The sequence below is a fragment of the Myotis nattereri genome, assembly GCF_964212035.1.
Source record: "Myotis nattereri genome assembly, chromosome: 18".
NCBI lineage: Eukaryota > Metazoa > Chordata > Mammalia > Chiroptera > Vespertilionidae > Myotis > Myotis nattereri.
Genome location: NC_138093.1, coordinates 5,181,244 through 5,288,207, shown reverse-complemented (window position 1 = coordinate 5,288,207; position 106,964 = coordinate 5,181,244). Strand labels below are relative to the sequence as shown.

Sequence of the window (106,964 nt, the reverse complement as noted above, 5' to 3'; positions counted from 1 at the left end):
GGAGAGAGAGAGAAACATCAATGATGAGAAAGAATCATCGATTGGCTGCCTCCTACACGCCCCCCCACTGGGGATCGAGCCCAGCAATGTGCCCTGACCAGGAATCGAACTGTGAACTCCTGGTTCATAGGTCAACGCTCAACCACTGAGCCACACCAGCCGGGCCGCCTCATTTTCTTTATGGAGTTTGCCCATTCACATATAATGTAAGCGTTTGTTTAGGAGTCTGTCTAGACAGGCGCTCTGATAGCGCTGAATTCTGCCTCTGGGGTCCTTGAAGCTGCTTGAAGGAGAAGCCCCAGTGGAGGTACTTTGTTCTCCCAGAGCCGGGCACTGCTGGCTGGGACGCATACAGCTCTTTGCTGTGTGTGTTTATGAGTGTGCGTTCCAACCATGAGAGTAGAGCTTTTAAAGCAAGTTCCCTTACCCCCGCCGAACTTGCCCTGGACAGCTTGAGGCAAGATTTCCTAGCTTAGGCTTGTCCTCAGACTCCTTTCTACTATTCGGGGAGAACCAAAAACGTCTGTTCCTCTTTTTAGAAGCGAGGTTTGAGAATCATATTAAAGGGGGTCCACCTTAGCCTGTAGGCATTTCTGTCACAAGGCACCATGAGTCATTCTGCCACGTCAGGACCTGCATTTTCAAATGATACCTAACCTAGTTCCTGAGCCAGAGAAGGCCCTCGAATATTTGGTGAGTGATTGAGGCAGTACCCCGGGATCTAAGGACAGTCATTCATCTGAGAAAGCCTTGTCCTTTCTGAACAATTCGCTGCTTTGCAGCAACTAGAGTGAAAGACAAGCAGATCTAATCTCAACCAGTGTGGCCGAGTATAGAAGGAAAGCTGATACCTTAGGCTAACAGCTATTAAGGTTGTCGGGTAACACTTGATGTTACACTAGGAAGCAAATATACAATCAATGCATTTGTCAGAGTACAAGTGATAAGATGTACTAGACGTCTTGTATTTCAGTGCCTCATTTCTTTCCTCCTCCCATCGCCCTTTTCTGGAAATATAATGGTTATGTATTTGCTTCTAACAACTCTGATGGCTATTTATTGAAAGTTGAGATGCAGATGATACTATGCTATAGAATACGAGGGATATAAGACCTTTTTTAGTCCCTCTATTTGTCAGAATAAAGTCCGTTTTCTTGAAGCTAATATTTCCAGTGTTTGCAGAGTGAAGGAGAGTGGAAAGATTTTAAGAGTCAGAATGGTTAGAGCCTTGGCTCTGCTACATGTCAGCTGATAGACTTTGGGTAAGTTTTTCCCCTTAATTTCTAAATGGGAATAATTAACAGGCATTTAAAGGGAGATGGTGAGGTTTACATGAGAACATAGGCAAACACTTCATTTTGTGCTTAATGAATGCCAAAGCCAATGTAGTGCTATACGTCAGATTCTTTCTTATTTATAGCACTCCAACCCTAATAGGTGGTCGAATGTTTGTCAGATTGTCCCTGATTTGTAACTCTAAATTCAATTGAATGTGTAAATATTTAGACTGATAAGAACAGATACTACACTTGATCTTAGCCAAAAGGCCGAGAAGCGATGAATGTGTAAATATTTAAAAGGGTATGCATCTTGCAACTATTACTATTTGAGACTCAAGATTGAGAAGTGGATTTTCAGGTGAAATATACTGGCTGAGTGATTGACAAACTATTTCCAGGATATATCATATCTGCCCACTTTTTCAATACAAACATTATGCAGTTTTTGTTTTGTTTTGTAGATATCAGCCCCTGAGGCAACATGAAGTTGTGTTTATTTGTTGGTGACTTATCATTGAGAGGGTTCTTTTTTTTAATATATTTTATTGATTTTTTACAGAGAGGAAGGGAGAGAGATAGATAGTTAGAAACATCGATGAGAGAGAAACATCGATCAGCTGCCTCCTGCACATCTACTGGGGATGTGCCCGCAACCCAGGTACATGCCCTTGACCGGAATCGAACTTGGGACCTTTCATTCCGCAAGCCAACGCTCTGTCCACTGAGCCAAACCGGTTTCGGCGAGAGGGTTCTTAATGAAGATTTTCTTCCAGGAGTTCATCAGGACTAGACAATGGAAGTTTTACAATTCAGCTTTTGTGCTTGTAATTGTTTTCCTTGAATTTGGAAAGTCTTTTTTGTTAATCCTCACCTGAGGATATTTTTTGCCATTGATTTTTAGAGAGTGTGGAAGGGAAATAGGGAGGGGGAGGGGAGGGGAGGGGAGGGGAGAGGAGGGGAGGGGAAAGGAGAGGAGAGGAGAGGAGAGGAGAGGAGAGGAGAGGAGAGGAGAGGAGAGGAGAGGAGAGGAGAAAGACAGAGAGAGAGAGAGAGAGAGAGAGAGAGAGAGAGAGAGAGAGAGACCAATGTGGGAGAGACACATCAATTGGTTGCCTCCCACACACACTCCCCTGACCAGGCTGGGGATCCAACCGAAACACAGACCAGGGTTGTAAATATTTTTCCTAAAACCTTTTCGTCAAGCTAGCGCTTCTTTTTGAATTGGATCGAATTCTGCCTTTCCTGAAATGTTTTTGATGTTTATTTTTACTTAAAAAAAAATCGTTTTGAAAGAGCCAGGGAAAGAAACATCAACTTGTTGTTCCACTTATTTATGCATTCATTGGTTGATTCTGGCATGCCCTGGCTGGGAATTGAACTTGCAATCTTTGCATATCTGGGTGATGCTCTAATTAACTGAGCTGCCCAGCCAGGGCCAATTTGATGCTTATTCTTACTAGTCTCTTTTACCACATTGCCCCCACTTTGGGAGGCCCCAGGTCACTCTTGGCTATCGCAGGCTTGTGTCACTGCATTCTTCCTTAGTTCTACCTGGTTTTACCCCCCTGAATGCTTAACTCTGTTCATTTGAGCATCATGCCTGTTTGTGGAATACCAGTTATACACCGACTGTAAATGAATCGGAAGGCTCTAGCTAGAAATAAACGATAGACATTCAAGGGCCTTAGAGTTTGCAAACCGGGAACACAACTAGGCAATACCCAGAGTGTTTTGAAGAAGAGAAACTAAGAGTTCTTATCGATAAAAGTTCATTCTTGAGACGTATCAATCCTGCATGCTCCGCTTCTGGATTGGTCCTGATGATGATCTCCCAGATGCAGCGAGGTTTGGGTAATGGGTGCCCTCATACTGCACCGAAGGGGTGGGAAGTAGTAAGGTTTTGCTGCCCTGGACCTTACACCCAAAGGGGTGATAAAAACTACCCCTTCAAAGCAGGTTACCACAAAATCAAAAAGGGGCGAATAAGCTGCTGGCACTTTCAGGACGGATGGGGCTTGGAAAAACAGGAGGAGGCCAGGTTTACTTCATTCACCTGCATTCATAATTTATCCAGGAGGCATGTTAAGAGTCCATTCTAATGCGCAGGGACTCCACTGGGGAACGACAACCCTGGCGCGCTATTTCGGGACGCACGGTCGCGGGCGGCCAGGGGTCTGCGTCGGGGCTGCGGGTCTTCCGCCATCGCCACTCCCGCCCTTCCTCGGGGTCCAGCCAGTCCTCGGAGCGCCGGCCCGGAGCCCGTCGTTCGAGGCGGGTCCTCCCCTCGCCAGGCTCAGAGGGTCCTGCCCCGAGTCTCCTTTCCGCGCAGGCACCTGCCTGGCCGCCCCGCGCGGCGGGGTCCTGCGGCGCCTCGGGGAAGCGCGGCGATTGGCTGGCGGCGTCGGGACGGGCTCGGCACCGTTTGACAACCGCAGTCTGCGGGAGGCTGGGCTGAGGGCCGCCGCGCTGGGAGGGGCCGCGGGAGGAAGGACGGACTGACGGACCGATGCGCTGACGCGCGGCGGAGGGAGGACCGACGCCAAGCCGAGACCGCCGCCCTTGCGTTCCCGCCCCACCCGGAGCCGGCCGCTTCGGGCCCCGGCCGCCGGCCACCCCGCCGCTCTCGCCGCCGCCGCCACCCCGGGCTCGCCCCCAGGTGAGTGACTCCAGGAGGCGGAGGCAGGCTCGGTCCGCGCCGCACACCTCGCGTTGCCATGGTCACCCGTCGCCACCTGTCACCACCTGCCGGGGCTGCGAGCCTGGCGACCCCCAGGGCGGCGCTCGCGGGCGGGGCGGGGGGCGTCTAGAGTGGGCTGGGTGCTGACCCGGTGGGATGGGTCGCGGAAGAGGCCCCCCGCGCTGCGGGATGAGGACCTGGGAACGGCAGGGCCGATGCCAGGCCGCCACTCCCGAACACACCTTTCCCTCGCTGCCAGCCCGGCTCCGGGGGCACAGACGCCCGCGCCCTGGCTCTGCCGGCCCCTGAGCACCGAGCGGCCGCCGGGGTCGTGCCCACCTCGCTGCTGCCGAGAGGCGGGAGCGCGGCAGATGGCGCGGACTCTTCCTTCCTCGCCCCTTCGCCGTCCCTTCGCCGAGCCCGGGAGAAGTGGGCACGCCTTGGCCGGGAGGAGGGGGAGCTGCGGGGCTGGGGAGCTGGGGATCTGGGGGCGAGGGCTGCCCCGCGAGGCCGGGTTTGGCCGTCCTCACATCGGTAGTCAACGGGAGCGGCCTTTGGGGATCTGGACGCGGGTCCGAGGAAAGGCGGCGACTGAATTGGGGACGGGGTGGAGCCTGGGCGGGGGGCGCCTGCCCGGGAGACGCGGGAGGCTGTCACGCTGGCTCTCGAGGCTCATCTGGTTCCCTGTATTGGAGAGAGGGGCTGGGGCTGCGGCTCTGGGGCCAGGCCTTGGCCGAGGGGCCGGCGGCGGGGGCCGGCAGCGGCGGCGTTTGACCAGCATCTGATTTTTTTATTCTCTGAACCCAGACTCGCCTACCAACCCCGCGTGCAGTCTGAGCCGAGCTTTTTTTTTTTTGGCAACTTGCTTCCCTGCATAATGAAGGAGAAGCCTTTGTTCCACCCAGATTCATAGGTTGTGATCCTAACACTTCCCTCCCTTTGTTGTAGACTTCATAGAATACTTCAAGAAGTTCATGGCACAGACATGAACATGTAGTTCTTAATGCGCTAGAAATTTTTTTTCACGGTAAATCCAAGTAGATTTTTTTTTTTTTTTTGTCTCCAGTGTTGGCATGTGTTGGCATTGAAATTTTACTAGAGAGAAGCAATGCCTAAGGGCCCATTTTCCTTTATATGGCATATTCTCGAGGCCTCATTTAGAAGGAAGCTGTAAGGAACCGTAGGCTTTAGGGGGTAGGTTGCTTCCACACAGAAAAGAAAAAATATACAGGGATGGAAAAGACAAGAAATTACGCAGAACAGTATACTGTTAGCTTTAAAAGAACACCTTGAATTTAGATACCATTATATGTGATTTTTAAATTTTTTTCAATTACAGTTGACATACCATGTCATACCAGTTTTAGGTATACTAATTATGTAATTTTTGTGTGAAGGGGTTTTAAACTGTTTATCTCCCATCCTCCACCTTCCCTGTTCTGTCTCTCCCCCCCCCTTTTTTTTAAAGCCAGTAATAGGAATGTATCATAGAGAACAGGGGTATTACCCTGTGTTCCACTCACATCATTGTGTTCAGCCTCTTGTTTTTGAAATGGAATTTATCAACTGCTTACTGAATGGACAGCTTGATATACGCTGCAGTTTGAGAAACACTCCAAAATAAGTATGAAAAGATGCAGGTTTCCTTAGTAGATCAGTAAGCTGGAAGTCAGACAGCCAGGATTTAAGTTTCCCTCTGCTGCTGATTACAATCTTGGAAGAGCTACTTACCCTCCTGTTGACTCTGATTTCTAGATCTGTAAAATGGGGATAATACCTGCTAGTGTTTTAGTCTGGAAATAGGCTCTGAAGTTGAACAAAATAATGTATTTGAACGCACTCTGGAAAAATGGAAGGCACCTACGATGACCTTCTCATAGGGTGGCGCATTGACAAGGATCGTAACAATTCTCCGCTTGATCTATTTAGCATTTCCAGGTCCAGGGCCTTCTTTCTTACAGTGGTCTTAACAGGCTCCTGGGAACTATGGAGGTGCAGTTGTACTCCCCGCAGAGGTCCTGGATTACTGTGCTGACATGGAGGAAAGGGTGTTTCCTCCCTATATGTGGGTCAGGGATGCGTTCCTGCTTTCAGTAGGAGGTTCTCATATTTAGCAAATAAGGCTGTGGCAAATATCTGTGACTTGAGTTTCATTTGGTATTAAACAATCCTCTGTGTTGGTCATTGGTTCTTGATTTATAGAGAAATGGTTTACTTTGTCCTGCTTGACCTATGCTTTTCAAACAGGAGTATTTGCAGTGTTAGAGACAAGCTGTTATGTGTATGAGTATGATAAATCCGTGGCCAGGTAACATGGCACATACTTGACGGAGTTGTCATCAATTTCACTTGAAGACTTGGATACAATATATTGTTGTTGTTGTTGTTGTTGTTGTTTTTAAGTAACAGCATTATTGCCATAATATATTTTTAAAATCCTTACCCAAGGACGTGTAGAGAGAGGAAGAGGAGGGGGACGTTGATGTGAGAGAGAAACAGATCTGGGATCAACCTGGCAACCCTTTGGCGCACAGGATAATGCTCAACCAAAGCCACTCTGGCTGGGCAAAATATATTGTTTTTATGTTAAAACAAAAAGATAATATGGATAATTTCTCACTAATTTCTAAGGTAAAGTTCAAAAAATTTTCATACTTAAGGGGTCTCTGAAGATGTGTTCAGTTTCTTCCGCCCTTATGGAGAACAATTTAAGAAGCATTGCTTTAGACTTACTCAGCCAATGAATGGTTAATCACTACATAGCACAGGAAGGAAGTTGAATTCCAGTTTCTAAAACTTTGACATTAGGCTCAAGATTTCTTGAATCCTAATTATGTCTTCTTCTTCTTCTTTTTGTTTTGTTTTAATTCTTTGTTGTTTAAAGTATCACATATGAATCCTTTTTCCCCCATTGACCTCTCCCCGCTCGTTCCCACCCTTCTGTCTTCTTGTTTTTACCCCTGCAAATGTCACAATGTTGTAGTGGAAAGGTCACAAGATTATGATCAGATAGACCCTGTTGGTCCATTCTTCCTGCTGTACTTTCCGCTGTGTGTCCTTAGACAAGTACCTAATGTTTCTGAGCATTAGTGTGATCATCTGTAAAATGAAATGATAGAATTGCAAGAATTACATAGATAATATAGGGGAGTACTTAGCACAGGGCCTGACATAGCAGATGCACAATAAATGTTAGTACCCTTTCCCTTCCCATCTCTGCATCTCAGGATACTAACAATCCTTCAAACCCATTCTTAGCAGGAGACCATTACATTTCATTTGTAATTCTTTAATGGTACTCTTTGTATTTTGGTGTTTAGTTGTGTTCATTGTGTAGTGCCTACATTATGGGAAGTGTTAGTTTCACTGTATACAGTGGCTGACCAGACTGCACCTGGTATATTGTGTTCAATTTGAGGTGTTTTTTAAAAAATATATTTTTATTGATTTTTTACAGAGAGTAAGGAAGAGGGATAGACAGTTAGAAACATCGATGAGAGAGAAACATCGATCAGCTGCCTCCTGCACACCCACTGCTGAGGATGTGCCAGCAACCAAGGTACATGCCTTTGACTGGAATCGAACCCGGGAGCCTTCAGTCCATAGGCTGACGCTCTATCCACTGAGCCAAACCAGTCAGGGCAAGGTGTTTTAAGAGGGAGATTAACAAATGTTAAGAGGAGAATGACCGGAATGGTGGCAGACATGAAAGCTATTGAAAAATGGTTGAAGGAAGTAGGGGAATAAACAGGATTATTGTCAGATTTAAATATGTGTACGTTTTTAACATAACAAACTTGTATTATGCTGACCCTGTAGGCATAACTAGATGAAAGTCACAAGTAGATTTCAGTTCGATATTAGAAAAAAAAATACATTCTTACTTGTGGAAAAAAATGGAGTTCCGTATTCTCTATTGTTGTGTAACAAATTTTCCCTAAAATTAGTGGCTTAAAACAACAAATACCACTGTTTCTGAGGGTCTGGAATCTGGGCACAGACCAGCGGGGTGCCTCTGATTTAAGGTCTCATGGGTTGTAGTCAAGCTGCCACAGGGGCTGTGGTCTCACCAGAAGACTGTCCGGGGATGGTCTCCTTCCCAGCTGATGGGGCCTGTTCCTTTTAGGCTGTTGGACATTTACAATTAAATGACCTGGCAGCAATGTAAGTTTTTGAAGTGCTATTTTGTTAAGGGGATAGCTAGCAGATTTCTTTCTTTTTTCATTTTTTAAAGGAAAAGGTGAAGTAGTCCTATGTTGTAGTTTGATATTTTTTTCCCTTCAGTGGCTTCATGGGACTTCATTTACTTATCCACATTTTTACCTGCAAACTGGAATTGTAAAGCACCATAGTTCAGTATTATGTATCCTGTAATAGTTGGAAATTAAAGGGGAGTGCTTTTTATTGTGTAGGATGGAGTTGTGGATTAATGGAGCCTTTCTTAAGCACTTTTTTCTTGACTACAAAGTTTATAGTGGCTGTACCCCAATTTCTTTAATCTTATACTGCAGAATGATTCTTAGTTTTGTATGTTTTTCTTCCTTTTTAATGTGTATTATAAGTAAGTAATCTCATCGCAAAGGAACATTTAAATCATATCTATTTATAATTGGTTAGAAAGCTACCACTGATATCCAATCTAATAATAGACAAACATGGGAATTGACCGTACCTCCCATTGGCTAATCAGCGAGATATGCAAATTAACCACCAACAAAGATGGTGGTTAATTTGCATACATAGGCCCAAAGCCGTGGAGCGAAGACTGAAGGCGGCTCTGGCCCGAGCCAAGGCCTGGGTCCTGGGTGCCGGAGGAAAACCGGTGCCGGCAGCCAGGGGAAGGGAAGGCCTGTTGCACGAATCTTTTCGTGCAACAGGCCTCTAGTTTTTTTATAAAACTTTTTCCATATTTATGTTTAGAAATGTACATAGAAGTTGGTATATTTCTATTGTCAGTATATCTTTTTTTCTTATTGTTAACGTTTTATCTTTAATCTCAGATTTCTAAAAATAATTTTATTTCTGCCTCCTTAATACATTCTTCTAATCTTATTTCACTAAGGTAAGAATCAATATGAATATACATAGAGAGTCCATATGAAATTTAGTGTCTGTGGATATTAATTGTTATTTAAGTACTGAAATATTAACTACCTTCCAGCTGGTTTTCAGATGTGCTTATTATTATTATTATTATTATTCAGATCAACCATCCGCCCCCGCCCCCCGCCATACCCTGATCGGGGATCAAACCCAGAACCTGGGTATGTGCCCTGACCAAGAATCGAACTGGCGACTTTTCAGTGCACGAGACAACCAACTGAGCCACACTGGTCAGGGCCAGATGTGCTTATTAATAAAGAAAACTCTTGGGTGGGAGCAGCTGGAGAGAGGTCAATGGGAGAAAAAGACATATGTAATACTTTAAACAATAAGGAATTTAAATTAACAAATAAACAAATTCTTGTTTCCTTACCTTACCCAGTCCAGGTATTGGATATAAGTAAAAATGTATTCCTTAAAGGAAAATGTTTTTGTGGTATATTTTTACAGACAAATCTGTCATTTAATATGGAAATACCGAAACATTCTAAGTTTCCCCCATTTTACTTTGGATTTTTAGTGGAATACACTATAGTTTTGGCCCTACATAAGGTCTGAGTGGTGAGTCATTGTTCATGTGTACCATAGCTGGCAGGTCTACCTAAGATGCTGTCAGAGCTGACTTTGGCTAAATCATAGTTAGATTGAAGGGCCAGAGCTCTATTTTTTAAAATGGCTTTTAGAAATCTACTCTGTGCTTTTCTTTAGACACTTCTTCATTGATTTTTTTATATTTTAAGTTAACATAACTAACATTTTGTACTATATACATCTCATTTTTATTTATTTTTAATATATTTTTACTGATTTCAGAGAGGAAGGGAGAGGGAGAGATTGAAACATCAATAACGAGAGAGAATCTTTGATCGAATGCCTACTGCACGCCTCCACACTGGGGATCGAGCCCACAACCCCAGCATATGCCCTGACCAGGAATCACCCATGACCTCCTGGTTCATAGGTAGCTGCTCAACCACTGAGTCATGCCAGCTGGCTATCCATCTCACTTTAAAAGATAATTTTAGTTGTTCCTAAGCTACTTAATTCTGACTGATTTATAGCTTCCCTGAGGAGGCGGGAAGAAGCATTTATTATTGAGTTCTTTTTTTTAAAATATTTTTTTATTTATTTCAGAGAGGTAGGGAGAGGGAGAGAGAGAGAAACATCAATGACGAGAGAGAATCATTGATCAGCTGCCTCCTGCACGCCCTTTACTGGAAACTGAGCCCGCAACCCAGGCATATGCCCTTGACCGGAATTGAACCCGGGACCCTTCAGTCCACAGGCTGACGCTTTATCCAAACTGGCTAGGGCTATTCTTGAGTTCTTTTCCTCTGAATTAGAGAAAAATTTTGGTTTTGTAATGATTAATAGTTTAAGGAGATTAAAAGTGTTTATGAATTAAATGTTATTTTTAAAATATGTACAGTAGTCCCCCTTATCCATGGTTTCAGTTACCTGCAGTCAACCACAGTCTGAAAATATTAAATGGAAAATTTTGAACTAAGTCATTCATAAGTGTTAAATTGTGCACTATTCTGAGTAGCATGATGAAATCTCACAGAGTCCCGCTACATCCTGCCTCGACACGAGTCATCCTTTATCCACACTCACTGTCTGCGCTGGCTACTTATTAGCTGTTTTGGTTATCAGATTGACTGCTGCAGTGTCACAGTGCTTGTGTTCAGGTAATCCTTATTTTACTTAATAATGGCCCCACAGCACAAGAGTGGTGCTGCTGGCAATTTAGATATGCCAAAGAGGAGCCGTAATGTGCTTCCTTTAAGTGAAAAGGTATGTATGTATAGGAAAAAACATAGTACATATAGAGTTCAGTATTATCCATGATTTCAGGCACCCCCTCAGGGTCTTGGAACATATCCCCTGCAGATAAGGAGGGACTACTGTGTGTGTGTGTGTCTGTGTGAGTGTGTGTGTGTGTGTGTGTGTGTGTGTGTGTGTGTGTGTAGTATCTAATTTCTAAATCATATAGCTAGGATTTTGGAGCCACTCAAATGTTTCAGTAACAGGGTGGTTAGAAAAGAAAAATTCTGAGATATAGTCATCAAGCACATGCCTATGTTTTATATTGTATACAGCAACAGTGAAGTTTATAAGAATTAAAATTATGGATTGAGTGTTTAAAATATAATACATCTCTATTGGGAATTTCAGAGTATTAAATTAAAACTTGTCTTTTAAAATTAATTTTTAAAAACCCTGACCAATTCTAGGTTAACTAGGATATGTTTTCTGCATCTATTCAAAATTTAAATGTAGACTCAATGTAAAATATGTATTTGTAAGAATGAATTTCTTTTAGGTTTTATTGACTAAAATGATGGCAGCATTAAACTTGTAGTTATGATTTAAAATATGAGTATTGCTATAAATTCGTAGTAGCTCCAGAGTTACCTCATATTTAGACGGAATATTGAATAATATGTAGCCTATAAAATGTTAAATATCATTGTGTGTATTGAACAATATCAGAAAATTGTAGTCTCAATTCTGCACGAAGTTGTATTGTTGGTACATAGTGCCCTTTAAGAACTTAGAGATGCAGTGGGGAGGTATGATTTTTTTATGAGAGTTTAATTAGTGAAAGTCATTCCTTTGCTAGGAAAAATTATCTGAAGGTTTGGGGAATGCTCAAATTGCTAATCGTTGTGCTCTAGGAGTAATCCCAGGGAGACAGTTCTGAAATATGATTAGAATTCAGCGAGTGGAAATATCATTAAATTTACTGTCTTTTGGATAAAGTCTATGAGCAGGAGGGTAAGCCCAGAAGACAGCAAAGGGAAACCCAAAGCATGAGGAATCAGGTGGCTGGCTGCTGGGAGAGTTAGTTGGGATTGGTCTGTTTCCCGAAGCAGGCATGTCTTTATTGTGGAGGTGGCTGTGTGAGATTAGCTTAGTCTGACATCATTAAATATTTGAGTCATATAACTATCTTCCCAGGCACTGTCCCTTGTTTACCCTACCACCTTCTCTGTGTAGGAGAGCATCATCTGATGTGAGCATTCTGGTCTACTAGGAATTAGCACTTCACATTATGAAGAAATAAATTGAAAAAATAGTAAACAAATTGAAAAAAATAACCTTGTTCATACATATATGTGTTTGTATTTCTGTGAGCTTGCTGAAAGTTAGTTGGTCCTGTGAGAAAGATGTGCTTACAGTCTGTTTCACCGGATGTTTCTTTGTAGCTATCTTCTTCAAGTGGTTGTTTGTATTGCTCTGAGCCTTAACATTTGAAAACTGTAACAACTCGGACCATTTAACTTGTGTGAACTCATATGTAAAATGAGAATTTTGACCTAATGATCTTCAGAATTTGTCCTAGTTCTAAATCTTTATGAATTCATGACCAATGTGCTCAGTTGTATCACTATAAACTTATATCCTATATAATAAAAGCCTAATATGCTAAGTGTCTGGTTGTCCGTTCAACCAATCAAAGAGTAATATGCTAATGATATGCTAAGGCTGCTCAACTGCTCGCTATGATGTGCACTGACCACCAGGAGGCAGACACTCCAACCTTTAGGTTAGCTTGCTGCTGAGATCCGGCCGATTGGAGTGAGATGAGCCGGACATGCCCTGGAGCCCTCCCATGGTCCCTCCCCAGCTGGCCAACCTCCCGTGTCCCTCCCCAGCACCAGTGGGGTCCCTCAGCCTGGCCTGCGCCATCTCACAATCTGGGACCCCCTTGGGGGATGTCGGAGAGCCGGTTTAGGCCCAATCCTGCAGGCCAGGCCGAGGGACCCCACTGGTGCACGAATTCGTGCACTGGGCCTCTAGTAGGTAATAAGAGTTAGAAGGGATTTTAATTAATTAATTTAAAAAATATTTTTATTGATTTCAGAGAGGAAGGAAGAGGGAGAGATAGAAACATCAATGATGAGAGAGAATCATTGATTGGCTACCTCCTGCATGCCCCCCCACTGGGGATTGAGCCTGCAACCTGGGCACGTGCCTTTCACCGGAATCAAACCTGGGACCCTTTAGTCTGCAGGCCGATGCTCTATCCACCGAGCCAAACCAGCTAGGGCTAGAAGGGATTTTAGAGAGTTAAAATATCATTGTTTAGGTTGATAGTACCAATATAACTTAAAGTTGTATATTTTAACAAGCCTTGTTTTGTTTGGTTCTAAAATACAGGGTGCAATATTTTACATGTTGCTGCTGGACTATAAGTTTCTTAAGGATAGGGCCAGTGTCTTCTGAGTACAGGATAGGGCCTATCACAGAAAAGCCAATAAATGCTTATGGAATGAGTATGAATACCTAGGACAAGGTATTTATGACATAGCTAAACATGGTTTGTTTATTAGTAACTTTTTTAAAAAAATATATTTTATTGATTTTTTACAGAGAGAAAGGGAGAAGGATAGAGAGTTAGAAACATTGATCAGCTGCCTCCTGCACACCTCCTACTGGGGATGTGCCTGCAACCAAGGTATATGCCCTTGACCAGAATCGAACCTGGGACCCTTGAGTCCGCAGGCTGATGCTCTATCCACTGAGCCAAACCGGTTAGGGCTATTAGTAACTTTTTAAAGTATTTTTTATTATGGCAAATTTTCAACATGTGTAAGAATAGAAAGAATAATATTGTCCTAGTCCATCTGGGTTGCTATAACAGAAAACCATTGATTGGTGGCTTATAAATAGTGAAAATTTATTTCTCACAGTTTTGGAGACTAAAAGTTCAAGGTAAGTATGGTCAGGTTCTGATGAGGGCCCTCTTCCTGCTTGCTGACTGTTGACTTCTCATTGCATCCTCATAAGATGGAAGGGTTGAGCCAGATTTCTGGAGTCTCTTATAGGGCCCTAATCCCAGTCATGAGATCCCTGACCTCATGACCTAATAATCTCCCTTAGGCCCCACCTCCTAAAACCATCACTTTGGGGGTTAGGATTTCAACATATGAATTTTGGGAGATACAAACATTCAGACCATAGCAAATGAACCTCCATTACCCATTACCCTGCTTCAGTAGTCATGATTATTCTTGCTTCATCTTTATCTCCTCCCACTCCCTTCTTCTTGTATTATTTTGAAGCAAATCACAGACTTTATATCAGTTAATCTGTAACGATTCCAAAGTGTGTATCTCAAAGATAAGGACTTAAAAAATCATTGTCATACCTTTGTTACACCTGAAAGAATGACTTGGTTTTGATAAGTATTACAATTTCCACTTTAAAATATCTGAACTAAATATTTCCAAGAAACCTGTTGTGTGTACTTTCCAGACAGTTAGTAACACTTGGACATAAAGCAATAGGATTAATTTTTGTTTTATTCTGTTTAATATTTAGGCTACCAACATGACGGCTGAAGAAACAGTGAATGTAAAAGAGGTCGAAATCATTAAGCTAATGTTAGACTTTTTGAATTCAAAGAAGCTTCACATTAGTATGTTGGCTCTTGAGAAGGAAAGTGGAGTCATAAATGGCCTGTTTTCAGATGATATGCTTTTCCTGAGGTATGAATTCATTAGCTGTGAGGTGTGTGGCTCCTTTAAAGCAATGTTAAGTATCAATAAGGTAATATGTATAAAACAGATAGTTCTTTATAGTCATGAAACGGCTATGTAAGTATAATTTTTAAAAAAATGTTTGTGTTTATATTGGAACATTTACCAAACAATGTTTTCTGTAGAATGGTTTCAGTAGCAAGATCTAGAGGTCCATTAAAAAAACGGGAGTTACAGCTACGTTGTGGTTGTGGCATTGTTAAAAAAATATTTGAGTAAGGAAGCAGGGACTCCAGAAAGAGAAAATATTTCTGAAATATCATTTTTTAGACATAGAAATAAAACATTCTCATTATATAAACATATTCATTATAGAAAATATAGAAAAAGAAGGAAGAAAAATCACCCTACCATCTAGATCAGGGGTCCTCAAACTTTTTAAACAGGGGGCCAGTTCACTGTCCCTCAGACCGTTGGAGGGTCGAACTATAGTTTAAAAAAAAACTATGAACAAATTCCTATGTATACTGCACATATCTTATTTTGAAGTAAGAAACCAAAACGGGAACAAATACAGTATTTGCATGTGGCCCGCGGGCCGTAGTTTGAGGACCCCTGATCTAGATGCTCTACTAACAATTTTCTTGCATATTAAAAAATAACAGCAATTAAGAAAAAAACCCCAGCAATTATATTGCATTTATAGTTTAGTATCCTGCTTTATCCATTAACATCATAAGGATTCTGTATGTAATTGTAAATTTACACCTTAAAACTTTTCAAATTTTATTAATTTCCTAATGGTGCCTCTATTTTTAGACAATAAATTGTTTTCAAGTTTTCTTAAATAAATGCTCTACTGAGCACCTTTTTTTCTGTATCTTGGATTAGAACAAGATTCTTGGAAATGGAATTGCAGAGCAAAAGGGAATTAACGTTTGCCAAAATGGAAAGCTAAATATATCCTAACTTGAATTGGACAGAAAAAGAAAAGCCCAAATTTCTGGACAGAAATGTATTTTATGCTTACGTGATAAAAATACCAAATATCCTTGACAAGTTGTACAGATTCTTGGACATGTGGCATTTTATGACTTAGGAAGCCTTAAGAAATCAAGTGGTCCTAGTTCATAGAAAAGGAACTTTAAAAAAAGTTTTTTTTTAAATTGAGTGCAGAGAGGAGGAGGAGGGTAGAGGGAGGGGGGGACGGAGGGAGGAAGAAAGAGAGAGAAACATCAATGATGAGAGAGAATCACTGATTGGCTGCCTCCTGCACGCCCCACCCTGGGGCACAATATGTTAGGAACCAATCCTCAGGCAGTCTGGCCTTGTCTTTCCATTTAGCAGTGGCTCTCAAATACCCCCTTGAAATCTGTTGGTTTGTGAAGAAGTTTTGCTGGTCTGAGGAAAAATGCATGGAATTACAGAATAGTAAGTTTTTCATTAAACAAAATATATTCGTCTTAAAGGGCTAACCTTTGAAATGGCCTCCTTCCTACATTTATTTACTTATTTATAAATAATTTTTTTCTTAAAAGTTTTATATTTTTATTGACTTCAGAGAGGAAAGGAGAGGGAGAGAGAGATAAAAACATTAATATTATAGGGAATCATTGATCAGTTGCCTGCTGCATGTTCCTTACTGGGATGAAGCCCACAACCCGGGCATGTGCCCTGAACTGGAATCGAACCTGTGACCTTCTGTTTCATAGGTTGATGCTCAGCCACTGAGCCACACCAGCTGGGCTTGCCTACATTTTTAAATATTAAAATGCCCCTTTATAAAATGATTATATATTTATATTGCGATTGCTTTTTATTAATATTCCTTCTTTGCAGAATCGAAAGTTGGCAATCCTGTGTAGCTCCTCCTGCCATCCCTTCTTTTTTAAATCTTGCTGTTCAAAATATCCAAAAGGAAGGAAATTGCTGTTATAAAGGAAGAGTGGCAATAGGAATGCCTTGTAACTTAAAAGTTCCCATAGGACCTAAAGTAGGATAAAACCTGATCTTACTCCTTCCTGTTTCATTCTCAGACTGTAGACTTTAGTACTAAATGCCTCAAAGATGATTCACAATTTAGAGCAGGATTTTTCAACCTCTGCACTATCAACATTTTGTGCAAGATAATCCTTTGTTGTGTATGTGCTTGGGGTGAGGGCGTCCTATGCATTGTAGGATATTTAGCAGCATCTCTGACTATACCCAGTAGATGTCAGTAGCACCCCAGTTGTGACAACCAAAAATATCTCCAGACATTGCCAAATTGTCCCCAGTTGAGAAACACTGAGACTTAACCACACACTAGCCTGTAAGTAATAGAGAGTAATGAAAAAAACACATGTTAGAATGAGGAGTGGTTGTAGATTCACAAATGCTTCTCGTATAGCATATGTTGTTACAAATCAGTTGTGAAAAAAAATTTTTATTATGGTGGTTGAGGAACCAAGTAAAAAGTTCATCTCATTACAGACTTCAGACTGAAGCTTTAATGCTATCTTGTCATCTATTCTGCTTTTAATCAGTGTAACCCAGATTTGATAAATACATGGATTTCCCCTTTATATAGGCAGCTAATCCTTGATGGTCAATGGGATGAAGTTCTTCAGTTCATTCAGCCTCTAGAATGTATGGAAAAATTTGACAAAAAAAGGTAAGATTTCATCTGAAGGTTTTTTTTTTTAATTGATGTTTCATAACTTGCTATTTTTTAATGTGCTTATTGATATTTTTTAGAGAGGAAGGGAGCGCGAGGGAGAAAAACATCGATGAGAGAGAAACATTGATGAGCTGCCTCCTGCACACCCCCTATTGAATTTGATTTTATATTAGGTTACATTTGACATCTTCCATAGAAATTTGATTTTTGTTTAGAATTAATTTTGGAAATAGAAATCCTTCCTTCTAGTATTAAATTGTGACTACTTGCTACTGAAATTATTTTTATTATGGCTTCAGTGTGATAAGCTTCATAACATATTTTAAGAATTTCCTGAAAGCAAAGGTACTTATAGTAACTTACAATTACATTTGATTTATGAGACATTGGGAAGTTAAATTTTTTTTAAAGTTCTTTTTTAAAATAAATAATTATTTCTTTAAGACACACTTACCTTGTTTTATCAGCTTCAGGAACTTGAGTTCCATTTCCAGTCTTTGACATTGCTATAATTCAGCTTTTTAATCATTTTAATGCTTCATACTTTATTTTCCGTAGGTTCCGTTACATTATCCTGAAGCAGAAGTTTTTAGAAGCTTTATGTGTTAACAATGCAATGTCATCAGAAGATGAGCCCCAGCATGTAAGATTTTTATTCCTGAAGGTTTGCGCCCTAGTCTTGTTTCAGTCATAGTACTTTTTATTCACTAAAACAAAAGATTAGTGGCATGAGTTTTTGAGGTGTTTTTGAGCCACGATCGGATAAGCTCTGCTCCTGGGCAGTGGTAGTACTTTCTGCCTGTGGTGAGTCTACATTCGTCCCGTGACGCTGGCAGAGATGGTAACTGAATGGCTGGCTGGGGGGCGAGAACGTGCTCCCGTCCTGCTGAGGTGGTTTAGGCAGCAAGAGAGGTGTGACTTGATGACTTGATAGCAGTACTTCTCTCGTCACAGAGTGGATGTGTTTGCCTCTTCTTTCTCTCTGCTCATATTTCCTTTGATGCAGAAATGGTTTTTTGATAAAATGGTTATCTTTATGACAATATAAATTCAATGATACTAAATTCTTTTTGATTAGAGAATTACTATTCAAGTTTTAATATTAGTTATGGTTACATCTAAAACTAGTGAAACTTTTCTTAAGTGCCAGTAAGTTTTCATTGAAATAAACCATAAAGAAATTACAGTGAGGACTTTCATATATAATAGAGACTTGTTTGCCAGATAATGATGTTTACTAGTAAAAGTGAAAGAACACTGGATTGTAAGTCACAGCCCTAATTTTTATTGTCTTTGCCACTAATTGAATTACTTTGATTAAATATGCATCCTAACTTTTCCTACATGTAAGATGTAAAAGCTGGAGTACGTAAGCTGTAAGGTTCCTTACATCATTAAGAGCTTATGGATAAAAATAAACAACAGTGTATGAGTAATATCATATTTACTATACAAATTATTGTAATTTGTCTCTCAGCTAAATCTCCTTTTGTTCTGTCTCTGCATGGTTCTTGTAGCAAATGGACTGTCCGGTGTTCCTTCTCTTGATTCTCTTTCTTTCCCCATACACATTTTCCTAAGCAAGTTTGAGAATGACTCTTTTTTTTTTTTTTAATATATTTTATTGATTTTTCACAGAGAGGAAGGGAGAGAGATAGAGAGAGTTAGAAACATCGATGAGAGAGAAACATCGATCAGCTGCCTCTTGCACATCCCCCACCGGGGATGTGCCCGCAACCCAGGTACATGCCCTTGACCGGAATCGAACCCGGGACCTCTCAGTCCGCAGGCTGACGCTCTATCCACTGAGCCAAACCGGTTTCGGCGAGAATGACTCTTTTGCTTTTTGGATAAGCTGGAGTGACAGCAAGTTATATAGACAATTGAATATTGGTATGCTTCAGTTTTCATTTTTAGAAAACTCAATTATTACCCTCAAAATTATACATTTGAAAATAATAGTCAAGCCTGAATTACAACACTGTCTTTATAGATAAAAGCTTAATGTGCTAATTAATCAAAATAATTTAATCTTTGTATTTTAGTAGTGAAAAATATTTTGGTTTTTGCTTTGAAAGTTGTTAAATATCCTAAAAATCATAAGTGTATTCTGTGACACTAGAGGTTATCCTTTTGCAGTTGAATAGTTTACGACAGTATGTGAAGTATCTTTGTATTTGAATGAAACACTCTCATTGCTTTCATACCTGACATCTCTTTATAGTGATACCTTATATTTTCTTACAGCTGGAATTTACCATGCAAGAAGCCGTGCAGTGTTTACATGCCCTGGAAGAGTACTGCCCTTCTAAAGACGACTATAGCAAGCTCTGTTTGCTTTTGACTTTGCCCCGTCTGACCAATCACGCTGAATTTAAGGACTGGAATCCCAGCACGGCACGAGTTCACTGTTTCGAAGAAGCCTGTGTCATGGTTGCAGAATTCATTCCTGCTGATAGGAAGCTAAGTGAGGCAGGTTTTAAAGCAAGTAATAATCGTTTATTTCAGCTTGTAATGAAAGGCCTACTTTATGAGTGCTGTGTAGAATTTTGTCAAAGTAAAGCAACCGGAGAAGAAATCACAGAAAGTGAAGTACTTCTTGGCATCGACCTCTTATGTGGCAATGGTTGTGACGATTTGGATCTGAGTTTATTGTCATGGCTTCAGAATCTCCCCTCGTCTGTCTTCTCTTGTGCTTTTGAACAGAAAATGCTTAATATTCATGTTGATAAACTCCTGAAACCCACAAAAGCTGCATACGCTGATCTTTTGACTCCTCTTATCAGCAAACTTTCTCCCTATCCATCATCTCCAATGAGAAGGCCTCAATCAGCTGATGCCTATATGACCCGCTCTCTGAATCCTGCTTTAGATGGCCTCACTTGTGGACTGACCAGTCACGATAAGAGAATCTCAGACCTTGGGAACAAAACTTCTCCAATGTCACACTCCTTTGCTAACTTCCATTATCCAGGGGTACAAAACCTCAGTAGAAGTCTCATGCTTGAGAATACAGAATGTCACAGTATTTATGAGGAATCCCCTGAACGGTAAGATTTTGCTCATAAAAAATTAGGAAATCTCCACAAGTCTGAGATAATCTAATGGGTGGGTGTGGGTGTGGTTGGATGTGTTTTCCTTAAATTTTTTTTTTTTTATTGATTTGGGGGGAGAGAGAGAGATTTGTTGTTCCCCTTTTTTATGCATTCGTTGGTTGATTCTTGTATGTGCCTTGACCAGTAATCATAACATGCTATAGGAGAGCTACTGTGCTGTGGATAAAGTATAAACATTTACTTTGGAAAAAGTTTACCTTGTTTTAAAAAATATTTGAGGTGTAAGTAAAACAATATTGGGAAGCTCAATTATGTTAAAGATGCCACATGAAGAGACTCCTACATGTTTGATGTCAGTATTCATTTAAAAATATTCGAGTGTCTACTACATGCTAACACCATGCTACATCCGGGATACAATGATTGAGTTACTATAGTGAACAAGAAGATAAACAGGAAAGAAAGGTCTATAAAGGAGTGTGTAGTATTTTGAAGGATATTTTTTCACTTGAACACAAAACTCAAAACAAAAAGGAAGAAAAATAAGTTGAAATATGTAAGCTTTTGCTATTCAAAATAATAGTCTCAAAATTAAATGTCGTCCCCCCCGCCCCCACAAAAAAAACAACAACAACCATCTTTAGGCATGGGCCAGCGTTGGATTGGGAGTGAGAAGACCTGGACTCAAGTCCGAGCTTTATTTACTAGCTGTGCAATTTTAGGAAAAGCACTTCGTTTTTAAATCTGTGAAATGGAGTTCTAACCTATTTCACAGGTTATTATGAAAGTTAAATGACATAATACCTATGGAAGTATTGTATAAATTTCAAAATTAAGTCAGATGTTACTTTATGAAGGTCATTTGATTCTCTCTCTGGACAGTTAACAACTCTTACAAGTTCTGTTCGTCTTATGGTCATTTCCAGTTAAAAGCCTAGTAGCTAAAAACTCTTCCCAGGTCTCTCTACTTCCTCCTCTTGGTGCATGTGTGTATGTATGTTTAGGTACTTCTGAGTACAAGGCTCCTAACTAGTGATGCCTTTGTGAAGATGACTAGCTAGCTCTGCTTTCCTGAACCCTGTGTTTTGGTATGTCTGACATATCAAATGCTAAATGTTAATTGTTTTATTTTAAATATATTTTTATTGATTTCAGAGAGGAAGGGAGAGAGAGAGAGAAACATCAATGATGAGAGAGAATCATTGATTGACTGCCCCCTGCATGCCCCACACTGAGGATCGAGCCTGCAACCCAGACATGTGCCCTGACCAGAAGTTGAACCATGATCTCCTGGTTCAGAGCTCTGATGCTCAACCACTGAGCCATGCCAGCTGGGCTGTTAATTATTTTAAATTAAAATCTCTCTAACTGAAATATATCTTCCTTCATCCCCACCTCTTCCCTTTTGTTTTCTTGCACCTTTCTGGAAGAAGTGATACACCTGTGGAGGCACAGCGACCTATCAACAGTGAAATCCTGGGCCAGAGTTCAGTTTCAGAAAAAGAGCCTGCAAATGGAGCACAGAATCCAGGACCAGATAGGCAAGAAAAGAATGAGGTAATACTTACTACCCCAGTGTCCTTTAGCGCGGCCGTCACCAACCCGTGGTCCGTGAGGTCCGAATGGTTGGTGACCGCTGCTTTAGAGTGACTCTTTTTGTAAGAAGTAATAGTATTTCGAGTGAAGTAGAAAAAGTACTATTGAAAATACAAATGCATATTTGTACCAAACAATAGAACCCCAAAATATATGAAGGGAGAAATAGATAGTTATGCAGTAATATTTGGAGACTTAATACCCCATTTACAGTAATGGATAAAACACCTAAACAAATGATCAATAAGGATATAGAAGACTTTAACAACAGTATAAACCGTCTAGACGTAACAGACAACTATAAAACACCCCAACAATAGCAGAATACACATTCTTCTCAAGGGCACATGTAGTGTTCTTCAGGATAAACTGTATGATAGGACCCAAAACAAAGCTCAGTAAATTTTAAAAGATTGGAATCATGCAAAATATCTTCTCTGACCACAATGGAATGAAGCTAGAAATTAATAACAGAAGGAAAATTGGAAAATTCACAAATTTGTCAAAATGCAATAATACTCTTAACCAGTGGGTCAAAGAAGAAATCACAAGGGAAATTAGAATACCAAAACATACAATAGTGCCAATATTGGAATTCAGTAAATATTTAAGTCCTGTGAGTTTGAGTGCTATGCAGTTCTTTTAGAGGAGTGAAGTAGAAATGCTGAGACTGCTAAGTTGAACACCCATTTATCCCATATGAAACCTGAACTAAAGTATTGTTTTTGAGGGAAATTTTATAAGTTTCTCTCTAGAGTAACTTATTAAACAATTTACTTGCTTAAATTAAGTGTGTTGGACAAGGTTAATATTGTGTTTATTAAATATTAATGTAATCCCTCAGTAACTGTTTTTTTTTCAAGTAATGTACATAGATTCTTATTAGTCTTTATCTACATTCATATTCTCTAACCACGTTCCCTTTGTGACTACTACAATTTGTATTTTTATCTTGGGTTAGTTAAGGATCCAGGATGACCATTCATTTTGGCCAGTCTCTTGCTGTGGAAAAAAAGCAATTGACCAATCTACTTGATTATTAAGACTCATGGATGCTATTTTTCAAAGTGCAATATATTTAGTATTTTCTAATTGTTAAATATAGCTAATTATATATTTTATTTAGCATTTGTAGAAGTTTCTCTTGAGTAGGAACATATTCAATCACAGTCTTCTCAAATATATTTTTCTAAAATTTTAAGCTTCGAGACTCAACAGAACAATTTCAAGAATATTACAGGCAAAGATTACGCTATCAACAGCATTTAGAACAGAAGGAGCAACAGCGACAGATATACCAGCAGATGCTGCTTGAAGGAGGTGTCAATCAGGAGGATGGGCCTGACCAGCAGCAGAACCTCACCGAGCAGTTCCTTAATAGGTTGGTCTTTCAGTCATTTTTTTAAACATGAGGAATTATTTAAAAGCTACTAGAAACATGCAATAAGTGTTATTTTCCATGTAGGGTTTGAAATTTTAAGGTTTTTTTTTTTACATGTTTCGAGTAATGTGGAGTTACATATCCTCAGCACATCATTCTGAGGACTCATCTAGTTGAGCCCTTCCCTTTAAAGTCCTTTCGCATCTAAGCAGCCAGAGCCGCAGCGTGTGTGGTTCAGCAGACAGGCTGGAAGCAGACTGCCAGGCGGATCCCGGGGAGCTGAGGACTGAGGGAAGTTACGTAGCTTCTTCTTGCTTGTGTTCTCATCTCCTTCACAGGTTGCCATGAAGATTAAATGCGTTCAGATATGTAAAGTGGTTAGAACAGTACCGTCATATACAGTAAGCACTATATGAAGTGTGAACTGTTATTTTGAGTGCTTATACATACAGGTTCTTTTTAATTCAGTGTTTTTAAATGATTCTTATAATTTCTGCCAAGATTATGAACTTTTATTATTTTTAATTATAGGAGATACATGTAAAACATGTTTTAAAATGAATAAACCAGAATATGTATACTTAAATGATCGAGGGTTGTTGGCAGGTTAAATGAGTTAATGTATATCCACTTACTTCGACTAATTCCCGGCAAATAGTAAGTGTGCCATAATTGTTGGCTATCATCAGGATTGTGATTAGGCAGTACAGTGGTGACTGCCAGTTCTTTCCTTGGCTCAATAATGTTGGAAGTTATCTGCTTGACACTCTGAGGTTTGTGCAAGTCAGCAAGCCTGAAATTGATCCTGTTTTCAAACCTTCACACAAGGAATGTTTATAATGGTAACCTAGAGTCTAAGTAGGCCTCCAAAATTCAATTTGAGGATTGTTTTCTTATCACCTCTGATCAAGTCAGTGGCTCTCAGAATTGTTCTAATTTGATGAATTGCCACTTCTGATTCTTGGATGTCTTTTTCATATTCATAAAAATTATGCTTGCAATTTGACTTCCAGACCATTTCGTTTTCAGTGAAAGCAGATATTTCGATTGTCTGAAGATGAAGCGGCAAGGTGATCCCAGTAGTGGTGGGGATGTACTTCCTTAGAAAAACAAACTATTCAAAATGGCCTTTCCTTCCTTTAAAGACAATTATAAATATAATGAAAATTATTTCTTGTAATTTAGATGTAGTATAGAATATATTTATTGTTTAAAAGCTATTCTCAATTTCTTTAGAGGTAAAAATTTAAAATTATATTAAATGGTATGTTAAAAACAATCCATAGGATAACCAGTTCTATTATAAGTATGAATGATGTTTATCCTAAGCTTTTGTAAATTAGCTTTACATAAATTCTCTTAACCTTTTCTTACCTACTCTGTTTTCTAACCCTTTAATGTAATACTTTCATTCAATTTTTTTCTGGGTCCTTACTTTTATATATCTGAGCCTGTACTGGGATTTTAAAGTACCTGTCTAATACCAAGGACAAACCGAATATAGATAGAATCTACAAATTAAAATATGCATTTTCCTCTTAATGTTTTATTCTTCCAAATCATTCTGGCAACAGAATTTAGTTTTCATATTTAAATTTTGCTTCTTCCTTCCAAGGGGTTTAGAAAAAGAAAGAGAAAGAGAGTTATGTTATATAATAGATCTTAATGAAAAAAATCAGCCAAAGCATGATAGGATTTTTATTGACGGTACTCTATCATCGCTTTATACCTTTTGATATTTTATTTCTATTAATACTAATAATTGGCACCACTGATTTGGCACTTACTATAGGCATATTCTGCTCCTCCCAATCCTCTCCACTTAAATTTTTATTTTTTAAATCCTCATCCAAGGATATGTTTTTATTGAGTTTTAGAAAGAGAGGAAGGGAGAGAGAGAGAAACCTCAATGTGAGAGAGATTCATTGGTCGGCTCCTGTATGTGCCCCTACCAGGAATCAAGCCAGCAACCTTTTGTTGTACAGGACTGCTCCAGCACACTGAGCCACATGGCGAAGCCATTCTCTCCACTTTTAGAGACTCAAAATGATGTTAGCATTGTCAGCTCTTTATACTTAGCACTTCCTACATTTATTTGACCCCAGACTCTTTTTTTTTAATGGGGAGCATTTCATAGGACTAGTTTCACAGAATATTTGGGAAATGCTGCCTACTTAAATTTTTTAACTGATAAATATTTAGTAATGGCTACCAGTTCCTATAATATTAAACTGCTCTTTTAAAGTCTTGTTAAAGCCTTACACATACACACGCACACACACACACACACACACACACACACACACAATGTTAGAAAATACAATGAATCACCCCTTGTGCAGGCCTCTCTCATAGTGAAACTAGGCTGGAGAAAAGGATGCTGGGCCAGTTGTGGGTCTAAATCTTAAGAAAGCCTGGCAGCTCCCTTTTTGTGCCCTCACGGTCTCTGAGTCCAACATAAGGAGTCAGGTTTTCCTAATGTAGAGACTTGTGATGCAGTAAAAACCCTGAGGCTGACTTGTTTTGCCCCCTGGTACCTGGATCAAAGTCTAGCAAATAGACTTTGTAGAATGAATGAGTGTGTGACAAATAGCGTTGGCACTTGACTTTGTCCCATCATGGCCTGCTCTAGTCATTTATTTCCTAGTTGACCTGAGATTACTAGACAGATGAAATGAAATGGTTTGTTGTGTTTTATTGGTGATAAATTTTAGAAGTGGTGATATTTTTATTGACTTCTTTGTGAAATTTAGTTTAAAATTGAGAATTAAACCAAAGTTATACCAGAGAAGAAACAGATTTTTTTTTCTGTTTTTATGGTAAAAGGTGCTTTTAAGAAGTCAATGATACCCATCATGCCTATCTCCTTTAAAGTGACATACTGTAGAAAAGTGTGGGTCTTCTTTCAGTATATTGGTTATGTCTTCAGCTGAAAATGATAACTTTTTAGTACTAAACTTGCCAGAGGTTATTTATTATATGTGCATGTTTTATTTACCTTCTCAAACTTTTCATCTTCTATGTTAGGAATGTTATTTAGTTTATATTTTAATATACTTATGTTTTTTTATCTTATAGGTCCATTCAAAAGCTTGGTGAATTAAATATTGGAATGGATAGCCTTGGTAATGAGGTGTCCACACTCAACCAGCAATGTAATGGGAGCAAAGGCAGTGGATCTAATAATTCTTCTATCATTAGTTTTTCTACACCACCCCAAGATTCTAGCCAGAGATTGACACAAGATGCTTCAAATATTTACACGAGCACTCCTCGTAATCCGGGATCCACAAATCACATACCTTTTCCTGAGGAATCCTCTTCTTGTGGAAACCAAGTGTAAGTGCTTTACTTTGTAAAATCTGGAAATGTTAACTTCTATTAATAGAAGTATAGAAACTCAAACTTCTTTTTGAAGCCTTACAATAACAGTTTTTGGAGCTCATTTACTTAGTGCCAAATTTTTTTCTAATCTGCCTTCATTTATATATTCTCTTCTACTAAATGTCTCTTAAAAGACTATATTCCCCTGTTTTTCTTTTTTTTCTTTCTTATCACACCAGGACAGTTCTATATTTTTGTAAGCCATCTTACTCAGAGATGATAGTTTTAGCCTTTATCTTCTCCCCGATATTTCTTTTCTTTCTTTCTTTTATTTATTTATTTTTGCCCTTGGTATCTTTCAACAAATAATCTGATTCACAGACCCCAAAGGCACAAAAGTGTTTTATAACTTGGTGGAATGATTGTCCGAGATGGTCTTGTAGCTCTGGCCCCTTCACAGCTGAAGACTTCTTGCATATCTGTGTTTTCACTAGTCAGGGAGAGTCTTTTGTCTTGCTGTCATAAGTAAACAAGTTTTAATTTATGCATTGGGAAAAGTTAAGGAAACTTTTCTTCATTTATTCTTAACATTAAATACTTTAGAATGGTTCATTTGAAAATGCATAACTTGCTTTTGCATTTGGATGTTTATATATTTAGTATAAAAAACTGGTTTTATACTAGAGCATAAGTTTATCGAATGTATGCTTCTTTATTATAGTTCCTGTTATACTTGTGTATCCCCAAAAGTAGAACTCAAATTTTAAAATTTAATTTTTATCAAAGTAATATACATACATGGTTTAAAAAGACAAATAGCACATTTCATATACTATAAAAGAAAATCCCATTTACTCATCTTTGTCCGCGATTTCTATTTCCGGTAGGCTGCCCATTTTCAACCCAGGCAGCGGTTTCTTTTGCCTTATATCAAAATTTCTGAATAACATGCTTCTGTGATATTTTTATTATCCACCGATTTCCTGCCAATTAGATTTAGCTACTATACTCCTCACTCACAACACATTCATTTTGTCTGCTTCTTTCCAATATATATCCATTTTTGTTTAAATTGGTAGTCAGCGTTAATGTGGTAAATGTTGCTTACAATTGGGTCATGTAGTGTAATGGATTACATTTCCTTTTCATACTGCTCTTTGTTTTCCATGGGACAGTAAGTGCCTCGTTTTTGGTGTGCATGTGTGTGTGTGCACGTGCTGGTTTTCTTAGTACCTGTCATTAACCCATCTGCAGATGCTTTGACAGGACTGTAAAATTATAAAACCTCTCTTACTACAGTAAAAACGATCAGGTACTTCCTCTTTCTCATTCCCCCCCTTTGAGACATCCCTCTAGGATCACTCCTGCTTGATTTTATGTTCCTTGTTTCTAGGCCATTGTATTCAGTCCTAGAGAATCCTGGGACTTCCCTTCATTATCCTCCTGGGAATTTCCTTTGCCTCTTCTTTCTATTGGATCCCCATTTTCAGGATCTCATGTAGTTTCATGAAAAGAGTTTCATCAGAAGTGAAGTTTCTGAGACCTGGAATGTCAACATAGTTCACATTTGATTTGTTAGCATGGCTGAGTATAGAATTCTAGGATGGAAATCATTCCTCAGAGTTTCAAAGGCATTGCTACATTTCCGTGTTCTTGTCAAGAAGTCTGATGCCATTTTGACCTGATCCTTGGTATGAGGCCTGCTGATTTTTCCACCCTGGATTTTTTTTTTTTTCCTGCTACCATATTTTTATTTTCTAAGCTCTTTCTTATTCTCTAATTTTTCTTAAATTGTTTTTTAGATCTTTTCCTTGTTTCCTGGATTCTTATATACTCTTTTTTAAAAATATATATATTTTATTGATTTTTTTACAGAGAGGAAGGGAGAGGGATAGAGAGCTAGAAACATCGATGAGAGAAAAACATCGATCAGCTGCCTCCTGCACACTCACCACTGGGGATGTGCCCGCAACCAAGGTACATGCCCTTGACTGGAATCGAACCTGGGGCCCTGCAGTTTGCAGGCCACCACTCTATCCACTGAGCCAAACCAGTTAGGGCCTTATTTACTCTTATATCTCCAAGGATTTTAATTACAGCTTTGAAGCATTTGTTTCCTGAATTGCCTCTTTTCTTATACATTTCTTTTTCTGTTTGTTTTAGTCTCTGGATTTTATGTAGGAGGCTTTTTTTTCCCAAGTGTTTGGGAAACCTTGACTATCTGTAAAAAGTGAGGCATTAAAAAATGCTGATTGGGAGGAAGATGTACATATATGAATGGATCTGTCTACCTGTTGACCTCACAAGGAAATGATTGAGTGGAAACATTGTTTTATCGTGGGAACCTCAATTGTCAGTTTCTGTTAGTCATTCCTCTTGGGCCAGATAATTTTCATAAAGAGCAATTTAAGTTCCTGCCTGGGGTAGGACTTAATCATAGCAACCAGGATTCTGGAACTAATCAGGGGGAAGGTACTTGACATTTCACAATAAAATTTGTGAACTTTGACTTAATCCCCTTTCCAAAATGGCTCTCACTCCCTCCTTACGACTATGCTTGCTGTTAGTGAGTCCAGAGCCACTTAATAAATAGCTCCTGAGAGTAACTTTGGGGACAGTGAGGTTCATTTGCCAAAAAAATAAATATTAGAGATCGAATGGACAAATATTTAGTTAAGTTTCTGTTTTGATGTTCAGAGTAAACTTTATTTGAATTTCTACTCACACAGCTCATCAGAACATTTGGTCATCAAGCCTCCTCCTGGAGATTCTTCAGGGAATCTGTCAAGATCAAAAGGGGAAGAGGTAAGACTTAGGGGAAGGAGGTTTCATTGTTTTTATATATACTTGCAGAGTTTGGTAAGGAATTCTCAATTCAAAGAATGGACCATTATTAGAAATAATTATTATTGCTAATGCTAGGATTTATCTCAAGGTAGTTGAGCTTCCACTGGGCTAAGTGAAAAGGTTGCCTCAGAAAGCACATTTGAGAGTATTTATATTAGTGGCCAATAGTGAGCTGTGCACTACTCTCTGAAGCCTATGGTTAATTTATTTAGATACTATTTATGTTGCCCTGGGGCTTCTCATCAATGCATGTTTTTTGCTTTGGAACCAGACATTCTTCCCTAACCAGTATACAGCTTCACTCTATCTTGTTTTCTATAGTTCACATTTTAACCCCATAGACAAAATCATGATTTCAGGTGCTAATGGTACCAAACAGCTAACAAAAATGAATAAAATTGGTTGTTTTTGTGACAAGCACATAGGAATATTTGTCCCTTGCACAAAGATTTATGCTTGCCTAGTGTTTTCTGTCCTTTTGGTTTTCAAGAAAAGCTAGAAATGTAGATCTTTAGTTGAACTCTATTTTCAAAATGGCAATAAATCTAAAAAGTTTAAAACACACTAGAAAAGAACAAATAAAATTTATGGCTCTGCCATTTCTGCTATAAGCAAATATTAGTAATTATATTAATGTACATAGGCCATTTAATCAGTCATTCCCTTCCCTTTTTGTCTTATATGCCCATGCTATTCGTTTGGCAAACAGTCATATTTCTTGTATATGGATTAATAGAAATTGTAGCATTTTTAGTCAAATAAATTCATGACTAATATAAGGATTCATTCAATTACATAAGACAAACATGTGACATATCAGGCTTAGCCTCTATTATTGTATGAATGCATAAAAGTTTGGGTAGAGAGTGGCATAGTCTCTCATTGATACAGTCACTGTGGGCCCAGAGCTTGATGCAACAGAGCTGAAGTGATTTGCCTTTGTGTGTGTACTTGGTATTCATACTTCACAAAGACAGGATTAGGCTGGGTTTGTTGACCAAACTCAGCCTCTAAGTCCCTGTTCCAGGTCCGGTCATCCCTGGTCAGGGTAGCAGGGTGCTTCAAATGCCACCAATAGCTGGAGTTCACAAAGCCTGTATGCAGAACTGCTTCAACTTGCTTCCTTAGAACAGGCTGTGGGCAGATAGGCTGACAGTTTGAAATAAAAACGAGGCTCAAATAAAATGTTCTGATTAAAATCATTTTTGCAATTTTAAGAAGGTTTTTTTTACAATTTCAGTTTGAAATATTAATGTATTCATTGCTGGAGATAATGGCAAACTTATTTTGTTTTTTACCCTAGGTGCATTTAAGAATAGTTCTTTATATCCTGCTTTTAAAAACACAAATAGTGTTCTGGTATTTTGTATGTGTGCTATATTTTTTCCTTGACAGTTAAAGGCAACTTAATATGGGAATATTTATTGTTATATTTTGTCATAATAAGTGAAGAAAAACTTGAATTTCTATAAACTATCTGAGCTTAGTTTAGCAATGAGTAGTAAAAAATGGAAAAATTGGGGTTAATTGGATTTGCCATTTAAAAGAATGCATGATTGTAGATATTGAACATAAAGTGAACAATATAGTTGAAATGAATTGAAACTGGGATAAAGACAAATTCTTTCAAACTCATTTTTTTCATAGGATGACTTTCTTTTTCATTCTTTCCATAGGACGACAAATCAAAAAAGCAGTTTGTTTGCATTAATACCCTGGAGGACACACAGGCTGTTAGAGCAGTGGCTTTCCACCCAGGTGGTGGTCTGTATGCTGTTGGTTCAAATTCAAAAACTCTGCGAGTATGTGCCTATCCAGAGGTCATTGACCCGAGGTACGGACAGACGGCTGGCTGTACTGCCAGTCTTGGTTCAATTTTTATTTTAGCTACATTGGTCCCTTTTGCAGAATTGTCATTCCGTAGTGTTTAATTTTTATTTCCTTTCCTTTTATTAAGTTTTAATTTTTATTTTCTTTTTTAAAAAATATACTTTTATTGATTTCAAAGAGGAAGGGAGAGGTAGCGAGAGATAGAAATATCAATGATGAGAGAGAATCATTGGTCAGCTGCCTCCTGCACGCCCCCTACTGGAGATCGAGCTGCAACCCGGGCATGTGCCCTTGACTGGAATCCAGCCCAGAATCCTTCAGTCTGCAGGTTGACGCTCTATCCACTGTTTTCTATGAGATCTGAAATAAGAGTTTACATTAGTATAATAATGGTTTATAATTTTACTTTTGGATTTTAAATATGCTTTAACTTTATTTCTTCTAAGACTTTGAAAATTGTTATTAACATGTTGTCAGATACTCTTTGTGCTCCCTCCCTCAAGAACAACAGTAATATAGAACTTCATACTCATGAATTTTAGTAAGCAAGAAATTGAAATATCTTTCTTAAATTTTTTTTTAGCGCACATGACATCCCTAAGCAGCCAGTGGTACGTTTTAAAAGGAATAAACATCATAAAGGATCCATTTACTGTGTGGCCTGGAGTCCTTGTGGACAGTTATTAGCAACAGGATCAAACGACAAATACGTCAAAGTGTTGCCCTTCAATGCAGAGACTTGTAATGCAACAGGTAGGGCCCAAGTATGGGAGCAGTAGCTCTCCAGTGTATTTTTATCTTTTGCCCATGTTGTAGCTCTCCTGTATCTCTCTACTGTCTCTAATAAAATCTAAGAATATAGCCTTAAGATTTTTTTTACATTCTAATTGCTTGGCTGCATTCATCTGGAATTATTTTTTTTTAGTAAGTTCTTACAGGTGGCCAGGTGATGTCTAATCCCTAGAAAATTATTGTTATCAGAAAAGTAACTTTTAAATCACTACCAGAATTGTATTAATGTACATTTTCCAGAGAGCATCTGTCATCTCTTTCATTTTCTTTGGAATAAAAATTAAGAAGGTAACTCTCCATATAGCTGTTTTATTTTATTAAAATTTTTTAAAAATATATTTTTATTGATTTCAGAGATGAAGGGGGAGGGAGAGTGAGATAGAAACATCAGTGATGAGAGAGAATCATTGATCAGCTGCCTTCAGCACCACGGATTGAGCTGGCAACCTGGCCATGTGCCTTGAACCGGAAATTTAACCAGTAACTTTTCGGTGCACAGGACATGCGCAAACCACTAGGCAACTCCAGCCAGGGCTGAACCAGTATTTGGATTCTTGAAGTTCTTTGCTCAGTAAAGTGAAATTGATTATAATATCAATCCCTAAGTGCAAATATAAACCATACCACTCTGCCATTATTCTTGGTCAGTCTGAAGGCAGTTTAGTAATCTCAAATTGTCACAGTAAGTTGAGCAGCATCTTTTTGTTTTAATTCTTATTGCTGTTTCAGGACCAGATCTGGAATTTAGTATGCATGATGGGACAATTAGAGACTTGGCATTTATGGAAGGCCCAGAAAGTGGCGGAGCTATTTTGATAAGTGCTGGAGCAGGGGATTGTAACATTTACACAACCGATTGTCAAAGAGGACAGGGCCTGCATGCTCTGAGCGGACATACCGGTATGTGATATCCATCTCAGACGCTCCTTTTCTTTTGTTCAACCCATGTTTTCCCACTGCCCCCTGCATTTCATTAATGGGGATATTTCATCAGAACAGATTTCTCCAAGACAGGACATTTTTCTTTCAAAAAGTTCAATTGTGCACATAGTAATGATAGCTGATAGTTCCCTGGGTGTTAAATTCTTTACTTGTACACATAATTCCTTCATTTAACCCTCACAACAATCTTATGAGGCAGGAAGTTTTATCTCTGTCTTAGACATGAAAAGGCAAATGACTGGCCCAATCTTACAGCTAAATGTGTGGAACTGAAATAGGACCCCAGGTCTGTCTCTTCCAGAGCTGGTTAGATCTAACCCCACAATCCTATACTTCCTTTGGAAAACTTGCCGTAATTTCAAATACAAATACATATATTTTTTAAAAAGAGAGAGAGGAAGGGGGAGAGAGAGAGAAATATTGACTTGTCCCACTTATGTATTCATTGGTTGATCCTGCACGTGTCCTGCCAAGGACTGAACCCACAGCCTTGGTGCAGCAGGACGATGCTCTCACCAACTGCGCGAGCTGCCTGGCCAGGCCCAGATGAAAATATTTTTGTAGTACTGATTATGATATCCTAAGATAGTGAATAACCAAGAAGGATTAAGCTTATTCAATATGGTTTTGATGTGCATTTTACTGAGTTTTAATATATATGGAAACTCTCTACCACATTGTATATTTGATTAAGCAGACCATCACGTGCCCAGTAATAAGGAGTACTTAGCTCTGAATGTGTTATAGAAAAGTGCTGTTCCACAGTATAACTGAGTATATGATCTTTCATAGGACATATTTTAGCACTTTACACCTGGAGTGGCTGGATGATTGCATCTGGTTCCCAAGATAAGACTGTTAGATTCTGGGATCTTCGAGTACCAAGCTGTGTTCGTGTTGTTGGCACAACATTACACGGAACTGGTAGGTTTTTCTGGAATTTATATGAATTTCTATGAGACAGAAACTATACATTGCACTTGTGTACTTTCTCTCCTCTGCAATATGTATGTTAAAAAAGGAATAGGAACAAATGAAAAAAAATATATCCTGTTTTCTATGTGGTCTGAAATAAGAGTTTAGATTAGTGTAATAATGGTTTATAATTTTACTTTTGGATTTTAAGTATGCTTTAACTTTATTTCTTCTAAGACTTTGAAAACCATTACTCACATGTTGTCAGATACTTTTTTTGCTCCCTCCCTCAAGAGCAACGGATAAACCACCATCCTCAACTTCTCTGCTGCAAGAGCTGCCTTACTCTGCTCTGCATTTGCACGTGTGCCCCTCCAGCCTGGTCCACAAGGCAGCCAGAGCACATCACACCTTCCTCACAACACTTCACGGCCCCTCATCGCTCTCAGGTTACTGGCGGCACCGTGGGCCCTTCTAGTTTTAGCTCCATCATGCGCACCTTTCCTTTCGGTGCCTGACTGTGCCACTCCTCCTTCCTGCAGGGAATTCACCTGCTGTTTCCTGGGCCTGACATGTTCTTCCACGTGTCTTCTCACCGTCAGAGCCTTCTCCTCTCTAGGTCTTAGCTTCAGTGACACCTTGCCAGAGAGGCCTTCTTGGGACTTCATCGTTATTTTCTATCACTGATCTCCATTGATTCCCTTCACAACTCTTAACACTATTTAAAATTACATATTTGTTTATTGCTAGTCTCCTCCAATAGATTTTAAGTTTCACAACGGCAACAATTATATCTGTTGTAGTTCCCTGAGGAGATTTAGCACCTACCCGAATACATGGTCCAAAGGAGTAGTGATGTAATTACTCTGTTGAATAAATGAGCCTGGATTTGTTTGGCAGCATAAAAACTAAACTCATTGTGTTTCCCTTGCAAATCAGCTCTTGTTCCCATTTTCCCTGTTTTTGGATATTACTTCCCTTATTTCCTCATGCAACTAGATTGGATCCAGGACTCATTTTCACTCCTTTTTTTTGCCCCCATCCAATCAGTTAATTGCCAAGTCTGTGGATTCTTTATTCATATATTTTCTGAAGTCTGTCTTGCCTCATGCAGGCCCTTATTCATCTGTTACTCTATTATATCTTGGCTTCCAGTGCCCTCCCTTCTCCAGCCTGTCTGTTTTAACTTGATGCACATTCACATAGGTTACTCTTCCCAGAGTCCTGCTTTCTTTCCTTAGAGGCCTGCATGACGACTCACTGCACAGGAACAGTTCACACCCTGAGCTTTGACGTTTGCGACGCTCGATGGTCTGTACTAACCTGCCTGTCATGTCTCAGCTCCAAGCTCCGTTTATGTTAACTTGTTCAGCCAAGTCACTTGGGCCCAAATGAGCTTCCGACCCTTAATCATGTTGTACTTTCCCTATAAAGCTTTTCTTATTAATTCTTCATGGCCAGAATAGCTCTTTTCACTTCGCTATCAAAATTTCAAACAATGACCCTAGACGGTTTGGCTCAGTGAATACAGCATCAGCCCTAGGACTGAAAGGTTACGGGTTCGATCCCAGTCAAGGGCACATATCTTGGTTGTGGAAGGCAACCAATTGATGTGTCTCTCACATCGATGCTTCTTTCTCTGTGTCTCTCCCTCTCCCTTCTACTTTCTCTAAAAATCAATGGAAAAATTTCCTTGGGTGAGGATTAACAAAACAGAAATTTTAAGCAATGGATATTTTTAATTGCATGTGTATAATACATGTAAGCACACATTCTCTCCCCCCATCTCTCTCTCCTTCTCTCCCTCCCTCCCTGTCTGCCTCTCTCTGTCTCTCTTATACTGTTTATTATTCTTCAAGATCTAACTTATATGCCTTTTTCTGTGAAGCCTTTTCAGGCCACCTTGGTCTAGAGCAGTGTTCTTCAACCTTAATTTCCCCTGCTAAGGAGAAAAACTAAATTAATATTTTTCCTAACAAGAGAAAGTAAATGCTAAGGAATGAGGTTCCACTGGGTGGGGCTGAGCTTTGAAGGCTATAAGCCATTGCTGATGCTTCGTGCTTTTTCATCGAGAATCATTCTGCACCCCCTTGGAGCATTGTTGCCCATTGGAGATGCCTGGTCTAGAGCTAGGGCTCCCGCCTATTGGCCGTTAGTCATGTGTTGCTTAGAGACATTTTCTCACTGTGCCCTAAAACGTATTTTGTTATTTAATTTCTTGTTCTTCCAACTAGACTGTAAGCTGGGACGGGACTATTTCTGGACACTTTCCCAGCATTAGGAAAAGTGGCTCATCTATTGCACTGTAGGCAGTACTGTCCCAGGGGCTCTCCCAGATGACAAGAGGATGGACTGTCTCATTGCTCACAGAATCTGGCTTCATACCCTGCCCCTAAAAAGGACGCAGTTGTTTGTTGTCTGACCGTTAATTTGTATTTTTCAATAACTGAGCAGTGTGGCAAGCTGCATTACATTTTTAGTGTGTGGCTCAGCGAACATAAGTAGTTGTTGCAGTTTAGCTCTATTGATTTTTCCACACTGAACCTTCCATTCCTCCCGCCATCCAGGCAGTGCAGTGGCATCCGTGGCTGTCGATCCCAGTGGCCGTCTCTTAGCCACAGGACAAGAAGATTCTAGCTGCATGTTGTACGACATCCGAGGAGGAAGGATGGTACAAAGTTATCACCCTCATTCCAGCGATGTGCGCTCTGTTCGATTCTCTCCCGGAGCTCACTACTTGCTAACAGGATCCTACGATATGAAAATCAAGGTGACAGATCTACAAGGTGATGCAGATGGACCGTTTTCCTTTCTATAGTCTCTCCTGTTCTATTTGGGATCTCTCTTTTGTTAATCTGGTGGGATTGACCCAAAAACATTTTCAGATTTTAGTTTTATAGTATTTACTGAGCAAATTACTGGTATTGTATTGAGATTAATTATAGCGAATTATTAAATTTATGTACTCTTTGCTTCTATTTTTAAAAACTTAGTGTGTAATCTGTGTAATTATGCCTTCAGAATGTAGTTTTATTGTTAAACATTTATTAAGCAAATCTGTGTACCAACTAGGGACAGAGAGGTGAGTAAGACATGTAACTTCCTTTTGATGGTGCTCACATTTTAGACATCAGTAAAAAGTAACTCAAATGATGTAATTTGGGGTATTGGTGAGTGCTATTAAAACATTAGCCAGGGAGGAGAGAGACTGGGGTGCTAGGGAGCGCTAGTTTTGGTGGGATGGAGGGGGTCTCCCCAGGGAAGTGCCATTTGTGGAGAGACCTGAATGATGAGAAGGAACAAGCCATGCCAGGGCCCGAGGGAAGACCACAGGGAGTGCCGCTTGTGGAGGCAGGACGAGTTTGGCATGTCCGTGACACTGCAAGAAGCCATTGTGGCTGGGGAACCAAGGGGGAGAGAGGGGAAGACATAAGGTGGGTTTTATAGGCATTTTTAAAAAAACATAATGGAATCCTGTGGAAGACTTATAACGGCGAGTGATATGATCTAAATTACATTTTTAAAAGATAATTTTGAGTCCTGTAGGGAGAAGGATCATAAGTATAAATATCAGTGAGGAGCCTATTGGAACCATTCAGGTGAGATATGATGGTGGCTTGGACTAGGGTGGTAGAGGCGGAGGTGGCAAGAAGTGACAATTTGGGATATACTTTAATTTATTTGGATTAAGTTTGCAAAGTGAGGGGAAAAGGAATCGGTGCTGATCCCTAGGTTTTTGGCATGAGCAACAAGATGGTGCCATTAATTGAGGTGGGGGTCAAGACATGTGAGGCAGGAACAGGTTTAGGCAAGAAAATAAAGAGTTTGCTTTAAACAGGTTAAGTTTAAGATGACTGTCAGGCAACCGAGTGAAATGTTGAATAGCCATTTGGATACTAGTCTGGAGCTCAGGTGAGAAGTCAAGGTTAGAGATGAAATATATGTGACTCGTATTAATGGTCATGGTACCAGGACACTAGATGAAATTTCCTAGGAAGTGAGGGATAAAGGGAACAAGAAATCTGAAGGCTGACACCTGAGATTTACCAAACTTTAAATGAGGAAGAGAAGGGAAGCAGAGAGGAGCCCGAGATGTGGTAGCACCATCAGGAGGAAGTGACCTTGAGTTTCCAGGAGCCAGTGGCAGCTGTGTGCATGTTACCAAATACAACTAACAATGACATGCCCAGTAATCTAGCTCTGTTTAAGTTTTTCAATATATTGCATTAATATACTGTCATTTTATACTGTCATTAGTCCTAAAGTAACAGGAAGTCTGTGAAATCTAAACAGACTTATTTTGTATTGTAAGTCAGTATCTCTTCTCTTTTTTAATGTAGGAGACCTCACTAAACAGCTTCCCATCATGGTGGTGGGGGAGCACAAGGATAAGGTGATTCAGTGCAGATGGCACACCCAGGACCTGTCCTTCCTGTCGTCCTCCGCAGACAGAACTGTCACCCTCTGGACTTACCGTGGATAGAGCATGCCCAGTGCCTGTCTGGGCCGTGAAAGCGCGGGGACTGAAGACTACTGATTGTGACAATTCCAGATTTGAAGAACGTAGACTGACCAGGAAAGTGGCTTAGCATGAGGAGGCCCTTTGACCTTGTACCCCTTTGGTAGGAGCTGTGGGCGTGTATTCTGCAGTGCTTTCGGTCTTCCACGTGAGCTCGTGCTGCTGTGACCTGCTGTGTGTCGTCCTGTTGCCAAAGTCTGCGGAAGAGCTCTGTGTTGTCAGTGTGCACTCCAGTCAAGGTGGACGATGTGTTTACGGTTTAGTATTAAAGCATTCCTTGGTCTTTGCCGAAATAACAGTTTTATATACACACGAGATGGAACTGTACTTTAAGCTTATTATTACATGTAATGCAACCAAGTTCTACACAGATAACATAGGTGTTCAGAAGTTATTTTGTTTTTCTCACAATCCCATGATAATTGTATCACTTGCCAGCTAGAGGTCAGAATTTTATGTCTCTTGAAAGTTACATGGTTGTTTTCACTGAGGATCATTCTTGAATTTAAAGATGGAGGGAAACTGCTTCTTAGATCATTAGTGGTAGAGGCCTTTTTTTTCTTAATCCAGGGATATAACGACTATTTTGTCACCTTATTTTGTTTCATGCTTAAAAGGTAAATGTGTTTGCTTCAGAAACTTGTTAATTTCAACTTTTTGAATGCAACAAGATACCTCCCTTCCAAACTGTACTGTAGGGCAGAGCAGCGGCGGGTGTGATGCAACTCTTGACGGTGCAGTCAATTTACTGGCCAGCATTTTCCTCTAAAAAATGAAAACTTTGCCATAGACTATAGCATGGCTTGAAATGCTATGTCTGCATGATAACTGAAAGATGGAAATTTTAAACTTTGCACTCCAAAAGCTTATTTGGGTTTTTTTCTTGCACTGTTTTGTGTAATGCAGAATAATGATTTTATTTCTACGGCAATGTAGATCCTAACACGTATCTTTATTTTCATATTGTACAGCAATTTTACTTTAAATTATTAAATAGGCTATTTTATTTATTTTAAATGCAGTTGAGTTGGTTCTAATGATTGAACTGTCTGTGCACTGTATGTAGCAAGCATTTTTAAACTATTGTATACAAGTGGAAAGGGTATTAGAAGTGTAACTGTGCTATTATTTCAATAAAGACCTCTTGACACCTAACACTATTCCTGCTTCTCAGTGTCTGTGGCTTTCAATTTAGAGGGTTATTTTCTCCAGTTTACTTGGAGGTAGTGTGTTCCAAGGGATGAGCAATCAATTTCTTAAGTTTCTAAAGTTCTTTCACTAATTTACTTTTTAACCATTCATGACTGCTAAGTTTTGTGTCTTCTACTTCTTTAATTCAAGATCTAGAGGACTTCCTCCTATCTTGAATATATTCTGAAAGTTGGTTAATACAAACCTGGCAAATGGGTAAATTCTAAGACTACAAATGAAGTGAGTGCTCTTAGAAAGAAATAAAATCTAATTAGTTTGTGGATATTCAGTACATATACAGTTTTGCTAATTCTTAGGCATGCAGAAGGGAACTCCACTAAAATAGGCTACAGTCTTTTCTTTACTTTCTTGCTTAATTTTACACATTTTAGATATACCAGGTCATTAGTGTTAAATTGTAAACTAGGAAAAATAGCAGGGTTGGTTTTTTTTTTTTAGCAGTTTTTTTTTTTTAATATAGACCAGCTCAACTTCATGGTAAAAATGTTCATAAAATTTTGGATCCCACATTCATCATTATCAAGGATTAGGCTTTAAGATCCTTCCATATGTGGGATATGGAACCCATTTTTCAGTGTAGTAGATAATGAGCACTGGAAGTTGCCTTACTGCAATAACATTTGGTTACATAATGTCCTTCCCGTGCCTCCACACTGTCTCCTGCATGGAGGCGAATAGACTTGGTTCATGTGAAAGAGAAGATAAGGGAACTGAAGTATCTACATTCTCTGGACCCTTCTTAGTGAGGAGTGCAGAAATTAACTCCTTGGTAAAAGCTTCAGAGGTCTGATTCAAATTTTATGTTTTAAATGTTTAACTATTTTTAATTGTAATGAGCTAAAGGCTACAATCAACAGTGAAAAGGCAACGCATGAAATTGGAGAGAATATTTGCAAATCATATATCTGATAAAGGGTTAATATTCAGGATAAAGAATTCCTATACCTCAATAACAATCCCCTTTCCCCAAACAACCTGATTAAAAATGGGCAAAGGGCCCAGCTGGTGTGGCTCAGGGGTTGAGCATTGACCCATGAACCAAGAGGTCCCCAGTTCCATTCTCGGTCAGGGCACATGCTTGGGTTGCAGGCTCCATCGCCTGTAGTGTGGAGGGGGAGGGTGCAAGAGACGATGGATCCGATCGATTATTTTCTCTCAGAGATGTTTCTATCTCTCTATCCCTCTCCTTCCCCTCTCTGTCTTTTTTAAATTTATTTTTCTTCCCCTCTCAAATTAATAAGAACACTTAAAAAAGAAAAGAATGTTCTTTAAAAAATGGACAAAGGACTTGAATAGACATTTCTCTAAAGAAGACAAACAAATGGCTAGTAATAAGCTCATGAAAGGATGCTCAACACCACTAATCGTTAGGGAAATGCAAATGAAATCATGAGACACCATCTCCCATCCATTAGGATGGCCACTATAAGAAGTGTTGGCAAGGATGTGGGGCAGTTGGAACTCTTGTGCACTATTGGTGAGAATGTGAAATGCTGCAGCCACTGTGGAAGACAGTATGGTGGTTCCTCAAAATATTAAAAATAGAACTACAGCCGTAACCGGTTTGGCTCAGTGGATGGAGCGTCGGCCTGCGGACTGAAGGGTCCCAGGTTCGATTCCAGTCAAGGGCATGTGCCTTGGTTGCAGGCACATCCCTTGGAGGGAGTATGCAGGAGGTAGCTGATCGATGTTTCTCTCTCATCGATGTTTCTAACTCTCTATCCCTCTCCCTTCCTCTCTGTAAAAAATCAATAAAATACATTTAAAAAAATAGAACTACATATGATCTAGCATTCCCACTTCTGGGTATATACCAAAAAGAATTGCAAGCAGGGGCTTGAAGAGATATTTGTACACTCAATGTCCATAGCAGCACTACTCAAAATAGCCAAAAGGTGCAGGCAACCCAAGAGTACATCAACAGATAAATGGATAAATAAACTTTGGTATACAACACAATGGAATATTCAGGCGTAAAAACGGAAGATTTTGACACGTTACAACCTGGATGATCCTTGAGAATATTATGCTACGTGAAATAAGCCAGCCACAAAAGGACACTATTGCTTCCACTTACATGAGGTTCCTACAGTAGTCAAATTCATAGAGATACAAAGTGGAATGGTGGTTGCCAGGGGGAAGTGATGAGATGTATAATGGGTCCAGAATTTCAGTTTTGCAGGATGAAAAAGTGAAGGAGATGGGATGGTTGCACAACAATGTGAATTATTTTTTTAAAATATATTTTATTGATATTTTACAGAGAGGAAGGGAGAGGGATAGAGAGTTAGAAACATCGATGAGAGAGAAACACGATCAGCTGCCTCCTGCACACTCCCTAGTGGGGATGTGCCGGAAACCAAGGTACATGCCCTTGACCGGAATCGAACCTGGGACCCTTGAGTCCGCAGGCCGACGCCCTATCCACTGAGCCAAACCGGTTAGGGCCAATGTGAATTATTTAATGACAATGAACTATACACTGAAAAAGTGATTAAGATGGTAAATTTTATGTCAGGTGTATTTTTTTTGGTGTATTTTAATTTTAAATATAATAAGCAACACGCACGGTCAAGTACTACATTATATACCAAAATGTAAGACACTTTAAAATTTGCTGCCAATAACTTGTGCACATCTCTCACTAACTCCTAGTGTGTAAAGCATATCCTTTTTTCTTTGGAGAGTTTCCTGAGATTACAAGGCTAGCAGTTAAAGACAAAAACAAAACAATCCTTTTCATTCATCATAGTCCATTTAAAATATAATGCTTAAAATAGATTTCCGGGTTTTGTGGCAAGTGTTACACTATTAGAAGTTATAAAATAAATCAAGATTAAAAAATACCCTTCTCATCCGTTTTATATGTTTGGCTTCGTAGGTTGTCATTTGCAGAGCGTTCAGCAGGTGAAAATCCCCCAAAGCCCCTGGCGGAAAACCCGCCCACAGGGGCAGGCCCCGCCCCCTCGGCGGGCCAATCAGCGGCGCGCCCGGGAAGGACGCACAGCTGCCGGCCGAGCGGGTCGAGGAGGACCATCCACATAAGGCAGCGCTGGGCGGTTCGCGCAGGCGCTGAACACCTTCTCCGGCCGTCCGGGCGGTCACCTGTCTTCCGGGAGCGGCCGCGGCGACCGCAGACGTGAGTGTCGCTGTGCTCGCGCGGCGGGCGGGCTGGCGGCCGGGACTGCGGGGTTGGGCCGGGCGGGTCCCGCGGGCCGCGGGGAGGCCGGGGCGGGGGCTGCGCGCGCCCGGGCCTGCGGGGAGTTCGCAGCGCCGCGTTTCCCGGGACGGGCGAGCCACCTGCCCCTCACCTCCCGGCGGCTGTCTTACCGCGGTTGCTGTTGGTTTCCCGGTTCAAAGAGCAGCCTGGGGACGCGGGGCGAGCGGGTGCGAAGCCGACCCGAACGGACGCTGGGTGTTGTTGCTTTGGGTTCTCTCTGAAAACTTGACGCGTCGTCTGAATAAATACCATTTCCCGAAGAGCCCGGGTTTGGCGGTGGTGAATTTTGAAAAACTCCAAATCTCATTTGAATGTGAAAAGTTAGAGGCAAGTTTATGCGCCGGTGGTGTTTTTCAGGTTTTCTGTGTGACGGTGGTGATGGTGTGGACCCGGCCCGCTGCATCATCATCACCATCACCTTCACCTGGGCGCCTGCTAGGCTCCGCACCTCCATCCCGTCGGGCCCAGGAAACTGCAGTTGCGCACGCGCACTGAGCTCCAAACGCCGAGGCCCTGCTTTGACTCGACTGTTCAAATTAGCTTTGTCTTTCTCATTAAACGTGTAAATTCATCGAGATCTGATACTTTTTCTTTAATTGAAATTTTACTTGGGCATAATTTGTAAAACTTACCTTCATTGTGGAGAGTATAACACATGCCTCCCATTGCCCCCCTCCACCAGGCTCCCGGCCCCCTCCTGCACTGTTGTCTGTGATCTTGGACAGTGCAAACTTCCATGCCTCTGCCTCTATTTAGTTCGTCAGTTTATTTTATTCTGTTATATTGTAAAGCAGAAGACGCCTTAATAAGCCAACTTTATTTGAAGTCTTTTTCATTTCACTAGCGCTAGAGGGCCCAGAGGAAATATCGCTTCTCAAATTCTGGGGCCCAATATGGTGGAAGTCTTCCTTATTTATACTTTTTTCAGCTCTTTGTCTTCCAAATTTGGAATGAGACTTCCCGACCTTCTGAGAAAAAGACCTTCTGAGAAAAAGACCTTCTGAGAAAAAGACCTTCTAAGAAAAAGTCCTGTGTGCTGGGACAGGGCCGTGAGACCATATCTCAAGGCCTGGCGCCAGCACTGACACCTCTGTCTGGGACATAGTTTATGGCCTCTCTGGAATGGGAGCAGTCTTAGTCTTCCCTATTATTTAAGCAAGCAAACGTTTACAGAAGCCAGAGTAGCAGGGTTAACATTTTAAACAGCAGTTTTTACCCAAGATGGAGGTTACTATACTTCAGTTCATTAGATTCCACATATAAGTGAGATCATGTGGTATGTCTTTCTCTGACTGGCTTATTTCACTTAGCATACTCTCCAGGCCCCTCTATGCTGTCTCAAAGGGTAAGAGATCCTTCTTTTTTACAGCTGCATATTATTCTGTGGTATAAATGTACCACACCTTTTTAAAAAAATATATTTTTATTGATTTCAGAGAGGAAGGGAGAGGGAGAGAGAGATAGAAACATTAATGATCCTACTGGGGATTGAACCTGCAACCCAGCCATGTGCCCCTGAACGGAATCGAACCTGGGACCCTTCAGACCACAGGCTGACGCTCTATCCATTGAGCCAAACCAGCTTGGGCCCACAGCTTTTTTATTCACTCATACGCTGATGGGCACTTGGGCTGTTTCCAGATCTTAGCTATTGTAAACAATGCTGCTATGAACATAGGGGTGCAGACATTCTTTCTGATTGTTGGTGTTTCTGGATTCTTAGGATATATTCCTAGAAGTGGGATCACTGGGTCATGTGGCAGTTCCAGTTTTAATATTTTGAGGAAGCTCCATACTGTTTTCCATAGTGGCTGCCCCAGTCTGCATTCCCACCAGCCGTGCACTAGGTTCCGTTTTCTCCACAACCTTGCCTGCACTTGTTCGTTGATTTGTTGATGGTAGCCATTCTGGCAGGTGTGAGGTGATACCTCATTGTAGTTTTAATTTGCATCTCTCTGATGATTAGTGACATCGGGCATTTTTTCATGTCTCTTGGCCATCTGTATGTCCTCTTTGGAGAAGTGTCTATTCAGGTCCTTTGCCCATTTTTAATTGGATTGATTGTTTTCCTTTTGTTGAGTTGTATCTATTTCCACCGAGTGGCTGTCAATCTCCTTGGTGATGTCAGTCTAGTAGCTCAGGTCCCAAGCCACTCTCGGAAAATTCCAGCTGTGTAGACGTGTGGATCCAGCAGTGTCTCCTCTCCACCCTCTCTGGATAGCCCCTCAAGGCCACTAGCATCTTGCCCCTGGGGGAGCAGTTTAGGGAGAGCCAGCCTGGGTTCTGTCATCTAGTAGCTGAGTGGCCTTGGGCACCTTGTGTTCCTAATCTTTAAAATGAAGATAACAGTATTACCTCCAAGAGTTTTTGTGAGGATTGAAGTAGCTGTGTTTGGCCCATCAAAGACTAGCTCTAATATATATATATATATATATATATATATATATATATATATATATTATAATGGGGGTGGGAAATGATAAAAAAATAGGAACGGGGGTAGAGAGACTCTTATTAACAATTAGTAGGATCACCGGTGCCACCATTCAGCTAAACCAACGCATGATGGTTAGTTACTTGCCCTTAACACGTCTCAGAGCGTGGTCTGTGGGCAAGCATCTCTGCCATCACTGGGAGCTTTTGGGAATGCAGGATCTCAGGCCACCGCGGACTCGATCAGAATCTGTTTTTCGACACGGTACCCAGCAGGTGTAGATGCAGCTTTGTTTGGAGTCGGTGTGAAATCAATGGTAAGATTTCTCAAGGAGTTCCAGCCTGAAATCACTGACCATGGGGATTTGCAGCTGACTCCACTAATGGGCCTCACCTCCTGGTCTTTCATCCTTTCTGCTTTGCTCATCCTAGCTCTGGATAAAGCTCTCCATCTGCTCATTATTGAGAAAGGAACGTGGTTGTCAATAGCATGATTTTGTGGGGGTTGTGGTCAAAACTCAGGGGCTTGCCAACCTTCTGAGTCACCTCCCCTAATGTGATGCCTGCTATGGTGCTGTTTTTCCAAATCGCCAACCTCGTTCCACACTGACACTCCTGCTTTCCTACCTGGCTATTTTACCTTCCTCTTGGTCCATATAATGATGTGAACTCTGTCAGCTGTTCTTTTTCAATTTCTTGAAAACCTTTGTCAATTTATTGAAGTTTGTTTTGTGGCCTGACATGGTCTATCCTGCAAAATTTTGTATGTGCATTTGGCAAGAATGTATATGTTTCCTTGTCGGTTTTTTTCTGGGTGACCTATGCATTGATGGCAATAGGTTGTTAAAGTCCCCTTCTATTACTGTATTACTGTTGATCTCTCCCTTTATATCTGTCAATATTTACTGTATATATTTAGATGCTCCTGTGTTGGGTGTATAGATGTTTATAAGAGTTTTATCCTCTTGTTGGCTTCATTTTTTACAATCATTATGAAATACCCTTCTTCATCTCTTGTGATAGCTCTTGGTGTATCTAGTTTGTCTGATATAAGTATTGCTACTCAGGTTTGGTTTGGTTTCTATTTGCATAAAATATCTTTTCTTTTTAATATGTTTTTATTAATCAGAGGAAGGGAAGGGGAGAGATAGAAACATCAATGATGAGAATCATTGATCAGCTGCCTCCTGCATGCCCCCTACTGGGGATTCAGCCTGAAACCTGGGAATCGACCTGCCTCCTGGTTGACAGGTCCACACTCAACCACGGAGCCACACCAGCTGGGCTGAAATATCTTTTCTATCCCTTTCAATCTGTCCTTTGATTTAAAGTGGGTCTGTTGTAGGCAGCAAATGTATGGGTCTTGTTTTTTTTATTCATTCAGTCACCCTATGTCTTTGATTGGAGCATTTAATCCATTTAAAATTATTCTTGATAGGTATGTAGTTATTGTCATTTTATGAATTGTTTTTTGGTTCTCTTTTTCCTCTTAATTCTCTTGTTTTGTTCTCTTGTATGTTAATGACTTTGTATAGTGTCATGTTTGGTTTGCTTTATCTTTATTTGTTGTATACTTTGTAGATTTTGGTTTGTGGTTACCATGTGCTTTATATATACCAAGCTATGTTTATAAGCAGTCTGTTTAAAACAATTTTAAAAATTTATTTATTTTATTTTATTTTTTATATATATTTTTATTGATTTTTTACAGAGAGGAAGGGAGAGAGATAGAGAGTTAGAAACATCGATGAGAGAGAAACATCGATCAGCTGCCTCCTGCACATCTCCTACTGGGGATGTGCCCGCAACCCAGGTACATGCCCTTGACCGGAATCGAACCTGGGACCTTTCAGTCCGCAGGCCGACGCTCTGTCCACTGAGCCAAACCGGTTTTGGCTTAAAAATTTATTGATTTGAGAGAGAGAGAAAGAGAAACATCAGTTTGTTGTTCCACTTATTGATGCATTTATTGGTTGATTGTTGTATGTGCCCTGACCGGGGATTGAGCTCACAGCCCTGGTGCATGAGGACCATGCTCTAATCAACTGAGCTGCCCAGCCAGGCCTGTGTACAAGCAGTTTTTTAAGTTGACGGTCGCTTAAGTTCAAACACATTCTAAAATCCCTACAATATTTACTCTTTCCACGTTTATGTTTTTGTCATTTGTTACTTTGTGTGTTTGTATGTATCCTGTAATTTATTGTTGTATTTATACATTATCTTCCTACCTTTTCGTTTAGTGTTTGTACTAGCTTTATAGTTGTTTGATCCACTGCTTTTACTAAATGTTTCTTTCCTATACTCTCTCATTCATATTTTGATATTTTCTACTTAAGGGAGTCCCTTTAAACATTTATTGTACTGGTTTAGATTTTTCTTGTCTGGGAAACTTTTTTTTAAATATATTGATTTCAGAGAGGAAGGGAGAGGGAGAGATAGAAACATTAATGATGAGAGAGAATCATTGATCGGCTGCCTCCAGCACACCCCAACTGGGGATCGCGCCCACAACCTGGGCATGTGCCCTTGACCAGAATTGATCTTGGGAACCCTTCAGTCCACAGGCTGGCACTCTATCCACTGAGCCAAACCAGCAAGGGCTGGGAAACTCTTTATATCTCCTTCGATTCTAATTGATAGCCTTACTGAGTAATCTTGGGTGTAGAGCTTTGCCTTTCACTTTGACTATTTCATGCCACTCCCTTCTGACCTGCAAATTTCCCGTTGAATAATCAACCGACAGTCTAATGCAGTGGTTCTCAACCTGTGGGTCGCGACCCCTTTGGGGGTCGAACGGCCCTTTCACAGGGTCGCCTAAGACCATCGGAAAACACATATATAATTACATAGTTTTTGTGATTAATCACTATGCTTTAATTATGTTCAATTTGTAACAATGAAATTGGGGGTCACCACAACATGAACTGTATTAAAAGGTTGCAGCATTAGGAAGGTTGAGAACCACTGGTCTAATGGGAGCTACCTTGAATGTAACTACCTGCTTATTCTTGTTCCTTTTAACATTCTCTTTGTCTTTAACCTTTGGCATTTTAATTATGACATGTCTTGCTCTGGGCCTGTTTAGATTCATATTGTTTGGAACTCTGCTTTCTGGACTTGTATGTCTATTTCCTTTGCCAGGTTAGGGAAGTTTTCAGTCATTATTTCTTTTTTATTACTGTTGTTGTGATGAAAAAGATATAACATACAATTTTCCATCTTTTTTTTCTTCAATTACAGTTCATAGTCAAAATTATTCAGTATTAGTTTCAGGTGCACAACATAGTGGTTAGACAGTCATATGCCCTACAGCAAGCACGTCAAACTTGTGGCCCATGGGCCGCATGCCTCGTTTACTTGGCCCGTGTTGTCCTTTGAGTTGACATGCTTGCCCTACGGAGTGGTCCCCCTGATATTTCAAGTACCCCCCCCCCGGCCCATACATAGCTATTACAATATTATTTTTATCCTCCATTGACCTCTCCCTGGCCACTACCCCCCCCCCCCCAAGCACATGCCCTCACCCCCCTAGTGTCTGTGTCCATTGGTAATGCTTAGATACATGCATACAAGTCTGTTGGTTGATCTCATACCCTCCTCTCTCCCCTGCCTTCCCTCCAAGGTTTTTACCCTCCTCCCTCCCCTGCCTTCCCTCTGAGTCAGTTTGATGCTTCTCTGTCTCTGGATCTATTTTTGTTCATCGGTTTATGTTCTTCACTCTATCCCACAAATGAGTGAGATCATGTGATATTTTTCTTTCTCTCACTGGCTTATTTCACTTAGAATAATGCTGTCCAGGTCCATCCATGCTGTTGCAAATGGTAAGAGTTCCCTCTTTTTTACAGCAGCGTAGTATTCCATTGTGTAGATGTACCACAGTTTTCTGATCCACTCATCTGCTGATTGGCACTTAGGCTGTTTCCAAATTTTAGCTATGGTGAATTGTGCTGCTATGAACATAAGTGTGCATATATCCTTTCTAATAGGTATTTATGGTTTCTTGGAATATATTTCTAGAAGTGGGATTACTGGGTCAAATGGGAGTTCCATTTTTAATTTTTTGAGGAAACTCCATACTGTCTTCCATAGTGGCTGCACCAGTTTGCATTCCCACCAGCAGTGCATGAGTGTTTCTTTTTCTCCACATCCCTGCCAGCACTTGTCTGTTTATTGATTTGTTGATGGTAGCCATTCTGACAGTTGTGAGGTGGTACCTCATTGTCATTTTGATTTGCATCTCTGAGATGATTAGTGACTTCGAGCATGTTTTCATATGTCTCTTGGCCTTCTGTAGGTCCTCTTTCGAAAGCTGTCTGTTTATGTCCTTTGCCCATTTTTTGATTGGATTGTTTATCTTCTTTTGTTAAGTTGTATGAGTTCCCTGTAAATTTTGGAGATTAAACCCTTATCAGAGGTAATGTTGGGTTTTCTTGTTTGTTTTTGCTGTGCAGAAGCTTTTTATTTTGATGTAGTCCAATTTGTTTATTTTCTCCTTAAATTTCCATTGCCATAGGAGCTGTATCGGTAAAGATATTGCTACAACATACGTCTGATATTTTGCTGCCTGTGGTTTCCTTTAGTATTTTTATGGTTTCCCGTCTTACGTTTAAGTCCTTCATCCATTTTGAGTTTATTTTTGTGTATGGTGTAAGTTGGTGGACAAGTTTCATTTTTTTGCATGTATCTGTCCAATTTTCCCAACACCATTATTGAAGAGACTGTCTTGACTTCATTGTATGCTCTTGCCTCCTTTGTCAAATATTAATTGAGCGTAATGGCTTGGGTCGATTTCTGGGTTCTCTGTTCAGTTCCATTGGTCTTTGTGCCAGTACCAAGCAGTTTTGAGGACAGTAGCTTTGTAATATAGCTTGATATCTGGTATTGAGATCCCTCCTACTTTGTTCTTCTTTCTCAGGATTGCTGCAGCTATTCGGGGTCTTTTAATTCCATATGAATTTTTGGAGAGTTTGTTCTAGGTCTGTGAAATATGCCGTTGGTATTTTTATGGGGATTGCATTGAATCTATAGATTGCTTTGGGTAGTATGGACATTTTAATGGTGGTGATTCTACCAACCCATGAACACGGTATATTCTTCCATTTGTTTATATCTTTATCTCTTTTTTCACTGTAGTCATTATTTCAGCTGAGTTCGCTCATTGGGTGCGTCGTTTGTAGAGCTGGTTGGATGCTGCTCTGTTGTGGTCTGAAGCGAGCCACTGGGTGTGGGTTCTGGAGGCTCTTGGGAGGGACTCTGGTGCAGGCCAAGGTCAGCCACCATTTGTGCCTGGCTGGGGGCTGCCTCATGGGAGCTACAGTGTGGCCTGTGCTTGGCTGCCACGTGTGCTAGGCGTGAGGGTGCTTGTGGGAGGCTGTGCTGCAGACTCAGCCTTGGGACCCTTCGTTGGCACCACAGTGTTTGCTGAGGCCATCTGCCACTTCTGCCATGCTTGTGGCCACTTAGTTGAAGTTACGTTTCAGGCCAACCTCGCTGCAGCTTATGCCAGGCTTGGGGACACCTTATGGAGTTAAAATGCAATTTGAGACTGGTTGCCGCGTGTGCTGAGTTTGGGGCCATTCAGCAAGAGGTAGTGCAGCATAGGGAACATCGTCAATAATCCTATATAATAAAAGCCTAATATGCTAGGTGTCTGGTTGGCCGTTCAACCAATCAAAGTGTAATATGCTAAGGCTGCTCAACCGCTTGCTATGACGTGCACTGACCACCAGGAGGCAGGTTAGACGCTCTGACCGGTAGGTTAGATTGCTGCTGGGGTCCAGCCAGTTGGGACTGAGTGAGATGGGCCGGACACACCCTGGAGCCTCCCGCAGTCCCTCCCCGGCTGGCCAACCTCTTGCTTCCTTCCCTGGCCTCGATCGTGCAATGGTCAGGTTCCTTGGCCTGGCCTGTGCCCTCAAAAAGAAACCATATACCACTAACTACCATCTTTTTGCCCCTTACTATATCCCAGCCCGAAGTACCAGTCTCTTTCTGTGTCTGTAGATTTTCCTATTCTGGAGATTCCGTGTAAATGGAATCATATAATATATGGTTTATGGTGACTGGCTTCTTTCACATGTTCATCCATATTGCAGCATGTATCAATACTTTATTCCTTTAAAAATTATTTCTTTTTATGGCCTAATGATATTCCTTGTCTAGATAAACTGCCTCGGCAGCCTGGACCCTGGGCCTCTCGGAGAGTCTGAGAGAGCCACATTGTATTTATCCATTCATCGGTCCATGGACATTTGGTTGTTTCTACTTTGTGGCTATTGTGACCAATGTGGCTGTAAATATTTGCTTACAAGTTTTTGTGTGGACATATATTTTCATTTCTTCTGGGTACATACCTAGGAATGGAATTGCAGAATCATATGGAAAATCCCTATTTTTGTCTCTGAAAATGTGTGTGTGTGTGTGTGTGTGTGTGTTTATTTGTGAACTAGAAGCCTGGTGCACAAAATCTTGCACGGGTGGGGTCCGGCCAGCCTGCCCAGATCGATTGAGGCCGGGGAGGGGGCTGCTTGGGGGTGGGGAGGGGCTGTGAGCAGTTGGTCGAACTCCTAGTCGAGGGGACAATTTGCATATTAGCCTTTTATTATAGGACATCATTTTACTGTTATATATCAGTTCAGAAAGAAAGCATTATCTTAGCACTAGAAGGAAGTAGATAGTTATAACTTCTTCTAAAAATAACTATATTTCATCACATTTATTAAAACGTGTGTTTAGCCTTCCTGCAGGATGCTGTGTTCGCTGCTCCTTTGCGAATGTCTGTGGCTGATCGCTGGCTTTGCTCATGATGATGACTGGATTGACCCCACGGACATGCTCAACTATGATGCTGCTTCCGGAACAATGAGGAAATCGCAGGTGTGTGTGTCAGACTTATCGGCCCTTGGGTGGAAGTAGTCTGCAGTTGTTGGGTTTACTCAGGACTGTGAGGGTCGTGTATCCATGATTGGCAGTCACACAAGGTACTTCATGACACGTAGTCTAAGATCACCTCACCCCACCTGCGTATTTCTGTTTTGAATTTGAATGTAAAGCCCATCAGGTAGCAAACTAATTTGATTTTAATTCTTAGCTGATATATAAGTTTGAGACTCTTAATTTTTTGGTGGTTCAATACAGTTGAAAAATATAACAAGAAAAGTTATAATATGGAGAAGTTAAAATTTTAATCTCTACTTACAGACTTTTTTACAAGTGAACTATGAAGAAATAAATCTTTCTCTGCTCTGCTTTAGGTGAGAAAGGAGGTCAGTGCTGACTCATCATACGCTGATGAATTGTCGGGATGTTACAGCAAACTTGATTCTGTAATTCATAAGGTTAGATTTTTTTTTCCATTTATGAATTTTATAGTATGTCAGATTTCTCTCTGTTTTCTGTGCTTGCTGGCATTATTTTTGTTTCTATGTACTGTGCAATTTATATATACAGTTGACGCCTGAACAGTGGAGGGTGGGGCACTAACCTCCCCTACACAGTTGAAAATCCTTGTATAACTTTTGACACCCCCAAAACATAACTATTAAGAGCCTACTGTTGATCAGAGGCTTTCCTGATCACATAACAGTCGATGAACACATACTTTGTGTGTTACATTATACTATACCCTTACATACAGTCAGCTGGAGAAAATACATTTAGAGTACAGAATGCATTTATTGAAAAAAAATCTGATTAAGCCCTGAGCAGTTCAAACCCATGTTATTCAAGGATCAGCTGTGTATTGTTTTTTCTTTGCTTACTCTAGCCTTGGTTTTTTAAGCAGTTACTCTGGTCTTGTTGTTAAATAGTGCTTTTATTTTCCTGTAATGACATTTATCTCATTATATTATAATCATTTCCTTACCAGACTGAAAATTTCTTGGGACAAAGAATGTGTTTTATTCAGTCTTGGTTCTCTGTCACCTGTCACAGTGCTAGAGTGTAGGAGCCGCATGACAAATGTAGCCAATGGGGAAATGGGCATGTTCCCAGCTTAGAAGCGTGGCGCTCCTCTTACAGATATAAGGATGCTTCATTCTTCACTCCTGTTTGTGCGGCTGGGGGAGCCTTCATGGGAAGGGAGAGGAGTCAAGGTTGTTCAGGGGTTTGACGTAGGTGGTGCTGTGGGAACCACTCTGTTGGTGTGAGGCCGACTAGCTGGCAGTGGAGGGGCCTGGGTGGAGAGGGGGTGTCTGAGGGCCGGTGGTGCTGACAGCTCAGACTGAGGCAGGGACAGCGAAGCGACCGGTGAAGAGAAGAGGCGAGTGTTGTAGCTGAGGGTGGGGGGGGGGGCAGGTGTGGGAAGAGCTAGAGGGAGGGGGGCGGGTTTCCAGGCTGAGGGGAGCACTTGTTCGCTGAGACGCTAAGCACCTGCTTGGGGTTCTTAGCAGACGTGACCTTCTGAGCCGAATGCTAGCAGAGAAATGTGGATAAAGTTTGCCTCCAAACGCCGACCTGCCTTTTTATATACATTTTACTGTGTTTTAAACATTGTAAAAAACGGGATGGGTAAAATGGAGTCTTTACTCCTTGTTTTAAAAAAACAACAACATTGTTTCTCTTAAAGAAACATTTTAAAAAATTTAAAGCAAGCATGTCAAACCCAAGGCCCGAGTTTGCATGCTTGTTGTAAAGGTTTATGAACCTTGCCTGGAGGCAGTGGAAGCGGCCACGTGACTTCTCTCTCAAGTGTCCTGTCCTGAGTTTGTGCTCACTGCTACCTTGTGCACCATCTGAGGCCCCTTTCCGTGCTCAGGGTCCACACTCAGTTTTAAAAACACGTTTACGTGTGTAAGACATGCCTTGCCCTCACTGGTGACTTGACCACCGAGTGTCTGTAGAGCCAAGTTCAGCGGACGTCTGTCCTGGTGAAGGTGTGCGTGCTGCGCTGCCACGTGGAGGACACAGTGACGAAGCCATGGTTCCTGTCCTCCGCGGCGTCCGTGCAGAGGGGGTGGTCAGTCGTTGACAGGAGAAGTTAATAAAAGGCCAAAGTAAGAGGCCCATTCAGGAAATTCTTTGCTGTGTCTCCTCCTTCTGGCTTCATCCTGTTTCTCTGTGTTTCTTTATCATCCTCCCTCCCCCCACTTCTTCTCTTTCTCCCCTCTCTGTCTGCCATTACAGAGAGACACGTTGGTCCAGATGTTCTGCTTGTCCACATCACTGCCCCCTCGCTTTATGATCTTCAGCTTTAAAGTAGCTGAAAGTCAGAAAAACTGCTGGTCACAGCTAAGTGCTGGGCGCGTGTTCCTCATTTGTAGTCTGCCTGACCTTTGCAAAGAGAGAGCCACAGGCAGCAGGCAAGCTCTACCTGGTAACGCAAGCTTAACAACAATAGGCGGCAGCTGCCCCGGCTGGTGTGGCTCAATGGTTGGGTGTCGCCCTGTGCACTGAAAGGTTGCCAGTTGCATTCCCAGGCAGGGCACATGCCCAGGCTGCAGGCTTGATCCCCAAAGGGGTCAGGCAGGAGGCAGCTGCTCAGTGTTGGAGTCTCACATTGATGTTTCTCTCCCTGCCTCTCTCTCTGAAAATCAATAAAACATGAAAAACCAAACAGCGCTTTACCTTGGTTTTGATGGGGCCACTAGTTAAAAACTTGACCCTTACATTAAACTTGATGCTAACTGTTGATTTTTTGGTGTATGATTACAGGTTGATGAATGTGAAAAGAAAAAGAGGAAAGACTGTGAAAGTCAAAATAATCCTGTTTTTAGGAGATACTTAAATAAGATTTTAATTGAAGCCAGGAAGCTTGGACTTGTGAGTATTGGTGGTGTGATACTAATCAAGGTAGTGGGTATCTTCATTATTTATTAGTTTCCAATGATATAAAGCAGCGAGGGAGCACCGTTGTGCTGTAACAGAATTCCGGGCTGAGCCTGGGGCCAGAACCTGTTCGTGCAGAGGTTTGGTGGAAGGCAGTGCAGGCCGCGCCTCTCTCCCTTCTCGTTCATGTGGATTTACTTCCTCAGTCCTCTGCCCAACCATTTAATGCAGTTGGGGGTGGGTGTTGTTTTAAATTTGCTATTTGAACTTGACCAAACAGTTGGAAACTTAAACTCCTGACTGGGTTAAGGAAGTTCCGCCCGGCCTTGACTGGTTTTCTCCCACCTCCACACCTGCGCTCAGATGACGAAGAGCGTTGCCTGTGGAGGAGAGGAAGTGCGTTTAAGTCGTTCCCCGGCTGTGTATGTGCCAGCGCTGCTCTTAGAGGCTGGGCTGTTGTGCACAGACTGTGCGCAGGAACCGAGCCCTGCATGTCCCTGAGGACCATGGCTCAGTACGGGCTCATTCGTGTGTGAGGTGACTTTACAGAATATAACTACTGCAGGTAGCAAGACACGACTGCATTTTAGTAAAATGTACATTGTTTGCGTAGTTTTACACTTTCTGAAATGTTTTTCACATGTTTTATCTTTGGTTTTCATGTGGCCCGTGAGGCAGACGGGTGGGCGTTGTTATCCTTACGCTCTGTGTGAAGTACTGTGAACTAACTATATATTTGGTTCCAAATTGGCTTTTGTCTTGAAACGTTTCACTAGGTAATATAATAAAATTCTCTTTCCTGTTGTTTTCTTTTCTTGGCAAATTGACCTCAGCCTGATGAAAACAGGGGTGACATGCACTACGATGCGGAGATTATCCTGAGGAGACAGACCTTGTTAGAAATAGAGAAGTTTCTCAATGGGGAAGACTCGCTGCCAGGCGCCCTGGATGATGCACTAAGTGATATTTTAATTAATTTTAAGTTTCATGATTTTGAAAGATGGAAGTGGCGATTTGAAGATTACTTTGGCGTGGATCCATATGATGTGTTTGTGGTAGGCTGGGTGAGGGGGCACGGTTAACAGGTTTTAAAAAACCACTGTTCAAACTCCACCATAACTGTGTTAAGAACCTGGACTAAGTCACTCATGCTGTGTTGATGAACTTCCAGCAAAATGGTACAAATAATTTTGCATATTTAAAAAAATATATTTTTATTGATTTCAGAGAGAGGAAGGGAGAGGGAGAGAGAGCTAGAAACATCAGTGATGAGAGAGTCATTGATCGGCTGCCTCCTGTACGCCCCACACTGGGGATGGAGCCTGCAACCCGGCATGTGCCCTGATCAGGAATCGAACCCAGGACCCTTCAGTTCGCAGGCTGACACTATCCACTGAGGCAAACCAGCCAGGGCGATTTTGCACATTTGAGTCCAGTTTTTAGTTTTTGTTGATGCTGTGGTTTGGTGGGGAGGACGGCGCAGCAGTGACTCTGCTGTCTCTTCCTTCTGTTTGAGGTGCTTCTGTGTCTGCTCTGCATCGTGATGCTGGTAGCCACCCAGCTCTGGACGTATGTTCGTTGGTACACCCAGTTGAGACGTATTTTACTCATCAGTTTCCTCATCAGTTTGGGATGGAATTGGATGTATTTATACAAGGTATTAATTTAGGTGGAAGTTTTAAAATTTTTAAATGATATTTCTTGATAAAAGAAGAGATAATCCATGTATAGTTAGTATATAACCTGCTTATTTTAGTGATTTGGGATATGTTTTATTCTTTGTTAGAAATGATATCAAAATATTAGTTTTTAAAAGTTAGGTTATTTCCTGAATATAAAATAGTATGTTTAAGGTAGAGAATTTAAAGAAGATAAGTACAGAGAAATTTAACTTAAATATCACCCTATAATCTATCACCTAGAGATAGTCACTGCCAGTATTTTGAGACACTACTTTGCAATCTTTTTTTCTAAGTTTTAACTCTTTCAAAATTGAAATCAGGCTGAACCCTAACCTAACTCTAAACCTAAAAAAAAATCGGGGCCATGCTGCATATAGAGATTTAAGACGCGCTGCTGCTCCTGTCACAGTGGTCTAATCATTACAGGACAGTTTCAGATCTGTCTAGCAGGGGAGTCAAACAGCCTGACATTTTTAATGAATTCATCAGATTAGACCATTGTGATTTTTTAAAGCCTTTTGCTCTAAGTTACTAGAACTTGTAATTATTTAAAATTAAAGGAAGGAAGTTGGTTGAATGCGGTCATCTCACTGGTTTCCCTGGGGCTTTAAATTATAAAAGATATGTTGTCGTTTATAGGCCACTTGCACTGAAAACCACCCAAAGCAAAACCCCATCTTACCGTGAACTGAGCAGCAGCATCTAACATGCATAGCGATATTTTGGGGTGTGGTGTGAACCATATTTGAACTAATTTTTTAAAATTAGTGACAAGGTTCTCCTTCCTCATCTTAATTCCGTAAGAAGTCAGTTGTACTCGGTTCTTTATCGGGGCTTGAAGCATTAACACTGTGCTTTGCCATGAGCTAAAGAGCCGCTCTTTAGAAGCAAGAGGTGCATCTTTTCTGTTAAACCTTTTAAACAACCTGGTGTCTGAACTACGGCGTTTGGGGCGTGGGGCGTAACCATTGCTAGCAGCGCTCACGCTTCCCTGGGTGTTGGTCAGGTGGCTTTCGCGCAGCATCAGGCCGAAGTCGCCAAGATGGAGCCGCGAAGCAACGTGTGTGCTGAGAAGATGGACTGGTCTGGCAGCCTCTGGGGTAAGTGCTGCTGGTTCCCGCGGCCTTATTTTGAATAGAATTTTTGGGAATGAGAAAACATGTTAAAAATGACAAAGAAATGATAAAATAGCAGAAGGAGGGTTTCCAGGACTGAATCTTCAGGATCAGAAGAACAAGCAGGAAGACTGAGGTTTCAAAGGTAAATCAGGAGAAGAGACAGTCTTGTTAATTATAAATTATTTTTTGATCCTTTGTTACGACTTTATGTATTTTTTAAAATATATTTTTATTGATTTCAGGGAGGAAGGGAGAGGGAGAGAGAGCTAGAAACATCAGTGATGAGAGAGAATCATTGATTGGCTGCCTCCTGCACACCCTCTGCTGGGGATCGAGCCCATGACCCCGGCATGAGCCCTTGACTGGAACTGAACCCAGAACCTTTTAGTCTGCAGGCTGATGCTCTGTCCACTGACCCACACCAGCTAGGGCTTGACTTTATTTTTTAACTTTTTGGGGTGACATTGGTTAATAAAATTTTATAGATTTCAAGTGTACAATTCTGTGATACATCATCTGTAGATTGCATTGTATGTTTACCACCTGAAGTCAAATCTTCCATCACCATATATTTGACCCTCTTTACTCTTTACTACCCTCCAGTAAAGGGCCTTTATTTTGGCAATAGCTGATCATTTTCAAGCATGGATGGTAAAGAGAAGTAAATTAAATTGTCTTAAAATTGATAGCTTGAAGCAGTAAAAATACTTAAAATTGACCCAGGTTTCTAACTTTTGTACCTAATGTATATAAACCGGATGGTGTATCTTGGGGTGTCATTTTTCTCATAGAGATATAAAAATGCAACTATATACATTGTCCACAGTTTACTGTATCAAAATGGCATCTTGGATTATTTATTTAGAATATGCTAAATTATAAAAAGAACACATTGACTATATTTGTGGATAAAACATAACTTAATTCTCACAGTTATATTCAAGGCTTCCGTTCTCTGCCGGTCCTTGATATATAGGCTGGGGAAAAAACAGTTGCAATACAAGGAAATAATACAATAATGAATAATAATACAAGAAAAAACTGCTTCGTGTACTCACAACTATAAACCTACTTTTGCCCAGCCCTGTATATCATGCATTTTAATTATATTAAAGTACTGTATACTTTCACTATATTTCCCTAATTTTGTTTTTTGGATTGGGAGGGAAGAAGGCCGGGGGGGGGGGGGGAGACAAATGGGGATTTTTTGAGTTATTGAACAAACACGTATATACATTTTTCTTAACATGAAGGAAATATTAAAAAATGCTTGCCAGCACTTTGATTTATAAAGTCAAGCTAATAAGCAGCATTTATAAATATTCCTATTTAAAAAAAAAAAAGTCTTAGGTTTCCGTCCAGTGAGTTTTGTGTCCATGTGACGTCACAGGGCAGGACTAGATACTGTATATTTGCTGACTGGTATGGCCTGTCTCCCTCCATTCGCCTGAGGATGCCATGCCCACCTGCCTGTCGCACAAGGTCTCGCTCATTCTAGGTCCTCAACATGAGTTTATTAAAGAAGTGAATCTCTCTATATAAATGAATATCCATTTAGACTTAATCTCCTTATATTAACTTACGACATCTTATATTTAGCTTTACTATTTTTTTTTTTTAACTAGGGGAAATTACTTTTTTTCGTACAGATTTTTATAAATATTTTCAGTAATGTTGACTACCTTTAGTTATGTATATCTAGCAGTAGAAATGGTTCAATGTTCAAAGATACTTTATACATAAATGCAAGTCCCTGATGACAAATCCAGAACAGAATTTCAGCAGATTCTTAATCAGGTGTCCAAAATTAATGTTTCTTAAGACATTATGGGAACTAAACCAACCCAGCCTTGCTTCGTGGCTTCATGGACAACCCGATGCCTCTTCTGGCTCAGGCTAGTACGTAATGTGAACCTGATTTAGAGGAGTTGGGAGAACTAATGTTCTACTTCATTTTATAAAATGAGGAGAGAACTGACTTTTAAAGTACATTATTGTAGATTCGCAGGTAGTTGTAAGAAGGAACACAGGGAGGCGCTGTGTGGAGGCACGACTACCAGTCCAGCGCCCGGCCTGGACAGGGACTGCGATACAGTCCAGTCTCACTCGGAGCGCCCGTTTTCAGATCGTTACCTTTTAGAAATCTTTGTGACATCATCTGTTACCTGCATAGGATTTGTAGAATTTGAATGGGTTTTTAAAATAAACATTTTGGACATACGATGAAAAAATTTTTAAATTGGCATCACAGGGAGTCTGTTTTGTAAAACAATTTAAAATTGTTTAGTGGTGGTGGCAGGGGTGAAACCAAAATATTGTCTTATTTGGGAATGAAATGCAGCTCTTTTTAAATGACAGTGTTTTGTCTTTCTCCAAACAGAATGGTTTAGAAGTTCCTGGACCTACAAGGATGACCCGTGCCAAAAGTACTATGAGCTCTTACTCGTCAATCCTGTTCTGTTGGTACCACCAACAAAGGTATGGAATATGTCTTGTTAACAGTGACATATACAAAGTAAGTCCAAACACCCTTGCATATATTAAAAATTGTAGGTGTTTTTAATTTAATTTTTATTTATTGATTTGAGAGAGAGGGAGCACGAGAGAAACATCAATTTGTTGCACTTATTTATGCATTCACTGGTTGATTCTTGTGTGTGTCCTGATTGGGGATCGGACCCCAACCTAGGTGTATCTAGGGTGGTGCTCTAACCAGGTGAGCTACCTGGCCAGGGCAAAAATTGTTAGTTTTTTTTTTTTTTAAGTCTTTTTGCTAATAACCTTTGTTCTAGAAAGAATATACTTCCATTGCACAGTGATTTTTCCCATTTTTAAAAGCATATGACAACATTCTAATGTATGTAACATAACTGCAGCCTCAGTGCCCAGGGCATTTTGGCTCATTCAATGTGCCTCAGTTGTTTGAGGGGAAAAATGAAGTTGCTTTTACCATTTTTAGGCCATGGCAGTGACGTTCACCAACTTCGTGGTGGAGCCGTTGAAGTACATCGGAAAGGGAATCGGGGAGTTCTTCAAAGCGCTCATGAAGGAGATCCCGGGGCTCCTGCACATCCCGGTGCTCATCCTCATGGCCCTGGCGGTCGTGGTGAGTACAGGGCCTGCTGACAGGTCACGGGTTACAGAACAAGTCGCTTGCTGGTGTGAAAGGGGACTTTGGGTGGTACAGCTGTGTGCATACTCTCATGTGTGGGCCTCTCAGCAGGGACACGGGCTCAGGTGGGATTATAGCTGCCGTGGCAGTGATTTAAAATAAGACCTTCCTTTCAGTTGGTTCTTTGCACGTGGTGAAGCAATGCACACAACGTCAATTGTTTTGTTTTTTTAATCCTCACCCGAGGATATTTTTTCCATTGCTTTTTTTAGAGAGTGAAAGGGAGGGAGGAGGTGGGGAGGGAGGGAGGGAAGGAGAGAGAGAGAGCGAGAGAGAGATACATCGATTGGTTGCCTCCCGCACATGCCCTGCCTAGGGCTGGGGATGGGACCTGCAACCATGAGGTACATGCTCTTGACTGGGAATTGAACTGGAGACCCTTCCCCCCAAGGGAGGGCCGCTGCTGTAACCACTGAGCCACTGGCCAGGGCTCACGCCCAGGCTCTCAGCCTCAGAAAGGGGCGGGAGGTGGGCACCCTGACAGTGGGCGGTTCAGGCGCGGACGTTTATCAGGGAGAAATGGACTCCTCTCTCCGCCGTGGTCTTCAGCTTCCTGTGCCGTTGGCTGCCAGCTTTTACCCAGTAAAGCCCTTGTCACGTGAAGCGAACCGGATGCCCTCGGCGCCTGGGAAGGGGTGGAGTGTCTCCTGGACTCACCCGCTGCTCTTTCGCTTTGAGGCTGTTCCTGCTTTGGTTTTGGTGTCTGATTACGGGGTTCGGTGGGTCAGGGTCAGGTTTAGTTAGGTGACATCAGTTGTACGGTTTAGTCTCTGACACTGAAATTGTGTGCAAAACCATCATCTCTTGTTTACCTGCTTCTGTCTTCAGAACGGCCTCTCGTTTACAGATGTTTGTTTTCAGGGCCCTTGCACGCTTCAGAATTGAAAACCACAAGGAGCCTTTGTTTATGGGGATTTTATTTGTTGATATTTAACATATTAAGAAATAAGACAAGCCGAGGCCGGTTTGGCTCAGTGGATGGAGCGTCGGCCTGTGGACTGAAAGGTCCCAGGTTCGATTCCGGTCAAGGGCATGTACCTGGGTTGCGGGCACATCCCCAGTAGGAGATGTGCAGGAGGCGGCTGATCGATGTTTCTCTCTCATCGATGTTTCTAACTCTCTATCTCTCTCCCTTCCTCTCTGTAAAAAATCAATAAAATGTATTAAAAAAAAAAAGAAATAAGACAAAAATTTAAAATACTGAGACATTTTAGACTATTTAAAAATATTTTTTTAATCCTCACCCACGGATATTGTTATTATTTTGTGGGGGTTTTTGGTTAATCCTCACCTGAGGATATTTTTCCATTGATTTTTAGAGAGAGTGGAAGGGAGAGGGAGAGACAGAAACATCCATTGGTTGCCTCCTGCACACACCCCCGACCAGGGCCGGGGAACCTGCAACCAAGGTGCCCTTCACAGAATCGAACCCAGGACCCTTCAGTCCGAGTGCCGACGCTCTATCCACTGAGCTAAACCGGCTGGGGCCCAAAGATATGTTTTCATTGTGTTTTTTTTAGAGAAAGTGGGGGGAGAGAAACATTGATCAGTTGCCTTCCCTACATGCCTGCCTGGAGAATCAAACCCGAGGCCCTTCGGTGCACGGGATGATGCTCCAACCAGCTGAGCCACGCCTGCAGGGCTGACATGCTGGGGCCACTTTAAAATGCAGGTCTGCACAAGCACACAGCCCACCGTGCCTTCAGCACGGAAGGCGCTGAAGCCAGAAGTCGCCACTTACACCCCAGGGAGTGTGGGGAGAAGTGTTGACTTCGAAGAGCCCCTGGGGGCGTCTCGGGTCCTCCCCGCGCTCCAGGGCCAGGTGAACTGCTGCCTAGAGTGTCCCCCAGCCTGCCACTCAGAGCCTGTGGGGTTGTAGCTGTAGCTAAACCACATTTGGATTGGCAAAAAAAAAAAAAAAAAAAAAATTAACCTACAGGAGAATGTTTACATGATGTACAACTGAACAGTTTTCAGCATTTACCTGATTTGAGGGGTGTGAACACAGACAGCATGTGCGCAGTTATCAGTCAGTACCTTCCCATGGAAGTTTCTAGGCTTTAGCCTAACTGCCATTGTTATAATTCAATCAAACTCTCTAGCTGCTTGAAAAGTCTACTTAATACTGAGTTGATTTCTCAATTTTTATTGGCTACTCTGGCCCCGTATTAAAGAAGAGACTTCTAATGAAAAGAACAAACAGTTCAATGAACATGGTTATGTCTGCAAATGCCGCAAGTTGAATTACATAATTCTGTTAGCACCCTGAACGAAAAACCCCTCGTGTTGCACGTCAGCCGTTACGTACTCAGAAATGCGATGTCTTTTCCTCCTAGAGCTTCTGCTACGGCGCCGGACAGTCGGTCTTTATGCTGCGACCCTTCGGTCCCGCCCGAGAGCCCCCCCTGGCTCTTCAGCCAGGTGACAAGCGCCAGCAGCAGGAAATTGACTATAGACCCCGTGGTGGAGCAGGTGATGCAGACTTTGGTTCTAGGGGCCACATTGGCCTCATTGAGCACGGCCCGTATGACAGACGGTGTGAGAGTGGAAGAGACGTTGGGAGAGAGAGAGTTGTTGACGTGAGATTTCAGACTGGCCACAAGAGCCCCGAAGTGCTCCGGGCGGTTGATAGACCAGACGCAGACCGAGAGCATCCCGCGGCGCCCAGCGTAAGTCACGGCTGCTGTCTGTCCTTTGCTCTGGGCCTCGGTGCTGCCTGCAGGCTGCGCTTCACTCCTGCCTGCACCGTTGGTTTTGTCACTGACGGTATCATTACTCACATCTCCCCCTCGCTGGTCAAGGTTAGTCCAAGCTCCGTACGCCTCTGCCTCGGGGAGAGAGGGAAGGCTCACTGAGGGCCGGGCCGGCGGGAGCTGAGTCGTGGCTGGAAGAGGGGGCGGGATCAGGAACCTCGCCTTCCCAATCTTCTGTATCATTGGCTGGTGACTGCTTTTGACCTGCAGAATGGTGAGGCCTTTTTCCCACCATTATTGAACATTTAAAGGGACATTTCCTTTTTGTGTGTGTGTGTTTATCCTCACCCAGGGATGTTTTTCCATTGATTTTTAGAGTGGAAGGGACGGGGAGAGACATGGATTGGTTGCCTCCTGCACATGCCCGACTAGGGCTGGGGTTTTACCCGGAATTGATCCTAGGATCCTTCAGTCTGCAGGCCAATGCTCTATCCACTGAGCCAAAGCAGCTAGGACGACATTTCCATTTTTGTTTGAGGCAGGAATTTGTATTGTCATTTGCAAAGTTTAAGTTGTAAGTGTAAACCTTTGAAAAATAGTACGAACACAGTAGAGCTGAGGAAGTTATAGATTCCCTTCCTATGCAGTGCCTTATAAGCAGAAATATCTGCATGGAAAACTCAAAGGTGTTCCTTTCAGCTTTAAGAGTTAATGTCTGTCACTCATCTCGGGAATCCTCCTGTGACTTCCCATCACACCTCACGTGGAGTGGAAGCCAAAAGTTGCCACCGTGGCCCAGGGCCATCTGCCCACGCCCACCCCTTCCTGCTGACACCCCCCCACCCCTTCCTGCTGACCCCCCCCCCCCCCCCCCGTGCTCCTGACTTGTCCTCGAGCTCAGAGCCTCCGAGCCTGGTAGTCACCATCCGGAATCGTTCCCCACAGCCACCATCTCTTCACGCCTTTACTCACCGAGCCCCTTTCAGACCAGCAGTCCCACCCCATCCGCCCCCTTCCAGGGTGATGCTTTGCTAATTGGTTTGTTGCCGCTTCTCTCCCCAACCTAAAAGGAAGTCCCGGTGAGGGCAGGGTCTTCCTGGCCTGTCCCTGCAGTGTCCCCAGCAGATTCTCAGCAGATGCTTGTCAGATGACTTAGACTCTCTCCAGGTCAGGAGTTCGCAGTCCTGGTCCCCAGGCCTGACCACCCCGTGTCCTCCGTGTCCCGCTCCTCCATGTGGTTCCTGGAGGCTGACCATTCGTGTCGTTACAGTCCAGCATTAGAATTCAGACTTGCACGGACACTTGTTCATGATTAGCAGCCTTTCCATCGTTACGGAAACAGTTGAAACAAGATGTACTTCTGTGCTTTCTAGGCCAGAGCGACTGATGGAGCCCCGGAAGGAAGTGCACCCCGGGAGGAAGCGCACCCCGGGAGGAAGGCAGAGGGCAGCTCCGAGAGCAGCCGGCGTCCTGAGCCCGGCTCTGGCCAGGGCGCGCCAGGGGTGGCGGAAGATCCTGCAGCGGGAAAGGCCCCACTCAGGACTCAGGACGAAGGCAGCCCCGAGGAGGGCGGCACGCCCCGCCCAGCGAGCACGGCCGTCCCGGAAGCAGGTGGGAGGGACCCAGCAGGCGGCCCATGAGGCGGGAGGAGCCCTGACTCCACCACAGCGTGGAGGCCATCTTTTTGTGAAGGATCTTGTAATGTACACTCTTCACAACTGTTTACTACAGATTTCTGACATTTACTCCAAAAATGTGCCAACTTAAGCATTCATATTTTTACTGACAATCAGAATAACACAGGTATTTCTGTTCATTTAACTTCTTTTATCTGTTTTATTATGTATTCTCTTTGATGTTAAGATACATCCCATAAAGTTTTGAAGTAGTAATTGTGGAACAGGATCTCAGGTGAACAAGTGTGGCAGGCAGTACTAATTCCCAATCATGAAGGAAGCCAGTGGGGACGAGGGACATTGAACAAGAAGTCTTCTTGTTTACAGGCACATACGGGAGCCCGGTAACCAAGGTGTGTGTTGCCTGGTGGGAGTCCTGTAAGACCTACCTCGGTCAGGAGACTGATTTGTTCGCTGTGCAGGCACCCCAGAGGGCCAGGTACTCACAAACCGTTTTTAAGGAAAGTCCACTCTGCGTGTCCTTCAGCATCTCCTGGGCCGTGGCCCGCACTACAGCATCCGTGTCTGCAGGCGGCCCACCCGTCAGAGTGGCTTTGTCGCCTCACGTTCTACTTGCATCTCTCAACCCGCAGCTGTTGCGGGTGCTGTTTTCTCGTCACCCCTTTCACTCTCCTGAGACAGACTGGCGATGGCGGGACTTTGGGTAGCAGCGTGTGTGGTAATCTCAGCTCAGGTAGGGAATGGGTCCGGAGTGGCTGTTTCCCCCGCGCGGTGAAGGGTGCAGACTTCGGAGGCCCGTGTGCCTGGCTGCTCAGAACCCCAGCAGCGCGGACTGTTAGCTGTGACAATTTCTTCCTTACATTCTAGCAAACCGTGTGGTCAGGGCCGCAGAAGTCCTCATTTTTAGAGGTTGCACATAGAGAAGAATACCATGGGGAAAACGGAATAGGCGTTTTTCCTAACGACAGACAAGTGATAAATCAGCGTTTTAAATTAGTAATTCTGAGTTTTAAAACTATTCCTCATTTTAAACTGGAAAAAAAAATCTTGTGTATTTTGCTGGTTGGTACCTAGCTAGAAAGCAGATTTCACATGCATTTAAGAGTCCCTTGTTTTAACGTTCACACTAAAACTTACGTTCAGCTGCTCACTCAGAACGATGCCAGTCGGGAATAGTCTAACGGTACCCTTCAGGTGTTTGTTTCAGAAAAAAAGACTTATTCAAAGCATTTGCTTTCTGATGGTTTTTAAAACTTTTTATTTTTCACCTACAGCTTTCATTTAATAATGTTTTGTATTAGTTTCAGGTGTACAGCATAATGCTTAGACAATCATTTACTTTATGAAGTGGCCCCCCTAATATTTCTAGTACCACCTGGCACCGTACATAGTCATGGCAATATTATTATTACTCCCTATGCTGTACTTCTGGTATGTTTTTTACATGAAATCTAGTTTAATATTGCGGACATCTTTAGTATTTCTTCAGAGAGATGGTAATTTTTTCCAAGAAATACACAAAGAATTGTATATAAAAATTTAGAACACTAGGTACGTAGCAAGTGTATGAAGGACCGGGTGCCCGCGGTTTGGAGTAGATTTGGTGGAACGAGACCTGTTGGCTGAGGGGACCTGCTCCGGGTGGAGCTGCCCTGAGCCTGGTCCGTCGAAGGGAACCGAGGGCCTCAGGTGGCCGCCTGAGCAGAGCGCGGGCGGAGCTGGTGCCTCCTGCCTCCTCGCTGCTGTAGCCGTCCCAGCAGCTCTGCCCACAGCCTCTAAAAGCTCGTCTTTGTGTTTACCTGCCAGATGGCCATTTGGGGGTGAGATCTACTTGGACCGCCAGCAAGGCAGCCAGCCTGCTGTTGGCGGCAGTGCAGGGGAGACTCACTAGAGCAGGTGGAGCGTGCCCAGGCCAGTTTGTGATAGAAGGGAGGCCTGCCGATGTCCAGCCAATGTGATCACTAATATGAAGGCCGAGAGGGACGTGGTTTTAGGAGAATCAGAGTGGTGGTGGCCGTTTTTAAAAGCAGATTTTAAATGGAATAATGTTGAATGTTTAAAGGGCCTAAGAACTACCATATATACACAATAAACACTTATTTTTATATTACCCGGTTGGTATGCCTATCTTTGCTTATTCAATATTCTTATAAAGACCCATGAAACTCATGTGCACTTTTTAAAAGGAGGCAACTCTAGGACAGTATACCCCGTATAGAACATGTACACTATAATACAATCCAGGGGTTACCTGAGTACTTTTGCTAAAACTTCGGACAAGAATAATGTGTTGTCACCCCCTCCCCCCCAGCGCTTAATGTAATTTCCGATTGTGTAACTTTCTTTTTTATTTTTTTAAACCGTGGCCATTTGGAGTAGTTCTCACTGTTTGCCGATCAGAACCACCTGGAGGACTTTTAGAAAGAGCCCCGGATCCCGGCTGTGCAGCCAGCAGCACCCAGAGGTGAATGCGTTCCGTGTGCTCGGGGTGGCGTTCACCTGGCACTTCGCGTCGGGGTCAGGCTCTGCTCTGTCCTTTCTCGTTTTGCTGACCTTTCTTACGTCGTGTCCTGTGACATGTTACTTGTCCTTGTGAACACCTTCCCACTTCTGGGAAGAGGCTTAATGACAAGTGAGGTCCTAACCTATGTCTTTCAGACTGAAATCTTACGAGTTTTTATCTGTTTTCTGTTTTTGTGACATGACCACATAGTTGCTTTTTAACTTTAGGTCCTAAAAAGTTTCACAGCAGTACTTTGCAATAAATACAGTTTTGAACCATGCATACATCCATGTCTGTACCTACATGGATGTATATGGTCACGTGCCACGTAAGGATGATTTGGTCCACAACAGACCACTTACACAGCGGTGGCCCCATAAGATTATGATGGAGCTGAAAATCCTATCGCCTGGTGACATCACGGCCATTCTGACATCACAGCGCACCCAGCTGCTCCGTGCGCCACCCAGGTCAGCGTAAGCGCGTCGGCAGTGCTCGCCTCCTGAGGCGTTTCTCAAGAACTCCTCCCGTCGGTGAGTGGCACATGCTGGTATTTTTATTTAATTAAACAAAGAGCCCAAAACAAGCTAAAAGAAGTTTATTTCTTAAGAGTCTCATTTATAATGGCTTTGGCCCAAAAATATATTGAAAATAGATTTTGTTAGAGGGGGGAAACCTAGATTTTTTATGGGACTATTTTATATAACTACACATTGGTCGAGCAATTTTTTCTAGACAACATATTTTCTCTTTATATGTTAAGTATGAAAAAGCCATTGTCAATGGAGCGCTTAAAAATACGATCTCAGAAAGGGGACTAGAGTCGTCGGGGTTCGTCTAACTTTCTACTTGACGCACCGAGGCCAAGGACGAACGAGCTGCCGGAGGACAGTCCCCGGCAGCATCACGGAAGCTGGGGAAGCACCTTCTCGGCCGCGTCCACAAAGCACGTGAGTGTCCATGTGCACACGCTGCACGTACACGCCGAGTGTGTGCGCCGCCCTCAGCCTGCACGCTGTTACATGCCTGTTACATGCCGCAACCCCTCCTTTCCAGGAAAGAGAAGTAGGTGCAGTTCCTGAACAGCGTTCTGAAGGGACAGGGTCACTTTAAAAAATACGTCCATAGTAACTAGGGGCTTATTTTCTTCCTGAATTTTTAAATTCCAACAGAGCATCACTTTGCAAGCAGCCCTTCAGCCCAAGTGTAGCGTCTCTGTTTTGATCTCTTTGTAAAAGAACTCTCTGTTCATCCATCCTTTTCGCCTGAGACCGTAAAATGAGGCTAAAAAAGTCCTCGTCTGGGACCGTCGGCCCCTTTGTGGCAGCGGGGGGAGGAGCACATCTCTGGTCGTCTAGTCTGGACCCCTGAAAGCAAGGAGAGCGATTAGCACCCAAGTCGTGCAGGAGGAGAGCATGTCTCTCTCACCAGGAAATGCAGCTGAAACCTAGTACAGTTTTTTCTTTTAAAAGGCTTGTACTAGGTGGCTCCGTGGTGCAATGGATAGAGCATTGGACTTCTAAAAGGCTTGTACCAAGTGTCACTTTGGTGAGATGGAGACACAGGTTGTAATCTTCCCACAACAGGCAGGGACAAGCGCGGCTCACCAGGGCCTCAGACCCTTCCCCAGGGCCCTGCCCGCCACACACACCCGGGTCCCTCCTCTTCTCTCCACGTCACCCAACACTCAGGCACCTCAGTCCCTAGGCCTCAGCCATCAGCGCCCACGGTCATAGGCCAGACTGTCATCATCAACAATTGCACCATCTTTAAAATTGGGATTTCGCGCATCCCGGGCTGGCACTGCCCGTTTTCCCAAACCGTCCTCTCTCATACTCCAGTAACTTTTTAAAAATGTGCTAAACATAAAATGTACCATTTTAACCATATTTATAGGAACAGTTTAGTGGCATTAAGTTCACTCATGTTGTGCAACCATCACACCATCCATCAGAACGGTTTTCACCCTGCAAAACAGAAACTTGAACCCTTTTAAACAGTAACTCCCAGCCCCTGCAGCCCCAGTGCACTTTCTGCCTCTGAGTGTGACTGCTCTCAGTTCCTCATGAGCAAACCGCACCGTGTTTGTCCTTGTGTGACCGCGTATTCCGCAGCATGTCTTTAAGGTTCACACATCTTACAGCACGTGTCAGGATTGCCTCCCTAACGCGGGAAAATGCTCCATTCTGGCTGTCACCACGTTTTATCCATTAGCCTGTGGTGGGCAGCTCATGTTCCTGCGGGTGTCCATTCTGAAGTAGGTTGTTGGGTCATGTGGTAATTCTATTTTTAATTTCTTCAACTGCCATACTGTTGCCAACAGCAGCTGCACCATTTTACATTCTCTCACCTGCTGGGCACAAGGGTTCCACTTTCTCCACATCCTTACCAGCATGTGTTCTGGCTTTTTTGGTAGTTGCCATACTAATGGTGTGAGGCAATATCTCATTGTGTTTTGATCTGTGTTTCTCTAATGATCTGGGATGCTGAACAGCTTTTCCTGCCATTTGTGTATCTTCTTTGGAGAAATCTTATTTTTGGAAGGCAGCTATGCTCACCACTATACCACCAATGCCGCACAGAAATCTTATTTTTGAATCGGATTTTTAGTTGAGTTTTTGGAGTTCCGAATATTCTGGATTAATCCTTTCTCAGTTACGTTGCTTGCAGATATTTTCTGTGGCTGCTTTTTTACCTGTTGACAGTGTCCTTTGACGTATGGAAGCTTTACCTTTTGTTGCCTGTGCCTTTGGTGTCATGACCAGGAAATCATTGCCAGACCCAGTCCTGTGAGGCTTTCCCCTTAGTTTCCTTCTAAACGTTTTACAGTTTTAACTCTTACCTTTAGGTGTTTGATACATTTTGAGTTAATTTTATATATGGTTTTAGGTAAGTGTTCAGCTTTTGCACATGCTTACCCAGCTTCTTTTTATTTGTTAAGACTTCTTTCACCATTGAATGCTCTTGGCACCCTTGACAAAATCATTTGACCATGTAAGTGAGGGTTCTCCCCCTTTTACATCCACACTCCAAACACACTCTAAACTAATGTTGACACAAAATGAAAGAACATTCAACTCTGGAATATTTATCATAAAACAAAGATCATGACAATCAGATAAGTCAATCCATGTGTGATGTGTTTTTAAATTTCACTTTAAGAATTATAACTTTTTTTAAATGTATTTTTTAATTTTTAAAATCACTTTTTTTGGAATTTTGTTACTATTTCCTTTTAGTATTTTCTATTAAATATCAGGTAGAGATCATTTTTACATGTAATTGGAATGTAATATCCTATATCAATAGATATATACATAATAAACCATGCATTTTTTTCAAAGAGGGTTCTCTATTCTATTGGTCTATATGTCTATCTTTATGCCAGTACTGCAGTTTTGATCACTAGCTTTGTAGTAAATTTTGAAATCACTAAGTGTGAGCCCTCCAACTTTGTTTTTCTTGTCTATGTTCCCTTGAGATTCCACATTAATTTTATGGTAGATTTTTCTATTTCTGTAAAAATGTCACTGAAAGTTTGGTAGGGATTGAATTGACTCTGTAGATCACTCTGGGTGGTAATATTTTTGACAATATTACGTCTTCCAACCCATGAACACCAACATTTATTTGTCATTATTTCAGAAATATTTTGTAGTTTACATTGTACAAGTGTATTACCTCCTTTTTATTCTTTTTGATGCTATTGTAAGTGGAATTATTTTCTTAATTTCCTTTTTGGACTATTCATTGTTAGCATAGAGACACAACTGATTTTTGGGTGTTGATTTTATCTCCCGTTACTTTGCTGAATTTGTTTCTTAGTTCTAACGTGTGTTTTTTGTTGTGAAATCTTTAGGATTTTCTACACAAAGACCTGTCATCTCTGAACAAAGGTAATTTTACTTTTCCTTTCCAATTTGGATGCCTTTTGTTCCTTTCTCTTGCCCAACTGCTCTGGGTAGAATTTGCAGTACGATGTTGACTAGAAGTGGGCATCCTTGCCTTGTTCCTGATGTTAGAAAAAAAAAGCTTTCAGTCCTCTACCACTAATTATGATGACAACTGTGGGTATTTCATAAATGACTTTTATCGTGTTGCAGTATCCTGATATTCTGAGTTTGAATGTTTTAATGTGTTGAATCTTGTCAAATGATTTTATTCATCAATTGAGATAATTGTATTATTTATTTTTACATTCTATTCGTGTGGAGGATTAGATCAGTTTCCATACATTGAATCAATCGTGCATTCCAGGAATAAATCTGTTGGTTGTGGTATATAATCCTTTTAATATGCTGCTGAGTTCTGTTTGCTAGAATTTTGATGATTTCTGAATCTATATTAAAAAGGATATTGGTTTGTAGGGTCCTGTTAGCTTTGGTACTAGGGCAATATATTGGCCTCAGAACGACTCCTAAGTCACAGGAAGGGTTCTCTTCAGTTTTCTGGAAGAGTTTAAGCAATACTGATGTTCTTTAAATGTTCAGTAGGATTCACCTGTGCAGGCGTCAGGTCTTTGATTACGGATAGAATCTCCTTAGAAATGATGGATCTACTTTACATTTCTTCATTATTTTCTTGGACAAATAACTAGAAACACAAAACCATCTCATCAAGGTTGGCATATAGTCATAGTATCCTATAATTTTTATTTCTGTAGAAGCAATGTAATGTCCACTTTCATTTCTGATTTTAGCGGTTTAGGCCTCATCTTTAGCTAGAGGTCAGCCTTTTCAAAGAATCAGCATTTGGTTTTGTTGATTTTTCTCTATTTTTGTTATATTTCTGCTCTCATCTTTATTATTTCCTTCCTTTTAATGTCAGCAGCATTTACAGCTGTAAGTTTTTCCCAAGCCCTGCCTCCTGTAAGTTTTAGAACACTCTCTCTAGGTTTTCTGATTTCTCTTTAATTTCCTAATTGGTCCAGTTTTCCTTGTTATTGCTTCTAACTTCGTGCCATTGTGGTTGGAAAAGATGATACCTAACGTACAGTCTACCTGGGGGATGCCCCTGTGCACCTGGGAAGAGCGTGTTCTAATGTGTCTACTAGACCCGGGTGGTTTACTGGTTGTCCCGTCCATTAGTGAGAGGGTGGGTACTGAAGTCTCCAACGACGGCTGCAGAAATGCCCCTCTCCTTTAACTGTCCGTGTTGGCTTCAGTATATCTTGGAGCCCTGGGATCACGGCTTCTTTTCACATTTCACTTCCTTCTCCGTAGATTCTAAACCACTAGAATATGCTTCTCTCCCTTCTACCCTGTTCTCCAGGCAAAACACCAACCTTGGTTAAAGCGCTCTCCTTCAGCTGCTGTGACTGGAGAAGACGCACAGCAGCCCCGACATAGTTCAACTCCAGTGAGTCCTCAGCACAGGCCGCAGTCCTGTTCCTTTCACTGCACTCAGGCTTTTAGTTTCACAAAGTGTTAGCTGTGCTCCACTTCCTTTCTTTTCAGCTTATGACCCTATTACTTAACCTGCTGAGAAAAGATTCCTGCTGGCTCCCACCCCCTCTTCCTCTCTACTACCTCCCATGTTCCCAACCCACTCCATCCTTTGTCCCTATCATGTCACTAAAACAGTACCTTTCAAAATCACGAATCTCCCAGTTGCCAAATCTAACCATCATCTTAGCCATCATCTTACAAGGCTTTTAGCAGCACGTGACACAGGCGAACATCCTTCACAACCCCTGCTGCGCGTGGCTTTACCCGCTCAGGGCTCCGGCTCTGGCTGGTTGCAGACATTCCTCTATCAGTTGGATTTGCAGCGCCGAGTCCTCTGCTTCCTTCTCTGCTGCTCGGGTGTCATCTCTTCCCAGGGCTTTAGTACCGTTACCTGCTGCTGACTCCCAAAGTCACTTCTCTGTTGGGGTCACACTTTCATTTCCAAATGCCTTCTTAACGGAATGTCTGGTTCGGTGCCCTGGATTTACATGTGAAGGAACTCTTGCTGTTTCGACCCAGTCAGGTTTCTCCGCCGCCTTCCCGTCTCATTAAATGGCACCATCCACCCCACAGGCTGGAGCCGTCCTTGACTCTCTGTCCCGCCATCTGTCTCTGCCGCCACTCTGGTCTCCAGTCTTTGTGCTGAATTGACAGGTTGGTTCCCAAGGACAGCCAGGCGACCATGCAGACCCTCCGGCACCTTCCCCTCACTCACCCCCCTGAGACTCCGTCTCTGGAATCTTTAACATGGCTGATGCTTTGCCTCATTCCGGTCTCTTCAGAAATGTCTTCCCAAACCACCACACCTCACACAGACACGCCAGCCACAGCCTTTATCTCGCTGCCCGACTCACACTCTTACCCATGCAAACGTATCTAATGCCTTGCACTGTCCAGAATAAATGGGGCCAGACAGAGGAAAATGCCTCCTCTTAGTGAAAATAAGCATTATTTTCCTCTTTCCTGAAGCTCAGTGGTTAGTAATTATTGAAACAGCTAAAATGTGAAAGCTACTGCACTATGAGCATTTCTCCCAAATGCTAAACAGTCTAGAAAGGGCCCTACACTAACTTAGCCACTGGTTGCTGCTGATGCTGCTCCTAAAGGTGAGGGCACACGGGCTCTTTTGCGGGTTTTCTCCATGTCACCTCACCAAACAGCCTTCCCCGCTGCAGAATCCTAATCCCGCCAGAGCCAGGCACAGCGTGACACGAACAGGCACGTACCTGACACTTGACGAGGATGTCGAAGAAGTCCTCGTCAGGCTCCTTGTCACTCGTCACCAGGTGGCCCAGGACAGACTGGTTGTTGTTTGGGGTCAGACGCAGCCCTGGCAAGTTACTGACACTGGCCCTCTGGTCGTCCAGGCGGCGGCTCTGCGAGCTGGCCAGGAGATCCAGAAACTCGTCCGTGTTGGGGGACACCACGGAGACAGATGGTGCTACGAACAGGAAACCGCCCAAACATCAGGCATATTAGTTAGACACAGCTCCTTCCTGCTCGGCTGTCTCTGGTGGACGGGGATCCGGAGAACCCTAACGTCCATTGGGTGCTGCCAACGTTACTGCATTTCCCTCTTGTGCAGAGCTCGATTTACAAGGTGAAGTTGTTTCTCTTCCATAATGTGTCTGACAGGACAAGTGGGACAGTGTTCTTATTCCACCTGGATAGGAACCATCGAGCGAATAACTACACTTAGAGTTAAGTGCTGCGGGCAGTTGGCAACCAGTGGTCCTTGAGGTCCGAAAGGTTGGCAACCGCTGCCCTAGGGCAGAGGAAGTCACCTGTTTCAGAAGTTTCTTTTCATCCAGATGGGAAGCACCTGCGTATTACATACAACTGTCGTTTTCTTGCCAACCCCTAAGGCAGTGGTTCTCAACCTTCCTAACGTCGCGTTCCTCATGTTGTGGTGACCCCCAACCATAAAATTTTGTTGCTACTTCATAACTGTAATGTTGCTACTGTTATGAATCATCATGTAAATATCTGATATGCAGGATGTATTTAGGCGACCCTTGTGAAAGGGTTGTTTGACCCCCAAAGAGGTCGAGACCCACAGGTTGAGAACTGCTGCCCTAAGAGTAGGGAGGCAGGTACACTCGGGAACTGACACCCGCCTTGTTCAACCTGCACAAATACCAGTATTTGGGCTCAGCTGTTGTACTTCCCATTAGAACTGAGTTCTCAGAAATAACTAAGGGAGCTATGAGGATTGGGGAGAAGCAGAGGTAACTCACTTTTTAGCTTCACTCGCAGGGGAGTGGACGGAGCTGTGCCGGAAGTTGTCCCGCAGGTCTTGTCTTGTAAGCAGCACCGCTGGTCGTCCATCCGGTTGCTCTGAAATCGGCTCAGGAGGTCAAAAAACCCTTCCTCTCCCATCGTGTCTGCACTGAGTTTCTGAGACAGAGAGAAAAGCTAAATATCCCAGGTCACCAATGGAACAAGATGAGGATTAAAAATTGGCGTTTTCTTTGTAGAAGTAATACGTGATGGCAGTGTTATTACTAAAAAGCATTTGTAGTCATTTAGTTTCTAATCTTTGTATTTCTTCTTTTTTTTTTTTTTTAAATATATTTTATTGATTTTTTACAGAGAGGAAGGGAGAGAGATAGAGAGTTAGAAACATCGATGAGAGAGAAACATCGATCAGCTGCCTCCTGCACATCTCCCACTGGGGACGTGCCCACAACCCAGGCACATGCCCTTGACCGGAATCGAACCTGGGACCTTTCAGTCTGCAGGCCGACGCTCTATCCACTGAGCCAAACTGGTCAGGGCTAATCTTTGTATTTCTAAGGCTAAAGGGACCTCAGACTCGGGGCACTGCTCCAGGTCCTGAATGAGTCAGGCAAGTATCAGGGCAGGCACCCCCTCAGGCGGTTTCCCTCTCCCTCGGCCACATCCGCATTGCCAGCTCCTCTTGCGCTTTGGGGCCACTAGAACACAGCACTGCGATACCTCCACAGGTGATCCGATAACCGGCTACGGAGCGACAGGCAGGGAGCGTGAGCACTGTGGGGACACTGGACAGAGATGGCTCACGTCCTGGGCCAGACAGACGGACAACATGAGATCTCATCACCCCACTCAGAACAGTGTGCCACTCAGAACATGAGTTATTTACTCTGGAATTGAAGTTTGGACTGCGGTTGATCACAGGTAACAAACCTTGGAGAGCAAACGTGGCTAAGGGAGAACTGTACTCCGAACCTTATTTTAAACATACGTACCCTCTGGGGGTTTGGAACTCGGTGCTCAATGGGATTCCTGGCATCTTGAAGAACCTTAGTGGACGTACTAGTTTTGTATTTTTTCCCCTTCAATCTGTTGACAAAGAGTAGCTTTGCAGAAGGTTTGGCAATGAGGGGTTTTTGTTTCGCAAGAATTTCACTGTTCCAGTTCTGTACCTGCAGGATTAGAAACGCACATGTAAAGCAGAGCGTGAAGAAAACACCTCTGGTTTCCTAGAACATTAACCTGCCATCCACTCAGTATTGGGGGGTGAGGCTTAGACCTTTTTGTTGTGTGTTTTTTTTTAATCCTCACCTGAGGACATGCTTGTTAGAGAGGAAGGGAAGGAGAGAAGCATCGATTGGTTGCCTCCCATACGAACCCTGACCTGGAGCTCGCAGCCTTTTGGTGTATAGGCGACACTCTAACCTACTGAGGCACCCGCTAGGGTGAGGCTTAGAGTTTTTAACAAATTTCTTCTTGCCAGGATAGTTCATTATTTCAATAGCTTGTACCAAATACATACTGGAGATTTCTCATTATCAGAACAACACAGTGGCTTTTAAAAACCCAAGCATAAGAAATCCCATAAAAATAAACTGTGAATGGTCAGAGAAAGAGCCAGGGTTTTATTCTGGGTGTGAGTCACTTAAATATTACACCCAGAAATGCTGGATATATGTAAAAGTTTAACTGCAAAATTTAACACCTAAAATGTACACAGCAGCAGTCATTTTTTGTCAATAGAGCTGTACTGTTTTCATAACCATTACTAAATTCTCAATAGGCAAAAGTCTAATCAAATTTATATGATCTGGTTTAAACATAGGTAACAACCTTTTTAAAAATGGTTGAATAGATTTCCCTATTAGAGGTGACATACAATATTATATTAGTTTCAGGTGTACAACACAGTGATTAGACATGTATGTAACTTACAAAGTGATCCCCCCATTAAGTCTAGTTCCCACCTGGCACCATACATCGTTATTACATGACTATATGCCCTGTCACTATTTTGTAATTGCCAATTTCTAAATCCTTTTCACCCGGCCCACCAAACCCCTCCCATCTGGCAGCCCTCAGTCTGCTCTCTGTATCTGTGTTTGTTTGCATTACCACCTTTGAACAACAGATTCAGAATATTTAATGCACAGGAGAAATATATACAAACAGCAACTCATGTTATCACCTGAAACCGATAGAACTTCAACCAAAAAACAGGAGATCTTACAGGAGGGGAAAGCACCACGAATATTTGTTGGAAGTCACAAATGTTAGTGAGTAGACAACTCTGTAGATATGGAGTCCATGAATAATGAGAATCAACTGTACGGAAAAAATTATTTAAATCAAAAGTTACTAAAATAGCTAGTGTTGCTCAGTGGTTGAGCATCGATCTATGAACCAGGAGGTCAGTTTGATTCCCGGTCAGGGCACATGCCCAAGTTGTGGGCCGATCCCCTGTGGGATGTGCAGCAGGCAGCCAATCATTGATGTTTCTATCTCTCCCTCTCTGAAGTCAATAAAAACATAAATTTTTAAAAATTACTAAAATATTTTTAATAACAGTTTAAGAAATTTAAGATATAAAAACTACCCACCTTGTCTGGTGTTAATTTCATAAGTTCCATGTTTTCCATACTGTGTCGGCGTCCAAACTTGGGGCGTGCACCTTTGTAAAAAAGCAATTTAAATAAACCAGGGAGACCTTAACACTACAAATTCAGCATCACTCTGGCATTTGTCATTGAATTTTAAAGTCTGTTACACAAACCCATATGGAAGTAGGAAATCTTACAACATGTTCTTTTAAGAATAATTTTCTAGCCTTAGCTAGTTTTGCTCAGTGGATAGAGCATCAGCCTGCGGACTGAAGGGTCCCAGGTTCGATTCCAGCCAAGGGCACATGCCCAGGTTGCAGGCTTGATCCCCAGTAGGGGGTGTGTAGGAAGCAGCCAGTCAATGATTCTCTCTATTAATGTTTCTATCTCTCTCCCCCTTCCTCTCTGAAATCGATAAAAAATATATTTTTAAAAAAACAATTTTCTACAGAAATACTATGGCCTCGCTCTCAATAGACAATGGCCTTACATCTCTTGATGTAAGAAAGTTACATTTTGCATAGAAACTAACTTGGGTTACTAACATTGACCCTTAATTTAGAAAAAGCGTTTATAATAATTGTCTTTGTATTATCTAACGTCTTAAAAATAAACCCAGACAAACTGGAGAGGGATTTAAGTAAAAACATAAGGAAAAGGCTTTAGGCCTTCAATTTTGGGATAAGAATAAAAATAACAGCCAAGCACTACATAACTTCAGTTACCCATTTCATCAGATGACAGGTTTACTGCCTGTCAGAAAGTATGTTAAAAAGTTCAACATTTCTTCAACAAAATTATCATTAAACGTAAAAAACTTTCATTCCACCTCAATCTTTTAAAGAGAAGCAATATTTTAAAAGGCATAAATAAAGAAAACATGATACCAACACATTAACTCCCCCAACAATGTCCCTCTTTCTATAATTTTTCATACTTTTATTAAAATATGTGTATAGCTAAGCAATAAAGCTTATTACATACATTATATAAATGGTCTCATACTGTACATATCTTCTAACTCAGCGGTCGCCAACCTTTCAGACCTCATGGGCCACCGATTGGCGACCGCTACTCTAACTTACTTCCTTGGAGCACCCTTATATTTGTGAGACTCATCCAAGTTGATATGTATAATTTGGTTTAATTAATTTTCATTGCCTTTTTAAGACTAGGAAATTATTTACAGATTTGTTTTACTAAGACAGATATTTAGGTTGCTCCCAATTTTTTGTTATTATAAGCAATACTACTCCAGAAATTCCTGGACCTCTCTCAGTGTGCAAGTGTCTCTCCCAGGTTGGATCCTGGGCTGTGTAACTGGAGCAGAATTGCTGAACCATAAGGTTGGTACACCTTCAACTTTACCACAACGCTGCCAAGTTGTTCTTCAAAATAGACCAATTTCTATTCCAATCAGTATTGCATAAGACTCCATCACCCGTATCGTTTCAATACTGGTATTACCAGATCTTTCCCTCTGCTGCACAGGTTTCAGAATTCCTTCGCTGTGGTTTTCCCTGACTCAGTGAAGTTAAGTGTCTGTGAGCACCTTTGGGCCGCTTGTGTTTGTTCTGTTCATCGCTTCTGCCCATTCTTTAGGCGGGTTATTTATCTTGGTCCTAATTCATAGGAGTCTTACACAGTGAGAATACAAATCCCTTTTAATCATACTGTGTGGCCTTGTCCTCTCAGTGTGTTTTACCTCTTTATGGTTTCTTTTAACAAAGTTCTTAATTTCATCATCAGTCTTTTCCTTAGTGGTTTTGTTTTCTGAGACATCCTCCCCCTCGGGCGTCATGAAGATACACGACAGGCAGAGGCGGCACAGCACAGACTCAGGAGACCAGCCCTCCCTCGGGCAGCTCCTCTGACTCGGGGTTTGCGTCATAAAGACACGGCTGTGTGGGGTAATTCCTCACTGTCTGTAAGGGGTCAGTGCAATGCCTGACAGAGTCAGCAATGTCAGCCAGCAGCCTCATTGCTGCTCTAAATGTTTTCCATGTTTAAATCTTTAATCCAGCAAGGATTCATTTTTTTGAGGTAACCGTTTCCATATATGAAGGCATATGAGTATAGGTTCTGTCTGTCCTTCCTCGGGTCTGTCTCTATGCCTGCAGCACACCGTTCTAGTTACTGAAGCTCTAAAATCTTGTACCTGTGGATGATGTCAAGACATGATCCCATTTCTTGTTTTTCATGCTTTGCTTTCAGTTCTCAGGCTTTTTTTTTTCCCCCCCATATACATTGAATGAAAGTGGCCTCATCAAGTTTCCCAAAATAACTTGCGAATTTACATCAGTTGGGGAGAACTGACATCCTTAATATTTAGTTTTCCAACTTAAGTGATTACAGGGTTACAGGAGGCAGCCGATCAATGTTTCTCTTTCTCTCAAATCAATAAAAATTTTTTTTAAAACCACATTAAATTCACTGCTGGACCTGGTTTACTGATCACTCATTTAGAGTTTCTGCATCTACGCTCATGAGTGAAGACTGGCCTGTAATTTACCTTTTTTGTATTGTTCTGTCTAGTTTGGAAATCAAGGTTATACTGTTCTCAGAAAGACAGATCTACAGAATTTTGTGGAAGGTTGGAATCAATTTTCTTCAGTGCCTGGTAGACCTCACTAGTGAAATCATCTGGGCCAGGCACTGTGTTAGTGGGAAGTTTATGTCCACTTTTTTTTCTTCCTTGAGTAATCTTGCTGTAGATCTGTTAGTCTTTTTATAAAAGAACCAAATTTCAGATTTTAAAAATCTCCCACATCTTTGTTTTACTGTCATTAACCTGTGTTAATAAAATGTTGAACTTCCTATGTTATATATCCTCTGGATTTGGTGAACATGTGATGACCAATTTGAATGTGAACCTTAAGGATGCAGTTGGGTTTTGAAGACCTATTACTTACCGTGCGAGCTGTTATCAATTTCAATGTTTTCAGACATCACTGAGGTGTTTGTGCTGTAGCTCAGCCCGAGAACCATCTGAAGGTCGGAGAGGTTCAGCCGTGCTGTTAGCTCGCCACTGCTGTCCCCGACCTGCAACCACAGCATGTGTATGTTAGAGGAGGGACAGAGAACGGTGAAGACTAGCTGAGAATGTTGTGAACCGATTGAAAATAGTTAATATTGGAATTAGGAGACTATGAATTAAATGGGATTTTTATAGAAGAAAAGGGAAGTTTCTAAAACATGACAATAGGACAGCTAATTTTATTTGATCAGCTCTTTAGTTCTCTAAATATTAGATTGCTCTTAATCTGTGATCATCCTATATAATAAAAGGCTAATATACCAATTGACCAAATGGTGGAAATGACCAGTCGCTATGACATGCAATGACCACCAGGGGGAAGACGCTCAATGCAGGAGCTGCCCCCTGGTGATCAGTGCGCTCCCACAGGCGCTCAGCCAGAAGCCGGGCTCATGGCTGGTGGGCACAGTGGCGGTGGCGGTGGCGGTGGCGGGAGCCGGCTGCCGCAGCAGCACTAAGGATGTCCGACTGACAGACATCCCCCTAGGGCTCCCAGACTGCGGGAGGGCACAGGCCGGGCTGAGGGATTCCCTCCCACAGTGCACGAGTGTCATGCAGCAGGCCTCTAGTATTAAATAATAGTGTGGCTCTTCTGTGACACATTAACTTGGCATCATATGAATTAAATTTCCTTAGAATATTTTATTTCCATACTATAGTAGTAGCTAACATTAAGCCAGCACTAGACATTATCTTAGGCATATATATGTGTGCTTATATGTATATATCATTCATATACTTTATAAAAAATCCTTACTCAAGGATTGATTTTTAGAGAGAGTGGGAGAGAGGGAGGGAGGAAGGGGTGGAGACAGAGAGAAACAGCAATATGAGACACATTGATTGGTTGTCTCCTGCCCTCGCCCCGACCAACTGGGGCCCAGGGATTGAACCTGCGACCCTTTGGTGCTGGGGTGACATTCTAACCACTGGCCAGGGCCACTTTATATATATTATCTCATCCTTATGATGACTTGCAAGCTAGATATTCCCATTTTATAGATGACAGAAGTGAGGCTCAGAAAGGTTTCTAAGCTCAAATAGGCAGATGGTAGGACTGTAGCAGGAGCCAGTCCTTGATTCTAAAAGCTTCTCCTCCACACACACTGCTGGTCCATGAACTGGGGGTGTGGTGGGCATATTCCAGTCCCTGGAAACCAGCCTCACCTTCCACATCAAGGCCAGTGCAAACACACCTCCAATCAGCATCTCAGATGCTGGGAACAAAATCGATTCGGCACTGGCCGCAGAGGAGCGATCCCGGCAGTGCCGGGCTGTCCAGCAGCACAGACCAGCCTTTCGGCTCCTTACCTCTCTTGAAATCTCCAGGTGCTTTTCAGCAAAGTGCATGGCTTGCTCGTGGTTGCCTAGGGCTGTGTACGCATTTCCCAAGCTCCAGCACGCTCTCCCTTCACCGATTCTACGAGATAATCAAAGCAAACTTGCCGTTATCCGGAGGGAGGTGAGCGTGGTCATGCTGCCCAGCAGTAATTGAGGAACACACAGTGCTCCGCGTTTACGTGGTATTTGGTATAAAAAACCTACCATCTCAATACTAGAGACAAGCCAGAATACCCACAGTCCAGTATTAAAACACCTTTTTAAACACACACTGTATGACAAACCGATCAAGTCGCAGGGGCGGGTCTGTCCCTTGCCCATGTTCTCTGCAGCCCCAGTGATCATGCAGCCCGTGCCTGGGAACCATGGCGGGGGGGCGGGTGGAGAGTGGAAGATTCGCTCCCTCGGGCAGTGTATGAGTTTCTCCTCTGTCCTGAGGTGAAACCTACTTCCCTAACATACACAACACAGACCACAGGCCTGCACATATATGCTGTTTGTTCATTCAGTGAAAAAAAGGAATTAGCCACCGACATTAACAATCAGAAGGCTTCATCTAAAATTCAGGACTTCTAGCTTCTCTTAAAAAGGGGGGCACTGGACATAAGGGACTTTCCTTCCTGTTGGCGACAATGAGCGGCATCAGGTAGCAGCCGTCCCCATCACACGGGCCGTGCGTCAGTCCGCCCCATCCCACACTCGTCTGTCAGTGGTTGGACTGTGACCTAGTTACTGATCTGGGTTGAGGGCTCCCTGGGACCAGGCTAATCCCCTAACACATGCGAGCCTTCAAACAAAACTGTACCGAGGATGTTACTGAAACAAGAACTTCCTTAAAAAGGAAACACAAAAGACACGTTACTAAAACACCTGTTTCACCGCCACCGCAGGAGCGAGGCGGGCGCTCACCTGTCCTTGAGCTCCTGCGCGATGGCCAAGTGCTTCAGGTGGTAGTCGATGGCCTTGTCGTAGTCCTGGAGCAGCGTGTAGGTGTTCCCCAGGCTGTAACAAGACTGCGCCTCCACGGCTCTGTCTTTAAGCTGCCGAGCCAACAGCAATGTCTTCCTGAAGAAGAAATTAACGCTGACGTAACCATCATCATCATCAACACTCACTTTTCCACCTGCCTGTCAAGCGAATCTGTTTTAGAGCCTAAGATCCTACACTTTTCCAGGACTCCAGACTTTTAGGGTAGGTGAGAGTCCTGTTAGTTTTCCAGATAAAGGAGTAGTGACACGAGAGCAAGTGCTTTGCATGTGAACACTTGGTAACATGTAAGAAAACCTTCCCTGTTGCAGTGACAGTAACTTAAATGAAGGGACAGTCACATGCCCTCTCTTTCAATCATATGTTGCCTTTACATCTGTTTGAAATTTAAAATACTGAGTTAGGCCATTAGTCACAAACTCATGAAAAATATTTAGTGTGTTTAAAGATTAACCGAATTCTACCCAATGCCTATGGAACTGCCAATGAGAAGCCAGTGTAGCAGTTAGAGTGTGGGCCCCACAGCTAGACTTTCTGGGTGATACATTTTATTTGGAAAGAGTGATATATTTTATTTGGAAGGATATTTCATATCTAATCGGCCAACAAATATTAACCATTAATTAATATGTTTAAAGTAAGGTGGATGACATTCTAGCTTTTTAGATGGACCTAAAGCAATTTTACCTTTTTTTAAAATGAAAAAATATTCAGAGCTCTCTCACATTGGATTCTCTAACAATAAAATACAAATGAATCACTGTGTCTTTGGCTCATGCAACTGGATTCTGCCAAAGTCTGTACGGGCCTTAATCCCCACTAATTAGGGGAAACTCCAGACACCCCAGAAGCACAGAGCAGGCCACGCCAGGCAGTCTGCACACGCTGTCGTCCACGGACAGATCAGAAAGACCTGCCACAGAGGAGCTGGGACTGCCAGTCGGGTGAGCGAGGGGCAGAGGCGGCAGAGGGGGGCGGCGGTGGGAAAAGCCCAGTGACCGTGGGGAACAGCACACATTTTTGTTACCAGGCTTTCTTTTGGCCTCTCTGCAAATCAGTGAGAAAATGCATATAAATATACATATTACACGTGCTAATAAGCAAGGTAAGGGTTTCTTTTAAGAAGTTTTAAGGTAAAAGTAACCGTGTAAAGGGTCATAGTGCTGCCGTTAAGCCTCGGGCACAGTCATACTCACTGAGCACGTGCGGCCCTATGCTAAGGGAGCCCTTCATACAGTCCTCCAGGCAGTCCTCGCCACCGTCCAAAAGCAGGTGTGGTATCTCGTTTCAGATGAGGACCCCGAGGCTTAGAAGCCCGGGTCCCACTGCCACTGTGCAGCCAAGCGCAGGTTCTGAGCCTCCTATGACTGACAGGCTGCATACCTCTCACACTTACACAGAAATACCAGACTCACTTGTAGTAGTCAGAGGCCATTTCAAATTCACCAAGAAATATATATGCATTTCCAAGGTTGCTGTACGCTCTTCTTTCGGCTGCTTTATCCCCAAATTCTTTTGCTATAAGGAGACGCTGAAAGAGAAAGCTCAGGTGAGACAGAGCCATGACAGTCAGGAACAATCTCATCCCTGCGGACACGGCTGGAGGAGCTGCTCCAGGTTTCTGCCTGCACTGACCTGCTCGTGGGCTATGACCGCGTCTCTGAAGTTGCCCAGGAGGTAGTGTGTGTTTCCCAGGTTTCCAAAGGCACGTCCCTGGGCGGCTCGGTCACCCAGAGCGGTCACCAGCGACAGGTTTTCCCTGAGAGCAGAAAGTTGTGAAAGGATAGGATGGGGGGTTTACTTATTAGATTTACACATCTCAGTCTTTTTATCATAAAACAGTTTTTAGAAAAACTTACAGCCACAACGTGCCACATCTTAAAGGTGTGTCTGTGGTGGAGAGTGGCTGTAGGAACTGGCTGGGGACATTTTACTAAACCATCTGGTGGGTTTCTGCCCAGAGTCAAGGACGCAGTCAGTCTTGAAACCCCTAAGCGAGCAGTCCTCTGAGATTCTACTGATAAGAGACTAAACTTACCCAAAGTAACTTAGACTTCTTTTTTCTGCCACTAAGTGGCGCTGGTCTGCAGTCTAAAAGGAAGCTTTTCTGGGGACACTAATACAACTCTGTAACCTTTCAGAACAATTTGGTTTATTTTTACTTGCTAGTATAAACTTTTCAACCTTTGCCAAACCTTAAAGCTTCCTCTGGGGTAAAGAATGCACAGCACCCACTCTCACCACTCCTGTCGACATAGTACTGGAAGTATTAGCCATTGCAATTAGACAAGAAGAATAAAAGGCATCCAAATTGGAAAAGAAGAAGTAAAACTGTCCTTATTCGCAGATGACATGATATTATACATAAAAAACCCTAAAGACTCCATCAAAAAAACTATTAGACTTAATAAATGAATTTGGCAATGTAGCAGGATACAAAATTAACGCCAAGAAATCTATGGCATTTCTATACACCAATAGTGAACTTACAGAAAGAGACTAAAAAAGCCATACCATTTACCATCGCACCAAAAAAATTAAAATACCTAGGAATAAACTTAACTAAAGAGGTAAAAAACCTCTACTCAGAAAACTACAGGACGTTGAAAAAAGAGCTAGAGGAAGACATAAACAGATGGAAGAGCATACCGTGTTCATGGATTGGTAGAATCAACATCATTAAAATGTCCATACTACCCAAAGCAATCTATAAATTCAACACACTTCCCATTAAAATACCAACGGCATATTTCACAGACCTAGAACGAACTCTCCAAAAATTCATCTGGAATAAAAAAAGACCCCGAATAGCTGCAGCGATCCTGAGAAAGAAGAACAAAGTAGGTGGGATCTCAATACCAGATATCAAGCTGTATTACAAAGCCACTGTTCTCAAAACTGCCTGGTACTGGCACAAGAACAGACATATAGATCAATGGAATAGAATAGAGAGCCCAGAAATCAACCCGAACCAATAATGCTCAATTAATATTTGACAAAGGAGACAAGAACATACAATAGAATCAAGACAGTCTCTTCAATAAATGGTGTTGGGAAAATTGGACAGATACATGCAAAAAAATGAAACTAGACCACCAACTTACACCATACACAAAAATAAACTCAAAATGGATAAAGGACTTAAATGTAAGACGGGAAACCATAAAAATACTAGAGGAAACCACAGGCAGCAAAATCTCAGACATATGCCGAAGCAGTTTCTTCACTGATACATCTCCTAGGGCATTGGAAACTAAAGAGAAAATAAACAAATGGGACTACATCAAAATAAAAAGCTGCACAGCAAAAGAAACCATCAACAAAACAACAAGAAAGCCCACTGCATGGGAGAACATATTTGCCACTGTAATCACCGCTAGGGTTTAATCTCCAACATTTATAGGGAACTCATACAACTTAACAAAAGGAAGATAAACAATCCAATAAAAAAATGGGCAAAGGACCTAAGTAGACACTTTTCAAAAGAGGACATTCAGAAAACCAAGAGACATATGAAAACATGCTCAAAGTCACTAATCATCCAAGAAATGCAAATCAAAACAACAATGAGGTACCATCTCACACCTGTCAGAATGGCTATCATCAACAAATCAACAAACAACAAGTGCTGGAGAGGATGTGGAGAAAAAGGAACACTCGTGCACTGCTGGTGGGAATGCAGACTGGTGCAGCCACTATGGAAGACAGTATGGAGTTTCCTCAAAAAGTTAAAAATGGAACTCCCATTTGACCTAGTGATCCCACTTCTAGGAATGTATCCCAAGAAAACAGAAACACCAATCAGAAAGGATATATGCACCCTTATGTTCATAGCAGCACAATTCACCATAGCTAAGATCTGATAACAGCCTAAGTGCCCATCAGCAGATGAATGGATTAGAAAACTGTGGTACATCTACACGATGGAATACTACGCTGCTGTAAAAAAGAAGGAATTCTTACCATTTGCAACAGCATGGATGGAACTGGAGAGCATTATGCTAAGTGAAATAAGCCAGTCAATGAAGGAAAAATACCACATGATCTCACTCATTTATGGATAATAAAGACCATTATAAACTGATGAGCAAAAATAGATACAGAAGCAGAGCTGCCTCGAACAGACTGTCAAACTACAGCGGGAAGGCAGGGAGGGTTGGGGGGCGGGAAGGGTAGGTAAGAGATCAACCGAAGGAATTGTATGCATGCATATAAGCATAACCAATGGACACAAGACACTGGGGGTGGGGGGGTGAGTAGGGGAGGCCGGGGAATGTCAAGGGGAGAAAAAAAAAAAAAGACCTATGTAATACTCTTTGTAATACTTTAAGCAATAAAAAAAAAATTAAAAAAAAAAAAAAAAAAGAATGCACAGCAGACCCCCGGCTGGCAGCACAACTCACTCATAGAGATCCACGGCGGCCTGCAGCGCAGCGCGCACCTCCTCGGGGAAGTCGCCCGCGTCCTGCGCGCCGGGGCAGCTGAAGCTCTTCCCTTTGGCGTGGTACACGTTGCCCAGGTTGTACAGCGCTCTCGCCTCTCCCACCTGTGGAGACAGCGCAGTGTTACTTTCACCTTTTGCACCCGGAGGGCAGGTGGTGTAATGCCTACCACACGCTCTGCAATGTCCTGGACCTCATGGCCCAGAGGAAGGTTATGCTGGCCACCCACACAGGACCCACCAATGGCCGCCAGGAAGAAGGGCCCCTCACTGTTTACTGTCCCCTCTACTTAATCATTTGTATGGCGGTTCTGTTTTCTATGAGTATTTTCCTTTTGGTATTAACTTGATTAAATGATTAAACAGAATTAAAACACAAATCAATTCAGTGAAAATGTCCCCTTTTTACCTTGTCGTTAAGTTCTCTGGAAATATCGAGGTGTCGCTGACAACAGACTACGGCTTCGTCAAAATTTCCAAGAACTTTCAAGGTGTTGCCCAGATTACCACTCGCTTTGGCTTCCCCCAGCTGGTCTCCAATCGTCCTGAAAAAAATAATAATAAAGTAAAGCACTTAAATCTAAAGTGGCCAGGATACAGTTTCCCTAGAGGACAACTAATGTGCTTATGTAAGAAAGACCCATTAGCCCTGAAACCTACTTTGAATAAAAATTTAAAACTTACATTTCTGTACTTAAATGTAATTAATTTTCACTCATTTAATTAAACTCTAGGGTCATTTCACTATTATTCATTCAGTTAATTAAACTCAGCCTAAAGATTCATTTTAAAATGCAATGCTATTTCATTAGAACTCACTAAATGTATTCAATTGGTCTTTTAAATTGAATACAAATGTCATGAAAGTGACCATTTAGGGAGAAAGGACATTGAGAAGCTTAAGCCAATCACCTTGCAAGAGTGAGATCGTGATGGTGGTATTCCAGGGCTTTGGCGTAATCGTGCAGGTAGAAGTAGGCATTGCCCAGCTGGCTGTAGATAGCACTGAGGGTCTTCAGGTCCTCGGTTCCCACCTGAACTGCGGCTTCAAAGAAGGACACCCCCGCGCGGCAGTCTCCAGCCTTACACAGGCGCTCCCCCTCCAAGGCCAGCTCCAGGCAAGAGGCTTCCATTCTACAGAATGACACAGACAGCCACATCCGTCAGCACCTCAGGGCCCCACGGCCTTCCCTTCCATACGCCATGCAAGTGTGGACTGTGGCTGCCCCTGCTCAGAACAGCTGCCTCCATAACTGAAGTACCTGCATGACCGATAAACGGTAAGCCGTTATTTATGTAAGAGGTCACCTGCCTATTCAGTGTCTCTGAGTCTCAGGTCTTTTATATAGAACAGCTAACTATTTCTACATGGAGCCCATTTTAATGGCCTCCCCCTCCCCCCCTGCCACACACACACAGCAACCCACTTTACCAATGAGAGAACCTAAGAGTTCCCTAAACCAGCGGTTCTCAACCTGTGGGTCGCAACTCCTTTGGCGGTCGAACAACCCTTTCACAGGGGTCGCCTAAGACCATCCTGCATATCAGATATTTACATTATGATTTATAACAGTAGCAACATTACAGTTATGAAGTAGCAACAAAAATAATGTTATGGTTGGGTCACAACATGAGGAACTGTATTTAAAGGGCCAGAAGGTTGAGAACCACTGCTAAACCGTTAGAGTTGTGGCAGACTTAGAGACTTCCTCAGGGAGATGGGGTGCCTGAGAAAGTGAAGTCCCACAATTATCCTCTTCTCGATCCAGGTGTCCAGGTAACCTACTCACCTGTCCATCACCCGCTCCTCCCATCCATCTTTCTCACACACTCACTCACTCTCCTTCCTTTTCCCAGCACCACACGTTTACTTGTACTTAGGAAAATAAAGGAGCAAAATGTCTTGATCTACAAGCCACACGCCATAAGAGCACTAAGTGTCAAGAAGCTACACATTAGAAAGCAAGGCTTAAAGATTCACAGAAATTCAGTTCTCAGTCTGTCACTGAATTTAAGTCTGAAGAATTAAGTTAACTAACTATATCCAGGGAGAAAAAGCAATGATACTTTGGATTCTAATCCTAAACATGAGTAGGTGTCGCTCACCACTGTGATTCTCCAACATCTGTGACTTCTGCCATGTCTGCGTTCCAGCTGTCATTCCCTTAAATGGCTTTCTGTAATTTGGCCAACGTCCTTCCAATGGCACCGTCATTAAAAAAAAATCTAGCTCATCCAAAGCAGGACTGTGAACTGAGTCTGATGTGATACTAACGCTTGTTTTCTCATGGACATGAACGCGCACATGTAGCTATTGAGACAGAAAAGCAAATAAAGTCCCCATGTCCCACACCTGGCATAGCGTCCCCCTGTGGAAGACTGGTTTAGCTCATCCGTCTTGGAGCTAAACCACTGAATGGAACCCACTGGGATTCGCTTTCAGCAAGTCTAACCGGGCGCTGGGCTTGGTCCTGGCGACAAATGAGGCCAGAAGGAAATCTGGACCAAAAAAAACCCACAAAACCTGAGGAAAAATAAAAATCCAGACCAGGAGCAGCGAGCCCATTTCTGGTGCAAAGCCGGCCTTGGCTCAGAGCCCACGTGGCCTCCTTGGACGGGTCGGTCTCAAGCTTTCCAGCAGGAATGTGTTGTCTTAGGATCCAGGGAGAGTGATGCCCCTCATCCGTGGATCTGAGCACAACCACGCAAGGGGCCCTCTGCTACCACTTCGCTTCGGCAGCAGGTAAGCCAGGCAGACGGAGGGACGAGGGAGAGCACGTGGCCGTCGGTGACATCAGAAGCCTGACGACGTTACATTTAGGCCACTTCAAATCACAAGTGAAAACTGCCCTTTGGAACCATATTTTTGAAAATGAGAGAGTTCCTAAAAGAAAAAGTGTTTTGTTTAATGTTTACGAGGTTACTGGTATAGTATTCTGTGTGTGACGAGAAGTGAGTCAGCGAAGTAGTAATGTGTAAAAATGTGATTTTTATGAAAGGTTCTTTCGCTAGATGAGGTGCCTTAACTAGTTGTCTTTGTCTAAATACCGAAACCACTGAATTTCTAAGAATTATCACAGGGGAAAAATTAGAAAATATCTTTTTACATATAAATATTAATTTTTCTCTTAAAATACATTTTATTTTTAAAATTGAGTTATCACCTGTTAAAGTGTGTATACATTTTTAGGGACACTACATACTCACACAGTGCAATTTCACTGCTAGGAAATGTATACATAATAGCTCCAAGCATGCAAATAAAAAAGCTGTATGTAAAAAAACACAGCCCACTCCATGTGCCATCGGCAGGGTACTGGTGAAAGAGCGCCCTGCCGCCAATCAGTGGGATACTGATGACAGCCCCTACTTCAGGGGGAGGGTCCCACACAGCACACCAGCAGCTCGGGGCCAGGAGGCTGCTGACCGGAAGGCAGGGAGAGGGCGGAACCAGGCAGAAGGGAAAAACTAGAAGCTCATCACGGTGTCCACATAAAACAGAGAGGCGTCTCCTCCGATCAGTGTCTTCACCACAAATACGGGCCTCCTGAGCTTACCCGTACACAGCGTCACACTGAGCTGTCCGTCCGGACGACGGTGCAGTGAACACAACCTGGCTAAGGGCTGAGTGGCGTCATACGAGCTACGGTTTTAAAAAGTGTTCTGCAGGGTTCCCGTTGGGAACAGCGCAGCACCTGGCTGTGGGGCTGCCCTTGAGATCCGCGAGTGAGCGCCCGGGAAGGCACCTCAGTCCCTGCGCCTGAAAGCGAGACCCAGACACTAGCCTCTGGTTCATCCCAGACACGTTATGGCTCGTGTATCTTACTAGAAAGAAGCCAATATTCTGGCAAAATCGCCAAGACTTCAATGAACTACATCGCAGTGCAAAACAGTCAAGGCAGGTTGGTTTGTAAATATTTTAGAAGATCATTAAATAGTAACAGAGAAAGTAATTTCATATCCTCTCGGTCTCTGCGAGAGAATAGAATTACTTCCTTTGTTTACCAGTTGGGCTGAAAACAATGAAAACACCCAGAGTAGAAGGCAAACCAGGAACACTCCCCGTTGAAACCCATCCCACAGTTTCCTTTGTTCTTCCCCACGCCCTGCCTAATAACCATAAATAATCGGAAATGTTTTCACTTTTGCTGACTGACCACGACAGCTATAAGTCCTCATTTTCTGCACAACCTCACATTTTCATTTTTCCATTTTAATGTTTTAATATTATTTTTAACTTTCCTTCCATGTTAGGTTTTTTCTCTACCTCCTTAATTTTGGTTTCTTGAGTTCATAGTACATCAACGAAAGCAAAAGAGGTTAGATCACTGATGCTGCCTCATTTCAGAAGATTTAATGCGGATTATGTCCAAGTCTGACTCTCTCTGCAAAGGGCTCACACGCTATTTAAGAAGAAAGACTCAGGACTTGAGACTCAAAGCCAGCCTGCTCTGCAGCGTCAGGCGTGCTCTGTCTCTGTGGTTGTCGCGTCTCCAGACCTCAGCTCCGCCCCGTGTGTGCTCACTGGGCACCCACATTTTCCATGGCCAGTCCTGGCTTGGCCCCACAATTTCCATCCATTTAATTTGCCACATATATCTAGTTATCTAGTTTATGTTGTAGAAGGGAAAAGCAGTGCAAAATCATCTTGATTTACATTCTGATTGTAACTTCGTTTTAAAAGTGATTTTACTACATATTATATCCAATTCAATTCTCAAAATAACCCTCTGAGCTATTACAGAGGGGAACCGCCAGACAGTGTAAGTGACCTTCTCAGGCTCAGACAGAGGCAAAGCTGAGAAATGAAATCCATCTGTCTCCGAATCCAGCTCTTCCCACTACTTCACGTCACCACAAACTATTCTCAGAAAACAATTTTATTTACTTATTTTTCATTTAAAAAACCTGCACCCGAGGATGTGCTTTTATTCATTAGAGTGAAGGGGCACACCGCTCTTGGGAACCTTTAGCAAGACGGATAAGCATCTCACCAGGTCCACCTGATGGTTGTGTCCAATGAAGTTCAATGGACATTCCATCGAGTGAACTGAGCCGGCGGACATGCGAGGCATGGCTGCCCTAAGGGAGCGAATGGCCAAACAAGGAGTGGCCAGGGAGGAGGACACCGACATGTTTATGTGAGCAGACACCTGCGTGTTGCCACATGGTGCTGGCAGACGCACGGGAGCACAGAGAGGGGAAGCGGTTTCCAGGAGGAGATCTCTGAGCCGGCTCTTAGCTGTTGGCGTGGAGCAGCACCACGCACTCGGGGAACAGAGCTCAGAGCGCAAGGTGAGGCCTGGAAGTCGGGGTGCAGGGACAGGCAGAGGCAGACACGGAAGACCCGCGGTCCATGTAAGCTCGCTCTGCCTGCAGGGACAAGGAGCCAGCTAGGGATTAGCCCTGTGGATTAGACTGAGGCCTCAGGGCCGATTTAAAGGATGGTCTCCAAGAGGATGAGAATGGGGGTCTAGAGGAAGGGCGAAGGGGGACGACGACAGCAGTGGGGGCGAGGGGAGCGGGTCCAGATGGGTACATGAATCTGAGCAACACAGGAGGTAAACTGGCAAGTCTCCACACTGGATACAGCGCGGGAGGAGGTTTCTGGAACTATGCCCCAAAAGGTGGAATGAGGGCAATCCCTGTATTAAAAGCTTATTTTAATCATGTTGAATACTTTCCGTTTTCTCTTATTTGAAACTTTTTTATTGTTAGTAAAGATGCCCTCCCCTTACCTGTACAAACTCCCTCGCCCCACGCCCTAGCGTGAGCCATCCGCCCCAGGACAGCCCCCCCACCCCCCACCCCGCCTCCTAAACGTGTGTTAACACAGCAGAGACCTTCACTCCTTAGAGATTTTGAATGTCCATTGCTGAATGTTCTCGTATTTATTTAACATTAACTTGTAACCGTTTCTTTTTCTGTTTTTTGGGTTTTTGGTTTTTGGGTTTTTTTTTAATTTCACTGATTTCAGAAAGAGGAAGGGAGAGAGGGATAGGAACATCAATCACGAGAGAGAATCATTGATCAGCCACCTCCTGCAAGTCTCCAACTGGGGATTGAGCCTGCAACCCGGGCATGTGCCCTGACCTGGAATCGAACCGTGACCTCCTGGTTCATGGGTGGATGCTCAAACACTGAGACACACTTGCTGGGCAACTTGTAACAGTTTTGATAAAGAAGTTATTGGTATCTAATCACCTTACTAAAAATTATGTCTTCCATTCTAATATTTATGTTTGTGTTTATTTTACAGTTTACTGCAATGACCAGAACTTCCAGAATAAATGTTAAGTAATAATGAAGCAGATATGCTTGCTTTGTTTCCAAATGTACAGAAATGTCATTAATATTTTATCACTAAATATTAAACTGGCTATTAGCTTATCATGTTTAGAAAAGTACCCACACATTTCAATGTTAATTCCCATTTTTAAAAAAGCTCATTTAGAACGATCACCATTTAAAATTTAACATAAAATGAGGTCATTCAGCTGACCACTTACAAAATCCATCTTTTACTGCCAAAGATTTAGAAATATTTTTCAATTTTATATTTGCATCATAGAAAGAGTTATAAAAATATAAAGTAACTATTGATAAACTCTTCCACAGAACAACAGAAAACAAACTATATAGTATATAATTGGTCTCTACACCATTTTCCTACAGAAAGGAAATAAAAGCTTACAACCACCACAACAAAAGAAAACGGTGTTTATAGGAGATACTAACTATGGCTGGTATATTTTGAATATTTTCAAAGTTAAATCTGAAATGATCAGAGTTAAATACATATTTAAATAAGGATGAAAAACCACCCAGGAAGAAAGCAGCTCTTACCTGTAACGAACATGAAAAGAATGGTCTTCCCTCATGCTCACCAAACTCTCCTCCATCGAGGCATATTACAAGCTGCGTACACTGGGAAACTATCTTACTCTGGGCCAATCGTCCTGTGCGAGGTAGACGTGCTGCACAAAGTGTCCGGTTAGCAGAGGAACAAACTGGCGTTAACGCATGCTAAGCTGCTGCTTCTTCTTTATTAACAGTGAAAGGAGGTCAGTGTCAGGCAGCTTAAGGTTCACTGGGCCCCAAATCCTGGCATCTCTGGCCCTTTCAGCAGCACTTCAGCAACATTTCTGCAAAAGGAATACAAATGCTTTGCTTGAAGTCCTGTTTTCAGAGAGTAACCTGAAGTGATCCCAAGCTGGGCCTAGTCACACAGCACAAGGCGCAGTCGCCCTCTTGGAGAGAGAGAGAGAGAGAGAGAGAGAGAGAGAGAGAGAGAGAGAGAGAGAGAGAGAAAAGAGAGCTGAGCCTGACTGTTGCCAGGAGCCTCTAAGTAAGGGTGCACATGAGGCTTATTTCAGAGCTACTCTCAAGTTCAATTTTAAACTGGCTTGAAATACAATTTTATGTCATATTTTCTTTTATAAACAAGTATAGAATATGTATATTATCTAAAAACAAAAGTATGATATTTTAAGCTTTTAAAAACCACTATTAACAAGTAAAATGAAAATTCAATAATTACTAGTATTTGAACAAATTGATTCTAAACTCTGCAAATTTCTTTCTTCAAAGAAGATATTTGTGCTGACATTTAGGCTATACTTGTATTCATTTGCCCTCAAAGTATATTGTATTTGAACTCATTAAGGCCTTTAAAATGTTTTGATTACTATTGAGTAGGTACAAAGAAAGTTAGGGACTATGTGTATGGTAGGATGACCCAATGAACACTTCTATACCACCACCAGGGCCAAAACACAGAACATATCACTGCCTTTGAAGTCTCCTGGCACGTCAACCTAACCCATCATCTTTCTTTCCCCTCTCAGGTGGTACTGGCATCAAAACGGACACTGAGAGCAATGGGACAGAACAGAGAGCCCAGAAATAAACCCACGCTATCTGCTCAATTAATCTATGACAAAGGAGGCAAGAATATACAGCGGGGAAAGACCGTCTCTTCAATAATGGTGCTGGGAAAACCAGACAGATGCAAAAGAATAAAACTGGACCAGCTTCTTACACCATATACCAGAATAAACCCAAAACAGATCAGAGACTTAAATTAAGACTCGCAGCCCTGAAGCTCCTAGAAGAAAACACAGAGGCAGTAAGCTCTGTGACATCATTCTGAGTGATAGTTGGGGGGAAATGTCTCCTCGGGCAATGAGGCTGCATCAAAATTAAAGGTCTTACACAGCAAAGGAAACCATCAACAAAACAAGAAGACAACTTTCTGAAAGGGAGCAGGTATTTGCCAGTGACACATCCAATAAGGGGTTAACATCCAAAAAGATAAGGAACCTCATACAACTTAACCACCAGAAAAACCAAACAACCCGATTTAAAAATGGGCAAAGGAACAGAATAGACATTTCTCCAGAGAGGACACACAGAAGCCAACGGGCATGTGAAAAGATGCTCAACATCACTGATCATCAGAGAGAGAGTTTTTGTTACTGTTAATCCTCATCCAAGGATATTTTTTCCATCGATTTTTAGAGAGTGGAAGGGAGGGGAAGACAGACAGAGAGAAACATTGATATGAGAGAGACATATTGATTAGTTGTCTCTCACACACACCCCAAATGAGCTCGGGATCAAGCCTGCAACCGAGGTATGTGCCCTTGACCAGAATCAAACCCAAGACCCTTCTTCAGTCTGCCGGGTGACGCCTCTAACCACTGAGAAAACTGGCTGGGGCAGACAGATGCAAATTAAAACCGCAATGAGATATCACCTCACACCTGTCAGAATGGCTACCATCAATAAATCAACAAACAGCAAGTGTTGGCGGAGATGTGGAAAAAGGGAGCCCTCGCACACTGCTGGTGGGAATGCAGACTGATGGAGCCTCTATGGAAAACTGTTGATGGGACTGTAAACTGGTGCAGCCATATGGAAAACAGGATGGAGATTCCTAAAATAATTAAAAATAGAGTGGAGCAGGTGGAGGGGTCAATGGGTAAAAAAGGGCACATCTGTAATACTTTCAACAATAAAGATGAATTTAAAAAAAAACCCTAAAAACAGAACTGCCATATGATCCAACAATTCTACTTCTAGGTATTTAACTGAAGAAATAAAAACTAATTTAAAGCCCTAACCGGTTTGGCTCAGTGGATAGAGCGTCAGCCTGCAGACTGAAAAAACACTAGTTTAAATATATGTATGTGTGTGTATGTATGTATATGTATGTGTGTGTGTGTGTGTGTGTGTATATATATACCCTTACGTGCCCTGCAGCATGACTAGTAATAGACAAGATATGGAACCTAGATATCCATCAATAAATGAATGGATAAAGAAGATGTGGTATATATCCACAATGGAATATTATTCAGACATTAAAAACAATAAAATGCTGCCATTTGGGACAACAGGGATGGACCTAGAGGGTATTGTGCTAAGTGAAATAAACTAGAGAAAGACAAATATCACATGATCTCACTTATATGTGTAATCTAAAATAAATAAATAAATGAATAAGCAAAACAAACACAGACTCATAGAGATGATGATGGTGGTTACCAAAGAGGATCGAATAAGGGGATGGGAATTTTAAATAAAAATAATAAAAATTAAAGGAAAAAAGACTTCATAAAGAACCATTTTAAAAATAAAACAAGCAAGAAGACAAGAATGCTATTCACCATTTTACTGGGACAATTTATAATATGGTTTAATTATACTCAAAAGAAGAGTATCCTCAAAAAAAATCACTCTTACATTACAATCTCCATAATTAACAGTTCTTATCTTAAAATTACTCATTGAACAAACAAGCAATTCTTGATTCAATGATTTGTGTTGTAAGAACTCTCTGACCAATTTAGTAACAATGTGTTCATTCATCCTCTGCATTGCATGGAGTTAACAAATCCATGTCATACTTTAACACATACTTTATATCTTAGTGCTACATCTATTATATCTATTCGTTTACCAGTTTAATACTAATAAAATGTGCAACAGATATTAAATTATGAATGGTCCATTAGGATAAGAAAATGTAATGACACGACCAGGAAATGGAATGGAAATTAGAGTTTTGAAAGAATATTAAGAAACCATCAAGTTTAACCTCCAACCTCTATTAAGATTTAATAACCTGTAATTTGTAAGGAACACATATATCCTTAATAGCATCTCCCAGGTTTTAAAGAACAATGCTCCAAAACCTCACTGCTAACAAAACAGTTAGCTCAAAGCGTCTTTTTGTCTGACTGTGGAGAAATGAAGAGAAAGCAATAATCTTTTCCATACCCTAGAAATTGACAGAACCATATAGAAAGATCAACTAGTGCATAACTCTGACTGCCTCACACGGAATTACCTGACTAGGGAGTCAAAAAGGCGACTCCTGTCCTACAGCCAACTGGACTTCCGGGCACTGTCCAAGGTACACAACCTGCGTAAACAAGTCCTAGGCCTGCTTTACTCCATGACAAGGACATATGTGCAAACTAGGCGATGGGGGAGAAGGGGATAGCCAGGGGTGAGCAAACTTTTTGACTCGAGGGCCACAGTGGGTTCTTAAACTGGACCGGAGGGCCGGAACAAAAGCATGGATGGAGTGTTTGTGTGAACTAATATAAATTCAAAGTAAACATCATTACATAAAAGGGTACGGTCTTTTTTTTTTTTTTTAGTTTTATTCATTTCAAACGGGCCGGATCCGGCCCGAGGGCCATAGTTTGCCCATGGCTGGCCCGTAGACAGTTACATTACGTCTTTTGTAATACTTTCAACTAATCTAAACTACTTCTGATTCAACTCAAATGCCCGTAACTTTTGTTTAGATTCTTTCATTTAAGTACATACTTCTAAAAACTGGAAACACCCATCAGACAAAAAGATATAACTGACTTTTCTTGCCTTTAGGTGAGATCATTTAAATTCGTTTAAACTTCTCTTATCCTAATAATTCCTTCTAAGATACAATACTCAAATTCTCCAAATCCCTTTCAGTTGTAATGTTTCAAGTCAGATAAAGGAACTCTTTTTCAATGAGTGTGGCTAAATATTGAGAATCAAGAATATACAGGGTGTCCCCCAAAAAAATGTATACACACTTTAACAGCTGAGAACTCACTTAAATTATCACTCCTTTTCAGGTTTAACTGATTTGAAATAATAAAGCCAGACTAAGCTTTAAACAAAGATAATTTATCCTAAAATACCCCATGGACATTTTTTATGGGGGATACATAAAAAAAAAAGTTTACAGTATAAAACCAGGAACAGCTGATGAATTGAAGAATCAATACTCAATAAAATGATTCTTGATGTTTACAATCCCATTGCTTTGTGTTATCAGCAGTGCCTGGACCAGAACAGCTACCAGTTTAAAAACAGGCATTGACAAAAAAAAAAAAAGTATTTGTTTCATTAGATTCTTTTACATTTTGAAAATGAACTGTATGTTAATAAACACGAATTTTATAATTATTCAAGTGTGTACACATTTTTAGGGACATCCTCTATTTTAAAATGAAGTTCTTCTCTATTAGAATTCAGGGTACAGCTTATAGTAACAAATGCACATCATAGTAAGAATCCTATATAATAAAGAGCTAATATGCAAATAGTTGTCACGTCCTCACACCATCAGGTGGTAATGGCGCACTCAACACTGGGGAGAGAAGAATGGGGACCAGCCAGGCACAAATGAGCTCGTGAGAGAGGAATGGGGACCTGCCAGGCACAATTGAGCTCGTGAGAGAGTAATGGGGACCAGCCAGGCTGCAGCCCAAGAGAGGGACAAGTCGCCCGCCCCACAGTCCCGGGCGCTAGCAGCTGCAGCTGCAGCCCAGGCAAAGCCGCCTGCCCCTGGTCATCTGCGGCTGCGGCTGCGGCTGGCCCAGGCAAAGCCGGCCTGGGTCCTGGGTGCCTGCAGCTGGCCAGAAGGAGGGAAACCCACGTCCTAGGTGCCTGAGACTGGCCAGAGGAGGGAATCCTGGGTCCCAGGTACCAGGCGAGGCAGAGGCAGTTAGGGGTGATCAGGCAGGCAGGCAGAGAGGTTGGGGGCAATCAGGCAGGCAGGAGAGCGGTTAGGAGCCAGGGGTCCCAGATCGCAAGAGGCAATCGGACATCCCCTGAGGGGTCCCAGATTGGAAAAGATGTAGGCTGGGTTGAGGGCACCCCCACTCCGTGCATGAATTTCATGCACCGGGCTTCTAGTAGGGTAATAAAGTAGGATGCTCAGGCTCTGGCTGGTTTGGCTCAGTGGATAGAGGGTCGGCTTGTGGACTGAAGGGTCCCAGGTTTGATTCTGGTCAGGGGCACATGCTTGGGTTGCGGGCTCGATCCCCAGTAGGGGGCATGCAGGAGGCCGCCAATCAATGATTCCTCCTCCTCATTGATGTTTCTCTCTCTCTCCTCTCCCCTCCTCTCTCAATTCAATAAAAATATATTTTAAAATAAATAAATAAGCCCTAACTGGTTTGGCTCAGTGGATAGAGCATCCACCTGCAGACTGAAGGGTCCCAGGTTCGATTCCGGTCAAGGGCATGTACCTTGGTTGCGGGCACATCCCCAGTAGGGGGTGTGCAGGAGGCCACTGATCTATGTTTCTCTCTCATTGATGTTTCTAACTCTCTATACCTCTCCCTCTCTGTAAAAAATCAACAAAAATATTTTTTAATAAATAAATAAAATAAAGTAGGATGCCCAAATACCCACTTCTGATTAACTCAAGTAACTACCCTAGCAGACTGGTTATTTTCTGTCAACTTACGTATCTATAAATAGACTTACTTTTAGATGAACTAAAATATGGCCTGTTGCAGAATCCAAATTTCTATTTCTAGTTACATTTTATCTGAAAGATAGAGTGGAAACGAGATGACAAGTATAAGGAACAGCCCGTGCAAAATCCAGAGTAGGAAGGTAAAAGCAGGAAGTTTACACAGAGAAATGTGAGAAGACACAGGAAAAAGCACGGGGTAGTAAGCAAAGTCCAACAAGGAGAAAGTTCAGACGTGGTCCTAGTGTGGAGGCGACAAGAAGCCAGTTAAAGGCAAGAAATATTCTGACATTGGAATATATGACAGATGTGGGAAATTATGTCGGAAGAAAGTCAGGTCAGGTCTGAGAACGGCTGGTACTTGGTTCTGTCGTCGGCTCAGAGCACCTGGAGAAAAGGGACGCAGTGCCATTGGGATGTGAGAGGCAAAGGCAAGCAGTAGCAGAGAGCTTACAAGATTTCCAATTGTGATCACAGACAATAAGAAGCTAACGGAGTTTATCACTAGTTTAGTTCATCACGAAACCAGTATTACAAGAAATGTTAAAGGAACTTCTTTAAGAATAGATAAGAAATATGAATAAGAAAATATAGGAGCGCAGCCAGCATAGCTTAGTGGTTGAGTGTCATCCTGTGAACTTGGAGGCCGAGGTTCGATTCCCAGCCAGGGCACATGCTGGGGTTGCGGCTCCATCCCCAGTGGAGGGCATGCAGGAGGCAGCCAATAAATGATTCTCTCTCATCATTGGTATTTCTCTCTCTCTTCCTTTTTGAAATCAATAAAAATATATTTTAAAACATATATAGGAAAGAAGAAAATTCTCACAGACAAAGGCAAACACTTAGTAAAAGCAGTGGATCAACCAATTCTAAAGCTAGAACAGAGGGTTATAGGTCAACACTCAACCACTGAGCCACGCAGGCTGGGCAGGAAAGAGATTTCTAGTTAATTATTATAAACACAAAATTCTATGGATACATAGAAGTATTATAATATCAAGGTTATAAAAGACGCAAAGACAACTTTAACAAAAGACACTCTAAGCTTTCATCAATGCCAATTACATGTCTAGTGCTTCCCAAGTGGCTTCTGAGGTTACAGGGGATCACAAGAAAATGTCTGCAATCCACAAACATTGGCCTTTCACACTAAGCCCAACTTCTAAAAAAACAACAACACACACACACAAAAAAACCCTACATATATGCTGTCCTTACCCTTTTTGATCTGTATGTACTGTATGTAATTGTTTGTTTATAAATATAAATTTATTTGTTTTTATCTTTTTAGGGCCCACACAAATTACCAGACAAACATGAGGCAATTAATAGAAGTTCAAAGAAGTAAAATTTTAAAAGGTCTTATGAAGACATGACCGAACCAGAAAAAGAGAAACACTTATTAGTAAACAATGGGGAGGACACAACTTTAGAAAAAATGGTTATCAAGTCACCAGAGCATATGGCCCACAGCCACCTACTACTACCCATGCTGGTCAGCCATCAGCTTAAATCAATTATTAAAATGCACATGTGAACAACTCAACAGTGAAGTAGAAAAGTGGTCCTTTCAACTGAGCATTGTTCTTAAGTTAATAAGTGACAATAAATCAGTTCTCTTAACAGGACTTGAACAAAGCAAAACTGCTTTCAAATACATTTTTAAGCAGAAATAAATCCCAAGTGTTTAAATGGGATCCCTATAGAGTTTGAATTTAGAATTTTTCACAGGAAAATATAACTCTCTTCTCCTCCCAAATGTTATACCTTTCTCTGCAAAAATGATTCTATTCAACTCAGTAATGTCATGAGGTGATATGGGAAGACTAATTCTGAGTAAAAAAGGACTAAGGAACGCTTTTTGGAAGAAATAAAATCTGTACTGCACCTTGAAGGAGGACAGGCCTTATTAGGAAAATAGAGGAAATGGCTCCAAAAAAGCCAGGAGGAGGGAACACAGAATGTGTACCAGGACAGGCCCTTTGGGTTAGGCACAGGGCAAGGGAAGTCAGAGAAGGTACCAAATTATGAGGGACTCTGACTATGTCTGTGGCTGACGCACATGTTTGGCCTTGCATTTACATAATGGGGAACCTTATCATTTTTTCAGCAAAGGAATAGCAAAGCTGGATTTGTGTGAGGACGATAACCTGGCAGCAACATACAGGGCAGGGCAGGGAGACAGGCAAAGACACTGCAAAGCCCTAGCCGGTTTGGCTCAGTGGGTACAGCATCAGCCTGCAACTGATGGGTGGGGTCGATTCCAGTGAAGGGCACATGCCTGGGTTTGCTGGCTCGATCCCCAGTAGGGGGCGTGCAGGAGGCAGCCGATCAATGATTCTCTCTCATCATTGATGTTTATATATCTCTCCCTCTCCCTTCCTCCCTGAAATCAATAAAAACAAAAAAATAATTAAAAAGACATTGCAAAAACTCCAGAAGCAAATTCTTTGCACATAATTGATATCCCACGAACTTTTTTTTTCACTTCTTGCCTGGGAAGAACTGAACTATAAAGTAGCAAAGAATCCTATAATATTGAGAAAACAATACTTTAACATATTTCGTCTCCACAGTAAAGAGTGCATTCATAGTCATGTAAATAACTCAGGAAAAACATATTTTTTTTACTCTTTTTATAAAGATGATTAAGTGCTCGCTTTGGCAGCACTACATAAAAATGATTAAAAGGGATACTGAAAATTTTATGTGGTGTATAAGGTATTGAAAAAAAAAAAGAAAGCAGTTCTAAAAAAAAAAAAGGATAGAAGATTTCTGCCCAGTTCACAACAAAGCACAGCACTTGCAGGCATCAAACGGGACTCTGTCCCTCAGATGGAATCCAGAGACAATGCAGCCTGTGCGGGGCCAGGCCTGGTCCGATCCCAGCAGTGACTTAGTCATTTCAAGGCTTTAAGCTGGTTGGACCCTCAGAGGAGGTTTGGGCATAATGATACTCAGGCAACATGTGTTGTGATGAGACAGGATTTGTTAAGCACCTAACCCAGGGCCTGGCTCTGGTACTTAATAAAAGTACTTGATCGAGTACAGTAGCAATAATCGGAATAGTTACTGTTACTTACTATTAATGTTATTTAAAAAGGACACGGCCATTAGACTAGGTTTAGAATAGTCTAAATCTGTGGCAGGTTTTCGATTTTGAAATTCCTGAGAACTAATTACAAAATTTCATCTTTTCAGTAAATCTTAGAAATGCTTTATGCTTAAGAACAAGGCCATTGTAAAAAGGCTATATCCTATCTTTGCTGCCATTAGCCTGGTACCAAGTCTGAGATTTATGTAACAATATAACACGTGCAGCACCGAATGCTGATTAAATAACAGAAGAAAACACAACCGCAGGTCTGGCCGAAGAGGGCTTGGAGCGGTTCTCAACCTGTGGGTCGCGACCCCTTTGGCGGTGGAACGACCCTTTCACAGGGGTCGCCTAAGACCATCCTGCATATCAGATATTTACATGACGATTCATAACAGTAGCAGCATGACAGTTATGAAGTAGCAACGAAAATAATTTTATGGTTGGGTCACAACAAGAGGAACTGTATTTAAAGGGCCAGAAGGTTGAGAACCGCTGGAGGGGGAAACGCCACGACCACAGTGTCCCAGGACTTGCACTTTGTATCCGCTCCCGTCCGCGTGTGAACAACAGCCAGAGAGCTCGCCGGGGCCCGGGGAGGGTGTGGAGGCGCAGGTGGGACTCGGGTCCCCACTCCCCGGCCCCTCTCCACACACGGGCCACCAGCAGCGACCTTCCCCGCGTGTTGCCGACTCGATTCTCAACCATCAACCCACGCTGCTTCCCGCAGAGGGACAAGCAGGCCTGGGCGTCAGCATCGGGGGCAGCGCCCGGGCGGTTACCGGCCTAAACCTTCCCCTCGGCGGCCGCTTGCGCTCGGCTCGGGGCGAGCTGACCCCCACTCCCGGCGTCTCCTCCACCCGCGGACGGAGGGCGAGCCCGGGGCCCCCTCCGCCTGCCTCTCCGCGGGGGAAATTGCGCACCGAGGCAGCACGTCTGTCCTCACGCGTTTTCTCCCGCTGCTTTCAAACGACCCTGGTCCGACGGATCGAACAAGAAAACGCGGCTGCACCTGTGGCCGCGCCAGGACAGCCCGCGCTGACCGACACCCCGCAGCGATCACCATCGCCCAGGCGGATCGACAGGTGGCGTCGATGAAGGGGGACGCAGGTGTCTGACAAACCCACCCGCCGGCGGAGCCCCGCCCGGCTACAGGTGAAGGCAACCGGCCGGGGTGCGACTCCCGGGGCTCACACTCGGACTAGGCGAGGACACACTGCCCCCCGTTCCACTTTTTATCTTAAAGCATCGGCGAGCGCAACTGTCACGCTTTCCTCGCACTTTCAAGTCTCCAAGACCGCAGCGGGCTGTCGTCCCGGGGTCCCCGCGGTCCGCCCCGAACAAAGGCGGTCGCCCCGACCCGGACCCGGACTCCGGGCCCCGGACCCAGAACCCGCCGCCCGCACCCACACCCCGGGCCACCTCCCTCCGCGGGGCGCCCTCAGACGCCCCTCGCCACTCACCTCCCGCGGGCCGGCGAGTCGGGAGAGCGCGGAGAACGCGGCGCTGCAACAGCGGACGCCTCGGGCGACTGACGGGTGGCGTCCCCTCCCCCGGGCCGGTCGCCGCGCCGCGGGAACCAGGCCAGACAGGGGCAGCTCCGCCGGCCGGCGCGCGCCCCCCGCCCCGGGCCCCGCCTCCGGCCGGTCACGTGAGCCAGAGCTCCCAGGGCTCCCCTCGCCGCCCGCTGGTCTCACGCCGCCTGGGGGTCTCGCAGCGCCGCCCGCCCCTCCCGCTCCCTCTGCGCCTGCGCCGAGCGCCAGGCGCTCCCATTCAATCCGACAACGCCCCGCGTCTTTCGGACCAGCCAATGGCAGGCCGGGGGCGGGCGGGGGCGTGGCTGGCGTGTCGGAGCCGAACTGGGGAGAGAAGAGGGGACAGGGGAGGAGGAGAGGGGACAGGAGAGGAGAGGGGAAACGGGGGAGGGGGGGAGGGGGCCCTTCCCGCTCCGGGACCTGTCCGCGGCAAGTTGCTTTCCTGTTTCTTCTTCCAACACGAATGGTGGGCGGAGCGACAAGCATCGCCCAGGAAGCGCTCAGAGCGGGTCCGGCCAGACCCCTAAACGATGGGAGCCCCACGCCAGTGCCCCGGCCCCAGGCTCGCCCAGGCCCGAGGGCGAGCACCCGGCGGGCTCCGCGGGTTAAGACAGGGGCTCGGTGCGGGGCCGGGGCCGTGGGGGGACCAGGCGGCTCAGTGCTGGGGGCGCTCCGGGTCCTGAACAAGCAAACTCCGCGGCTCCCGGGACCCCGGCAGCAGCTGTCCTGGGTTACAGGCCGCCACGCTCCAGATACGCCGGGACGGAGAGCTTCCTCCCATGCACTTCCTCTCCAGAGCAAGTTTTTTTTAATAAAGGTCTGTTTGTTCTCCTTCATAAAAATACCAAGACTTACAGTTTCTCCGGCCAAAGAATCTATTTCTCCACCGAAATGACATTTAAATGTTCCTACTGCTTAAGGATCTGTTAAAGAAACCCCAGCTTCAGTGTCTCTTTGAATATGGTCAGAACCACCGATCCAAACACCTTTTCTCTTTTTAGGAACGCCTGATGGCGAATAGGTTAAAACAGCAGCTTTGGCATCAAACTACCACTTACTGGCTGGCTGACCATGAGCAAGTCGTCACCTTTCCTCTTTAGCCTCAACTGCAAAACACAAATAATAAATCTTCTTTCCGTGGGGTGGCTGCTCAATAAAGGGCACCTATTATTATTATCAACAACTACTTAAATATCAGGCACAGAATGAGCTGACTGCGCTGTCTCGAAGGCAGATAAGATTCCTTCTTACTCATAAGTTCTTCTCTGCCTGCTGATCCGAAAGCCACGAAGGAAGTGCTATCAGGTTGAGCATGTCCCGGTAAACCATGACTCGCGAATGAATGCATGTGGCTTTCTATCACTCATATTAGTTATCTCCATCTCAAGTTGAATTATCTTTTAAGTGATGTCTTTAAAGGTGCAAATCAGATCATGTCAATCTCCTACTTGAAAACCTGTAGCGGCCTCACCTTTGGTTTAAAATAAAATCCCAGTTCCCTCCGATGGCCCGCAAAGCACTCTGTCCCCTGGTCCTGCTCACCTCTGCGCTCCTGCATGTCCCTGTCCCCTCCACACACAGGAGGTCGCAAGCCCTAACAGGCCGAGCCTCAGGGCTCTTTCTCTCAGGGCCTCCT

At 42.7% G+C, this 106,964-nt stretch overlaps 3 protein-coding genes and 1 long non-coding RNA gene across 5 annotated transcripts; 3 read left to right on the top strand and 1 right to left on the bottom strand.

Moving 5' to 3' along the window:
* Positions 1–3,677: 3,677 nt before the first annotated feature.
* WDR47 (WD repeat domain 47) lies at positions 3,678–39,567 on the top strand. Of its 2 annotated transcripts, none has more exons than XM_081112024.1 (15): positions 3,678–3,936; positions 14,389–14,555; positions 17,116–17,199; positions 17,764–17,848; positions 19,453–20,255; positions 21,695–21,818; positions 23,060–23,238; positions 26,317–26,577; positions 29,292–29,367; positions 31,086–31,243; positions 31,823–31,992; positions 32,761–32,931; positions 33,766–33,897; positions 36,456–36,674; positions 38,229–39,567. In XM_081112024.1, the coding sequence occupies exons 2-15, from the start codon at positions 14,398–14,400 to the stop codon at positions 38,369–38,371; spliced, it is 2,763 nt and encodes a 920-aa protein (XP_080968150.1). In that variant the 5' UTR covers positions 3,678–3,936; positions 14,389–14,397; the 3' UTR covers positions 38,372–39,567. The 2 variants fall into 2 exon arrangements, with proteins under 2 accessions (XP_080968150.1, XP_080968149.1); XM_081112023.1 differs by having other exon boundaries at positions 3,714–3,936; positions 21,692–21,818.
* A 2,933-nt stretch (positions 39,568–42,500) lies between these two features.
* CLCC1 (chloride channel CLIC like 1) lies at positions 42,501–67,449 on the top strand. Its single transcript, XM_081112026.1, has 11 exons — positions 42,501–42,758; positions 52,008–52,148; positions 52,526–52,609; positions 54,924–55,031; positions 55,871–56,092; positions 56,554–56,694; positions 57,726–57,819; positions 60,218–60,315; positions 60,797–60,943; positions 63,346–63,678; positions 65,076–67,449. The coding sequence occupies exons 2-11, from the start codon at positions 52,020–52,022 to the stop codon at positions 65,340–65,342; spliced, it is 1,623 nt and encodes a 540-aa protein (XP_080968152.1). The 5' UTR covers positions 42,501–42,758; positions 52,008–52,019; the 3' UTR covers positions 65,343–67,449.
* A 370-nt stretch (positions 67,450–67,819) lies between these two features.
* LOC308533864 lies at positions 67,820–97,052 on the top strand. Its single transcript, XR_013997129.1, has 5 exons — positions 67,820–68,375; positions 68,606–68,792; positions 71,702–71,738; positions 94,190–94,227; positions 95,778–97,052. It is a non-coding gene; the product is annotated as an uncharacterized lncRNA (long non-coding RNA).
* On the bottom strand, positions 68,425–105,353 carry GPSM2 (G protein signaling modulator 2). Its single transcript, XM_081112025.1, has 15 exons — positions 105,257–105,353; positions 94,777–95,075; positions 88,843–89,064; positions 88,340–88,475; positions 87,893–88,035; positions 85,125–85,248; positions 84,905–85,020; positions 83,412–83,567; positions 82,473–82,581; positions 81,037–81,166; positions 78,125–78,195; positions 76,520–76,696; positions 75,527–75,686; positions 74,516–74,730; positions 68,425–69,209 (listed from the first exon to the last, which is right to left on the bottom strand). Exons 2-15 carry the CDS (start codon positions 94,830–94,832, stop codon positions 68,982–68,984), a joined length of 2,043 nt encoding a protein of 680 aa, XP_080968151.1. The 5' UTR covers positions 94,833–95,075; positions 105,257–105,353; the 3' UTR covers positions 68,425–68,981.
* Between the last annotated feature and the right edge of the window lie 1,611 nt (positions 105,354–106,964).

What these genes read in the sequence shown, in the direction of transcription:
- WDR47 (XM_081112023.1), top strand. Translation starts at nt 14,398, where the DNA reads ATGACGGCTGAAGAAACAGTGAATGTAAAAGAGGTCGAAATCATTAAG. An exon ending in CAGAAGATGAGCCCCAGCAT is followed by an intron (nt 17,849 to 19,452) that starts GTAAGATTTTTA and finishes ATTTTCTTACAG; the next exon opens with CTGGAATTTACCATGCAAGA. An exon ending in CAAGATCAAAAGGGGAAGAG is followed by an intron (nt 29,368 to 31,085) that starts GTAAGACTTAGG and finishes TTCTTTCCATAG; the next exon opens with GACGACAAATCAAAAAAGCA.
- CLCC1 (XM_081112026.1), top strand. Translation starts at nt 52,020, where the DNA reads ATGCTGTGTTCGCTGCTCCTTTGCGAATGTCTGTGGCTGATCGCTGGC. An exon ending in GAACAATGAGGAAATCGCAG is followed by an intron (nt 52,149 to 52,525) that starts GTGTGTGTGTCA and finishes GCTCTGCTTTAG; the next exon opens with GTGAGAAAGGAGGTCAGTGC. An exon ending in TTGATTCTGTAATTCATAAG is followed by an intron (nt 52,610 to 54,923) that starts GTTAGATTTTTT and finishes GTATGATTACAG; the next exon opens with GTTGATGAATGTGAAAAGAA.
- GPSM2 (XM_081112025.1), bottom strand. Translation starts at nt 94,832, where the DNA reads ATGGAGGAGAGTTTGGTGAGCATGAGGGAAGACCATTCTTTTCATGTT. An exon ending in CGGTCATAGCCCACGAGCAG is followed by an intron (nt 85,021 to 85,124) that starts GTCAGTGCAGGC and finishes TTTCTCTTTCAG; the next exon opens with CGTCTCCTTATAGCAAAAGA. An exon ending in ACATCCTCGTCAAGTGTCAG is followed by an intron (nt 69,210 to 74,515) that starts GTACGTGCCTGT and finishes CCTTGCTTTCAG; the next exon opens with GGGTCCAGACTAGACGACCA.